The sequence below is a fragment of the Spinacia oleracea genome, chromosome 3 (assembly GCF_020520425.1).
Source record: "Spinacia oleracea cultivar Varoflay chromosome 3, BTI_SOV_V1, whole genome shotgun sequence".
NCBI lineage: Eukaryota > Viridiplantae > Streptophyta > Magnoliopsida > Caryophyllales > Amaranthaceae > Spinacia > Spinacia oleracea.
The window spans coordinates 3,962,352-4,065,573 of NC_079489.1; the positions used below are offsets into that span (position 1 = coordinate 3,962,352).

The 103,222-nt window shown below is 36.1% G+C and overlaps 9 protein-coding genes and 1 long non-coding RNA gene across 14 annotated transcripts in view; 5 read left to right on the forward strand and 5 right to left on the reverse strand.

Moving 5' to 3' along the window:
- Nucleotides 1-2,862, reverse strand: part of LOC130469288 (uncharacterized) — a 5,191-nt gene extending 2,329 nt beyond the window's left edge. The window contains exon 1 of the long non-coding RNA XR_008929735.1: nucleotides 1,805-2,862. This is a non-coding gene — a long non-coding RNA (uncharacterized lncRNA). The remainder of the gene's footprint in view (nucleotides 1-1,804) is intronic.
- Nucleotides 2,863-7,059: 4,197 nt separating this feature from the next.
- On the reverse strand, nucleotides 7,060-9,647 carry LOC110779694 (uncharacterized). Its single transcript, XM_021984179.2, has 4 exons — nucleotides 9,314-9,647; nucleotides 8,455-8,529; nucleotides 8,262-8,343; nucleotides 7,060-8,176 (listed from the first exon to the last, which is right to left on the reverse strand). The coding sequence occupies exons 1-4, from the start codon at nucleotides 9,479-9,481 to the stop codon at nucleotides 7,083-7,085; spliced, it is 1,419 nt and encodes a 472-aa protein (XP_021839871.1). The 5' UTR covers nucleotides 9,482-9,647; the 3' UTR covers nucleotides 7,060-7,082.
- A 3,144-nt stretch (nucleotides 9,648-12,791) lies between these two features.
- On the forward strand, nucleotides 12,792-21,082 carry LOC110779703 (G-type lectin S-receptor-like serine/threonine-protein kinase At5g24080). The gene is made up of 7 exons (XM_056838367.1): nucleotides 12,792-13,096; nucleotides 13,908-14,367; nucleotides 14,911-15,260; nucleotides 16,240-16,820; nucleotides 18,161-18,341; nucleotides 19,124-19,577; nucleotides 20,368-21,082. Exons 1-7 carry the CDS (start codon nucleotides 12,819-12,821, stop codon nucleotides 20,707-20,709), a joined length of 2,646 nt encoding a protein of 881 aa, XP_056694345.1. The 5' UTR covers nucleotides 12,792-12,818; the 3' UTR covers nucleotides 20,710-21,082.
- Nucleotides 21,083-21,601: 519 nt separating this feature from the next.
- LOC110779711 (uncharacterized) lies at nucleotides 21,602-35,867 on the forward strand. Of its 4 annotated transcripts, none has more exons than XR_008929737.1 (17): nucleotides 21,602-21,747; nucleotides 23,120-23,513; nucleotides 23,604-23,725; nucleotides 25,143-25,285; nucleotides 26,246-26,523; nucleotides 27,032-27,090; nucleotides 27,648-27,742; nucleotides 28,262-28,364; nucleotides 28,506-28,600; nucleotides 28,677-28,739; nucleotides 29,106-29,181; nucleotides 29,278-29,386; nucleotides 29,754-29,866; nucleotides 29,949-30,007; nucleotides 30,161-30,269; nucleotides 30,822-32,993; nucleotides 35,318-35,867. XR_008929737.1 is itself a non-coding variant. In XM_056838368.1 (17 exons), the coding sequence occupies exons 2-17, from the start codon at nucleotides 23,126-23,128 to the stop codon at nucleotides 35,340-35,342; spliced, it is 1,968 nt and encodes a 655-aa protein (XP_056694346.1). In that variant the 5' UTR covers nucleotides 21,602-21,747; nucleotides 23,120-23,125; the 3' UTR covers nucleotides 35,343-35,867. The 4 variants fall into 4 exon arrangements, 2 of the variants coding, with proteins under 2 accessions (XP_056694346.1, XP_056694347.1); XR_008929736.1 differs by having other exon boundaries at nucleotides 30,822-31,021; XM_056838368.1 differs by having other exon boundaries at nucleotides 30,822-30,952.
- Nucleotides 35,868-36,953: 1,086 nt separating this feature from the next.
- LOC110779725 (receptor-like protein EIX2) lies at nucleotides 36,954-42,664 on the forward strand. 2 transcript variants are annotated; one of them, XM_056838370.1, is made up of 2 exons: nucleotides 36,954-37,383; nucleotides 38,721-42,664. In XM_056838370.1, exon 2 carries the CDS (start codon nucleotides 38,951-38,953, stop codon nucleotides 41,660-41,662), a length of 2,712 nt encoding a protein of 903 aa, XP_056694348.1. In that variant the 5' UTR covers nucleotides 36,954-37,383; nucleotides 38,721-38,950; the 3' UTR covers nucleotides 41,663-42,664. The 2 variants fall into 2 exon arrangements, with proteins under 2 accessions (XP_056694348.1, XP_021839906.1); XM_021984214.2 differs by lacking the exon at nucleotides 36,954-37,383 and having other exon boundaries at nucleotides 38,111-42,664.
- Nucleotides 42,665-45,811: 3,147 nt separating this feature from the next.
- On the forward strand, nucleotides 45,812-50,199 carry LOC110779738 (protein trichome birefringence-like 13). The gene is made up of 6 exons (XM_021984231.2): nucleotides 45,812-46,326; nucleotides 46,998-47,175; nucleotides 48,001-48,141; nucleotides 48,908-49,028; nucleotides 49,615-49,749; nucleotides 49,873-50,199. The coding sequence occupies exons 1-6, from the start codon at nucleotides 45,945-45,947 to the stop codon at nucleotides 50,134-50,136; spliced, it is 1,221 nt and encodes a 406-aa protein (XP_021839923.1). The 5' UTR covers nucleotides 45,812-45,944; the 3' UTR covers nucleotides 50,137-50,199.
- Nucleotides 50,200-51,193: 994 nt separating this feature from the next.
- On the reverse strand, nucleotides 51,194-62,801 carry LOC110779756 (uncharacterized). Its single transcript, XM_021984238.2, has 20 exons — nucleotides 62,409-62,801; nucleotides 62,147-62,299; nucleotides 61,896-62,055; nucleotides 60,934-61,252; nucleotides 60,491-60,625; nucleotides 60,215-60,410; nucleotides 59,977-60,107; nucleotides 59,045-59,263; nucleotides 57,998-58,164; nucleotides 56,956-57,034; nucleotides 55,644-56,255; nucleotides 55,159-55,523; nucleotides 54,770-54,835; nucleotides 54,571-54,675; nucleotides 53,872-54,117; nucleotides 53,630-53,698; nucleotides 53,247-53,459; nucleotides 52,480-52,593; nucleotides 52,271-52,387; nucleotides 51,194-51,805 (listed from the first exon to the last, which is right to left on the reverse strand). Exons 1-20 carry the CDS (start codon nucleotides 62,503-62,505, stop codon nucleotides 51,406-51,408), a joined length of 3,963 nt encoding a protein of 1,320 aa, XP_021839930.1. The 5' UTR covers nucleotides 62,506-62,801; the 3' UTR covers nucleotides 51,194-51,405.
- A 1,561-nt stretch (nucleotides 62,802-64,362) lies between these two features.
- LOC110779762 (pyruvate kinase isozyme G, chloroplastic) lies at nucleotides 64,363-72,270 on the forward strand. Its single transcript, XM_021984246.2, has 12 exons — nucleotides 64,363-64,783; nucleotides 65,680-65,967; nucleotides 67,076-67,241; nucleotides 67,623-67,757; nucleotides 67,890-68,000; nucleotides 68,101-68,189; nucleotides 68,800-68,862; nucleotides 68,945-69,120; nucleotides 69,823-69,937; nucleotides 70,051-70,199; nucleotides 70,528-70,636; nucleotides 71,784-72,270. Exons 1-12 carry the CDS (start codon nucleotides 64,538-64,540, stop codon nucleotides 71,889-71,891), a joined length of 1,755 nt encoding a protein of 584 aa, XP_021839938.1. The 5' UTR covers nucleotides 64,363-64,537; the 3' UTR covers nucleotides 71,892-72,270.
- A 991-nt stretch (nucleotides 72,271-73,261) lies between these two features.
- LOC110779769 (uncharacterized) lies at nucleotides 73,262-77,183 on the reverse strand. The gene is made up of 2 exons (XM_021984255.2): nucleotides 77,016-77,183; nucleotides 73,262-75,718 (listed from the first exon to the last, which is right to left on the reverse strand). Exon 2 carries the CDS (start codon nucleotides 75,455-75,457, stop codon nucleotides 73,697-73,699), a length of 1,761 nt encoding a protein of 586 aa, XP_021839947.1. The 5' UTR covers nucleotides 75,458-75,718; nucleotides 77,016-77,183; the 3' UTR covers nucleotides 73,262-73,696.
- Nucleotides 77,184-96,459: 19,276 nt separating this feature from the next.
- Nucleotides 96,460-97,561, reverse strand: LOC110779777 (hevamine-A-like). Its single transcript, XM_021984262.2, has one exon. It carries the CDS (start codon nucleotides 97,534-97,536, stop codon nucleotides 96,625-96,627), a length of 912 nt encoding a protein of 303 aa, XP_021839954.1. The 5' UTR covers nucleotides 97,537-97,561; the 3' UTR covers nucleotides 96,460-96,624.
- Nucleotides 97,562-103,222: the final 5,661 nt, after the last annotated feature.

Sequence of the window (103,222 nt, forward strand, 5' to 3'; positions counted from 1 at the left end):
CTATCTTCATATTCTTCAACTCATTGTGTTCTTCTAGTAGCTTCTATAATCTAAGTCATTAATGTCATAAAACATAAAGGAGCCTAATATGCAGAAAAAAGTTATGTAGTTTGACTACAAAACTACAACACTAAAATATTATGCAGGTCAAGCTGAAAATACATTGATCAAGCATGTGATTTGGGACACATAAATGACAATTAGGGCTTTTATACGTGTAGAACATACAATAAAAATTAATGCTTCAAAATTGGTGAATATTTATGAAATATTTCTTTCTAATTGATTATCAATGCATAAGTATCTTTAACGAAATACATTTGAGACCAAAATATGAAAGATCTTACCTATATGTGAACCAACATACTTCTACCAGATACAGTTGAAAGGATACATCAACAACTTATACTCTGTCAGATTGATTAGATTCTTTGATTTGTCTCCGTTGTGTATTGAGTTCTAGATGGTTCCGAGAACAGTTTAGATCTAAATGGGCTACACAGAATTGAGTTACAGGAGATTTAATGATTACCCCACATAGCAGTATCATGATTCCATTGGTCTTCGGAAAGACAATACAAGGCACATGCTACAACCAATTGGAGAAACTTAATAAAAGTCCTAAATAACTAAACTAGCATCAATAAAAGATAACCACGTAATGATAGCGTTAAAAGTGGCAAACTGAAATGTAAGCATAACATTTCTTAAGTCCCACCTTCCAAGCACAGAAACAACATAACCCATATGATAATAATTCAACATAGTGGCATGTTTAAGTAGAAGAACACTATAAAATGCTCCATCTAATGCCATTATCTCTCGGAATCCTATGTTTGTACCCAAAGTTCTACCCTACTAACACTCCAAGAAACTCTTTCTCTTTCTAGGTCCCAACCCTACCTTATCTATGTAGATCACCTCAAAATCCAGCAGAGCTCACTGCTCACCCACTAAGGTAATTAGAAAGGCCAGACACTGAAATCATGCATCAACACCAACCTGGAAATGGGTCATTTACAGCTATATATTCATACCACATTTTCCCTAACAAAACGTATGCCCCAAAACGCATACATGTCCAATTATCCCCACTCCTTTAACAGACAAAAAGAGGATCCTTACTCCTTAAGGATATAGATAGAAGTATAAGGTTCTCTTAACAGTAGGATTCGGTACTTCCAGCCCTTCCAGTGTCGAAACTTGTGAGTTTAAAAGTCGTGAGTTCTAACTTCTATCACGTATTCACACTCAAACAAACTACCACCTTACCTCACCCTCCCAACTCCTGTGATATATAAGATCTTGCTAATAAACATGGTAATATTGTACCAACCATACCATATCCTAAAATATATACAACACTAATTCATAGTTCAGATAAAATAGAGCACCAACCTAGCTAACAAATGATTTCTTCCCCAATTAGGAAAGATTATTGGATCCTAAACATGCTTCAGAAAAATGTAAACCAATAAGAACTGCTGAAATTCAGAAACCTATTACCAAATTGATTGATTAGTTAACTACACCAAAGTAAGTCATCCAGAAAACTATAGACAGAAATTTTATGTATTGCAATTGGAATTCAATTAAAAAGAGGGGAAACCCTAAATTACGAATTACTTTAACTGCAATCGTAAAACCCTAAAATAAATTCAATCATAAACGAAATTTATCGCTGTGTCAACAGTATTGGACGCTCAACTGTATGGAAAAAAAAGAACCCTAAATTACTAATTAAAATGTAATTGATTAAATTGCGCAAAAAAATGGAAGAATTTGAAGCAAAAGAGAAACTTACGATGCTTCAAAGACGATTAGAGGAGGAATCTGAGAAACGGTGGTAACTGTAATCGCCGTTGAATTGCAGCTGAGATTGTTTCAGAGCAGAATTTTTGAAGTATGAAATTACTCATGTTGGAGAAGGCGTGAAATTGGCGCCAAAAAAGGATTATTGATCCCGCCGTTTGTCGGGCTGATGTATGGCCCGATTGGGCCGATTGATTCACCAGCAAACCTAGCTTCCCTATCTAATAACCGCGGGTGGATAGTTGCCTGGTTGGCATTTTGTCACATAACTCAATTTTTATGTTTTTTTTAAAGTTAAGATGAATTTTATTGAACCGTCACCTATTACGGAGTATACGTTAATGTTTGAGAATATGGGATTTCCTAAGCACAAATTGATAAATAGATGTGGCTATTTATGTGGGGCTCGTTCTTGTAACAGCCGACAGATAAGTTCTCCACAATCTCCGCCAATACTGTTTGGTGCATGAGCAATAGTGAGGTTGCCCACAACCATTCATAGCATCATCTCTTTTTCACGTCATCATCCACATTACTTTCCACTATCTTGAGTCACTATAATGAGTTACCTCTTTTTTTTTACAAAGGGGAACTTACTCACAACACTCTCTGATCTCTCTCATACACTAATCAATTATAAAAGTAGAAGTACATGGGAGGAGTCGGACAGAAAAATCAAGCAAGTAAATGACAAGTGTCAAAATTTCATAGGATGTTAGCTTGTGGGTCGAGGCTGTCAGTGACCCAGTAGTCACTATAACCTAATACAATGGGGATGCAATGGGGAACTATCTACGATGGTGAGTTTACCCACAAAGAGAAGAGATGGTGTTGTGACTTGTGAGTCATTAGAAACTCAACACTGCTCATGCTTTTATGTTTATTTTTTGGAGAGTACTCGAGTTAATTAACAAATACGTAACTTAAGCGTTTTCATTGTCTATGTTACTTTTTAAACAGGTAGTGACATGTTTCAACCCTTACTCTTTGTATGAATACTAGGGGTGAGCACAACAGGGTACCCTGTTGAAATTCCAGGAACCGGAACCGGAACCTGTTGCAACAGGTTCCTAAAAATGAGAACCGGAACCGGAACCTGTTGCAACAGGTTCCGATTCAGGGTACCCTGTAATTTTGAAAATTTAAGTAAAATATTTATATTTTATTGAAAAACTATCTAGTCTATGGTTTGGGCTTTGATTGTTTTATAGTTTGTGCTTAAGTTGTAATTCTATATTTATATTTTCCAAAAATTAACTTGGATTGTTTTATATTTTGGGCATATGAAGCATTTTCATATGGCCCTGTTCCTTATTTTGGGTACTCCACGTTAAATTTAGTGTGTACAGGGTACCCAACAGGGTACCCGTTCTAGAAATTTGTTACCCGGAATCGGAATCTGTTGCAACAGGTTCCCAAATTTGTTACCCGAAACCGCAGGTTCCTAACAGGTTCCGGTTCCGATTCAGGACACCCTAACTTTTTGCTCACCCCTAATGAATACATGTTACTTGTTAAATAGGTAGTGACATGTTTCAACCCTTACCATGGACGAACACGTATGTAATGCATAATTCATGTATACTTGAATACGAAATACTCTCTCCGTCTTTTTTTTTATTGTTCCATTGAAGAAACTTCACTTTATTAAGAGTTGGTGCAAAATAATGCACATTGATTAATAAAGTGATCTCATAAAACAAGATTTACCTTTTACTAAGATATAGAGCAATTTCAAAGAAGAACCATAAAAAGTAAATAAGGCAAATAAAAAAGAACGGAAAGAATATGAAATAGTTAACTCACTCAAAACTTGACTAACTAATTAAGTTAGTTTGAAACTTTACTATCCACATTCACATCCTTGCAAGTTAAATAGGACACCCCAAATCTTTGTGGGTAATGATTCAACTTTCAAGTCAAACTAAAGCATCTTTCCCTAAATTTGAGTCGGTTAAGAACATTTTAAGTACTGTATTAATATTGACATGTTGGGTAATTAACACATGTTCTAGAACATGTCGACCAATTAACAAATAAAGGTCTTTCTACGATCTAACCCGGTTGATTTAACTTTTATCTTTAGTGCTCGTCTATTGTTACATCATTGCGTTCTATAACTATTCATTTGTTCCAATGACAAAAAAAAATTAAAAAATCATTTGTTTCCAACTTGTTTTTTTAATTAAAAAAAAAAACTTAGGCGCTGTTTGGTAGGACGTAAAACGTTTTCATGGAAATCGCCTTTTCAATCATTTTACGTTGTTTGGTTGGGTAAAGGATGTAAAACTATTTTCCATGACTCCCTCAAATGTGGAAAACCCTTTTACATTTGAAAGGGAGGGAAATCACTTTTCCTTCTTTCCTCCTTACCTCCCTCTCCTTTCTTCCCCTCAATCTTCACCATCTTCTCTCATTTCCCTTTAAGTTACCAAACAAAGGAAAACTAGTTTGGAATTGTGTTTTCCCTTGAAAAATGTTTTCCATGGAAAATCATTTTACAATGAAAACGTTTTACGCCCTACCAAACGGAGCCTTAATGTATAACTTACTCCAACTTATCAAAACTTATTTTAGTTATAAATTACATTTGTTCAACCTTTTTTTTTTTTTTTTCTGAACTTATCTTATTTGAATTTAATTTAATTTATCTGGATTTAATTGAATTTGTCTGAATTTAATTGAAATTATCGGAACTTCTTTGAACTTATTTTCTCTGATTAAATGGAAATAAGGTGAAAAAAACAAATATTTACAAGATACATTACCTTGTAATATTGTCATTATTGTACCCAGAGTGGAGTTATCAAAACTTGAGGTGCCCAAAACACAATTATGTCAAACTTCATATATATACCGGCAGTGAAAAATGTCCTCTTTGTACTATCCTATTGAACATTACTAGAACGCTACTGTTATCATCAAAATTTTAAAATGCCTATTCCATCAAATTAATTCGTATACAAAGTATACCAATGATCTACTAACATGTGTACGATGTGATAATCAAATCCTCACGCTTTCATTTGTAATTTGTATTTGTGGCTCATTTGCACGAAGAATTATACTCCCTCTGAACCTAAATGTTATTCCCGTTTGTCATTTTACGCGATTATTAAGGAAAAAGAAACATTATAAGATTAACTATTATTAATGTAGTTTTATGGGGAATTGTTGCTTTTTTATTCCATTTTCACACAAAAAACAAAATAGTTGAACCAATAGAATTTAAAGAATAAAAATGTCAACTCATTAATCCATCCAAACTTAAACCAACCAATGAGACTACAAGGTTTTTTATTGATAAATCAATAGAATTACAAAGTTAAAATTACAAAGAAGAGATTAAAAAGGAAATAAAAAAAATGAAAAAATTATTTTAGGACACTAAAAACGAAAACGGGAATAACATTTAGATTCGAAGGGAGTACAAAATAAAACTCCTCTAAGTTATAATTTCAGGAATTTCATGGTCATGGGCTTCCTTTAATTTCCCAATTAGAATACGGATAAGATTAATTAAAGTATATGATTGTGAGTGCATTTTGTCAACCAATGACCCACACAAACAACCTAACTGTTTGAAGTTTTCATTTCAATCATGCATGACAATGCATTATGCACCTATAATGTGTTTTTGAAAAGCTTAGCTAATTTCCTACAAATACTTTCGTTCCCATTGTCAATATGTGAAAGCTAGTAACAAGATTACATTTCATGACTCGTAATTTTGGATAAGAAATATTTCACCAGTCTCCAAATAAATAAAAGTTTTTATTTGAATCATTTCTTATACTACTTGATAATAATTAAGGGTGGCCATGAAAAACAGGCCTTCTGATCAATAAAAGTCATATTATTTCGGATTAGGGGGTTGATAACTTGATAATAATTAAGTTGCGAACTTGTTTTCTTCATATATCTATATCTTTATAGGAGTATTAGCCAAAGGATGGTACTTGATGATGTAGCAAACTTCATTTAATTTGATAATTAGCTTCACTTTGACATTACCAAATTCCAAAAAATACAAAAGAGTTGGTTATTTTTCTTCAAGAATTGACATCTAAACTACAAACTTGAATGTTGAATCCAAATGCCACAATCATTAACATAGACATTTTAAGTTTTTCTATTTCTCAAGTGTGAATACAAGACCAATATTTTAGTTATACAAAACAAAAGAGTCGTGCCTCAATCTGTTAAACACTTAAACACCAATAAATCCACATATTGACCAATGACACCTTCAACACGTGTCATAATTTCAAAGCTCAAAAAGCAAATTATATACTTCCTACGTTTCGGAAATATCGCACCATTTGTTTTTCATGCTATTCACACTACGACTTTGGCCATTTTTTGTGATTCGTACGTAAGAAAATTTTAGTCATGTGGGATCATGTTAGATTCGTATCGATATATATTTTCTAAATATTAATTTTTTATAATTTTAACTTGCACACGATTTGAGATATTAAGAGTCAAAGTAATGATTAAAGGAGTAAAAGTCAACCATGGTGCAATATTTCCGGAACGGAGAAAGTACTTGTATTTTGGACCGACCATATCAAATTTTTGGTCTATTTTCTCAACTTTATAGGGTTTTAGGCTTTTAGCTTAACTACTTCTTGTCCACGTGTCAAAAACCCATTTCCCCTCTTTATATAAACCAAAGTTTGACAATAAGCATAAGTTTGTCATTTCATCGTCCATGAAATGGCAACTAATTCTAATATTAGTTTCCACATTTATTCATACACTATAACTTTATGTTATGTTGCATCAATTTTGTTGTATGGTTTTTTTGGATTTGTGACTTGCCAAATTAAGCCCGGTTCTCGCTTGCTAGCTACGGAAAACAAAGCTTGGGTCTCTGAAAATGGAACTTTTGCATTCGGGTTTACGCCCATGTACTCGAATAATGATCAATTACAGCTTGCCATTTGGTATAATCAAATTCCCGGAGAACGAGTTGTGGTATGGTCTGTTAATAGGTACATATGCTCAAATTCAGTATACTTCGTAATTTAAAAACAATGATACATTGCTGCAGCAACAATAACAATTCACAAATCATTTGTCAATAGCAATTGTCTGTTGGTTCAGTTGGTTCAGTGGTGATTGAGGCTGAACTTGATAGGGAGAACTCGTGTTCGATCCCCACAACAACAATTGGGATGGGACTGTAACCTATCCAACCAGAACTCGTCCCGAATTCGGATTAACCTAAGATGAACCGGGTACTAACACCGAAAAAAACAAACAAATCATTTGTCAATTTGCACACCCCACAAAGGGGAACCAGTCCTAGGCATAGAAGAATTACAACAAGCATCCAATCGCTTTTCAAACTCCTGCTCCTTCATCTTCAACATTAAAGGAAGAGGGAAACAAACCCCAGTTTCTACACAAACTTGATGCCTAGGCTTAATCCTCTTCTCTAAACTAAACGAAAAGTATTGAGGAAACTGCTTCAATTCCTTCAAATCCCTTCCCATTTCCACCACAAAGTAACTATATTTCGGCTCAAAATTCTCCTTCACACTATAACAAAATAATGCTGGAAACCTCCTAAACATGGAAACTGAATCACGGTATGCAAAACCAACTTTCTCAAAGTAGTCTATTTTCGGCAGGTACTTATCCTCAACCGAAGATGAAAGGAGGTTAGTGTGCTTGTTTACCTCATGAATTCCGATGCTCTGGAGGAAATACAAGGTGGGTCTCAGCCGGGTTTCGACATCGGACACCAGGAGGCGGGGGCGGCGGCAGATTACTCGTGTCAGGTCGGAAGCAGGGACCTTCACTTCCCGGAGGAGGAAGGCGAAAACCGGGGCAGCGTCTTGGAGGCGAAGTGAAAGGATTTCCGGGGACATGGTCACGATACGGCGGAGCTGCGGCGGGGAGAAGCCGAGCGAGGTGAGGTAATCAAAGAAGGATTTGAGGTCGGAGAGAGGTGGGGAGGCGGCGATCGCGGATGGAGGGAGAAGAGAGAGTGAGTCGTCTAGGCCAATAGAGTCTAAGAATAGGGCTTTTTCTTGGAATTCTGGGTCAGGGGAAGTGGGAACGGTGGTGGTTGAGGGTGGTGGTGGTGGTGGTGGGGTGGAGGGTAAAGGTTGGTATTTGGAGGGTTTGAGAGGGTGGATGGTGGTGGTTTTGGTGGAGAGGGTGGGGAAATTTGTGGTTTTGCGGCGGGGGAATGAAGGGGAGTTAGGGGTTTTCGGAAGGAAGTTAGGATTTGAGGGAGGAGTAAGGAGTTTTTTGGTGGCGGAGGCGGAGGCGGTGGGGAAATTGAGTGTGTCTTGCATTTCAGTGTTCAACTTCTCAAACTCCCCGTGATGGTCACTGAAAGCAGTGATCTCTACAAGAAAAGAAGCACAAAAGTAAGAACTTCTTTTTTGGTGATTGCAAACCTGGATTTGGCCTCTAAGATTCAGTATACTAACCAGTAGGGCAAACAAATGTGAAATCCAACGGGTAAAAAAACAAAATTACATATTTCTTTCCCCTGTAATCGGAAAGTTTTACCTGCAAAGGAGGGAACAAAAATATAGAATTAAGCCCTGTTTGAAACTGAGATATCAAAGCAAAGGAATTGTCTAAGCTAAGAATAGATATGGAAGAGAATTATAACAGTACATTAATGAACTCTTGGTCGAAAACAGCCTCTGCCTCAAAGTCTGGTGCAACATTTCCAACTAAGGGAAGCTCAGCCTGCAAAAGTAGGATCAAAAAATGATGACAGGAATCAGGATTAGTCCCACTATAACCAAGTTATGGATAACATTGTAATTAAATCATGTAAAAACTGCCACAGCATCCAATACCCCAATAAAAATAAAGTGAAAAGAAATTTAATTGTCAAAATTACCTATCGTAGGCCATAATTTATAGAAGTTATGATGGAAATTGCCTAAATGTATAGAGTTATAATGGAAATGTAACACTTCTAGACTAATTTTAATAAACAATTTTGCAAATTTATCATTCTGTACAGGAAACATAGTAAACAATTTTGCAAATTTATCATTCTGTACAGGAAACAGTTAGAGTCTCAAAATATCGGTAAAAACAAATCGACATGATTTGAACACAAACATCAAAATGTAGCACACAAGTTAATAAAAAGTTCAAAATCTTCAGACTCAATAAGCCACTACATAAGCAAGACAACTGATTGTATTTCCTTAAAGATACAAAATAGTAAAGACACTAGCTTGAATCAATTAAAACTGCTAGCATACAGATAATTCAACATTATACCAATACCAATGCAATTTCACCTGTTATCCCAAATACATTCGAATTAGTCAAAGAGAGTTAACAAAAGCTACAACAATTGCCTTTAAAATTAAGAATTCGAGAAATTAGGAGCAACGTTCAAAATCAACTGCATTTCAAAATAAATAATCGACAGAAAAATACAAGCAAATTCAATCGCATTGCTAAAAATTCAACCAATTGAAAATAATAAAATTAAGAGAAGAAAACGACATACAGAAGCGCGAACGACGAAGCTGCTCCTAGAGGATTGAGCGCGGCGAGGAGATTGAAAGGATTTGCGGACGCCATTGAAGTTGGAAGAAAGAGTTAGGGTTTGAGAGAAGGGTTTAGGGAGAGAAGGGTTTGGGGAGAGAAGAAACGGAAGCTGCTGCCATGGGAGCATGAGATTAAGATGCGAAAACCCTAGAGTTTGGAGAGAGAATTGCGGAGGATGAAGCTGCACACGCCATTTTCTCTCTCTTGTTGTTACTGGTTCTGGAAATGGAGCGAGTTTTTGAGGAGAAGGTTGGTGAGAGTGGATAAGTAGACTGTGCGAGTGTGTGGATGAATTGATGACAGATTTTCATTTTTTTTATTTTTTATTTTTATTTTAAGGAAATGGAAATTCGTGAGTGATGATGTGTCCTTTGCTAAGTTATGAACTTTCCAGAAAATCTGGTGGGTTCTAGTTTTACGACAATTTTTGTGTAAAACCGCCTTATTCGAAATATCATTTTGATTGTTTAACTAACTTTTTTAATTGTTTAACTAATTGGTTACATTGTTTAACTAATTAGTTACCGTGTTTAACTAATTAGTTAGAGTGCTTAACTAATTGATTTTATTGCTTAACGTATATGACACTAATGCGATCTTTTGTGTAAGACCGCCTTATAAAAGTTTGTACTAGTTCTAGTAGTCATTGATGGAAATCACTTTGTTTTGTTTAAGATTTTGACCTAATGGTTAAAAGTTTAAGACCGAGGATATTTGTACCATAAGTTTTAATGTCGAATTTTTCCGGCCTCAATATAATTTTTAATGTTTTATGAGTAATTCACAACAACAACAACAAAAAAAAAAAGATGTTTGGGAGACAATTAGGTTAATCCAAAACAGAAAACTACATAAACTAATCTATATTAATAAAACGGAATGGTGGTAAATGTGAGGGCTTCAAAGCTCCAATCTCCATCTTTCATTCACGGTTATTTCAAGAAATTTAGGAGATTAAAAAAATAAAAGCAAGAAAAACTCAAATCATCAACATCTTCACGCACAATCAATTGGGAGACTTACATGGAAATAAGAATAATCAATAATGCTCAACATGAAAGAATAAGGAAACATTGCATATTTTACACATTGAAATCGAAATACTCAGATTTATCACTACCGTTAAGAAATTTTTTATACTATTTATAGGTATCTGTGCAATAGCATGAGCACAGACTAGTTAAGATTAAGAAAGAGTATCCTATACAATCCCTTTGCGTGGAAATGGCTACATAATTATTTTTTGGTATATTGGAAGTCACAAGGGCAATGATTGACGAGATTTGATCCTTACGGTGGTAATATGCGGGACCATGCTTTCCCAGTGCACCCTCAATTTCCCCAGTACCGCCGCCTCAATTTCTGGTGACAATATTCATTGGATTGAAATTTGGGGTGACGGGAAATGCAACAGAGTTTCCCAAATGATTTGCACTAGTAGTGGTATTATTCATATGCATCTATGTAGCAGGATTTGCATGGTCATGGGGACCTCTAGGATGGCTCGTACCTAAAGTGTTTTGTTCCAATACCTTGCCTCTATTCCAAAGCAGGAGCCTCCTCTGTAGGGTTGGACTCAAACACGTCTGTGTTAGATCCCTCGTGTCCTTCTAAGAGATCCTTTGATTGGATAGATTCCTTGAATGCAGGAGTTTCTCTAAAATCAGTGGTCTTTCTACTGTTACAAAAATTACTTTTTCTTGTTGGTGTTAGCATCCGGTTCACCCTTAGGGCTAATCCGGATTCGGGACGAGTTCTGGGTGGTTAGGTTCCATTCCCCTCCCAATTGTTGTTGCGGGGGATCGAACACGGGTTCTCCCTACCAAGTTCAGCCCCAATCACCACTGAACCAACAAACAATTGGTAAAAAAAAATTACTTTGATTAGGTTAATCACACTAGAACTGTACGATCGTTTTGATTAAGATTGTTAGGTAGTGAAGCAACTGATGATGTAGTGAGTAGTATTAGTTATATTTAGCTTGGAGAATTTAGCAACACAGTATTTCTTTGTCCATTTTATTTATGGTTTCATTCTAGTTCACAAGTCAGAACCGTTGTTATCAATCAATTCAGAAACAAGAGTTTCCATGCATTTTCAAAAAAATTATCTGATCCACCACATCAGTTTACTCTCAACACTCTCACGCATACGAGTATACCAATGATCTATTAACATGTGTACGACATGATAGATTACAGAATCAAATCATCACGCTCTCATTTGTAATTTGCATTTGTGGCTCATTTGCACGAAGGATTATACAAAACAAAACTTGGCTTCCTTTAATTTCCAAATTAGAATACGGATAAGATTAAAGTGTATGATTGTAAGTGCATTTTGTCAACCAATGACCCACACAAACAACCTAACTGTTTGAAGTTTTCATTTCAATCATGCATGACAATGCATTTGTACCTATAATGTGTTTTTGAAAAGCTTAGCCACTTTCCTACAAATACTTTCGTTCCCATTGTCAATGTGTGAAAGCTAGCTAGTAACAAGATAGCTTTCATGGTGATCAAAAGTAAAACCTACATACCAACATTTTATGTATTTGATCATAGAAACAATTTCATTTCTTCTTTAGTATGCGAAAGAACGTTACCAGTCTCCAAATACTTCATCAGTCTCCAAATAAATAATTAAAGTTTTCATTTGAGTCATTTCTTACAAACATGTTTCCAAATAAATAAAGTAAACCTACATGCCAACATTTTATGACTCGTAATTTTGGATAAGAAATACTTCATCAGTCTCCAAATAAATAAATTAAAGTTTTCATTTGACTCATTTCTTACAAAATGTTTGTCTCCTAATTAAAGATGAGCCATGACAAATAGGTCTTTTGATCGATAAAGGTCATATTATTTCGGGGTGGGGGCCGGGATTGATAACTTGATAATAAGTTGCAATTTTTTTTTCTTCATATATCTATATTTTTATAGTAGTATTAGCCAAAGGATGATACTTGATGATGTATCAAGTATCAAACTTCATTTAATTTGATTAGCTTCACTTTGACATTACCAAATTCCAAAAAATTACAAAAGAGTTGGTTATTTTTCTTCAAGAATTGACATCTAAACTACAAACTTGGAAGTTGAATCCAAATGCCACAATCATTAACATAGACTTTCTAAGTTTTTCTATTTCTCAAGTGTGAATACAAAACCAATATTTTAGTTACACAAAACAAAAGAGTCAAGCCTCAATCTGTTAAACACCTATAAACCACATATTGACCAATAGCACCTTCAACACGTGTCATAATTTCAAGCTCAAAAAGCTCATTATATACTTGTATTTTGGACCGACCATATCCAATATTTTGGTATGTTTTCTCAACTTTATAGGGTTTTAGCTCAACTACTTCTTGTCCACGTGTCAAAAACCCATTTCCTCTCTTTATATAAACCAAAGTTTGACAATATGCATAAGTTTGTCATTTCATCGTCCATGAAATGGCAACTAATACTAATATTAGTTTCCACATTTATTCATACACTATAACTTTTTGTTATGTTGCATCAATTTTGTTATATGGATTTTTTGGGTTTGTGACTTGCCAAATTAAACCCGGTTCTCGCTTGCTAGCTAGGGAAAATAAGGCTTGGGTCTCTGAAAATGGAACTTTTGCGTTCGGGTTTACGCCCATGTACTCGAGTAATGATCAATTGCAGGTTGCCATTTGGTATAATCAAATTCCGGGAGAACGAGTTGTGGTCTGGTCTGCTAATAGGTACATATGCTCAAATCCAGTATACTTCGTAGTTTCTTTGCATTACTAAAATATGTTCTTAAGTATGTACGTACAATCATCCTAATGACAAGCGTAAAATCAAATAGATTTGATACATGGTACATATATAGACTCATGCATAATAGGATAGGTTCAATTACACTAAAATGCTTAATTAAAGAAGCCTTTAGAACAAACGTACTTTTGCTCACATTATATTTTGTATGGTTTACTTTTATGCATTTGCTACATCTTTGTTTGAAACATAATATAGGAAAAGTCATCGAACTAATTAAGATAACATTGCATCAGATTAGTTATATATAGAAACGGAAAAATTTGTTAATTTTCCCAATATTAGTGTAAAATATGTTACATAGTAGTGTAAAATTGCGTAGTAACATAAATATAGACTTATATCGAACCCATCTCTTACTTAATTTCATATTATGTTATGTCGATCCGAATTGTTTTCCACATTAAAATTGTTATTCATATCATTTATCTCTTTGTATAAAACCACAATTTGTTACTCCGTTTTTTGTACTTACCAAAAAACAAGAATGTGACATACTAGTACTTAGTTGAACAAATTTGTTTAATGAAACATGAATATATAAGAAGTATAAAAAAAAAGCATTAGTTACTCTTTATGATCACTTTAGTCATTTTATATCCACCCCTTGCAGGGAAGATCATCACATTCACTTATCCTCCTACGTACTCCATCTGTCTCATTTTACTTGCTCCATTTAACTTTAAAAACTCTCACATAACATGTGAATGACTTGCTTCTCTCTCAATTATATAGAGAAACACCGGCCACCAAAAACGCCGTCCTCAGCTTCGACACCACCGGAAACCTCCTCCTCAACGACGGCCGAACCATCCTATGGTCATCCAACTCCTCAACAACAGCGGCCGTAGAAGCAGCAACAATGTCCGAAAGCGGCAACTTCATCATCTACAACCACTTCCAAAAACCAGTATTCCAAACCTTCTCTTACCCATCCGACACCCTCTTACCAGGGCAACCTCTAAACGTATCAATGAAACTCACATCAACAAAGAAAACGAAAAACCAAAACCCTTCTAATAATGGAGGTTACTACACCTTAAAAATGCTCCAACAACCAACTTCCTTAAGCCTGGCATTAAGCTACAACGTACCCGACCCGCCCGAAGACGACACCCTCTCAAACTATTCTTACTGGCAAGGGCCGGAGATATCGAACGCCACCGGTGACGTGGTGGCGATGTTAGACGAGAAGGTATATATTATTTAATTTTCTCATATTATTCGTGGGCATACGTCTTTGTTTATATTATAAAACTATACGTTCTGCATGCACTTTGTAAGATTCATAAAATTTTATAAACTCTTATCTCGTATCATATGATATAGTCAAATCTGTCAAAAACTACCTTATAAAATTGATTTTTTTTTTTAGAAAACGACCTTACAAAAAAATTTGTTGTAATTAGCTAACTTAAAAAAAAAATTACTTCGTATACTACATTTTGTTGGATTATAACATTGATTCAAGATTCGGGATTGACTTTCCTATGGTATCTCACGTACGTGGTATCTAACAGGAAAAATAATAATTAAATGGCACGTAAGATGCATTTGATAAAGTCAATCCAGTAATTTTGATTCAACGTTCATAAATAGGAAAAAAAATAGTATCTTACAACATTTTTTTTTGTAAGGTAATTTTTCGGAAATAACTATTTTATAAGCTAGTTTTTGACGAAATTTTCTATAATATAACTCTATCTGATATCTGATATGATATTCTATCCTCGAGCAGGGTAGTTTTGGGGTGGTGTACGGCCCGAGATCGTCAAACGGGGCGGTGTATGTTTATAAAAACGACCGTGATACCGATGGATTGTTGTATAACAAGTCATTGACGCCGTCGACCCGCGCGGCGTCGCTACGGCGGTTGGTGATTGAGGGTAACGGGAATTTGAGGTTGTACAGGTGGGATAACGATGTGAACGGGTCGCGTCAATGGGTACCCGAATGGGCTGCGGTGTCTAGCCCGTGTGATATTGCTGGTATATGTGGGAATGGTGTTTGTGTTCTAGACAGGTCTAAGACTAACTCGTCTTGTTCTTGCTTGCCTGGGACTGTGAAGATTGGGGACGATGATGATAGGTAAGGGGTGAGTAAAACTGGATAAATCGGATCGGATACCTGATTTTTCGGATCATAAAAAATCATGATCCGTATCCAACCCGGTTTAACCGGATTGGAAATTTTGGATAATTCGATTCTGATTTATGCAAAACTAATTTTTAATATATTGTGAATAAGTTCTTTTATTTTCTTTTTCTTAATAATTGTCATAGATTTGTAGTAAATTAACTATACTTTTAGTAACCAAAAATCATACGTAATACACAATAATTGTAAATCTAACAATAAATCTAATTGCAAGCTAATTGACAAATACAAATTAGCTTGTCATGCCACCTAAATTTTTTAGCCAACTTACTTTCTACCTAATTTATAACCCAAAGACAAACTAATTTACGAAAGTAGCTTACGAAGTACTCTGTGTTATTTAATAGGTTCCATTTTTACATTAATTTATTTTAATGATAACTCACCTCCTAATTAGATAGTTTTTTCCCAGCAAATTAGCTTGCCGTGTCTAATTTATCAAAATCACTCCAATGGTTAAGCTATTGGCTTGAGATTTTGCAAATTGCAAGCATGTCTCTAGCTACAACCATTGAAGTTGCTCTAATAACCTTAATCTGCATGAGCTTATCTTGCATAGAATTTATTTTTTCTTAGGTATTTCAACAATTATTAATCACAAATAATATAATACGTAGTATAATCAAATAACTAATTCGATAATTTTCTTTAGTATTGTATCCTATAGACTTCTATTTTTGTTAATTTGTTAGACCTTACGGAGTATTTATATATCCAATTGGAATATCCGAATCTTAAATATCGTGATCTATATCCGATCTGAATTTTTGCTCAAAAAATTCGGATCGGGTATCCAATTCGACTTTGACGAATCAGATACCTAAAAATTCGGATATTTCAACTGGTTATCGAATCGAAAAAATAAATATTTATTCAGATTTTTTTTTTGCTCACCCATGTCTATTGATAGGTGTTTCGAGAACTCTACACTGACGGGAAAATGCAGTAACAAAAGCAAAAACCTTACCAATGAAGAATTTAAAACAATCACAGTCCAACAAACAAACTATTACTTCTCAGACGAATCAGTCGTCGCTAACTATAGCGACATCCCTACAGTCTCCAAATGCGGAGATGCTTGCTTAGACAACTGCGAATGTATTGCTTCGGTGTACGGATTAAACGAAGAAAAACCTTATTGTTGGGTGTTAAGAAGATTGGATTATGGTGGGTTTCAGGACCCGACCTCGACCCTGTTCGTTAAGGTCTTAGCTAACGACTCGAGTTGGGATGGGTCGTCGAGGCAACGAAGTGATTCGAGAGGACGTAGCGATAGAAGTGCACATGAGAAGGCTTTGATTATCCCAATTGTTTTGAGTATGGGGGTGTTGATTGGTTTGTTGTGCCTTTTGTTGTACTATAATGTTCATAGGAAGAGGTTGATGAAGCGAGCAATGGAGAGTTCGTTGATCTTTTCAGGTGCTCCGATTAGTTTTGGGTATCGGGATTTACAGCATTGTACTTCTAGTTTCACCCAATTGTTAGGAAGAGGTACGCTTGTTCTCTTTACCTTATTATTTAATTTATTACTCCTTCTGTCCTTTATTGTTTGCCTTATACACTAAAAATGCTTTATTAAGGGGTCGTTTGGTTAACACGGGGTAAACAGAATTGAATCAAGAATGGGATAGAAGGGGAATGGAAATCAATCCCTTTGATGTAAATAGTTGTTTGGGATACTTTTATTCATTTTCCATTCATCTTCTCTCTCACTCCTCTTTCTGTCGTCGCCTGCCGCCCGCCTCCACCTCCCCTTTGTCGCCGCCCCTCCTCCCTCTCCCCTCTGTCGCCGCCCCCTCCTTCTCCCTCTCCCCTCTATCACCGCCCCTCCTTCTCCCTTTCCCCTCCGTCATTGCCCCTCCTTCTCCTTCTCCACTCTGTCGCCGCCCCTTCCCTTCCCTCTGTCGGCGTGGGTGATGTCAGCATCAGCTGTCGGTGACCCAAAAGGTGGTCGGAGCTTGGTGGTCGCGTGGTTAGAGGAGAGAGAGGAGGTGGGGGAAGTGAAGAGGGGAAAGGGAATGAAAATGTCTTAGGGGGGAGGGTGGGAATGAGTGTAGAGGGTTTTGGGGTAAACTTGAAAATGAAAAAGGTAAAGGGAATGATGAAGGAGGTCTAACAAACAACAACAAAGGGAATGATTGTAACCTATTCTCTTTCTATTTGATTATTACCCCCAACCAAACACCCCCTAATTAGTAGTGTTGGTTGAGTGGAATTGAAAAAAACAAAACTGGTAGGGTCAAATATATTTAACTTGTGGTCCCCATGAGCATTTTTTTTTAAAAGAGGCAATACTTTGGGGACGGGCTAAAATGACAAATGGGGCAAGCAAAAGGGATGGAGGGAGAATTCTTAACATTAGACTAGATAAGAAAAATTCATATCAGGCAAGACCAGAAAATGAAACAATACACTCACAAAAATATTCAGACCAGACCTTACAAGATTAGAAAATTTTAAATCATACCACATCAGGATGAATCAGACCATACCAGAAAAATTCAGACAAGACTAGGAAAAATCAAATCAGGCCAGACTAAGAAAAATCATACTGAACCAGGTTAATGATGAGAGCCATAATGCTTCAAAACTAAGAGAAAAAACAGAGGACTTTGTTTTGCATGTAATTAAGCATATTTTTGTTTGTTTTTGCTAATAAGTTTTTTTTCCTTTTCGCGAATGAGCCACAAGGGCAATTAAATTATAAATGGAGACGGGGGGATTCGAATATGAGAGCTATTATACACAGGACCTCAGTCTTAACCACTAGGCCAAGACCTCATTGGTTTATTTTGCTAATAAGTACTAATAGGATTATTGGTTTATGACAGGTGGGTTTGGGACGGTGTACAAAGGAAGTCTAGGAGATGGGACTTGCATTGCAGTGAAGAAACTTGACAAGATTTTGCCTCATGGAGAACGAGAATTTATCACTGAAGTCAATACAATTGGTTCTATGCATCACATGAATTTGGTTCGTCTTTGTGGCTATTGCTCTGAGGGATCACGCAGGTATAATCTCCTTCGATAACTTGATAGTTGATACGAGCTCGAACAACCAAAATTTGACACAAATTGCCAATTACAATTACCAAAAGTTTGCCATTATAAGAGTTACAAACTTACAACTTTAAATTTCTATTTTCGCAAATTACAACCAAAAAGTAATCCCACGTTTAAAACTACAATCCGTATTCAGATTTCGACAAACGAGTTAAAACGAGCTTTTTTGAAAATGAGTGTTTTTCTTAAAAGTATTCAATTGCATTAAAATGAGTTGAAAATTTAGTAATGACATCATTTTCAGTCACCTTTTGCCAAAACCCGACTCAGGGTTGTAGTTTTAAATATTAGTTGACTTTTTAAGTTGTAATTTGCAAAAAGAAACAGTTTGTGGTTGTAACCGGCTGAATAACAACTTTTCTCTGTTGTATTTGGCGAAATTTTCTATTTTATACTAATATTTAGCATAACTGAAATCAACCCTACAGGTCCAAACCAAACTTGAACTGAATAAAATGCCCAAATTGCTAGCTCTATTCTAGACCTGATCAACTATATATAGTCCGGTCCGCTGGCCCGACCCGAAAAGTACGAGTTTGGGTAGCCTAAAATATGCATTTTTAGACCAAAATCCGAGTCCGTTCAAAAAACCCATCTCGGCCCGCACCAAATTTTTGAGTTTGGACATAACTTTTTGTGTATTAAACCCGCCTCGGCCCGAATTTTGATTACCTCTACTCTATTCATGTACTACTTGAGTACTTAAATAACTATACGTGTTTTTTATATAGGTTGTTGGTTTACGAATTCATGAAAAACGGATCATTAGACAAATGGATTTTCGCCCCAAATTACAATCGACACAACATACTCGATTGGGCAACACGCTACAATGTAGCATTAGGCACGGCTCAAGGGATAGCTTACTTTCACGAACAATGTAGGAACCGTATAATCCATTGCGACATAAAACCGGAAAACATTTTACTAGACGACAATTTCTGCCCTAAAGTTTCAGATTTCGGGTTAGCTAAGTTGATGGGAAGAGAACACTCGCATGTTGTTACAATGATTCGAGGTACTCGAGGGTACTTAGCTCCTGAATGGATTAGTAATCGACCCATAACGGTTAAGGCCGATGTTTATAGTTACGGTATGCTATTGTTGGAGATTATTGGTGGAAGAAGGAACCTTGATATGACTTATGATGCTGAAGATTTCTTTTATCCTGGATGGGCTTTTAAGGTATGGTTTTTGTACTAGTTGAACTCTAATTTAGTCTAGCTATGTAAGTTGTATAATTAAAGATGGTTGTGGGTTGGTTCTGGTCGTGTTGAGCCAGTGTACTTTGGCCTGAACGTACAGGCCCATCCTACACCAAACCCACTCGTTTAATGTCTGGCCGGACCGAGCCGGGCCAATAATTTCAAAAATGCGGCCCAAACCCTCGTGTCGGGTTGTGGTTTCGTTTGTAAGCCTATTTTCATTCAATTTAAGTGCTTTGTCGGGTTAGGTCTGGTCTTGCTCAGTCCATGTACCTTGGGCATGAACGGATCCGACCTACACCAAGCCCACCTATTACATGGCAGGCCGAACCGGGCCAAAATTTTTAAAAATGTGGCCCAAACCCTAGTGTTGAGCAGTGCTTTTGCATCTAAGCTTGATTTCACTTAATTTGATGTGCTTTGTCAGCTCGGGTTATGTTGTGTCGTGCTTTCCCATTAAAAATATGGATCAAACCCATCCACGACCCACGAATACATGATCATGTCAGGTCGTTCTTTTTTCATGTTTGGTCGTGTCAGGAGTTCTTTTTTCGTGTTTGATCGTGTCGGACTATGCTTTATTTGTGTTGGATTGTGTCATGCCGTGCTTTACTCGTGCTGAGTCGTGCCGGCCCAACCTAGTGTCATCTATATAGAACAGACAAACTGGATATTTTACATGGATTGGAGTAGAATAATGATAGAGTCAAAGTAATCCCATATACTATTTTCTAGTGACTATAACACATTGTGCAACTTTCACGTTTCAGGAAATGGTAAATGAAAAGGCGATCAAAGTGGTAGATAAGCGATTAGGAGTAGCGGTTGATGAGGAAGAAGCCACAAGGGCTCTAAAGATAGCGTTTTGGTGTATCCAAGATGAAGTTTCTGTGAGACCTTCAATGGGAGAAGTCGTAAAAATGTTTGAAGGCACAATGGAAGTCAATATGCCTCCAATGCCACAAAACGTTTTGGAGTTGATAGAAGAAGGTTTAGATAATGTTTACAAAGCTATGAAAAGAGAAAATAATGATCACACAAGTACCTTTACCATTAATACAAATCCCTCGTCCCGCGCCACCTGTAGTTATTCTACGGTGTCACCCCGATGATAAAAGTCAATAGATATTTCTTGCACGGATGTACGTGTTATTTGTAGGGTTCTTTGGTGTAACACTGTAACATAGATAGTTCATTGTTTTGGTTTCTTCTAGGATTATAGACATCAAAATTCGAAAGGCAGATAAACACTGTCTTGACCTAATTTTTGCAAAATCATCAATTAATTTGGCACTCCCAGTACGTTTTAGGCCTTCAGCTCAAAATACGAGCGTCAAAACAAATTTTTAGAGCATCAAAATTGTATCCCTTGAACCTAGTGGCAGATCCAGAATAACATAGTAGTGGTTGAAAAAAAAACTCTTTTAGTGGTACAAATGGACCAAATTGTATCAGAAAAACTATAAATTTTCTAATATTATAGCAAAATTTTACAAAAGTCTACATTCAAGTGGAGTCAAATGACCTCATATCTTAAACATTAGTTCCGCCACTACTAGAACTTCCCAATCAAGCATGTTTCTCCTTATGACTGACAAGATTAAGTGAATTTGTTATTTCTATATGCAATAACACATGTGAACGACTGAACATAGGTGTGTGTATACATATTCTATAAAAACAATGGCCTTCAATAAGCAAACTAAATATAGTTGGTTCTAGTGAACATAAACTACAGTTCCGAGTTTTGTAACATGTAACATCGACAATTGTCCTATGGCGCATATACTTCCTAATAATGTGATTCCAAGACACCGTGATCTTCCCTTATAAGAGATCGAGAACTTGGAACGCTCGTTTCCTATTCCACTAAAGCACTATTAGACATGGTAGTGTCAGACAGTTAATTGATAGAAATTCTGGTAAAAGACGGTTTGACAATTAAGTAAGTGTAAAACGTTCTTATAACAAATTAGTTGATACATGGTATAAATTATCGTAAAAACCCGTTTGACATTTAAGGCTTCAAGGGCACCTGGCTTTACAGTTTTCAGACAACACCTTCCCTTTTTGTCTCCTCAATTTCATTTACAACGTCATTTGGTTTCAAAGTAGAATCGACTTCTTCTGTGATCAAATTTCTGCTCAAGGTACTGTTCTTCCCCAATTTTCGATTTATTACATCCTATAAACCCTAGAATTTTCTCATACCACAATCCTGAATCTTATTTGTTTTTGTATGAAACATATCTTGATTTCCATTTCTAATTGTTTGTTTAGACGTTCACTTCATCAATTAGCTTCAGCTATTTCGATTTTAGTCGGAAATTTTTAGCATTGAATTATGATTCAACTTTGTCATTGCTATTTGATTCTATCATATCTAAGTTGATTATTAGGCTCCAATTGAATTTTTGTTTTTCATCCAATTAAATGTTCCGTAGTGAGCTATTAGTTTGAATAGAGTAGAATTTCTGTTTATTCTCGTTTGTATTGGGTAAATGATGTTCGGTTTCATGAAATTCTGAAGTGCAAATTTTGGAACAAGATGATTCTGTTCAATAAGACAATCAAACTCACCCTGTTCCTCATTAGAATTATAGCTTTTGTCTCATCGTACACCCTTCATAAATGAGAGGCCGAGATTATTGTTCGGGTACGAAGTTAGGGGAGCCTAATTAAGAGCTCTTAAATTCGTTTGCAATTATGTTGATCGAACTCAGTTAGAAGCGAATGTATGACATTTATACTGCTGTAGTGCTGTTTGGAGTCTTATGCTCTTTTTAGGGTTTTCCCTTTTCCTGTTGTTGGAATCTGCACATTGACGGCGTGTTTGGATACAAGATAGAAGGGAGAGGAAGGGGAGAGAGAGAAGAGGAAGGGGAGGGGAGGAAAGAGAAGGGGAAGGTAAGCTCCATTTCCCCTCCAAATCTTTCCAATTTTGGAGGGACGGTGTTTATTAAATAGGAAGGGAAAACGGATCCCTCTCCCTTCCTCTCCATTTTTTCTTATCCAAAGAAAGTGTGAGTCTCCAACCCCCATCCATGGAATTGAACATGGAAAAATGTTGAAAGTTTGATTGAGCTAAATTAAGTGATAGATATATCGGCTGTTGTGAGGAATGTGTACCTTGATAGTATTGAATAAGGAGTTGGAGTAGTAGATATTTGTTGTCGTTACCTGGGCCAAGTGATCGATATTGCTTTCTTTTATGGAGAAAAGCCTAAATGATTGTCGTAAGAGAATGAGTTCTCTCTTTTTTTATGGAGATACCAATGTAACGTAACTTGTAGCTATCCGTGCTTGTGCTTCTTGGACATCTTTGGGACCTGAGTTACCCCCTTTTCGACTCCCAAGATCCCATCTAAGTCTTGGTGACTTTTGGCAGTAAAGTATTGATACCTTTTGTCTTCTTGTATGAATATTTTTATGCGTGAGTAGTTTAACTTGGAATCATATGCCATTTGCTAATGTTCAGTGAGATGATAGTAATTGATTTTTATTTTTGTATATGAATTATAGGAGAAGATGGAAAATATGCAGTATGCTGAGGAGCTAGTGAGAGAATTTCTTGTATTCAGAGGTTTCACTAGTACTCTACAAGCTTTTGAGACGGAACTAAATACGGAAGTCGGGAAAGGTTTCCAAGTGGAAAAGATACTTGACTTGATTTTCTTGAAGTATATACCCAGGTTTGAGGCTGAGAAATTGGTTGGCCTCCTTACTTTCTTTAAGCACTGTATTTCTTCCTCCGAGACAGTGTTTTATGCTACATTGTCCAAACTGGAAGCTTCTGTTCTCCGCTATTATATAGTATATGCTGTGCGTTCAGGCAGGAATGACAAAGTCAAAGAGTTTTTCGATATGTTGGGTGATAACCTGCAGCAGAAAGGCCATGATTGGACTCCATGGTTTGGTCTGTTTTCAATTTTCATCAAGTTTTAGGTGGTATTTTTCTGGTATTGCCTTATTCTCATATTGTCCAACCTTTTCGCCTCATATGCAGCTATGCCCTATCTTAAGAATCCTGGTTTGGATCCTCAGTTTTGCATTTATTTCTCAAAGGAATGGTTGGACGCCTTGCAGCTTTCACTAAGGAACTTTCTGAGCCAGATGTTTAGTGGTACTCATATCCTTTGTTAGATTTGTCCTATTATTTTTTTGACTATTACTTTTTTTTTCGTTTTCTCTTTTCTCTTTTCTCTTTTCTCTTTCCTTTTTTATTTTATTTTATTTTTACTTTTTTTAAAATTTTATTTTTAATATGGAAGTGTCTAGTACTGATGTTACTTTGTGAAATGTGATTACTGCCTCTTTACTTGTTCTTCTAGACAATTTGTCACAGGTTTGCCTCTTTACTTGTTCTTCTAGACAATTTGTCACAGGTTTGAAATTGTTACCATTTGGTTGGAATTTAATGTAAACTTTCAAGAAATGAACACACTAAATATAACCCCTGTGCTGAGTAACTTCTATCTTCGGAATGATCCCTATTCTTCACAAAATTGTCGTTCTGGTTGCAACAGTTCCATTTTTTGTCCTTTCTTATTTCTCATCATTGCTTTGTGCAGATAGTACCATGTTTAAGATGAAAGATATCACATCATTGATAAGCTTCATAAAGCAAATAACTGGGATATTCCCATTTCAATAGTAATTTTCATATGAATAACTGGGATATAATGTTTTCAAGATGCAAGGCTGACAGTAACAGTGTGTTTGGATAGGGGTTTTTGCAATCCTGGGAATCTTTTGTATGAAGACTTTTTAAAGAGCCTTCGTTTGAAATATCCATATTTTCATTTATAATTTCATATTTTGAACACCTATTTGAAAGAAGGAAGTTAGAATTTGAAGAAGGTTCTTCAAACAAGAGATGGAAAGACTTTATAATGACACACCTAAATTGGTGGCATTTTGAAAGGACTTGAGGGATTGTAATAAAATCCTAGTTTTTAAAACTCCCTTTCTTATAATAACCAAAAAGACATTTATACTGAGAGTGATCTTTAAAGTCTCAGTTTCAGTGTAAATATCTTTTGAACTTTCCATTTTAAAGTTTAAACACTTAGTAAGACAAATCTGAAAATTTCTAGAAAATTGCGACACCCACTTTTGTACATGGGAAGACAGAAAATTTTAGTGAATGTATGGGGGTGCAGAGAATTTTTTCAAACAAATTTGTATTTCCTGCTGTTACATGTTTGCCTATTTATCCAGTGCTAGAAAGATAACTTACTGCGACTGATATATCATTAGAAGACTATTGTCTATGATGTATACACCTATCTTTTCTAGGTTGATCTCTTTTTTGTTGACTTCTGGTGTACTTTAGACCTTCAACTTTTTTAACAGTGGTCACAGCAAGTGTATATCATGGAACTGAATATTCTGGATATAGAAGCTCTGGTCTCTGCTTGGATTGTTTGTTAATGAAGAATTCTTGTCAATATGTGTGTTCTGATTTGAAGTATCAAATAATGACGTAATAAACTATACTTTAGTGAAATAAAGGAATATTCTCAGTGTTTCCTTGACCTCTTCACGCATTCCTGCTCTATTAAAGATAAGTATGGAGAAGAACACTACCAACCAGTTCAGGAAAGATATTAAGCAGCTTAACGTGAAGTTATCACAGCTTCAAGCTGTCTTGGAAGAAAGGGAGGCTCAGTTACATCAGCTTAGAAGGTAGAATATTGTATTATTGCAGTTTTACTTATTTATTTCTCTATTTGCCCAGATACTTCTAAAGAGAAGGCTGCTCCACAGCTTTAAGTTGCTGCTTCTTTATTTATTCATACACAATGACAAAAGGAAGCTTAGTTCCCTTGTTTTTTTTAATAAAAAAAGCTGTATCTAAAATATGCACTTATATGAACATAAATGACAAAAATGAGCAGGTCAGTTCAACCACAGTAAAATTGGCATTCTGCTTTTTTTGATGTCTACTCTGGGTATTGAACAGGAATACTTTGAAATGAATGGTCAAGTGATGTAGACAACATCTTTTGCTTCACAAGGCTCCTAGTACAATGGAATTGTTAGGAGACGATGATCTTAATTCCCTTGGTGAAATAATGAGTAGCTTAGGATCTCTTTCCATGAGCCTCTGTCCATAGAAAAAAAACGCGGATGCGGTCGCGTTTGCGGTATCGGCCGCATTGTCGCGGAAACCGCTTGTAACGGAAGAATAGAACGGATCGCGGCTGACGCGGTGTGAATTTTTTGAAAAAAACCACATTAACATGTCTAAGCCTTATTGTTACATTTTTAGTCTAAAAAGTATTTATCAACAGAATATAACCAAATCTATCCTAATATGAGTGAATTATATTCTGTGAACATATAAGCACTTAAAATATCATGCTTCTTAAACTATATAACTAATTACAAAAATAGTTTTGGTCAATTTATGTAAAAAAACGTCTAACGCGCGAATCACCGTTACGTAACGGACGACGCGGGGAGAAAGACGTGATTTTTGTCAAACCGTAACGTAACGGGTTTTCGCGTAACGGCAAATCCAGAATAGGTTACAGAACGGCCGTTACGTAACGGAACGGCCGAGTTTTAATTCCATGCCTCTGCCCCCCTCTCTCAACCAAAAAAAGAGTAAAAATCCTTGACGTAGCTGTTTTTCTCACACAGCGGTGCTATTTTAATGAGACAAGAAGATGACTCAACAAAGAGTGCTTCTGTGGTTTCTAGAGAGACAAGTCTATCAATGGATTCTGGAAAAAATATTGCCACTAAATTTAGAAGTGAGCCTGAAACTGGATTCAAGAGCAATGAAATGGATGGATGTTCAGATTTGTCCACTACAACTGCCTACAATGCCAATCATGCCCAGAGTTCTTCTGGAAATCCACCATTTAGCAACGATCAGAAAGGAATCTATGTTTCCAAATATAGTTTTCTTAGTGATGGTAATTACTCACCTTTGTTTCCAGTTTAAATAACATTGGATTCTACATATTATGCGAAACAGTGGTGGCTGTTTATGAAGTCCAGGTGAATATTAAATGGATAAAAGAGAAGCAGTAAGATTTGAACTTTTACTCCTGTCAATATTCAAGGTTCTTGGTCTTACAAGTGATTGTAGCATTGGTGTTTAAATCTGCCCCTTCCCTGAGTGGGGTGTGTCCATGTGCACAAAGCATATATATTATGGAAGTTATGTGCGTATGTCAATGATCCTGATACCAGTTGTTCTTTGGATTTCTGAAAGGGGAAAAAAGAAATGAGTTAGGAGTAAGTAGGTTGTAGATGTTGCCAATTTAGCATCAGTTGCTCAATTTCTGATTTTGGGCCATTTAAGGATAATGTATGCCTTTATGATTAAACGTGTATATATGATATGATACATTGCAGGACTTGCATGAGCTTTCGGGCATGTTTTTGCTTAATTAAGTTCTGTTGAATGTGGTGTGACAGAAAAGGTGGCTGCAGTCCTAGGCGAGGAAGAATTTTCAGAAGTGAAAGTGCAGTTCCAGGTAGAGCTTCATGTTTAATTCAATTTATTTTTGGGGTAGTTCCTGTAAAAAATACTAACTTTCACATGTTTGCATCAGTGATAGATCTGGAAAGTTCTGACCCAACCCGATAAAATTGGATTTTGAACATGAAATTAGAACCCAAAACCAATTTGTCTTGTTGGATTCAGTGATAAAATTTAATTTAATAACATTGTTTAATTAATACGTTCATATTAGATTATCATTCTTTAAAATTACTCAAAAAATGAACTCTATAATTTTGCCAAAAATTGAAATAGAGAAAAGTATTTGACCCGACTGATCCGTAACCGAAAATAGTCCATCTTTGAAATGACCTGAACCCAAAATCACTCAACCCAAAACAGCATTGACAAGCCATTTGCCAGGTCTAGTTGGCATGTACCACACTCGCTCCAATCAATTATACAAACTTTTTGTCATGACAATAAACTGATGACTCTTTAGAGGATAAAGATACCATCTAACTTTGTTTTTATTATTTTAAAGTTCATCATTGTTCTCTTAACTCATTTCAATTCTGTTATTTGTCGTAGGAAACTTTTCTGGGACACACAAGTCCCATCAGTAGGTCCCGCTTTTCAGCATCCGGGGATAATATTGCAAGTGCTTCCGTAGATGGTACAGTAAGGTATCTACTGTTGCTGATAACATTTACGTTTGAACTCTTCCTTTCTTGACGATCTTGAATCCCTAGTGTCATTTACACTAAATTGGCTGAGCGGATGGAATTGGTATATCTAAATTGTCTTTAATCATTGAATGTCAGCATGCAATATAATTTGTATATCCTGCCTGTTTGATTGTTGACTGGTGCATGCTTACGTCATGGTTTTATTTGAATGGAGCAGCTTTCTTTATTTGAAAAAGAATTTTTTTGTTGGGTTCATGAGAAACAAGAAAGTAATGGAGACTGGAGATGTTAGCATTTTCTGAATTTTCTCTTGTTTTAATATGATAGGACTGTGGTAGTCACCTTCTTTAAATGGACAGAGATTGGATGGGCCTAATTGCTATCAACCTTTATCTTGTACTTCGTATCAAATATTTTATGGGGATTAATGAATATTAATCTATTGTATTATTACTCATCTCCATGTGATTCCTGAAATGGAATATTAACTTTAATTTTTGTTTATTGGTGATAAAGGATTTGGACGTATGACTCATCCACACCTGGATCTAGAAACGCTACCATATATTGTGGAGCGGAAATTTTGTCTCTTGACTGGGATTGTAAATCTGATCGATTGGTATGCCTTATCTCTTCCATCTCCTTTTTGGGGTTTGCTGGTGTACATTGCATTTTCTTTTTTCATCGGCATTCAGGGAGAAAATTACGTTCTTTAATTGATAATACCCTCTAATTATACCACTTTTTGGCTTGACAAAAGCTTCTCATAGGCACTGCTGAGGGAGGCATCAAGGCATGGAATGTGGATGCCAAAAGAGTCGTATGTGATCTCACCACAGGTCAAACATTTCGAAGGTTGTTCCTTGACCAAGAACTTTGTTATCTCGCTTGTTGGCTAATTGTGCTGATATTGCTGTACCTTTCACAACAGGGTATTAGATATAAAATGCAGCCCTGTGGAACCCATTTTTGTCTCTGCAGCAGCATCTGAAGGGTATATTTCTACTTTTTTATTTTTCCTACACATGTTTAAGTATGGTGATCCTTATTTGCTTCTTTGTACACCCTTAATTCTAGTTCGTTTGTGTTTCTTGAAAAGGAGGATAACTTCTCGTCTTAAAAGTTTCAATCAGCCAAACCAACAGCTTCTTTTTGTTTTTGCAAATTTATATTGAATTTGAGCATCATTGTTTTCTTACTCATTCGTAGCTCATCATGGCTGAAGAAAAAATCTAGATTTGGGTTTAATAGGATTGGGTGTGCGGTGTGCCTCTCTATGTTTCTGTTCCTTTTTTTATGAACTTGAGGGAGACTTGCAAGGGTAATTTGTTTGGTTCACTTTTCTATTTTTCATAAATAGGGATGAAACAGCTTATGCTAATGCGATGGGGCATGCTTCACTAACTGTTTGGAACATGAAGACGTGGAAACCTATGGTATGTTGTGGTTTTCCAAAGCTTAATGTGTGCTGCTGACTTCTGTAGTGACTTGTTTGTAAAGATAATTTTTTCTTGTGACATTTGACTCTGAAGACAGTCCTTCCTCTTGGCGAAGAACCCCCGGCAATAACCTCTGTGTGCTTCAATCACAACGGAAAGATTTTAGCAGCTGCTGCTGTTGATGGGATGATTCACATGTTTGGTATCCTTACACATTTGCATGTTTCCATTCGAGTGATGATTTATGTAATATTTTTTTTGGTTGCTCGGCTTGCTCCATAGCAAATCCGTGAACAGTTTTTTTTTTCCTCCACCGCATAAAGTGAGAATAGCTGGCTACTTGGTGTGTAGGATCATATCCTACAAAGCATGCATTATCCACCCCATGGAGATTTAAGTTTTGAAATGCTAGAACTCTTGCTGTTTCCAGAAGTAGAGAGAGTTTTAGTAGCTTTGTTTTTCTTATCCCATTAATTTCCAGATGCATGACTCACTTATCCAGGATCTTGGATGCTTGGATAATGGAATGATATCTACCTTGTTTACTTCGAGTCCTTGACTAACTTAAGATATGTCTGCGGGTTTGCAAATTACTGGATGGCCCGCTCATGATTGTCCAATTAGCTCTATTCTTTTTGGACATGATGAGACAAGTATTTTTACTTTGGGATCAGATGGAAAAGTAAGTATTTTAAGCTCTTGTGCAACTTCAGCAGTAAGTAGGACTGTTTTGCTGAAAATAATAGAATATCTTATGGGTTCAGGTATTTGAATGGAGCTTGCAGAAGCAAGGTCAAGTAGTCTGGTCAGCAGATTGCAGCAGGTATTAGCATTCCTGTATAAAAATGACATTGGTGTCATGTGGATTTTTACATCATTTTGACTAGTTGCATATGTCTCGTGCACAGATGCCTTTCTCAGCACGAGGAAATTCTGAAAATGATTTTTTAGAATCACACATTTTCTCATCCTGTAGGTTCTGCAGTCCTGATAACTCGAAAAACTGCAGTCGTGAGATGGCTCTGGATTGTACTGGAAAGAGACTGCTGGTGACCTCTGATTTAGTACGATCACCCATGTATCAGGTTCAATTTTGCCTCTTTTGCTGGGTTGATACATCAATCACTGTGTATTTCCATTATGGTTTCAGCCGTTTCATAGGCCTAATGTTGACATTCAGGCTTTGTTTGTTGTTGTATACGAAGTTTTTTCCCCCCATAACTAAGCAAGCAGAATCTGTTTCTGATTCTGGAAGCAATTCACTAAAGATGACACTGGGCTGGGCCAGCCAAAAGTCAGTGGAAAAAGCACGGCACAGGCACGGCCGTTGTGGCCTTTCTTGGGCTGCACTTTCGGCTGGGGAAGCACTGCATGGCACAAACCCCGGCAGAATAATAACCGAAATTAACCCTGGGCAGGAGGGCATGTCAAGTGGGCCAAGCTATCCCATGGACCAGCCCTTCAAACTTGTTAACACAGCACAAAGCCACTGTGTTGTGCCGGGGGATGTGCCTGGCCAATCCATTGGCATGAAGGCACACTCCAGTCCCATCTTTACATTTACTGATTTACCTTATTTTTTAGTTTAGATTGACGCATTTCTGCTAAAAAATATAAATCCTGTCCTCTTTTATCAGGTTGGAAGTCTTGCAAACGGATCAAAAACACTACCACATAGTGCAGCTGTGACAACTGTTGATTGGCATCCAACCCTGCCTATCTACCTTACTGGATCTGCTGATAATTCAGTTCGTGTTACATCTGTTTTGTAAGACATCATTCACATGCGGTTGTACATTGCTGGTTAATATCTGTCTTCTAGCCACAGTTTTAAAAGGTTCGAAATTTTGCTTGGCTTTTTCTTCTTGCATTTAGATGCATGTTTCATTATCATTACCCCATTGCCTCAAAGAGGCTCCCGCAAGAAGCGGGGTAAGGGGGGTCGGACGTACGCAACCTTACCCCTGCAATTGCAGAGAGGTTGTTTCCAATTGACCCAAAAGCAATAACTGGACGACCACGGGACGACCATCTTCTACTTCATGGAAAGGAAGCGAAGAGGTTTTAAGAGCTATTTTGATTTAGTCCATTATATTCAATGCTGAAAAGAACAAATGTATCTTTGGCTCCATCGGAAATGGACAGATTTAGATGCATGTTTCTTGATACATTTTTTGTACTTAGCACAAATAGATTTCTAGAAACTTTTAGTGTAATATTCTTGGATCTTGAGATCATCTGTTTTAATCTTTTCTATATTAGATGGTGGCATTGACTTTATTGGCCAAGTCCTAAGTTTGACATTGCTTGACTTTGAACCTATCCCGTTGGAAACGAGTACTACAATAATACACATCTGTTGTCAAATGATTATGCCTTTCAGCTTGATCACTGTCTTGCAAATTTCGTAATCTTAGACACTCAAAATGTTTTGAATGTCAAAACTCAACTATTAATTTCTCGCAAAATACATTGCATTATTTACAGTGTGAGAAAATTGTGTGCTTATATTTAAAAAGTGGTAGTTAAGAAGGATGATACTATAAAGATGGGTGATTTGTTATAAAAAAATTGATAATAATATATAAAGAGTGGAGTAGCAGAGATGCATATGTTGAGAGAGATATGTGGGAACACTTTAAGGATACAATTATGAACGGCGATAGAAGAAGTCGAGGAGGGCCAAATATGACTTGGATGGAGGGAGTTAAATAAATAAGATTTACAGAAGCAATAACACTTGATAGAAGTAAATAGAGGGAGAGGATCATGGTAGCGACACCAGAGATAGAATCTAGGTTCTGTTGCCAACCCAATCCTATTGGATTAACACTTTGACATTGTATTTAAAAAGTACCCGACTTTCTATATTCGCATTATTTTTACACGATTGTTATTAATATATTTTGGGAGAAATTATGTCCATGAGAATTTAATGCCATGTTGATAATCCTTTTTTTTTTCTTTCATTTTTTACAACCAAATATTGAATGTCCACACTTTGATGCTTTTAGGAGTATAGCCATTTCTAATTCGTGTCAATAAAATATTAACATGAAGCTTTGAATAAAATATCAATATTGGGGTTGGGGAAAAACTATGAAACTGCATTAGTGCAGTGGGCACTTCCAGTGTGTAAAATAATGGGTATACAATCACTCCACAGTTGACCAAGACTTGATCTAGTCTAAAGGCTTGAAGAATCTGACTTCAAATCATGGTGGGAATGAATTTATTGGCTTCTTTTTCTTTCTTTTTTAAAGGTGTGTAGCGAAGTCTTACAAGTCATTAATGTGCATTATCATGTGAAATCGTAGGATGATCCCACAGTTTATGACTTTTAGACAACCTTAGGAACATGAATTGAACTTGCACAAGTACTCGTATTATCTTTATTATGTAGAAACTTCTCATCTATTGTTGGACTTGTTTGTTGACTCTAGAGTCTAGAATCCATGAGTATCATTATTGTGATTTTAGTCCATGTTTCCTCAGTATATATTCAGCAAATATATTATTCTAGGAATCAACAAGTTTCAAACCTGATATTATTTTCCTTCAAAAAATGTCAGGGTCACGTTTTATATGGAATATTCTCTTGCTTTTTGTACTTTGGATATGTGTCACAAAAACCCCCTCCTTTAGCTTAGAAATTAAGACCAATAGGTGCATAGAGAAGGAAGGAGAGGCCCTTCGCAGCATTTACCCTACATGTGCAAATTACTTGAGTCAAAATTACCATGACTGCTGCAATTGGCCTGGTGTCTATTGCAGCAACCTCACTGGCCGCGTTAACCGACTTTTGTTGAGTAAGTTCTTAGAGTACTGTGAAGATGGCCTTTGGCCTCTTCGAAGGAAAATAATCCATTTGGATCCTTCGTTGATTGCCCTTGAAGAGTTACTCTACCTTGAGATCACTGACCTAGGTTTTTATACTGTTAACAGCAATCTAAGCTTCATTGGCTCCTTCCCTCATTTAAGATACCTTATTATAGATTTAGATTCATACAGAGCTATTCCTATTCAGGTTGGAAACCTTTCAAGGTTGCAATATCTGGAGACAAGTTATAGCAACATGTTCGCTAAAAGCCTTAACATGCTTTCTCATCTTACTTCATTAAGGCGCCTCATTTTACGGAATGTTGATCTTAGTGAAGCCACAGATTGGCTTCATGTTGTCAATAACCTCCCTTCCCTAGAGCACTTGGATTTGAGTGAATGCAATCTCCCTGATGCTATTCCTCACCCTTATTCCATTACTAATTCCTCCAAGTCACTTGCTTTCCTTGATCTCTCTAATAATTATCTCCAGCCTTCCTCGATATGGAGCTGGATTTTCAACCATAGCTCCCTAGTTAGTGTTTCCCTGTCCGAGACCCTATCAAGTGGTAGTAGAATTCCGATTAGATTTAGGGAAATGACTTCTCTTTCAGATCTTGATCTCTCTAATAATTATCTCGAAGGTGATCTTCCTAGCTCCATTAAGGGTCTTTGCAGACTCCAGAAATTAGACCTATCTGGGAATATTCTCGAGGGAGATCTTTCAAACATCTTTCAATCCGTATCTTGTTCAAAGAATTCATTGATGTTTCTCTTCTTGCAAGAGAACAATATTAGCGGTTCAGTGCCAGATATTACAAAGTTTTCCTCCCTAACAGAATTGAATCTTTACTCAAACAGGCTAAATGGTTCGCTTCCGTCTAGTTTTGAAAGACCTTCAAATCTTGTCATGTTAAATCTACAAGAAAATCAACTTACTGGATCAGTGCCTGATCTTTCTGTATTTAGGTCATTGAGGGTGTTGCAACTTCAAGATAACCAATTAAATGGCACTATACATACAGGTCTAGGGAAACTTTCAAGGCTTGAGCAGTTGGATATTTCTTCAAACTCATTGAAAGGTGAAATTGGTATGAGCCACCTCTCGAATCTTTCTAGGTTACGTAACTTGGAAATGTCCTTTAACTCATTGTCTTTAAATGTTAGCTCTAGTTGGGTGCCTCCATTTAGATTGGACACTATAGGATTGGCTTCTTGTAACCTAGGTTCTCATTTCCCAGAATGGCTACGAACTCAAACAAATTATCTTAGGTTGGATATGTCTTATGCTGGGATATCGGATACCATTCCTATTTGGTTTTGGAATCTTTCTTCAACAGCTACTTTCATTGGTCTGTCTCATAACAGACTTCGCGGTGAGCTTATCAATTCATCCACTAAACTTTTCACTACCTCCTCGCTCCCTGCTGTTGATTTGAGCTCTAACCTTCTCGAGGGTACTATCCCATTATTCTTTGGAGATTTTTTCTATTTGAATCTCTCTAGAAACTTCTTCTCTGGATCAATATCCTTTATTTGCAAAAGTTCATTGGTGATAGGTCTCGACCTTTCCCACAACTTTTTTTCAGGGAAGCTACCTGATTGTTGGTCAGAGTTCGGTTACGGTCTATCTGTCTTAGATTTGTCAAACAATACCTTCTCCGGGAATCTTCCTACCTCATTTGGCTCCTTGATAAGGTTAAAGAGTTAGCATTTGAGACATAACAAGTTTTCTGGGAAGATACCTTCATCCTTTCGCAACTTAACCAATTTATTTTATTTAGATCTTGGAGACAACCTATTTTCTGGAGAAATTCCGAAGTGTATATGGCATATGCTCCGAAACTTAACCGTTCTTAGTCTTCGGAACAATTCCTTGTCTGGAAAATTACCAATAGAGCTTTGCCTTTTATCTTCTGTTCAAATTCTTGATCTGTCTAACAACAATTTCTCAGGAATGATTCCAAACTGTCTGTGCAGTTTTACAGCAATGACACAGAAAATCAGTACACCTGTAGTTATTCAGGACAGTAATGATACTTTCTCAACCGTTGGCTCCCCATACAAAGACTACATATCCCTTGTATTAAAAGGATTCACTTATGAGTATAAAAACCACTTGGAACTTGTTAAGAGCATTGATCTTTCAAGTAACATGTTAGAAGGGAATATACCTGCTGAAATTTCGTGTTTTACGGGATTAATTTCATTGAATCTTTCAGGAAACAATCTGATTGGACCTATCACTGTAAAGATAGGTCAACTGAAGTCTTTAGAGTCCTTGGATTTGTCTAACAACCATCTTTCTGGGCAGATTCCTTCAACCCTTTCAAGTTTGAACTTCTTGGGCACTTTGAGCTTGGCGAATAACAACTTAACCGGGAGAATTCCGACAGGAACTCAAATTCAAAGCTTCGATGCTTCAGTTTTTGTGGGAAACCCTAGACTTTGTGGGGACCCACTTCCAAAGAAGTGCAATGGAGATGAAGGTAAAGCAGATCGCAACAATGATCATGATAATCACACCCCTGAAAACAACAATGAAGATGCATCTATATCTTTGGGTTTGTACATCAGCATTGCACTTGGATTTATCTCTGGTTTTTGGGTAGTTTGTGGTGTGTTAATATTCAAGAAATCTTGGAGATATGCCTATTTTCGCTTCTGGATTGATTTGTATGACAGACTGTGTGTGTTCATTACTTTGAAGCTTGCTTATATTCGAACATGAAATCCAAGCGATTTCATGGTTCAACAATTGTTCATTGTGCTGAACACAAAAGTATTGAGTAGTTTGTTTGAATGAGGTTGTGACATGCCCAACTCAGAAGTTAATATACCATTAATCCTTTTCTGTGTCCTAATTTTTGTTGTACTTCCTAGTATTTTCTTGCATGTTAGAATGTTCTCTGATGTCAAAGTTCAGCCATGTTGATCTTTCTGATTCTACTCTTCCACTTTGGCAGCTTGACAAACTTCTTGATTTTGTAGAACTTTTACCATCATTGGGATGTAAAAGTGAACTAGTTATTGGCTCCGGTGATGCTCGGTAACGTAGGTAATCATTAAGATTAAAGTTATTACAGTGCAATAGTTTGACATGTTTAGAGAATACAATATAAACTATCTAGGTCATAACTTAGTTGTATTCTGCAATATGTACTCCTCAAATCCAATAAAACTCTTTCATCTCCTTTGGTTGTTGACGTAGCTAACAGATTATTAGTGAATCACATTAAATATATGCGTTCTTTATTTAGGTTAGCTATAATGTTTATTGATTCCGTTATAATAGGTATATCAAGCGAGAAAGTCCTGTATGATCGAAGTATTTTGTAGCTAACATTTTTTTTTATTTTTTTTTTATCATACGGAGTATTTGTCGATGTAATATTTCAACGGCAACTTTTGTGTAATACCGCCTTACCGAAAATAACACTTTGATTGCTTAACTAATTATTTCCATTGCTTAACTAATTAGTTTTATTGTTTAACTAATTGTTTTCAGTGCTTAACTAATTAGTTTCAGTGCTTAACTAGTTGATATCATTGCTTAATTTATATGACACCAAGGAAAGACCGCCTTATACAAAAATTTGTAATATTTCAATAATAAAAGGTTAATATTATATATCTATATAATAAAATGATTAATATTATAACAAGCTCTGTGAATATTGTTAAATCGCATGCATGAATCATGATATGCTTACTTTAAAAAAAAAAAAAAAGGGATCGTGGGAGTACCAAAATTCCTAGAGTTTTCTAGGTTCTTGATTCTCATCCATGGATGAGAAATTTTTTAGGGTTTCAATTATTGGGAAGGGGATTTGAATTTATACAGGTTTAGGGTTTATCATCAACTCGTCGATCAGAATAATTCGTGTGCAAATTGCGAAGGGCTTTACTTAGAAAGATGCGAAATCATCGAAAATCACTGCTCGCGTTAAGCTAGAAGCGGTGGAGTATGAGATGTGCTTTAGGATGCAAAATAGTAATTGCTTTGATTGTAACAGTTATGTATTTTCTTTGAATCTGTGGTATACAATCTATTTTATCATTGTAGATATCATATGGCTGATTATTAATGAATTTTTTCTTCCCGTCAAAAAAAAAAAAACAATTCGTGAACTACCACATCACATTCAAACACACTCCAAACAAGAAAACAGAGCATAACTCTGGGCAGTGGGCACTACACAGCGCCACAGCGCCATGCCTGATGCCTCCATTGACCATTGGCGGAATGGCGGTGCTATGACAACGGCAACCACCGTGGGAAGGCTGCATGCCCAGTTGGCCACCGTCGCAAGAGGTTTCATCGCGACTAGATTCAATTTCGCACCATCCTCCCGCTCCCGCGCCTTGAATAATTACAAGGTTTGCCCTAATTTCATAATTAGCCTTTTGATTCCAATTTTCTTATTTTTATCAATGATTATCATGTATATATATATGGTGTAATTGTTAAACTAATTCGCAATTTTGGTGAATATATGGAATTATACTGGTTCACAACTTCACATAATTCCACCAGTTACACTCTAAATGCAGCTGAATTCGGTTTGGAATTTCCTTATTTTTTTTTTGTAGTCATAGTGTTTTGGGGGTTTTCAATATTATACAATATACCAATGTGTTTCATTGATTTCTACGTTTTACCCAACCCTTTTAAATTTTCCACTGTACCCAGTTGTAAAAGTCAATCAATTGTACCCAAACCAATATTAACAAGTTGAATTAATATTTATATAAAAATCAAGATTTTTCTACATCAATATTGGATTAACAACAAAGATAAGCTTGATTATAATATTAGAAAACCTTGATTTGTTTAAATATATAATGGAAATTTAAGGTTAACAACAAGGATAATATTGGTTATATTATACTTGTACAGGGGTATAACGTGGACGATTTCAAATGCACGGGTACAACGTAGAATTCAAAGAAACGCATGGGTATAACGTAGAAAAACCCTAGTATTTTCTTGCACATTCCTTTTTTAGAATGTGCTATGATGCCTAAGTTCAACCATGTTGATCTTTCTGATTCTACTTTTCCACTTTGTCTGCTTGACAAACCAACTTTTACCATCATTGGGATGTAAAAGTGAATTCTCTTAGTACTATAGAAGCTTGGTTCTGATGGAAGTGGAACTAACTTGTGTAACTTAGAAGATTGAAAAAAACATTAATGTAAAAAGATTAATTACGAGCAAGTTGTTTGAAGGGGACTTAACCGATATAAGACATATTCTGGTGGAAGATTAAGACTTTTCAAAGTTTAATGATAAATTGACTTATTCTACATATTTTGGATTAGACAATGACATCTCTTCTTAGTTTCTACCTCACCATAGAGTCAAAATTTCATGACTTTGACTTGCCTACAGCATCGCAGTTTCGCAACAGCGGTCAATGCTAGTAGATTTTCTTTGATTCATCCATTATTAGTATTTAATATTAATGGTAACCAATAAAGTCTGTTGTTTGTGGTCTGATTTTTCTCTTCATCATTATTGTGACCTTCATTTGTTGATGTTAATAATAGGGGGATGAAGGGAGTAATATTTTTCTGTATTATCTCAAACTTTTGTCATCCTCCGAAAATGTCTCAGCTGCATTTTATACAAGAAAAGAACCTTCTGTCTTTTCTCTTTCTAGTTGGAATGTTCTTATTACCTCTTACGTCATCTTCTGCTGTTTTCAACTCAGGCCCCACAAATGGAACCATCAGGTGCATAGAGAAGGAGAGAGAAGCTCTTCTCAAAATACAGCCCAACTGCAAAACTAGATTCACTAGATACTATTCACAGGATGACTCTGACTACTTCCTTGATTGCTGCAAATGGTACGGTGTCTACTGCAACAACTTCACAGGTCGAGTTTACAGGCTTGATTTTGTTGAATTTCTGTCTGGCTGTGACGGCTATAACGAGTTTTTGATGGAGCGTTTCCATTTAGGTCCTTCACTGCTCGCCCTGGAGGACTTGCTCTACCTAGACCTCAGTGAGTTATACTCCGATCCCTCCACAGCTTCGCATATCCCAGTCTTCATCGGGTCCTTCCCCAAATTAAGGTACCTTAATATCTCCTATAGTGGTTTTACAGGAGAAATCCCTCCTCAGCTTGGCAACCTTACAAGTTTGCATTCTCTTGAGATACGCCAAGATGGTTATGATCTATACGAGGGTACGCTGCATGCTAAAAGCCTGGCGTGGCTTTCTCGTCTCACTTCGTTGAAGCACCTCGTTCTTGCTGATATTGACCTTACTGGGGCCAGAGATTGGATTCATGCTGTTGGTAATCTCCCTTCTTTGACACATTTGAATTTGCATGGATGTCGTATCCCAAATATTATTCCTTCGCGTGTTTCAAATTTTAATTCCTCGAATTCTCTTACTTTCGTTAATCTGTCAAACACCGGACTCAAGTCCTCTTCGATATGGACTTGGTTGTTCAATCACACCTCTCTTGTTGAGCTGCACCTCTCTGGCAATGAGCTAAGAGGGACAATTCCATATAGTTTTAGGAACATGACTTCTCTTTCACATCTTGATCTCTCTTCTAATCAACTTGAAGGTGAATTCCAGTATTCTGTTCAAGGTCTTTGTAGACTACAGAACTTGGACCTGTCTCAAAATAATCTCACAGAAGACCTTTCAAGTATCTTTCGTTCTCTGTCCTGTGCAGAGAACTCACTGACATTTCTTTCTTTACATCATAATCACCTTAGAGGATCACTACCTGATATCACAAAATTTTCCTCTCTAAGAAAGTTGTTTCTTCAAAGGAACAAGCTAGATGGTTCATTACCCCCTAGTTTTGCAAAACCTTCGAGTCTAATCATCTTAAACTTACAGCAGAATCAACTTACAGGATCAGTTCCTGATCTCTCTTCATTCAGATCATTGAAGGTGTTGCAGCTTCGAAACAATCATTTAAATGGCTCTATACATTTAAGTCTAGGACAACTTTCTAGTCTAGAGAAGTTTGATGTTTCTTTAAACTCTCTGAAAGGCCATATCTTTGCAACCCATTTCTCAAACCACTCGAGTTTGCGTTACTTGGACATGTCCTTTAACTCTTTGACCTTTAATGTCAGCTATGATTGGGTTCCTAAGTTTAGGTTGGAGACGATTGGACTTGCTTCTTGTAAGTTAGGCTCTCGTTTCCCAAAATGGCTTCGAACACAAACAGACTATTCAAGGTTGGACATGTCTAATACTGGGATCTCAGACACATTTCCTTTGTGGTTTTGGAACCTTTCTTTGGGAGCTACTTTCATTGGCTTGTCTCATAATAGATTTCATGGTATCTTACCTAATTCATCCGTTGTGTTTTCCTCTAACCCCGCCATTGATTTGAGCTCTAATCTTCTTGAGGGCACGATACCATCTTTCTTGGCAAATGTTGGATACTTGAATTTGTCCAGAAATAGTTTCTCAGGGTCTATTTCCTTTTTGTGTCATGGTAGGGGAGCAATTTTCGGTCTGGATCTTTCACATAACTTTTTATCAGGGAAACTCCCGGATTGTTGGACAGGCCATAACATAAATGTTCTAGATTTGTCAAGCAATAGTTTTTCTGGGAATCTTCCCAGCTCCTTCGGTTCTTTAAACATAGGAAATTTGCATTTGAGGGATAACAAGTTCTCTGGGAAGCTACCTCTATCCATGGCCAACTTCACTGATTTGATGTCTTTAGATATTGGAGACAATTTATTTGGTGGAGAAATACCATCATGGATAGGGCATAAGCTACACAGTTTGTCTGTTTTGAGTCTCCGAAACAATTCCTTCTCTGGGAAAATACCATCAGAGCTCTGTAACTTAACTTCAGTTCAAATCATTGATCTGTCTATGAACAATATCTCAGGCTTCATACCACATTGCTTGTGTAATCTGACATCAATGACACAGAAAAAGACAACTCCAACGATGAGTTACGAAAGCAATGGCACATTCTCAAGCATTGGTGAGCGTTACCAAGATTATATCTCCCTTGCATTGAAAGGTTTTACATATGAGTATAAACAGCATTTGGAGCTAGTAAAAAGCATTGATTTTTCAAGCAACAGCTTAAGTGGGGATATTCCTGCAGAAATTTCATGTCTTACCGGGTTAGTTTCCTTGAACCTTTCAGGAAACAATCTCATGGGATCAATCACTCCAAATGTAGGTCAACTGAAGTCTTTAGAATCCCTAGACTTGTCTAATAACCATCTTTCTGGGGAAATTCCTTCAACTCTTTCGGAATTGAGCTTTCTTGGAACTTTAAGCTTAGCAAAAAACAACTTTTCCGGGAGAATTCCGACTGGCACTCAAATACAAGGCTTTAGTGTCTCAGTGTTTGCAGGAAATCCAAGGCTTTGTGGAGATCCACTTCTTAAGAAGTGCATTATTGGAGGGAAAGCAAATGGTAACAGTGATCAGGAGAGTCTGAAACCCGAAAATAACGACAAAGTTGTATCTTTGGGATTGTATATCAGCATTGTGCTTGGATTTATTACAGGATTCTGGGTAGTTTGTGGTGGTCTTGTGTTAAACAAGTCTTGGAGATATGCCTTTTTTGGCTTCTGGATTCATGTGTATGACAGGATATATGTGATCGTTGCTCTGAAGATGGCTGTAATTGGAAGGCAGTTCCAAAGTTAAGTTAGAGTTCACGCAGATTTACTGTATAATCTTGTGTTTGTGATTATAAAAAACAACTAGGAACGTGTATTTCCCATAAACCCGTGATGATATATTTAAGTGTACATTATATCCTAAAGAAATGCACCTCAAATTAGTTCGAGAAATTTCAAAGTAGTACCTCTTTTCCTAAATTTTATATTTAAGTGTCTTCAATTTAATGGAGATCATTATTGTACATCAGTACATGTATCAACCTTGGCAGTGACTAGTGAGTGATCAATTAGTTGGTGTGTTGTTGGTTGTAGCCAACTGCTATTTTACTTGGACTCTTCATTTTACCTCAAGTACCCATGTCGTATCATCGACACTCGGACATGGGTATGGACACTGGACACTTCATTTTGGACGAAATCATGAATGTTTTTCACAAAATAGCCGAGTCAGACACTTGAACACGTACCCGTATCCGAGTAACATAGGCCGACTGTTTCAGAGTTATGTTCTGGATTTGCCTTGGTTTGCTATACTGCTGCTTTTCAACAGATGGTATGCTAGGTTTGTTTTGCAGGGATCCAGTTTAGGTGGGTGCAGCTTTCAGTTCTGTTGTGCTTGGTTCTACTTGCTGCTGTTTTCTGGTGCTTCTGCAGTGGTGTTGTACTGCAATATGAAGGGTGAAGGTCACTTATGAGTTGCTGGTGTGATTTTGCAGTCAGCATTCAAACTGGAGAAGAGCTTCTGCATTGTTTTTGTGTTTACTACAGGTTGGCCTGTTTTTTTAATTTTGCTGGTTGGGTTTTATTTTAGTAAGGCTCATCAATCATCATTCAAATGGAAGAAGGCAGGAACAATGGCTTGATGTTTGTGCTGCAAATGCAATGCTGTTTCTTTTTGTCACTTGGTCTTAGGTTACAAGAGTTGACTTTGACTTTTTTTGTTTGTTTTTGAGTTCTTGTTTCTTGCTCCGTTTGTTTTGGTGGTTTGTAGAGCTTATTTTTGTTGGGTGTTTGTTTTGTGGGTGTTTAGTGTACATATATTTTGGTTTTGACTTGTTAATATATCGCTTACTTATCAAAAAAATAATAAAAAAAAATTTTTGGGGTCAAAATCGTCTCTTCCAAGTCTTATGCAATTTCAAACGTTCAAGTATCGTCGGCATAAGCGTTTAATAGGTAGAACTGGCAATCTTTGACATGACACGACAACATGCATGATCGAAACTGGTACGACATGAACATGAAGTTATTAAGAAAGAGCACAAAGTCGACACAACAAACCACGAAACCTACCCGAATACGATCTGCTTAGACTAATTTTTCATACTCCATATTATGCAATTATACCATTTTACTTAGTTTTCATAAACTTTTTGAACATTATGATATCGACACGAGACCAAACACGAACACGACAAGTTTGTCAGCTCTTTACACACAACCATGTGTCCATGCTTTATAGCAATTCCTCCATTTCTAAAGGGGCTTACTAAACCCCGCCCCACTATTACTCACCCGCCCTATTAAATGTCATAACTACCCCTTCTAATATTTACCCTTTTATATTTTTATCTTTCATCTTACTTTTACTCACCATCTTACCTCCAACCTTACAACCCACCTTCAACCTTCCAACATTCCGGCAGCCACCACTATGGCCGGACCTCAGGGCAAAATTTCGACAACCGAAATTCGGCGGCTTCCACCACTCCGGCAAGCACGTTTTACGGCGACGCAAACCTCCGGCAAAAAAATGCGTCAAAATTCTTACATGTACGAGTCATCCTGGGGAACATCCACGTCATCCCAAGAGATACTTTTTTTTTGTCCGTTAAATTTTACAGAAGCTTCTTCATTTTAAGCTTCCACCGTGGTAGAGACTTCTGCAGTTTAAGCTCGTACCATGGTAGGAGCTCAAACTGCAGAAGCCTCTACCTTGGTGGAAGCTTGAAATGAAGAAGTTTACATATTAATTCGATTTTAATTATTGTTGAATTTGAAATAATTATTTCGAAAATTATTAGTTAGGCTTTTTCGTTTTGAGCTCGCACCATGGTGGAAGCTTAAAACGAAGAAGTCTACACCATGGTGGAAGCTTAAAATGTAGAAGTCTCCACGCTAAAAAAAATGTAATTCTATTTTTTTATTTAATTAGTGATACTAATAAGAAATAATTTTGGTAATTAAGTGTTGAATTGAAATAGTTATTTCGGAAATAAATTAGTTAGACTTTTTCGTTATAAGTTCGTACCATAGTGGATACTTCTATTGTTTAAGCTTCTACAATGGTGGAAGCTCAAAATGAAGAAGTCTCCAGAGACTTCTTCATTTTGAGCTTCCACCATGGTGGAGACTTCAGCAGTTTGAGCTCCTACCATGGTACGAGCTTAAAGTGTAGAAGTCTCTACAATGGTGGAAACTCAAACTGAAGAAGTCTCTGTAAGTTTTATCGGACAAAACAAAAAGTTATTGTTTGGGATGACGTGGATGTTTCTCCGGATGACTCGTACATGTAAGAAATTTGACGCATTTTTTCGCCGGAAATTTCCCTCGTCGGAGTGGTGGCTGCCCTGAATTTGGGTCGCCGGAGGTATGGACGGGGTCTGCCGGAGTTCTGGCCGGAGTGGTGGTCGGCGAAATGTTGGAAGGTTGTAGGTGGGTGGTAAGGTTGAAGGTAAGATGGTGAGTAAAAGTAAGGTGAAAGGTAAAAAATAAAGGGGTAAATATAAGGAAGTGTAAGGATGTGAAACAGAATCAGGTAGCTGGAAATTTTACATTCAAATGGCGCCCACCAAAACCTGATTTCTTGAAGCTAAATGTAGATGGAGCGTGGAAATCCATGACTGAAGCAGGAGGAGGGGGAGTTTTCAGAAGGCCTAATGGTTCATGGTTTGTAGGCTTCTCATGTAAATTTAATGTTAGCTCTCCTCTAGCTGCGGAGCTGTATGCACTCAGAGAGGGCTTAATCATTGCAAGGGATCTTAGCATGGACAAATTGGAGGTGGAAACAGATGCCGTCCAGCTTAAGTTAATGTTGGAGAAGATGGATGAGAACAACTTCCATGAACTCAGTCCTGTGCTGAAGGAAGTGGCTAATTTGTTAAAGCAGAACTGGATCATTACTTTCAACCACATTCCTCGTTTCTGCAACAAAGTAGCTCATGATCTTGCAGCACACTCTCTGATGATGGCTGTTGGCCACAAACTGCACTACATTATTCCAGCTTGTGCAAAGGAGCACTACATCAAAGAATTTGAATTGACCAATCTTGAGTATGCAGAGTTTATGAGAAGAGAAGCTTCTCTGGGAATCATCAGTGTACCCCAAGCTACTCCTGCAGTTCCAGTAGCTTCTTCAGCAGCACAGATTGTTTTTGGTTCAATAGTGTCAGATATCAAGCAGGCAGCAGACATTGCGAGTGGAAAACAAAATCTCAAGCAAGATAAAGGGAAAGGCAAAATGTTCGAACCTTTTGTTGTTGGTGGATCAACAGTCTCTAATCCCATAGAGATTGTTGAGCTAGAAGATGGTGAGGTGTCCAACAATTAAGAACAAGTGAAGAGCAGTTTTTTGGGAAGACGCAGATATGGTTTTATTGGACAATGGCGTCAGAATATTTGGGTAAATCTGTCTACAATTATGGATATAATAGTATATGGAGGATGGTTCAAAGATCAGCTGGAAACCAGTCCCTTTTTGAACAAGTTTTTGCGGGCTAAAGGGATTATCAGGAAACCATCTTCTTAGTTGTATAAATCAGCAAGTTTTGTAAAGGGGTAAGCTTTTGCAGGCGTTTTAGCTATCTTATCTCGATAATTCGGAGGGTTTGTAGTAATTGTGTAGCTTGTTTAAGGGGTTTGTTAGGTTTTTTTAACGTATATTTTACCTCTAGTAGAGGTGGCTTTTGTAACAAACCCTTAATTTCGAAGTAATATAATCGTCTTGTTGCGTTAAAAAAAATATATAAGGAAGGGTAATTGTGACCTTTAATAGGGCGGGTGAGTATTAATAGGGCGGAGTTTAGCGCTCCACTTTCTAAAATACTTTCCAAATTTATGATTAGCACAAGGACTAATCGATTATGTCACTCTCGTACTTTTGACTTTTACCGTGGAGTAATATTTTTACCCTCTCTAATTTTTCTTTTGTAATTAATTTTTTACTTTTACAACACCATTTTCCAGATAAAGAAAGTTAAGAGTTTGCACTTTGCAGTCTCTCTTCTTCAGCGGTGGTGCCGCTGGTGGAGGAGGGACTGAAATCTTCTGCAACTTTCTCTCTCTCTCCTCACTTCCACCGTTAATCAATGGCGCAACACCACCATCACCACCCAACCTCCAAGAAATCCATATCACTCACTCCCACTTCCTTCCTCTTCGTATCCCTCCTCTGCTTTGCCTCCCTCCTCCTCGCTTTCTCTCTCTTCAAATCCTCCCAAAACCTCCATTATCAACCATTATCGCACCCTTCCTGCGATTTATCAGATGGGAATTGGGTTTACGATCCAACAGTTAGATCTACACGCTATGATCACACTTGCAAGGAGATTTTCAAGGGTTGGAATTGCATTTTGAACAATAAATCCAATGCTCTTGAGATTTCTAAGTGGAAATGGAAGCCCAGAGATTGTGATCTTCCCACTTTTGATGCGCAGAAGTTTCTTGAACGATTCAGGGACACTAGTATAGGTACTCTATTTCACTTTTACTGTATTTAATTTTTCTGGGTTTTTTTTTTCTGAGTTCTTGTTGATGGGTTGTAATGTTGTATTGGAAATTGGAACTTCTAGTTTTGATTTTTGTGAATTTCATTGCTTTCAAGGTAGATAGCATATTGGGGTTTTACTAAATTTGAGAGTGACTGTCATTGTTTGAATTTTAGGATCAAAAGTTACTAAATGTGGAAAATTGCAAACTTTCTAAGTTTGCAATTCATGCTAACAAAAGTTGAATGTTATCATATTATATAATCATTGTTGCAACTTCAAAAATCAGGTTGGGAGGTTCATCTAGTTCATTGTTGTAGAGAAGGATATAAAGTAGGAGTAATAGTAGACTGGTTAGCAAACAAAGGAGTTGATCAAGTGGAGCGATTCCGATATTAGATTATGAGTCCTCGGAACTAAGTATATGGTGACCAACTGAGCATGGACTAAAGTTACTTCTTGGTATTTATGTAGGGTTGATTTTGTATTGGGAGTGATTAAACTGATCTTATGAAGTTCTGAAGTGCAGGATTTATAGGTGATTCATTGAATAGAAATATGTTTGTTTCTCTGTTTTGTACGCTGAGGCTAGTATGTACGGTTGGTTTTGTATTGTGAGTGATTAAACTGATCTTATGAAGTTCTGAAGTGCAGGATTTATAGGTGATTCATTGAATAGAAATATGTTTGTTTCTCTCTTTTGTATGCTGAGGCGAGTATCAAGTGATGTGAAAAAGTGGCATCCAGCTAAAGCAGATCGGGGGTTTACTTTTCTTCAGTACAATCTTACTATTGCTTATCATCGGACTAATCTGCTAGCACATTATGGTAGGTAAGCCATATCTTTCATGCTATTATACAAGTGCTATTGAGTTCTTAGCTACGCCTGCTTCTTGTTTTTAGCGGGTTGAATGATTTTTAAAGCTCTGTCGTAATCAAAAGCTTATGAAGATGATGCAATTAGTGGACCTTGTACGGTTGTACTAGGTTTATTAGCAGTTTGAGTCAATATCCAATATTATATATTTATATCCTGATTCCCCCTTCAAACCTGATGCTGAGGCCTATGCCGGTGTGCACTGCACCAGCAATGTTTAGGTTATGTAGGATTTTCTGTTAGACTCCAGGGCCTTGCTATTTCAAATGGTATAACTTGCACGGTTGGTGAAAGCTTTTTACTAGAATATGTGGTAATCTTCCTAGGGAATTCCCAATGGCATTACATTTAATGTTTTTACCACTTCTTTAGACCATTAAGTTAGGACTCTTAGGAGTAAATAAAATCACCAATGCGGAATGCTATTAATTTTCTCTTTGGCCTCTCTTTGGTGTTTGTTTATAGTGAGTGTGGATAGAAGCTCTTTTTAGAAGTAAACAAAGTCACATAATCACATGTTAATAATGTTATAGAGAGAACTTTGACTTCCAGATTTTGCTTTGCTCTCTTATGGTGTAAAATGGATCCATCAGTTCCTTGTGTCAGTGAATGACATTGTAAAAAGTTGTGTACTTGAGTATAATGTTGGAGATACCCGTAGTTTCACAGGTTGAGAAGAACTAGTCTAATATTTCTATCCTAATAAGTTATGCTTTAAATGGAGCTGTTAGTTATCATTTTAAAACTTCACAGGACCTTGTATCTTTTTACCTTGAATAGGTGGTCACCTAACACGAATGATGGAGCACTAGAATCTCTAGGATACAATGATGGGTACAGAGTTGACATTGATGTCCCTGACAGCAAATGGGCTGAAGCTCCTAGCTTTCATGATGTCGTCATCTTCAATACTGGACACTGGTAATGTCTACAAACTGTACTAGATCCAGCTTCACTTAAGTTTCTTTGCTGACTACAACTGCTTATTTGTGCATGCATTATTTTACTCAGCCAGTTTTGTATGCTCTCTACCACCTTTTATAAACTGCAATACAACCGAGGTGCATATCCTTTGCATCTCCTAGCAATAAAATTTTATTTTACAAACCAAGACTTATATTTCTGCATTTTCACATGCCAACATAGAGCCAAAGAAGTTCGTACATGAAACTCATCCTAATATCCTATCAATCTAATTGCACACTGCAATATGAAATTATATGAGAATATCAAAGTCACAATACACGTCTAACGCTCCTAACCTCGTATTTAGGCTATTATTTCTATTGGAATTATCTCACCCCATCGGCCCATCTTAAATAACCTGGACTTGACCACCTTCGTGAGCTGGTATACAACAAATGCATATTTTTTGCATCCTCTTTCAATAAACTCTTTAATTTTGAACTGTTGTTCCATATTTCTGCATTTTAAGTTTTGACATGCCAAATATCTCCACAAGGCAACAATTTGATGCACCATGATGATAGTATTTGAGTCTTTTCATTGTTGTGATATAGGTCAATATACTAGCAATAGCATCTAAGTAGTATTTGTAGACTTTCTGGTTAAAAGGGAAGTTTTGGATTTCTTACTTTTTGTTGCTTGGGCATATGAAAGTTGTCCTGGAATGGTTTCTAAGTCATAAAAGAGTGGAATAACCTTATTTGCCTCACTGGTATTGCAGGTGGTGGGCTCCGTCAAAATTTGATCCAGTGAAATCACCTATGCTCTTCTTTGAGAAAGGGATACCTATAATTCCTCCAATAGCTCCAGATGTTGGTCTGGATATGGTTTTGAAACACATGGTACTGACTTAACGACTTAACGTGTTAACCTATGCTCTTCCCTGTTAAATTTGGTGGAAACTTGAACTATCGTATGCCTACAGAAGCATAAAAAATCTTGTGTACTGATGTTAGGCTACTCTCTCTCGGCTTTTCTCCCAAAAAACGGAGGGAAATGTAAAGACGTTGCTGAAGTATGCTTTCATTTGTGTGTTACATATTCTTGACTTTAATTCTAAGAGGTCGGTTTAGCAGCTTTTAATTACGTTTAGCAAGTTAAAGCATTAGGCTCACATCCTCCCTCCAATCCTCCATCTTTGTTAGAAGCTTCATTGTCTCTTTAATTGCACTGTTTATAACAATCACCGTTGAGTAAGCCACCACCACCTTTCCTTAAGAAATAAAGTGAGTTGAAACATTGACTCCCACCTTTGAAACAAGCTCTTAATAGAGTCTTGCTGCTGCTCTGCTTTGATTCCCTTTTACGTGGTATACCAATATGCAACAGAGATCCATGTTTTTTGGTAGTTTATGTTCTTGTTATGCTTATATTCTTTCTGAAGTTCATGGGTTATTTAAATGTTCTAATCTTTCTTCTTGATTTCAGATATCATATGTAGAAAGCAAAATGCGACCTGGTGCAATAAGAATATTCCGCACACAATCCCCCCGACATTTTGAGGGAGGCGACTGGGACCATGGTGGTTCTTGCCCCCGCTTAAAGCCTTTGTTGTCACAAGAAGTAGGTTTTTTATCTGCTCATTTTTCTTCTTGGGATTGCTGTTGATTACTACTACATTTTAAAGGATTTATTCCTTCAACAGAAGGTTGTCGGCAAAATTTGACATAAGTTTGATCTGTACAGGTTGAAGAACTTTTTGATGTGGAAAATAATGGAACGAATGTAGAAACACGCCTTGTTAACCATCACTTGTACAAGGCTCTAAAGGGATCGAGTTTCCATGTTTTGAACATAACCCATATGAGTGAATACAGAGCTGATGCACATCCCTCGAATGCTGGTGGAAAGAAGCATGATGATTGCATGCATTGGTGTTTACCTGGGATTACAGATACATGGAATGATTTATTTGCTGCATACTTGAATATTGTAAAAGATCAAAGCTAATTCAATACATTACTATTTGTAGTTATTTTTGTTGATTTATGTTCATTTTCAATCTATAGGCCAGTTGATTTCTCGGTTCTCTACTTTTATTCTGTCACGGGCCATTTGGGTTCAAGCAGGTGACATGGAAAGGAATCCCGAGATGGAAGCGGGGAGAAAGGAAAGAAGTTACCTAGAATTAGACCTGGTCATCATGAGCCGGACTGAAAAATAGCAGGTTTTGGGCAGAATTTTAGGCCCATTTTCCAAGCTTTGTCTGGTCTAGTCCGATTTTAAAAAAAATTGGGTGGATTTTTTGCAGGGCAAATTGTTTTTTACCACCTAAAAAAATCGAAAATTTGTTTTTTACCACCTAAAAAATTAAAACTTGTATTTTACCACCTACAAAAAATTAAAACTTGTTTTATACCACCCGGAAAACGGAAGAAAAAAAAGAAGATGAAATTGTTATGCGGGGCTAACTAATTCAATTTTCCTCCAATTTTATACACTCCGTCTACGATTTTCTTTAACTCCTAGAGAAGGGAGTTAAATACATGAAATCGTGGAAAAAGAGAAAATATTATATATATTACCTTTATTGTGGCCCTCCACATAACGATTTCATCTACTTTTTTTTCCATTTCTAGGTGGTAAAAAATAAGTTTTAAATTTTTTTAGGTGGTAAAATACGAGTTTTAGTTTTTTAGGTAGTAAAAAACAAATTTTCGATTTTTTTAGGTGGTAAAAAATGATTTGTCCTTTTGTGCAACACAAAATTGCAATTTTCGTTATAAATTTGACCCAATCCGAAATTAATTTAAAAAGCCCGCTATTTTTTGTCCAAAATAGCGGGCTTTGGACAGAAAAACTTGGCCCAAATTTTGGCCCAGCCCAACCTTATGAGCCCAGCCCGCAAATTGATCAGGTCTACCTAGAATTATCAGTCTGTTTGAGCCACTAAGCTACCTTGGATCATCAAATTATCTTAGTTATGAACGCTCAACTTCAAATCCCGTAATACAAAACTTGTATAAGACAGTCTTAATTAACGGAGTTATACTTTTTAATCAAATAGTTACTCAATGGCGGGTTCATAACACAATTCCGAAAACTGCTACTTTGTATACATTTTTCTAGACGAGGTGAAAATCCCTCGAATATTCTTCTGATAGAGGGTTCATTCAATAAAGAATAAACATCTTACTACACTTACATTTACAAGTTACAACTATCAGTTTTCGTCAATTAATGCCAAATTTACAAACATAGTAAGTTTTGGATAGAACCCTACTCATCATCATCATCATCATCATCAAAATCCATCACTATTCTGTGCTTCCTTCTCTTTAAAGAACTCTCTGGTGATACACTAAACGCTTGTTCATCATCACCTGAATCTTCCAATTCACTATATTTAAGCACATTTTGGACACTATCAACATCATCATCCTGCCTAAAACCCCTCTTATACAATCTGGTGTCAGGAGTAGCATCAATTTCCTGACTGTTGCTCGGACTACCACGATTTGAAGCACCATTTACTGATTCAAACAACTCGTCATTCTTCTGCTGATTACCTCCCTCGCCCAAATCGCCTGACTTGGCAGCTTCATGTGCTGAACTTCTATGAGGGGTGTTAAGCTTTTGAACATCAACATTTACATCCATAGCTTCCCTAATTTCATTCCTAATAAGATAAATTTGTATCATTAAATAACTACAAACAATTATCTGGATAAGTAAAATATGGCTCGTTCTGTATCACTGAAAGTTTTCAATTTTTGGTTTTGAAAGTCATGATTTGATTGAATCATGAACTCAAAATTAGTCATACTTGTAGTAATCATGTTGATTTTGAAAACTGACAACAAAACTACTTTTAGTGGTTTTCATATTTTGGTTTTGTAAAAAGCAGAAAACTGGAAACAAAAAACAATACCGAATGGGGCCAAAAATAACTACCAACCAGAAGAACCCTACAGCATTTTGACCAAATACAAGGTCACGTCAACATTTTCCAAAATGTGTGTGTGTGGGGGGGGGGGGGGGGGTGAATGGCTGCTATTAGTGCTGCTTGATTTATTGATTTATGACCCTTCAAATTTCAAACTCTCTAAATTTATGATTCAAACATCTTTTTGTAAATCCTTACCTTTCAGCCAAAGTTTGAGCAATTTGATTGCTAGAATCTTCTCCAGCATTATCCTCCTGATTAGTTGAAGCATCTACACACTTGTCTTCTGGCTCTGTCCGAACTCTTTTCACTTTCCTACATTCAAAGATTTATTACAGAGGTTAAGGAAACAAAGTAACACATAGCTCTTCAAGGAAAGGGGGGAGAGAGTGAACTAAAACTCCTACTTTAAAATGGAGCCAAGTGGTAGTTCATCATCTGAATTAGACCCTGGTGATTGATCATCATGCTTTGAACTGCCCAACTCCTTGTCAGATGAAGCATCCAACTTGTTTTTGCTCCTGAAAAAAAATGATTCATGGTTCATGAGTCAACTTAAAATAAAAGGTCTGCATGCTGAAAAAGATTTTAGAGAATAGAGAATCTTGTTAAATTCGTCTTTATAAATATTTTCAACACATCAACTTTTTATAATTTTTTCTTTTACATAATTAAAGATATTAATGATAAAAAAATGTGCATTGGCAAACATGACTACGGAAGTGTGTCAACTAAATAAGAACGGAGGAAGTAGGTGATAAGATGAAGAATCCATTAGACCTGTTGCACTTGAAAATCTTGTCCGGAACTGTGGATCAAAGGATGAAATGCACAAGTACGGCCCTATTAAGTCTAGAAAAAATAGAGTACCCTAAAACTAATTAACAGATGAGTCAAAACCAGTTTATACAAGTTTAAAGGGGTAAGAAAACAGGATATGTGGAGGTCATCACGAAGCAAGCATACCACTAACAATCTGCTATTTCTGCTTACACTAACAACCTCTGTTTTTTTGTTATTCTCACTTTCCATTTAAGGTTGTTTATTTTGTTCTACTCACTTTCACTTTATAACATTTTTTGCAAACTCCTCCTATCTTATGGTTTAAGCTATAAGCATGAGACAGAACTGGAAAGAATAAGGACAGCCGACAGCACGATGCAGCAATGATTACCTTTTCCTAACCGCTGACAGAGTTAGGTTGTCTGAATCATCATCCCCGTCCGTAGAAGCCTCGTCCATCTTTTCCTTGTTTACTTCACTTTTCATTCGGGAAGTGCGCAGACCAAGTTTCTTGAGTTTACGGGAGACTTGAGCAGCCGTCACTACTCCATCTGGGTCGAGTTCTTTTGCAATCATATGGCTGCACCTCTTATGATCTTTGAATCTGTACAAAACACACCAAAACTAAGAACTACACAGATTTCAAAGTTTTATTCTTCTTTTCTTTTGGATAAAACAAAGATTTCAGAGTTGAATTTCCAAGAACAGAATGTAATACAAATACACTTGTTCAGTTCAGAATACAATATGTTTATTTATTTTAGAAGCACTCACTGTTCAAATAAACTTCTAATTTTCAGTTCCTGCTTTTCATCCATGGCACGAACCCTCTTCCTGGCTTGCCTGAGAAGATCCCCAACAAGTAACTTGAGTCAGAAACATTCTAATTGCATTTTAAGCATATGGTCTTCGGTCATCACATTTTTCAGGTCAACTTAATAGAGTCTCAAGTTTCAATAAATATTTCCTTTGAAGAAAGTTATAGAAGTACCAGAAATGAGATAGAGTATACTTACGTTGGCCGCCCTAGATAAGAGGGTCCGTCTGCATGATTCAAGTCTTGAAGACTGATGTCGATTTCAGATCTACCCTCCTTATCTTGATCGTTATCATTAGATAAATGAGCCATGTTGCTGCTCCTTTTTGAAGGAAGTTGTAAACCAAGTTTTTTACATTTGCGGGATACTTGAGCTGGAGAGATATTTCCATCAGGATCAAGAGCTTCTGCAATGAGCTGATTACAGTTTAAGTTGTCCTTGTACCTGTAGAATACCATCAAAGTATAGTTGTCAGTACAAAATCCCCATCCCATTACAAGCCGGTTGGTAACGACACAGCTGAAATCTTATATATGAAGTATCACTACAAGGATCTCGTTAAACTTACAAGCCAAATCTTATATATTGTTGTCCTCACACCACAATGCACATTATCATCACTACAAGGATCTCGTTAAACTTACAAGCCAACAATAAAGCTTGTTTTTATGTGATGCATCATTTTGAATTAACAAGCTGTGCATCAATATTAAGCTACCCACTGATATATCAATTTTAATAGCATTGAAGTACAAAAACCAAATCTATTTTCTCGCGTAGTAGTTAGTGGAAGAGAATACAAATGAAACTCATCTATGTAATTATTAGGAGAAATGATCAATTTTAGCTATTTAGCTTGGCTAGCTGAGACAAAATCCAGTATCAAAGTATACGTACTTCTCATGAAGACCCCTTATCTCTTCCTCCAGCTTATCACTGAGCACCAGCCTTCTCTTCTTTTTTTTGACCCCTTGGGGATCATTGTCCAAAGTATCCTCTATTCTGCAATAAGATAAATACATTAAGGAAATTGCAAAGGACAAAATGAAGTAGGAGTGTAGGACAACTATCATTGAGGCAGTTCTAAAGAGTGTACATGATATTATCTTCACGACCATAGCTGTGAAAGTCCTCTCCTGCAGCTTCATCAGAATCTTCATCCCTATGTATGGAAAAAGTAAGTAAAAAAAGCAGGATTTCAAATGAACAATACGATGCATTGTGACTCGTCAGAAATCAAAACATCTTCTATCAATGTAATCTTCCAGGGGTTAGGAGGCAACAAGAAGTGCCTACTTGATTACTACTCCGTATGACAGATTTTTAAGCCTTGACAACATAGATTCCCGTAGAATTATAGAAACCTAACAACACTTGTTTTCATTTTTATTATCCTTCCATGTTTGAAAGGGACAGTAGATGCAATACCGAAACAACCTGGTGAAGATAGAACATTCAAGTTGGTATGTAAAATAGATATCTTACTTCTCGAGATGAGATTGGTTGGGGATGCTAACATCGTATTCATCATCTCCAAGTGCATCTGCTAAGCTCTTCTTATTAGTGTATTCCTTGCCTTGTGATGGACCAGTTTCATCAACATGACCCCAGTTCTTAACTTCTTTCTTCATTTCACCAACTTCACGTTGGATAGATTCAACATTGATGTAATGGCAATCTTTCCGTGTCTTCCAAAATAACAAATCCACGAAGAGAAGGGGTTGATCCCTCATTTTCCTCAGCATTCTCCTTACAAGACTAGTCAGAAACTCGACAATATTCTCACACTCTTTACGTGGGCTTGTCTTCTGCTCGTCTAGGATATCATAGAATATGGCAAGGCAGGACAGCTGTCAATTTAAAAATAAAAAAGAAAACTGGGATAAGATACCTTCCTACTGATACTGTCTATAATTGTTTCACAAAACAAATACTACCTATTTTTCGATTTTTTTTTTTTCATTTTGTACCTGATACAGCATGGGAGCAAGATCCAAATCATCTGAAATTCTCCTGAGCAAGCATAAAACGTAGTGGTTTGTAGCAGTAGAATTGCTCTTGTAAAACTTGAGTAACCAACAGAGGTTACTAATGATGGTACTAGTTGCCAATGAAAGTAGCAATGGTGTCATATTAAAATCAACTTCATTTGTTGCAGGAAGTTGTTCATCTGCAGAGGAATCACAATCATCTGCTCCCATGACGACAAAGTCGTCATTAATTTGATTAGATTCGTCATTATCACCCAGGGGTTCATGCATTTGATTTGATTCTCCATCACCTATTGGATCAAGAATTTGATCAGATTCTCCGTGGTCAGCCACTGGGAGACTGCCACCTGAGTTTTGCCTCTCATCGCTTGACAATTTAGTCTCATAAACTTGACTGTGGCCATTGATAGTTTCTTCTTTCTCGTCGCAGTCTCTCTGAGTTGACCTTTCTTTATCACAATTTCCAGTGTTAGGAGGAAGGTCATCATTACTAGAGGGCTGGATTCCATTCAGCCCAGTGGCATCATCTCCAACAGTTTTGTTTTCTGTATTTTTCTTATCCTTTTTTCTTCTCCTGGACTTTTTGGCAACCTATATCAATAGAAAAATCGTCAGAAGATATGTACAAAGAGAAACAACAAAGAAAAAGCTACAACAGAATGAAGATCAAGAGTAAATTATCCCCAAGAGGCATGAGATCTAAATTTTCTTGTAAAAGTGGCGGGAAGACAAAGGCATAAAGCTTTTTTATCTTTAAATGGTTTGAAACTAATCAAAGAAAAAGAAAAGATCAAGCAGAAAGGGGCTGGAAAGAGACTGGTAGTAGGATCAAGTGACGACATGCAAATCAACACCGTGAGAATAGCATGCCAGCAGTGCATTACATAGAGTAGCTTTATGTGACACTTTCATGCTCAAGTAAACCATCTTCCAGGTCCTTTCTATTACAAGAGCAATTTATGACTAATGGTGCTTATTGTGTTACACTAACATAGTATGCGAAAGAAAACGCATGATCTTTAGTGATCCTTGAACTCCAGGGTTCAGCAATGGAGACAATCAGACAAGTGACTATTAACTCCATCAAGCACATCATTATACTCTAATAACTATACATTTAAGGTTCCAAATCACAAGTCCTTTCTCATAAACAGGGAATCTGAACTCTATCGAGCACAAAGTAGTACATAGGGTCCTTGTGCAGATTAATTGTCGAACTTACGCATAAAAGGGAAGCAACTTGCAAAAGTTAAACATAAAGATGGAAGTAGGGCTTGTTGTAATTTATTACCCTTAATGCGCCATGTGCTTGCAGCTTCTCCATTAGCCTTATAACTACATGCATTATCTCCACTAAATCTGCAAGATCACTAACAAAAGATAGAACAACAGCAATTACAAACTATGTAAACCAAATATATAAAAAACACTAGTGTTTATAATGCACAACCACTACTTGCTAATTTGAACAAATTAAATATTGAGGGAAAAGGCTAGAAATGTTTTACTTTACAACCCCAAATTATGAATATAGATCCGTAAAGTGTGGATGGCTAAGTCAGCTTTCAGCTTAAGTAATATGGAAAGATAAGTTGTATGGATTGAAATTACGACTTGTAAGTTATGATCTCTAAAATGCCCCAGCCAGTTGAAGCCTATAAAAAATTAAAGTATTAAACCCAGTTGACGGTATGAAGGCAAAATGTAAACTCAGCTGTTTTCTAGGGAATTTGCTCAGCTCATATGCTTAACTTCTAGAAAGTCTAGACGGCATATAATGAACTCATAATTTCCACTCCGCTTGAATAAACACCATAAATGTTTCATAATTACATATTTATACCACATGTAGAGGGTTATCATTAGCAATGCAATTGAAAGATTAGCAACATGGCAAAATGGAACCCCAGTATGATGATCACTTTGTCTCAAAGAAATAACAAGAGTGGAAAGAAGAGATAAACCCAATTTTCTGCGTTTCAACAATTTGATCTTTGGCCAATCAGCCAACTCAGTAGAAGACTAGTTAAGTGTACAAATACTCTGATCTGCGTCCATAAAGCTACTTTTTCATCCTAGTGATAAACCACAGAAAGGTCCTATGAGGTCAAGATATATTCAGTGCTACCCTTAAACAGGGACAATATATTTCCTAAAGATTCCAACAGAAACATTTTATGAAGAGGATTGTATTGATGAACCAACAGTAGCAATGGATAAGTACTTGTGGTATAAATTAAAAAACACTTCCCGTGATCAACCTATGACTTCACCACTGGTTATAAAGGCTTCAAAGGTAAAATGACACAGAAGTTAATAGAAGTGAAAATTACCTTTTAGGTTGTTTATGAGCGTCAAATGATCGGACCATATTCAAAAGAAACTGGGTCAACCCTTGATCAGTTTGATCATAAAATAACTTGTAAAGTATAATACGAGCAGTTTGTGGTTCCCTGGATTTTTCAGGCATTGTCTTCAGCACCAAATCCAACATCTGGATCTGTTTAAACATTAACACAGGTGAGATTACATAGGAAACTATTCTTAATCTTTCGATAGATAGCTATGATAACAGATGACTTTATAGCATTTAGTTGTAAAAGACAACTTCTCTATACATCCCATAATAACATTAAAAAAAGTAGAAGCTTCGACAGACTAGTACTGAAAAAAGTCATGATATAGCAGTGTCGCACCTCCAAAGAATAAAACTAGGTCTTACACATCAAAAATCAAGACAAACAGTGCAGAAAATGAAAGCAATGAAGTACGATATTATGAAAATGATAAATAAATTACTGAAAGGCCGTGAAAAGGATTGGTGATGGAGGATGATGAATGAAAATGAGAATATAACGCTAACTGCATGCATTATTTCATGAGAAATTCCTCCAGCTATGTAAAGCGCATTATGGAGGAATCTTTTGAAGACCAAGGACCTGATTTAATTGATTAGAACAATAGATCACCCCAATACAATCTTTAATCTTCTTCTTCTGTTCACTCTGTATACATAAAACATACATCTCCCTAATCAAATACAATTAGCTTTTCAACAATCAACAGAGGCCACAAATTTAGTTCCAAAGCAAAATAAACTGCCACTTAACACATTGTAAATTCCACTCAAGTTATGTTGCAAACAGGAGGGGGAGAAAACTTATTTAACTTGGCTTACTCAAATTATGTTACTTGTAGAACAGAAATTTTCAAGGTAATTTGTTTCATCCACACATTTAAGTTCCTCCACAAACAAGCATTTCAGTATGTCTTCCACACAATTACGAAAGAAGTTTGTATATCATGTAAGAAAACCTCCTTTCTTCTCTTTCTGGATTTAAGCAATATGAGAAGATGATTGCAAAAACTTAGAAAATTACCATAGTTTTTATGAGGGATCCGCATATTGACAGAAATGCATTGTTCTTTGTTTCCTTCAGGCCTTCAAAAGCCAATTGCCACTTTGCTATTACCACTACAAACATTGAATCATTCATGGTTGCTGCAACGGGGCCACATATGTCACCTTTAAACCATGTGCTATCATCACCATCATCATCATCACTGACGGAAGAATTGTTGTTGACATCTGCATTTGACTATTAGAAGAAAAACAATTAATAGGTTAGGTAACGAAACTAAAAGATGATAATGAAAAATCAATTACACTGTATAACAATTTAGATTTCTAATTACAGTCTCAGGAGGTTTATTAATGAAACGTTGTATTTGCAAGCATGTAATGCACGGGAGTTTGAAGTATATGCTTTATGAGAATTGGACTACTCAAAATCGGTGTTTAACATGTTTTACAGAATTTGACTGAGTATGGGTTTGGACATCGTCAGATGAAGCATTAGATCATCCCTTGTACTCTCACACTTCATAGTGCTTCCTTTTTATTTTATGTGGAATATTTGAAAATAGGATAGCTACTAATGATGCTTAGCAGATATTAAGCAAAATATTTCAACCCTTGTAATATATGTACAAGGGAACTGACTTGAAGCAATGCCCACGAGAATGACCCTCCAAACATATCAAACAACATCAAGCACAACCAATAATTATCCAGAGCAACACACACTAATGACAGGTAACATTATAATCACTCAACCAAAACAGAGTGATTATACTTTGAGTAGTGACCTTTTTGAACAAGAACTTCAACATTTTACGGAACTGCCAAAGTAATGCAGCAAGTGATTGAGTAATACAAAAGGCATCGAATTTCTAATTAGCACTTACGATCAGAGAAATAAATACACCTGGGTGTTTGAAGTCTTTATACATACTCTGTAACTTAACTCACCTTTGTCAACTGGGAAATGTGATGCTGAAAACATGTAACAAACTGGGCAAGGTGAAAAAACATCAGCACATCATTGGTCTGTATCGCATGATGCTCCTTCTCAATATCATGGGCAATGGATTGCATCAGAACTGATGAGTATGACCAATCAATTCATTGGTCAGATACACAAAAAAAAAAGTTTAAAAAAAAAGGGGGCTTAATCATGAGAATATAAATGATTTTCATTAGTCAGTACCATTGTAACCCCCAGTTAGAAACTGTTTTAGAAATTCATGTAAGCTCTCCAAAATGCTTCGTTTTGTGGTGGGTAGTCGAGCATAATCTTTCACGATCCTTTTTGATGGACCGCGGTGGAGTTTCTCTGGTTTTAGCAGTTTATTGTCACAAGACGCAGAACTAGGCCTCCCCTTGCACATTGTTTTAGAACCATCCTGTTTGCAGAAAGAGGTCTCCATTAGCAGTTACTTAAAATCAATACACTAAGAACATCAATTTAATGGATGGGTCTTACCAAGGTAAGTCTTGTAAAGGTTCCACTGAACTTTGAGTGCCGACTAGCATGCAGTCTGGTAAGTTTTCTCTTTGATGTTTCCTCTTCCATGATACATTTGAGACTTTCAAGACAAGGTTTGGCTTCTCCATCCACCTAAGAAACTCAAATAAAGAACAATGAGTTATGGTGCAACACTAGAAAAAGAATACCGTGAATAACTTATGTGAAAATCTTGAGTTGCAGATAAAACTCCCTAGAACCAACGGTATAATACGTAAGAAGCAGTATGAGTCTGTAACTAGGCATTTCACACACAAAAATAAGCTGCATGACCAATGTTAAAAAAAAATCTACTTCAGATCACACAGAAAAAATGAGTCACACAATTTAATTTCTAACTAACAATCAAACTTGTAGCTAAAACACTTTCCATAAGCCCTAAGAAGAGACAAGAAGCAAACCTTTGATTTCTCCTGGCATATTTTAGCAATCAATTCAGCATCCTGGCCTGTAATTACGTGGTGATATATTTCTAACAAGAGCAAGTTATCATGCCGAAGATATCGACAAGAACCACCAACATGCTGAGTTATAATTATAATCAAGTCCATAACATTTTCTCTGAACAACCGGTCAAGAAAGTCATCTCGTAAGGATAAATATAAACTTGCAGAACCCGACGCCTTTTGATGTGCTGATATGTCTTGCACAGCTAGAATATTCCGGAATAAAGTCAGAACCAGTTGGACCAGCTTCCAGTCATCTTCTGAAAATGTCTTACTGTTCAGCACAGAAACAAAAATAAGACAACGGCAAATAACACAGAAACTAAATGAAAGATGCATAACAGAGATAAACTAATCATTACATATCATTGAGTTTATATGTTAATGATTCAAACAACAATAATCCGCAATGAATCCCAACAAAATCGAGTTTAGGAAGGCTTAAATATACCTAACAAGCCCTATCTAATCTAACTTTACATATGTCTCCAGCAGGCACACGGAAGACATACATTTCAACAGATTGATAGAAGCAAGTCAGCAAAATAAAGGTTAGCAAATAAGCCTGCAAATTTTAGTCAATATGATCACTCTAGACCTCAATGCTACAAATAAAAATCAATGTTCATGAAAATCAGCCAACTGGTAGAAGCCTATATGATCAAACTAACCACTACATAATGATATCAAGTACAGTAATAAGCATAAAGAAAACACACTTCTCTACCCTTCAAAGTTTGGAATAAATCTCCTATGTTTTGATGTAACAATGAAATTAAACCTAGGCCACGCAACGAAGGAGGAAGATAGTCAATACACTTACGAGCTCGTTAAAATTAATCACATAATGCGCATAACATAATTTCGTATAAGGGGTTCAAGAAATTTCATGTCTAGAGCACTCAATTTCTGCATACCATTCTAAATTTTCAAGTGGCTTCTCCAATAACGAGACGATAACAGCAACCACATCACTGATAGTGATAGCAAATTTAATACCCCAAAGGTATTCAAGCTGTTCATTGAAATCCTTTGAAGCAGCCTCCAAAGGCATAGTAAGAAACACCAGTACCTTCACTGCAAACGCAAAATTGACCATCATTGACCTTAATTTATCACTTGATCACTGCAATTACAAAACTTTACCCAACTGAGATAAACCATATACCTGCATTTAACGTCAAATTGCGATCATCTTGGCAATGCTCAATAATGGGTATCAAATTCTTCGATACAATGTCCCATTTACACACTTGTTTGAACACATCCCGAGTTGATGGGTCGTCACGCCGCAAAAACCTCAACAAATCCTTCAAATTATCTGCGAACAAAACAAAATCACATCAATGCAATGAATCATAAAATCACAAAATCAGCTCCAACAAAATAAAAATTAAAAATTAGGGTTTGTTCACTGAACATTTCTTTACCTAAACAGTACTCATCTTTGGAGTAATAATTAGCTCCCTCTGTCTCCTCGATTGAACCGAGACCGCTACAGATTATAGACAAACCTTCTGTGTTCATTGTTAAATAATTTTCCGACCTCTGCAAATTAGGGTTTTCCGAATGAGGCAAAATCACTACTGTATTAAAGTTTACTTCGGGGAGAATTGGGTCGATATTGTTGAATTGGGAGTAAGCAGGTCATCAAAAAGGATCAGAAATTGCGAAGAAGAAGATAGATTGAAGGGAAAAGGGTGGGGAAGATGAAAATGGGGATTGCAAATTGCAAAGGGTTTCAACTTTCAAGTTGTTTAGGGGTTGTGTTGGCGGGAAGTGTTCTTCAATACTCCCGCGCTTTGGCTCACTTTTCATTTTCCAAAGTTTTGGGGCACTAAAATGGCTGAATTTTCATTTTCCAAATTGAGGTTAAGGTCTTTTCCTCCTTAATTAAGGTCTCGGGTTTGAGTTTGGGTATGGAAAAAAAATCTAAACTGGGAGCGATGTTGTCCATCGAGATACCCATGTAAACTCCCGCTGGAAATTAGTCCATTCGCCGAAGGTGACGACCGACGGGAACTCCTCGTAGTAGAAACAAAAAAACTAAAATGATTTGTCCATATGCGTCCGCAAAACTTTTGCTAGTAATTCGGAATAAATGTACAGAGTAATAGTTTGTCCATTCTTTATGAACGTTCGGAATTGGAATTGTCTTTATTTATAATAATGATCTTAATAGATCAGTTACTCTCGTGCATTAACAAGCTACGTAACCAATGAAGTCTTGACATAGTAATCAAAACACTAGCTACACGCGTGAATTTTCTATACTCCGCCCCACCCATTCCAATACCATCTAATTTGTCTGTTTACCTGATATCTTGGTTGAAAAGTAAGTATTCCACGAGAGAACTATTTTACTACCTAACTTTTTAAAGCATGTATGTGAGTCAAAATACTACATATCGCATAAAGCACCCTTCATTTTGAAAAACCTTTTGACATTTTCAAGAGGTTATTGGGCATGAGGAGCTCATGACATAGATAACAATATTTCATTCGTTTCTTTTTAGTCGTAACACTTAATTTTTACTCGTGTTAAGATCTTGAATAATTAATACTCTCTCCGTCCCTTAATATTGTATCGGTTTGACCGGTGCGGAGTTTAAGACATTTGAATTGACTTATTAATTTAATGGGTGTTAGTTAATAGTGGGGTGATTTTTTAATATAGTTAGTAGAAAATGCATAAGGGTAGGGAGTGGCGAGTTGAGGGTGTGAATTTTTTAAATGATTTTTTGTAGGAAGGTTGGGTGAAAAATAATATAATATTGGTACAACTTTTTATTTATTAGAAGCGGTGCAAGTATTAAGGGACTACCTGAAAAAGAAAGCGGTGCGAGTATTAAGGGACAGAAGGAGTATATTTAATTACCGATAAGTACAAATAGAAAAACAAATTTTCGTAAAATATACATTTTAAGACGACACAAAATCTCACGAAAATATGTTTTTTCTAAAGTATAGATCATAAAAAAAATAAACAAAGTAAATTATGTGAATAGTGTAAAACACAAAGTGTTACAACTATTTTAAATCGGAGGAAGTATAATCAACTACTTGATCTAGCTAGTAGTCTAATACAATCAATTAACAACCAAGGCTACTAATGATATCTTGGTATCCTGATTAAGATTGAAGATTTGTATACGATATTCAAGTTAAACATTAATACCTGGCCAAACTAGAAAATTCAGATCATAACATACCAAACCATACCATACCAAAAATATCAAACTTGATCAGTGTACAAAATAGAGACTATCAAGATTGTTGGTCGCCTAATTTTTTTACTTTTTAGAATCACGTGACAATGACAACATACACACGTGTCCAAAATTTTGATTTAAAAAAAAAATGAAAAAGAAAGGGAGTGCCCATTTTAGTCTTACCCACTTAATTAAAAAATCCTTGTCATCATCATCAAGATCACACTCTTTTGTTCGATACAATCGATGCACAAAATCTCCATATCTAACATTTCTGCACTCAAACTGCATTCATAATCACCAACAATCAACCAACCAGACAATCACTTTCTCTCTCATACTCTTCAATGGCGGCGTCTTCTCAAGCAATCCTCCATGGCTCATCCTCCGTCCACCACACCATCCTTTCTCATTCCTCTTCTCCCAAATCTGAATCTCTCAGCTCCTTCAAACTCCTACCTAACAAGCTCCGCCACCACCACCGGAATACTCTTAGTCACGGTGTTTCCCGCCGTAGCGTCGCTCATATCTCCGCCGCCAGGAGGTCTGCTCACCTTGAGCTTCTGCCTGTGTCCCCTGACGATGATACCCAGGTCACCCCTTTTCCCCCCTTTTTTTGGTTTTGAAATGTAGGATAAATTTGGAATTTTTTGTTTAGTTTGAACAGTTAGTTATAGTTGTTGTTGCCTTTACAATGGTTCATTTTGCTTAATTCAGCATTTCTCACTTAGATTGTATAATTGACTTTACTGCGTAATCTATAGTTTTCTCAGATATAGGAGAAGTTGTTTTAGTTTATGATTTGGGTGTAATTTAGAGATATTTCTCTGCATTTTTCTTTTATTCTGGAGATTTTTGTTTTTGTTTTTGTTTTTGTTTTTGTGTGGGGGTTTTAAAATGTAGGAAAGCTTTGGACTTTTTTGTTTGATTCCAAATGTTTGAACAGTTAGTTAAAGTTGTTGCCTTTACTATTGTTCAATTTGCTTAATTCAGCATTTCTCACTTGGATTTGTATTATTGACTTTACCGCTTAATCTATAGTTTTCTCATATATAAGAATTTGTTCTAGTTTATGACTTGGGTGTAATTTAGAGATACTATTCTGGAATTTGCCTAAAAATCTTGTAGTGGTAGTCTTGGAGTAATGGTTAACATAGATTAACATGTTGGTAATGGTTAAATGTTAGATTTAGACAATTTTTAGTGCTAATCTATGTTCCTCCGAACTCTTTATTACACCTAAAGACTCAAGTATCCATGTCATATGCTCGACAATCCGATTGTTCGATATGGGCATGGCACTTAGACACTTCATTTTGGACCAAAATCTTGCACAAACATGTATTCTATTAGGCAATTCTAGTCGAGTCCAAGTAACATTGGTGCTATATTGTCTTGAATTCTTGATCTAGATGTCTTGTTTCTAAACATTATGGTTTTCTAAGTTGTGGAATTAGTCTAATTGGTTAATATCCACTTGAGCCTTCAGGTAGAGGAGCAATTTGAATACCTAAGTGGAACCCATCTTCTTGGGGAAGCAGCCAACGGGGGTTGGTCTAAGCCAATTGTTGGTCGCAAAACAAAGATTGTTTGTACCATTGGTCCGTCAACTGATACTCGTGAAATGATATTGAAGCTTGCTGAAGCTGGGATGAATGTAGCTCGATTAAATATGTCCCATGGAGACCATACATCTCATAAGAAAGTCATTGACTTGGTCAAAGAATATAATGCTCAATCCAAGGACAATGTTATTGCCATCATGCTGGATACGAAGGTGAGTGTAGCTTCACGCATATCAGCAAGTTACTAAATTTTTTGTTTTTTTAATTTATTTTTGTTCTTACTGCTGGCTAAATTCACCCTTTCTTTTGGACTCAGTTTTAGCTGAACAGGTTACAAATCTTTTATTATACTTTTATTTTGTGAATTGCAATACAATTGATACACTACATGCTTATCTCCTGTATAATCTACGTGTCAAGGAAATTTGATATTGTACTGCACGCTGCCTGAGTGCCTGGTGTTTGTATTTGTATGAAAGGTGAGAATCCTTTGACAGTTGTCACTATCTTAATCTGAAAGGTTGGGAAGACTGCACAACCTGTTTAGTTCATAAATGAGTATTTGTATTCACCCGTTTGTTTTAGGAAAAAGTAATACTGAAATGTTTCAGCATAAAAGCACTTTGTGTGTGTATGTGCAATTTGTTGTGTTGCGTTATTTCAGCTAATGCCAACCCTTGACGTTTTAGTAAATTGAAAATTTCAACTCTTGCCGTTAATTTGATATTCACTAATATCTTTTAGTCAAACAGGTTTGAGTTTGTGTCATATCCATGCTTGAAAACTTAACATAAATCTAAGTAGATGAGTTAGCTGTTTTGACCTGTTTAAAAAAAATGGCTTTATCAAACTAAACACAAGCCTAGTTATTCCAAGTCCAGTTTGTGTTATGTTGACATGCTAGGTAACTTTGGCGAGCTTTATCTGGCGGCCTTCTGTTTGGCCAATATCTCAGAACTGATATTCACATCTAAGGGCTGCTGCAATGTAAACCCAACCCCTCTTCTTTGGCCTAGTTTAGCCGATGGGTTTTCCTAGAGATAGGCATTGAAGGAATCTTTGTCTGCCTGCTTTTGAAAATTAAGTATGAGTTTTGTAGGAATGCACTCCAGATTTGAAAAAAGTTTGGATTACTAGAGTATCTGTTGATAAACGCTTCATATCCGTCTATATTAAGGTCAAAACATGTTTCATTATAGCTACATGGTGATTTTCTATAATACCTGTACAATTCGTATATAGTTTAATAAACCTACATGGGAGACTGGATTTATACGTTTTCCATCATCATTATGCTGATGCTTGCTTTATTACTTCCAGGGACCTGAGGTCAGGAGTGGTGATTTACCACAGCCAATCAACTTGGAAAGTGGTCAAGAATTCACTTTCACAATCAAAAGAGGAGTTGGTACAGCAGACTGTGTCAGTGTCAATTATGATGATTTTGTGAATGATGTTGAAGATGGTGATATGCTCCTTGTTGATGGTATGCTCTCACTTAAAGTCCTGTCTTAGTTGTTAGCTATGCTCCCAGAAACTTCAAAAATGTCTGAGGGACCATGTGCAAGTATGATTCAAGTCTTATTTACTTCTAGTTGTTATGTATGCTCCCAGAAAATAGTATGAATAGATCATCTGGTCTTCTACTCTTATTTTGAAGACTATATCTATACCTTTTGTCTCTCGTGGCTGATAAACAGCCTTATCCGGTATTTTGCTAGTTAAACTTCATCGGTGTATGTCTGACATATACATGTGTAATTATTATTGTATTCAATGACATTTACATGTTATGTTTTTTATTCTTATGTTTCTGGATATATTTAAACGAATTAACCATTCTTAATTACTCTATAATGTTGGTTAGGTGGTATGATGTCTTTTTTGGTGAAGTCGAAGACTGAAGATTCTGTGAAGTGTGAAGTTGTTGATGGTGGAGAGCTTAAATCTAGGCGACACCTCAATGTCAGGGGAAAAAGTGCTACATTGCCATCTATTACTGGTTGGTGACATGAATTCCAATTCTATGCTTCTATATGGACTGTTTCTTCCCTACTTTTTACGAATACTATGCGCTTATATCGTAGCACTGTATTTTTTTTAGTGAAGTAACTTTCACGTGTGCGTGCTGCAGAAAAGGACTGGGATGACATCAAGTTCGGGGTAGACAACGGAGTTGACTTTTATGCTGTCTCTTTTGTCAAAGATGCAGCTGTTGTTCATGAATTGAAGAACTATCTAAAAAGTAAATGCACAGGCTCAGCATAACTGCTAAAATAATGTTTCAAGTAAGTGGATATATTACTTTAGTTTCAAAGCTAAATATTTTACTGTTTGGTACCCAGGTTGTGGTGCTGATATCCACGTCATTGTCAAAATTGAGAGTGCAGACTCCATTCCGAATTTGCATTCAATTATTACTGCAGCTGATGGGGTAAGCAATCATTACTTAGTAATTTTCTGGAAAAATAACAAAAGTTCTTCAAGATGTATAAGACTGTACTTTCTAACAAACATATAGTGTAGCCGTGAAGGTTATGATATCTCAGTGTAAAATCACTTTCTTCAAACTGTGTCTTAAAAACGGCTAACTAAGTATTCTTCATTAGTATCCAATGCGAGGCAGCAAGCTACAGTAATGTACATCTGACTCCCCTATCTGTCCAATGTAGGAGCCTCTTTAGTGACATTGGAGCAATGTCAATGTTGACGAGAATAATGACCAATCAAATGCCAAAGCATTAGTTTCGGATACCTGAATTCATTAGCCTAACCTGTTAACTCTTCAATAGATCATCAAGATAAATTAATGCACAATTTCGGTTTGGGTGTTCTCAGTAATGCATTAAATTATAGTTGGATAGTAATGGGAAACATTATTGTGAAGATTATTGGTGCGATTATGGGAAAAAAGTAAGAATTGTGCATAGAAATAGTGGTTGGTGGAGGATGGACACTAGTTACTAGACATTATGTATTGAATAGTTGTTTGTGCTGCTATATAATGCTAGATAACCTTACAAATATCTGCATTTTTGTTATAGGCTATGGTTGCAAGAGGAGATCTAGGTGCAGAGCTGCCTATTGAGGAAGTTCCTCTTCTACAGGTAGTTTTTTGTGCATTTAGTTTCCGTAATTCTCCTTTCCAGCTGGAATAAATTCTAACTATTCTGTGTTTGATAAATGCAGGAAGAGATAATAAGGTTGTGCCGCAGCATGGGAAAAACTGTGATTGTAGCAACAAACATGCTAGAAAGTATGATTGTCCACCCAACACCAACACGAGCTGAGGTGTCTGATATTGCTATTGCCGTCAGAGAGGGTGCTGATTCTGTTATGCTTTCTGGGGAAACTGCTCACGGGAAGTAAGTCTTTTTTGTCTTTGACACCTTTCTTCTGAATGATTGCAATAAACCTTTTAACTTTCAGAAGCTGTAACTGAAACGCCACTAATGGAAATGACTTACATGTAGACCTGTCAAACGGGTCGGTCGGGTTATAAAAAAAATACTTTCGAGTTCGGGTTAATTCGGGTCAGTTACTTTCGGGTTCGGGTTTACAAATGCTTGTTCAAGACCCATAACTTTCGGGTTTGGGTCGACCCCACGGGTTGAGAGATTTTAAAATACGTATTGTATTTTAATTAATTTGTGTAATAAATATACAAAATATGCGCACAAATTAACAAAAAAATTTACACAAGTTTACGTTTAGTCAAATTCAACCATAAAATGGTGTATAATTCAAATTAAAATCATATTACACCAAACAAAAGTAACAACGTTTTTATTATGATTAAAATTGCTCATTATCTCATTTATTACTATAAATATAACGATTTTCAATCAGTTGGGTCAAAAAGGGGTTCGGTCCGGTTTTGATCCATTACTTTTCGGGTTGTTCGGCTTCGGATAAAATCGGGTTATGGGTCACAAAATCTTGTTAAGACCCAGTATTTTCGGGTCGGGGCAATTTTTGACAGGTCTACTTACAGTCTTACATGCCCTAGAGCTACTTGTAAATGATTGGTGTTAATGAGAACTTCACTGCATCTTACTGTTCTGCAGATTCCCCCTCAAAGCTGTTAAGGTTATGCACACCGTTTCATTGAGAACTGAAGCAACTTTGGTTGGTACTATTCCTGGTGCTCAAACGTCGCACAGTCTTGGTCGAGTCTTCAAGGTTATTTTCTTTTCTGCATTAAGTCGATGCACTTTCATTCACTTGTGTTTTTATGAACTGTCTTGATTATATTTTTAAGTGCAGAATTTGATTATCTGACATGGTATGTGCAGAACCACATGAGTGAAATGTTTGCGTTCCATGCTACCATGATGTCTAATACTCTCGGCACCTCGATTGTAGTCTTCACCAGAACTGGTTTTATGGCCATCTTGCTGAGCCATTATCGGCCTTCTGGAACTATATTTGCATTCACAAATGAGTAAGTGTCCTGTTCTTCAATAAGAATATCTGAATATATTCACAGGTTACGTATATTGCAGAAGGTGAGTTTTAGGTGAAATATGACTTTTCATAGTTCACCAGCAGATGCATGGAATACATCGATCAAAATTTACCTGAAATATAATATCTTTGGTCGAGAAACACTTTGTTATACTACCGAATCTTCGAATACCGATTGCTTTCAATAATCCATATGTGATGAATTTACGGATGTCCTGTGGTTGTAAAGCAGAGTATCTCATATTGCATGAGTTTAATGTATAAATTAAGTATATAATTGTGTTTTATCTTTGAACTTTTTACAGTAAGAGAGTACAACAAAGGCTTGCACTGTACCAAGGTGTATGTCCCCTACATATGAAGTTCTCCGATGATGCTGAGGAGACATTTTCAAAGGCTTTAACTCTTCTGCAAGTAAGTCTACTCTTGCCACTCTCCGGATATTGATGGTAAATGGTCAACATCATATGTTATGAATATCGTGTTGTGTAAATTAGGGAGATGCAAAGTGTCTGTCAAACTTCCAACACCGTTTCCACCCTATAACCTCTCAACATCCCGTTTTTGGTGGTCCAAAATAATACTCCGTCCCTACGTATTAGCGCACTTTTTGTAATAGTCTGTCCCAAAATGTAAGGCTACTTGCATAATTTAGTACCCCGTGCCGTTGATTCAGAAATACCTTGTTGCATGGTGGAAATATAAAAGACTTGCATAGAGATTAGAGAAGGATAGCTACTGACTTTCAACTGAATTATGTCCCACAATAAAGTGCGGCCTATTGGTTAGAGAGGGATTAATACGTATTGAGTTTGACGATCACGTCGAGTTGTATGGAAAAGAACCCCATGAAATGGCCGGTCTATTTGTCCTAGAGTATATTTTGATTGGAAACTAGAAGAGAATGGGTGAAACACAAGCAACCTCATTACTTGAAAAGAACCATCACCCATCTTCTGAGTACATATCGTATACTCCCTCAGTCCCTATTTGTTTGCCGCATATCCTATTTTAGTCTGTCCCTTAAATATTGTCCCATTTCCTTATATAGTAATAGGTCTACCATTTACCCCACTTGCATACACTCGCAAAAGTGAAAAAGACAAAGATACCCTCATCTCCTTGCAAAACTTTAGCACAAGCCTTGATTAAAAAAACACATTTTGCCTATGCGACTAACAAATAGGGACGGAGGGAGTAATCAATAGAAGTATTTTTCTCCTTCCTTCAAAGGATAAAGATCAGCAACTCACCTGCATATTATGGTTGGGTAGGTCTCCTAGGAGACCGCCTCACACATAAAACTGCTGACGTCACCATTAATTTTTTAATTATACTATAATAAAATGTAACTATTTAATTAGAAAGTATAACTATTTGACTGATTACAATTAATAGAATGTGTTTAATTTGATTAGAAAGTACAACTGTTTGTAAGAAGTCGGTCTTATACATAAAACCACCTCATATAAGTTTTTGTATTATGGTTTTGACGTATTCCCTACAAGTAAAAACTGCCAAAATATACACATTTACTAATACAAAAACCATCTTTTTGCAGAAGCAGGGAATGGTGAAGGAAGGGGATGAAATTGCTATTGTTCAAAGTGGAAAGCAGCCTATATGGCGATCACCATCAACTCACAATATTCAAGTGAGGAAAGTTTAGATATTTAGAAAAGGAGAACGCGTAATGCTATCATGCTTCCTATCTTCCTATCTATGAGTTTGAAGGGCGGAAAATGAAGGAATCTATGGAGTTCTAGAGCGCGTTCATTTCTATGGCACAACTTTGTGATGCATAAATGGTGATAAATGTTCGTGTTGTACTTGTTGTGATCAGATTCCTCCACTAAATCCGTGATGAGCGTTGTAGTGTTTGTGATATTTGCACGGTAGGCTTTATCGTAGGTAGGGCTTAGTGTTAGTTTTGACTCAGTGTTATGGGGTAGTCAACTTAGTGTTTTCTTGGCCGAGTTTTTTGGCCATACTTCGAACGGAATTCTTTTACTATCTATGAAATCAGGAAACAAGTATTTGCATAATAACACTTTGTTTACTGTTGCTGGTAATAGATGAAACTAGTTTTTACCCCGTGCGATGCACGAGTTTCTTAATTTAAAAATTCGGGTACATCATATATGTCATATAAAGTAGGATACGCAAATTTTGAAAAAATAAAATATGATACATTTGGAGTATAATGAAATTAAATTTAGAATGTGAAATAAATAAAAGTGTTTTTGAAATAAAATGAATATCTAAGTAATTAAGGAGGAGAATTGGAAAGTATGAATATAAATGACGATTTAACAAAAAATAAAAAATAATATAAAAGATATGACACGCGGCATCATTACATGCAAACATTGTGTTTTAAAATATTAGAATAGATTTGCTCTGAAATTATCGCATAATCAGATTTCCGAGCAAATATTAGAAAATGTGCTAAATGGGCCTAAAAGGACTACAGATTATAGAACTATGTTTACACAAATACTTTAAATTGTGACCGAATTGTCAAGAGCTTGTTCAGTGTTACTGTCAGTTTTCAGTTTTTGGTTTTTCAATTGTAAAAGTCATACTTCCTCCATTTTTTTTTTTATTATTGCACCGTTTTCCTTTTTCGGAAGTTGCATATTAATTGCACCATTTCCTTTTTTAGTAAGTTTACCCACATGAAATGACATTTTTATGGTGGTGGGGACCAAACCCCACTTGTTCTTTACATCAAAACTTGTACTTAATCACATGGGTATTTTTGTAAATCTCTCACCTTTTACCTCCTTTCTTAATTATTTTGACCAATGTAGATGGTGCAATAATAAAAAAAAATGGAGGAAATATGATTTAGAATGACACGGAAAAATTAGTCATACCTATAGTAATCATATTGATTTTGAAAATTGGCAACAAAAAATTAGAAACTACTGTACTTACAAATTGGTAACAAAAAATTAGAAACTACTTACAGAAAACGGGAAACAAAAAAACGATACCAAACGAAAACGGGCCCTTGTGAAGCAAAGAAGAAAGAACTACACAGAATATTAATTATATTTACACAGATTTACAATCACGACGAACTTAAGTAAATATACGAATTTAGTACCAGCACTATCAAAGTCTAACACCATATAATGGTATAAATTTAGACATACTAACCCCACTGAAGTAATTTCACTAATATTCTACTATGTAACCCTAATCATTGGGGATTAACTGATTAACCTATCGACACAAAAAGAACAATGAAAGAAAGATGTCCAATGTCTCAGAAATGAACTTCCCCTGTCCACTATCCGATCCAACGGTTACCTCAGACTAGACCTGTTCAATGGGCTGGGATCCTAGTAAAAGCCCGTATCCCACCCGTTTACAAAGGCCAAGCCCGACCCAAACTAATCCGTTTAATTCCAGCCCAGCCCTAACCCGGCCCGTTGAACAGGTCTACCTCAGACTGATTGCTCGATATCAGAACTGGCTCAGCATAGCCATAAGACCACCACCATGCACCCGTCCTTCAAGGGACGCTGAATTCGATGATTCACCCAACAAGGACGCGCTATCAGGCAGCATCTGCAAATTGAAACCATTCCAAACAGTGGCGCTTTCTTCTGCACCAACATTATTCGAGCACTGAAACACGTTCCCAGCATCAACCCCTTTCAGCTTCAGACCCACGGTACCATCACCATGAACTCGCTTATCTTCAACCTGCGCACCATGAGCAGCGCAAAGACCAATCTTACCCCTTGCAAACTTATCACAAACTCTATCAGTATCACCACCATTCTCACCGAATCCAGAACCTTGTTGGCCCCACAAACACCGTTTCCCCCCACCATGCGCTTTACAGAAGTCGGTACTTCCCTGCGCACTCTTTTCACATCCTTCGAACTTACACCTCTTTCCTCCGCCATGGCGGACACAGAAGTTTGTCCGTCCTCTCGCACTTTTAGTACATTCAACGACCGCACATCTCTTTCCACCGCCGTGGGAAACACAGTACAACGTACCGCCATGTACACTCTTGGAGCATGCAACACCGTTTTCTTGAAACGAACACCGTTTCCCGCCACCATGTCCTTTACAAAAAGATGTACTTCCTTCGGCTCCCTTGGTGCATCCCATAAAGGTGCACCGTTTTCCTCCACCGTGAGCCTTGCAAAGTTTCGTTCCCCCCTGAGCGCCTTTAGTACACTCGGGAAATTCACACCGGCGACCACCACCGTGAGCTATGCATAGACCGGCAACCCCCTCCGCGCTCTTGGTGCAGTTTTCCACCTTACACCTCTTTCCACCACCATGACGGATGCAGAGGCCGGATTTACCCCTAGCAGCGCGGTTGCAACCACCGTGAAAGCCACACCTCTTTCCTCCACCATGAGCAATGCAAAAGCTGGTCCGCCCTTCGGCACTTTTGGTGCACCCCAAGTGTTCACACCTACGGCCACCACCGTGAGCTTTGCAGAACGGTGTTTTTCCTTCTGCTCCTTTTTGACAACCCGTTCTCTGACACCTCCGTCCACCTCCGTGTGAAATACAATGACCCGAAGCACCTCTTGCTCCTTTCTGACAACCCGGAAACCTGCAAGTCTTAACTGAGCTCTTCTGATGCTGTTTTGACACACCTGAAATTGTGCTGCAATTAAACCTGTCTATAGGAGGCACAAAGGGTCCTTGTTTCCATTTGGACGACGTTGATCCTTCTTCATCCACAAGTTGTTCAAATTCAGATGTGACATTCTGAAAAGGCGATGATGAAGTTAGGGTAATACTTGTGAGATCAGATTCAGCAGCAGCAACTCCACCAGTAGACAAACTTAACTCAAGATCAACTTTAGGGTTCTCTTTGCCACGGGCTTCAAACCCGGTGCCAGAGTTTTTCATGTTCTTACACGCCATTTTATTTCCGAGATCAATGCTGAGATCGAGGCAGATATCGATTGGAGACTCCTTTGCGACATCTACCCGAGAAGTTAAGGCAGTCTTTCCACATACAGAACTACATGAACTACCCAATTCAAGGGCCAGAGAAATCCCATTCTTCAAACTCGCATCATCATTAGTAGCATTTATATCATACAGATAAGGAGGCACGGCCACGGTACTCTGGGAATTGAGGTGTAAGGTAGTGTCTGCAAATTGAGTCGGGCCAACATCAACCCCGTTTGAATCTTTGCACGCGTTCAGAAAAGAATTCCACATGAAAGGCATGCTAATGCCGTCCATCTCGTTTTATTTGAAAGAATACTTATCATCTAACTAAGATCTAAAGGTAAAATTAGTAAAGCCACTCCAACTAGTAAAAACAATGGAGTGGTAACCTTATGTACAATGCTGTCTCGTAACGAAATAGACCTCCACCACTGACAAATCCTGATGTATCCCTACGGTCCATGATAAAACCTCGAACAACTATCTCAAGAGTACTTAGAATGATATCAACATAGACTTGCAATATTCCCAATTGCATCCAGGAAAAGTTCCATTCTGTATACAAAGAAATCAATAGAACTTCAGAAAACCATATACACCAATGCGAAACAGAAGAAACCGAAGCTCACATCAGAAAACCATGTACAATAATGCGAAACAGACTAAACAGAAGAAAACAAACCTCACATCAGAAAACCATGTACACAATGCGAAACAGACTAAACAGAAGAAACTGAACCTCACAACAAAACACGCTTTTACGATGTAATGTACATACAGGAGCTAAAACAGTTTCCAATCATGTTTTTCAGACCATGGCCATCCTACAGACATGCAACTAAAACGAAAACAAATCCTTTTCATTCGCTTACTAACACGAAAAAGTTCAACAACACAACGGAGTACTTCAGTTCTTGATCTTGATTCTCAGACCATTGCAATCCTACCGACATGCAACTAAAACGAAAACGAATCCTTTTCGCTTAATAACACGAAAAGTTCAACAATATAATGGAGTTCCTCAAGTTCTTAAGCAAAACAAAAGATTTTGGGATCATCAAAAGCTACAAGACAAGAACAATTGTGAAAAAACTGTCTATCCACCCGGTAAACTATCCGCCACTAATAGAGAGTAGTGATAGTTGAATCCTACTCATCACTCATCAGAATTAATAATTTTTTTAATATTCTATTAGTAGTTGCACTAGTGGGTAGATGTAGCAATGTCCGAACAATTGGGGAAACACAAAAATAATCCATAATTAACCACCTAATTAGGCTAATTTACTACTCCAATTAGCTTAATCCACAGTTCCACACAGCATGTGTGGTACAATATTCAATTTAGAGGCATACACTCCCTAATCCCTATGTTCTTTTTACTATTGCAACAATTCTTTTAATTTGCAAACTTGACAATTTTTTACTACATTTTTCATTAATAATGTATCACAAAATGTATGATCATATTTTCGAGTGGATGTCAACTAGCTTAGTTGATCAAACTTCGGAGTGATACTAGCCTGATATCAAATCTCGTCTACATTGTTTTTCGAGCATAAAATAACATGAATTTATATATTTAGGATTAATTAAAATCACAATTATACATGTCCCTGCATTAATCATTTGCATCAGCAATCGGCACACATGAACATGATCAATTAGTTTCACTATACTTGACAGCAAAAAAAAAAAAAAAAAATAGGCCACTCAAAATTTAAGACTAACAAATAATTTCACTAATCACATACTGTATAATTCATAACCCAATTAAATCAGAAAAAAAAATCACAAAAATTGAAATTGACAAAACACTTGATGAGTGATTAATCAAAGGTAATTAAAGTACCTGAAAATGAAATCTAAATTGGAGGAATTAAAAAAACAGAGGAAGATCACACAGATGAATGCACGATTTTAAGCGGCGGAAACGATGACACGGGAGGAAGAGAGAGAAAGAAAAAGGGGTGAGTGTTTTTGTTGTTTAAGAGAGAGAAAGTGGAGGCGACAACGTTAAGAATGAATATGAAAGTATAAATAAATAAATAAATAAATAAATAAATAAAAGGTGGGGTTAATTATACGCACACTACTTAAATACTAGGGAATCTTGACGAATCTTCTTGGTTTATTATCATTTTCATTTCATACCATTTCTATTACTTGTGGCTCAATCTAGTCGATCTCCTTGATTTATTTCCAAAATTGTTTAATTTATTTTTATAATTATTCTGTATTAGTCAGTAGTAACTTACTCTTTCTGTTTTAAAATACTTTGACTGTAAACATATGTAATTATATATTAGCAAAAAATTTAAAATGTTTATATTTGGAAAAAAAAATACATCGAGATTCTGTTTTGTTCGACCTTTACAGACATTATCATACACAAATAAGTTTATTTCGGACAAAATAATTTTTTGCCAGATACAATAAGTTCTGATAATATAAGTCTTATAGAACGGAACCTAATACTAATCTTATACTCCGTAACATATTACTAATAACATTTGATTTTTACATATTAATGACAAAATGTGACCAAAGTTAATGTATGAATAGTGCAAAAATCAAACTGTTGCAAGTATTATGATACGTTGGAGTATTGTATAAATACATTACAAATGCTTATATATGACCGTCTTATGTAAAGACTAACATCTTACCGGATATGGAGTAGCTATACTTTTTAATCGAATAGTTACACTTTGTCATTATATAGTTACGGAGTATATTTTTTAACGATGACATCGACGATCTTATTCGTACAACGATCTCACAGGAAACCGCCTTATGCATAAAATCAGTGAAGTCAACATTAAAAAAAAGAAGATAAGTATTTGATTATAAACTATAACTATTTGATTATAAATTAAGTATAACTATTTAATTATGATAAAATATATTAATGAGGAGGGGATATAATATTGTGTTGTGATTTGTATTGTTCTTATTTGTGGGCATACGCCTCTATTTATAATACAAACTAGATCTCCTACCCTTCATAGGTTTCCTAATTCATATAGACTTCTATCTTATATCATATAGCCCTAGTTATAACATAACTCTACTATATTCGATATTCTATCATACAGGATAACTGCGTTATCCTTCTCAATACCCTCCCGCAATCGGAACGGCAGTTTCACGAACGTTGCGATTGGAGAAATAAAAAAATATGCCATATGCTTGTCCTGTCGTGTCAAGGAGTCCTGTCGTTACTGTCGTTTCAAGGAGTCCGGTCGTTTCGTACAAGAGAAAAAAAAATCATATGCCTGTCCTGTCCTGTCAAGGAGTCCTGTCGTTACTGTCGTTTCAAGGAGTCCGGTCGTTTCTTACAAGAGAAAAAATGTTATATGCCTGTCTTGTCGTGTCAAGGAGTCCCGTCGTTTCAAGGAGTCCGGTTGTTTCGTACAAGAGAGAAAATGTTGAATATATTATTGATGGGAAAATATAATGTTGTGTTGTGATTTTGTGTTTCGATTTTGTGTTGTCATTATTTGTGGGCATACGCCTCTATTTATAATACCAGCAGCTTTTCGGTAGGACCGCCTTACGGGCGCGTGTAGGAAAGACTAGGTGAGTCAACCACGCGCGCGTGGCCTCACGCGCAGTATAAGTAGCTTTTTTTTTCTCTCTCCTTCATTTTCTCCTGCAATACGCTATTCTTCATCCTTCTAGCTCTTCGGTTTCTTTTTTCTCTCTCCTCCTCCTCCCACCTCATTTTCTCTCTCTTCTCTTCCTCCTTCCATGGTCGCCACACCACCGCTGAAATAGTGGCGAAGAACCAGTGATAGAGTAGGTTTCCGGATGCCGACGGTAACGCAAGAGCCAGATCCACATGGAGTAGCGGCGCTCGATGTAGATCGGAAAACTGCGAAAGTTAGGTCGTCGTTGAGGTAATTCTTCCATCTCTATCAAAGTCTCTGCTTCACTATTCTTTTAGTCAGGTTTTTGATAAATTTTGTTGATTTTTTTCAACGTCTTTGGTAGCGAGGTTGAAGGAGGAATATGAAGAGTGAAGCGAAATCGCTTCGCGACGGAATCCACGGCGGTGGTGGTTAGGTTTTGAATTTTCAACTTTTTGGATTAATTTTGTTGATTTTTCTGGATTGTTGCTCATCTTTTGTGGTTTTTTATTGTAAATTTGATGTTGCTTTCATTTAGAAAACCCATGGGATTAGTAGCAATTTTCTGATTTTGCACGTCCTTGATTTGAATTTGATTTGATTAATTATTTACATGTCTTTTATTTTGTGTTTCTAGTTGCGATTGAGGTTTTTAATTTTGCTGATTTTCTTTGATTATTTTTGTTGTTGATTTTTGTGGATGGTTTTTGGTTTAGTTGTGAATTTGTTTATTTTACTTTTCCATGTGGATTGTTTTTATGGAGTATTTAGTTATGCTCTTCTTTACTTTAGTTATAAACTAGGATACTTTAGTTATGAACTAGGAATTATTTAATGCCTTGTCGTATTTAGTTATGATTTTGCTTTGTTTAGTTATGCTTTGTGGTGTTGCAGTTAGGCTTTAGTCATTTTATGATGTACTAATGTATTTCTGATCTACTGATATCAGGCAACATACGAATCCATCATGAGTACTGCTGCTGTTGGTGCTGCTCTCTGCAGTTTTGTTACTCCCTTTGCAAACTGAAGAACATACTACAACCGTATTTCCCTTTTGATTTACTGCAACTGTAATATGGCAACTGTTGGACAACCCTTCACCATTAAATAAAGTAGGGAGTATATGGAACTGCACTAGCTGCACCTTCTGTTGTCTAACAGAGAGTTCAGCAGCCCTGATTTAAGGTTGGATAAGGAGTTATCAGGTGGGCAAAAATTGGGAGGCCATGAAGGAAATAATGCCCTTGGTCCAAGTATGCATTCTATGTTAAGTCTAATAAATGCGGTTCAGTATTAATTAACAAGTTAATAATTCAGTGAGATCAAGTGAGCTGAATGCCTAGCTAGAGGCCGCTTCAGTTCAAGTGGAATTAATGATATTAATCCACAGCTTACTCTTGACTGAACCCGTAGGGTCACACAAATAGTACGTAAACGGATCAAGTATTTAATGGCATTAAATACTCCATCTATGAATATTCGGAACCGACGGATCTTGGTTTCAGTGGGAGCTAAGATCGTCACAGGCAAGAAATGAATACTCCGGAAACGATGATATTGCCGGAAACGGAAATATGGATCGTATCGGAAATATGAATATTATCCAAGTCGTAGATGTTGCCGGAAACGGAAACATGGTACGTATCGGAAAATATTGTTGGAAATGGAAATATTACCAGAATCGGAAATATTGCCGGAAACGGAAATATTGTCAGAATCGGAAATATTACCGGAATCGGAAAATAATTCCGGAAACGGAAATATTAAATATTTGTTCGAAACGGAAATTAATTCCGGAATCGGAAATATTAAATATTGTTCGTATCGGAAATAGATTCCGGAAATGGAAATTTAATCGGAAGCGTATCGTACGAATTAGCATCGGACGAGGCCTGCCGGACGAAGGCCCAGCACGAAGCCAGGCCATCGCCCAGCAAGCACGCACGCCACAGCCCAGCGCGCACAAGGCCGCGCATGCGTGGGCCGCGCTGCGTGGGCTGCTGCTCGCATGCGTGGGCAGCCCTTGTGGCTGCCGTGTGTGTGTGAGTTTGAGCTCATGCGAGATTACTGAATCTGCAAGAGTCAGTGTATGATTAAATGTCTATTCCTATTGGATAAATTGATTAAGTAGAATTCATGTAGAATTCTAATTCCAATTAATTCGCATCCTACTAGGATTACGATTCCTTTTCCATAACTCTATAAATAAAGGCCTAGGGGTCATAATTTATATACAAGTTTCAAAGTATTCAAAAGTGAGTTTTTTTGAGAAAAAATTCAAACACCCATCTTGCCCCAAAAGTGCCGAATTTTCTGAGTACCTTAAGGGCGATTCTAGTTGGTCAATCTTAAGGCGGATCCGGACGTGCTGTGGACTTTCTACGGAGGGACGACACTTGGAGTCCTAAAAGACTTGTTCTTGTTCGGTTCGGGCGCAGCTAGGGAAGGCACGCAACAAAGAGTATGCATCTAAACTATGCTAAATGATTATGTGTAAATAATATGTTTCCTGGGTTAATGGTTGTTTCCGCATGATTTATGTAAATGTCATATGTATCATAACCTCACAGTGGTATCACGAGCCCCTTATTATTTTCATAATCTAAATTGCATGAACATGGTTAAATATTACAAATTTGCAAGAATTAAAAGGGGTGATTAATTTTCGTAATTGTTAATTAATTGCAAATTGCGTTTATTTAATTATATGTACGCAGTTTTTCGGCAGTTTCTTCATTACTCATCCGAATTGAGTGATTTTTGTGTCAATTCCGCATGTAAAAGGCATTCTAAAATTTTGACAAAAATAGTATTTTTCTGCCGAACCCAGAATTCTCAAATTCGAAGCCTAACTATGACTTTTCGAAGGTTTTAGTTTTTCGAATGCAAAATTTCGTAAATTTAAGATGTTAAATTAAATATTTTCGATTCTTGTTGATAAATCTTGAATTTTTGATTGACCTACTGCATATGTTTAACAAGTTTGAATGCCTAGTCTTGTTAATTATGCAATCTAATTTGTAATTATGATTAATTTGTTGAAAATTAGAATAATTTAGAATTAATTTGATTTTCATAATTAATTGTAATTTAATTAGAAACCTATGATTAAAAACCACCATAAAAATTGTAAATTTACGATAAATTTTAAATTTTTATGACCTAGACTTGAATCCATATCAATCGGAAATCAATTGGATAATAAATTTTCGATTTTTTCGCCCTAAAATTATGAAATTAATATTATTTATTAATTTGTCATTAATTTTAAATATAAATTTTAAATTTTTATGCGATTCGTTCAAATAACTTGCACGCACGAAGCAATGGACGCTTCGTGTTACCCTTAAGGGGTGTTGTATAATGCGGGCATGCGACGACGAGCAAGGGAGCTCGTCGCCCGTGCGGCACGAATGCAATGAGCAAGGGCGTAGTGCACGAGCGCAAGGCAGCAGCCCTGCCTTGTGTCGTGTGCCACGAGCAATGAACGGATGGGCATGGGCGAGGGGCGAGCCAAGGCAGTCGCGTGTGGGCAGCAAGCGAGCTGCGCCACAGCGCGCGCTGCCTCGCACAACAGCGCGCAACCTCGTGCGCAGCGAGCGCAAGCTCGCGTGCCACGAGCGCTGCGCACAGCATCACTCGCGCGCACAGCGCGCGACGTCGCCCGCCCAGCGAGCGATGTCGCGCACCAGCGAGCGATGGCTCGCGCGCGCGCAGCGAGCGATCTCGCGCGCCAGCGAGCGATGGCTCGCGCGCACCAGCGAGCGATGCAGCGCCCCAGCGAGCGATGGCTCGCGCGCACCAGCGAGCGATCTCGCGCACCAGCGAGCGCGGTAACGCGCGCGCGCTGCGAGCGATAGCTCGCGTGCGGTGGGCGCTGTGCGGAGGCTTGCGTATGGGACAGCAGCAGCTATGCAACGAGCGCATGGGCTGCGCGCACATGGCCAGCAATGGCTGTGTGCGTACAGCCCATGGGCGTGCAACGCGTAGGATGTTTGCGTTTCGATTAGATCGTTTTTGAATGTTTAATTTGAAAATTTCAGTTCACGTAATTTTAATTGATTTTAAAATTAATAATTTGAATTAATTTCTTGGATTTTAATTTTGAATATTATAATTATAATAAATGGCATTTATTCTAATTATTTTACTAAAATTAAAATCATAAATTAATTTAAATGTGACTGAAATTAAAATTAAATTTTTGGATTCAATTATAAATTTATATGAGCTTTAAATTTTAATTAAATTTGTATGTTTCCGGTTAGACTAGAAATACAATTTTATGTTTAAAATTAGTAAAGCATATGAATTTATTGGTTTGAGTGGGAGTGCTTTTAGTCATAAACTCTTGATTAGGTCTACAAATCCTTAAGGTTAAAACAACTCGATTAGAATTAATAAGGACTGAATAATTGGTAGATTATTGGTGCCCTTGATTAATTGCTGCAAATGTTTACGTGATGCATAATGTGTTTTACTAACCAGCTATGTGGGCCATTCATGATAATGAATGGGTGAATGGTATATATTGTATATGTACTGTTTTGCAGGTTATGAAGTGACTAGTATGGCCCAAATAGGATAGAAAATATGGTCTGCGTACCATTAATTTGAATGTAATTGGTCTAAAGCACCAAAGTTATTTTTCAATTCAAATATGGTCTGCGTACCATCAAATAGTTGTAATTAGTTATAACTTATCCTATTTGAAGAAAATGGTGCCTCCCACGGAGATTTTCAAGACGGACTTTGAAGTCAAAGCTTCAAGATGAAGTCGGGCCATACTAGATCACAAATATCTTATGCATGTTTTAAGTTATTTATTGCTTTAAATATGTCTTAAAATGCATGAGATCAAAAGCTTGATTATGTTGCATGATTAAGGATTTTAGTTCACTTAAAATCTAACCAACATAGTAAGAGCCTTAAGTTCCAAACTTAAAAATTGAGTTAAAAGGTGCCATGCCAAAATATACACTTGCTTGGATATCCTTTACATCAATCTAGTAATAGTTTTCGCTCAGCGAGGTGTTACTTATTGGTCCTAAAGGGGCAAGGTACACAAATAATTGTGAGTACATGTTAGTTTTGGTGAAACTCAACGATATAAGTAAGGAGTCCTTTTATGTCGTGGCAAATTCGATAGGTTTACCTAATAAGTTCTTAGACGTACCTATCAACCAAGAATAGTTTCTAGACTATTAGCAAAAGGCTTTTGCTTACCTAAGATGTTCTAGGATTAAGTCGACAAACTGTGCTTAGTTCTTCAATGATTTTAGGATCTTGGAATCATTTTATTCACACCTGCCGGAACACATAACTTGAATAAAATGCTTAATAAACATTGAATTATGCATGTATGCTAGAATTTAAGTTTATTAAGAGAAACTGTGAATGGTTATTTATTTGTTTATTCCTTTCAATTGTAGTTTTAATATGGCAAACAACAATCAAAACATCATCATGGGTTCTGAGCTTATGGTCAAGCTGAACCTGACAAATTTTCTTGAATGGGAAGCTAAGCTAGTTGAAATAGTCAAACTCAATGGACTTGAGTATGTACTATCACATCCCATGCCAAGCTACTATGCCAGAGACATGACCCCTGAGAGATTTTACGCCTGGGATGCGGATCTCAAAAAGGTTATGAGTCTCATGCTGAACAATATCCCTGATGATTGGGCTAGAAGGTTTGTAGCCTATGAACCTTTTACGCTCATCAAGAATCTGAGGGATATCTGTCGTGGAAGTACGGAGGACAGGGACCTGAACGTCCATGAGTTGATTGAATCAATGTCTGGACTAAAGGTTAGTTCTCCCAACAGGTGTTATAGGATGGAGGTCCAAGAAACACATGTTCAGCTCCTTCGCACTAAACAGAGGGTAGGCGTCCCACTGAGGTTCCATGTGGATCTTATGTGTTCATATTTTGATCGCCTAAGTCTACTAGGAACACCAATAAGCGAAAGGATGGCAGTCTCTGTCTTGCTCAATTCACTACACAGTGGGTTTGGTCGCTTCAAGCAACAATACCTAAGTGAACCAAGAGAAGAAACAGTTGCAGAATTTATTCACCTTGTCAGAAAGGCTGAAATAGTACTGGACTGTGAAGCCAAGGATTTACTCAAGGCTAGAAAGAGACCATTCAAGAAAGGTGGAAAGTCCAAGGGCAATGCTAAATCAAAGCAGGACAAGTCCACATCAAGCTGTCTTTATTGTGATGGAATAGGCCATTACAAAAGAGAATGTCCAAAGCTAAAGGAAGATCAGAAGAACGGAACAGTCGTTCCATCTTCAGGTATTTTCGTTATAGACTGTATACTTGCTAATTCAACTTCTTGGGTATTAGATACAGGTTGTGGCTCACACTTATGTTCCAATCCACAGGGACTAAGAAGAAGTAGAAAGTTAAGCAAGGGAGAAGTCGACCTACGAGTGGGAAATGGAGCACGGATTGCTGCATTAGCCGTAGGAACTTACTATTTGTCGTTGCCCTCCGGGCTAGTTTTGGAACTGGAAGAATGTTTCCATGTTCCAAGTCTTACTAAAAACATCATTTCAGTTTCTTGCTTAGATGCTAAGGGATTTTCCTTTATAATAAAAGACAATAGTTGTTCGTTTTATTTTAAAGAGATGTTTTATGGATCTGCTAGATTAGTCAATGGACTTTATTTATTAGATCACGACAAACAAGTATATAACATAAATACCAAAAAGGCCAAAAAGGATGATTCAGATCTCACCTATCTGTGGCATTGTCGATTAGGCCATATAAACTTGAAACGCTTAGAAAGACTTCAAAGGGAAGGAATTCTAGAACCATTTGACTTAGAGGATTATGGTAAATGCGAATCATGTTTACTTGGCAAAATGACAAAGCAACCTTTCTCTAAAGTTGGAGAAAGAGCAAATGAACTATTGGGTTTAATCCATACAGATGTATGTGGACCAATGAGTACAAATGCTAGAGGCGGTTTCAGCTACTTTATCACTTTCACTGATGACTTCAGTAGGTATGGTTATGTCTACCTAATGAAGCATAAGTCTGAATCCTTTGACAAATTCAAGGAATTTCAGAGTGAAGTAGAGAATCAATTAGGCAAGAAGATCAAGGCACTGCGGTCTGATAGAGGCGGTGAATATCTGAGCTATGAATTTGATGACCATCTGAAAGAATGTGGAATTCTATCAGAATTGACTCCTCCTGGAACACCACAATGGAACGGTGTGTCAGAACGGAGGAACAGAACCTTGCTAGACATGGTCAGGTCAATGATGGGTCAGGCCGAACTTCCATTAGAATTTTGGGGACATGCACTAAATACAGCTGCACTCACTATAAATAGAGCTCCGTCTAAAGCTGTCGAAAAGACTCCATACGAATTATGGTTTGGAAAGCCTCCAAATGTGTCTTTTCTTAAGATTTGGGGATGTGAAGTATACGTCAAACGATTAATTTCAGACAAACTTCATCCAAAATCTGACAAATGTATCCTTGTGGGCTATCCAAAGGAAACAAAGGGGTATTACTTCTACAATACATCTGAGAACAAAGTGTTTGTTGCTCGAGATGGTGTCTTTTTGGAGAAAGATCACATTTCCAAAATGACAAGTGGGAGAAAAGTAGACCTCGAAGAAATTCGAGTCGAACAACAAACTCTAGAGAATGCTCAAGATGACATTCAGGATGAAACTCAGAGATCTTTAGAAGAATCTGGTGAGAATCATGGTCAATCTAGAAATGTTACCCCGCGTAGATCGCAAAGATATAGATCTCAACCGGAAAGGTACTTAGGTATTTTGACGAACGAGAGCTATGACGTTCTATTACTTGAAAGTGATGAACCTGCGACTTACAAGCAAGCTATGACGAGCCCTAGCTCCAAGCAGTGGCAAGAAGCCATGCAATCTGAATTAGACTCCATGTCTGAAAACCAAGTATGGGATTTGGTCGATTTGCCAGATGGCTACCAAGCCATTGGAAGCAAATGGGTTTTCAAACTGAAAAAGGACAAGGATGGGAAACTTGAAGTTTTCAAAGCTAGATTGGTTGCGAAAGGTTACAGGCAAGTCCACGGTGTGGATTACGATGAAACCTTTTCACCAGTTGCAATGCTAAAGTCTATTCGAATAATATTAGCAATCGCTGCATATTACGATTACGAAATATGGCAGATGGATGTCAAAACTGCTTTCTTAAACGGCGTTTTAACAGAAACTGTGTTTATGACACAGCCTGAAGGTTTTGAGGATCCAAAGAATGCTAAAAAGGTATGCAAGCTAAAGAAGTCAATCTACGGATTGAAGCAGGCATCCAGGAGCTGGAATATACGTTTTGATGAAGCAGTCAGTGACTTTGGTTTCATCAAGAACGCGGACGAATCTTGTGTATACAAGAAGGTCAGTGGGAGCAAAATTGCTTTCCTAGTATTATATGTCGACGACATATTGCTTATCGGAAATGACATTCCTATGTTGAACTCTGTCAAGATTTGGCTTGGGAAATGTTTTTCGATGAAGGATCTAGGAGAAGCACAGTACATATTGGGCATCAAGATTTACAGAGATAGATCTAAAAGATGATTGGACTTAGTCAAAGCACTTATATCAATAAGGTGCTTGATAGGTTCAAGATGGCGGACTCCAAGCGAGGCTACCTACCCATGTCTCATGGAATGACTCTAAGCAAGACTCAGTGCCCAAAAACACTTGATGAGCGTAGACGAATGAATGGGATTCCATATGCATCATTGATTGGTTCAATAATGTATGCTATGATATGTACACGCCCGGATGTTGCGTACGCACTCAGTGCTACGAGCAGATACCAGTCAGACCCAGGAGAGGCGCATTGGACTGCTGCCAAGAATATTCTGAAGTACCTGAAAAGGCACAAAGATGACTTCCTGGTCTATGGTGGAGATGATGAATTAATTGTTAAAGGCTATACGGACGCAAGTTTCCAAACCGACAAAGATGATTTCAGATCACAGTCTGGGTTTGTCTTCTGCCTCAACGGAGGAGCAGTAAGCTGGAAAAGTGCTAAGCAAAGCACCATTGCGGATTCTACAACTGAAGCGGAGTACATTGCTGCACATGAAGCAGCAAAGGAAGCTATATGGCTAAGGAAGTTCATAGGAGAACTTGGTGTAGTCCCCTCCATTAAAGGACCAATAGCCCTGTATTGTGATAATAACGGAGCTATTGCACAGGCAAAAGAGCCTAGACACCACCAGAGAGTCAAGCATGTACTTCGTAGATTTCACCTTCTACGAGAGTTCGTTGAAAGAAAAGAAGTCGAGATAAGCAAAATTGGAACTGATGACAACATATCAGATCCATTAACTAAACCTCTGCCGCAAGCGAAGCACAACTCGCACACTGCAGCTATGGGAATCAAGCATATTGGAGAATGGCTTTGATGTCTCTGTTTAATGTTTTAAAGTTTTAGAGTTTAAATCTTTGTAAAACATTATTGGTTAATCATTCACAATAAATGAAAGGAATTCATTTTTCCATTTAATTTGTGGTTTATTAAATGATGAGTCCCTTCAACTTGACGATATATTCAAGATAGACTGTCAGGACCAGTCCTGTGACTAAGAAATGTCTATCAAGTGAACTTGAATGTCAAAGGTTGAAAATGGTCCCTAGTCGGAGTTTTCTATAAAATTGGACGCATAGAAAACGTTAGACGATTAGAATGCAAGATGACTAGTAGTTCTGTTTCTTGAACTATGTGGACATGGCAATGTCATAATCATTTGCATAGATACTTACTTTGGGAAGACTAGTATCGGACAAGACCTATGAAACTTTACTGTAAGAGATGAAAGTCTGTCATAAGTAAATTTCATTAAATTATTAGACACTAAATCCTCAATACCTGAGTGATTTGAGATTACTTGTTTGAGAACTGGTTGCTTTGACGTTGACCAACCGTCGCACCGTAAAAGGAGGCTATAAAGGCAACGCTCAGGTAATCACCTATCAAACGAAGTCTAATCTCAAGATCGCAAGATTGGGATTGTCCTCCCATAAATCGGGATGAGATGCTTAAAAGTTGTACAAGGCCACTCGGAGAGCTAGAAACTGTGAAATGCATGGCCGTGCTCGGATGAATCATAGGCTATGATTATCTGTTTATTTGATCAGTTGAACTCTGAAACCGAGGAACACCTCTGGACATAATAAGGATGACAACTCTTACCTTATGTTCAAGAGCAAGCATCGAGCGACAAAGGAATTAGGAAATGCACACTTGTCCCTAAGGACAAGTGGGAGACTGAAGGAAATAATGCCCTTGGTCCAAGTATGCATTCTATGTTAAGTCTAATAAATGCGGTTCAGTATTAATTAACAAGTTAATAATTCAGTGAGATCAAGTGAGCTGAATGCCTAGCTAGAGGCCGCTTCAGTTCAAGTGGAATTAATGATATTAATCCACAGCTTACTCTTGACTGAACCCGTAGGGTCACACAAATAGTACGTAAACGGATCAAGTATTTAATGGCATTAAATACTCCATCTATGAATATTCGGAACCGACGGATCTTGGTTTCAGTGGGAGCTAAGATCGTCACAGGCAAGAAATGAATACTCCGGAAACGATGATATTGCCGGAAACGGAAATATGGATCGTATCGGAAATATGAATATTATCCAAGTCGTAGATGTTGCCGGAAACGGAAACATGGTACGTATCGGAAAATATTGTTGGAAATGGAAATATTACCAGAATCGGAAATATTGCCGGAAACGGAAATATTGTCAGAATCGGAAATATTACCGGAATCGGAAAATAATTCCGGAAACGGAAATATTAAATATTTGTTCGAAACGGAAATTAATTCCGGAATCGGAAATATTAAATATTGTTCGTATCGGAAATAGATTCCGGAAATGGAAATTTAATCGGAAGCGTATCGTACGAATTAGCATCGGACGAGGCCTGCCGGACGAAGGCCCAGCACGAAGCCAGGCCATCGCCCAGCAAGCACGCACGCCACAGCCCAGCGCGCACAAGGCCGCGCATGCGTGGGCCGCGCTGCGTGGGCTGCTGCTCGCATGCGTGGGCAGCCCTTGTGGCTGCCGTGTGTGTGTGAGTTTGAGCTCATGCGAGATTACTGAATCTGCAAGAGTCAGTGTATGATTAAATGTCTATTCCTATTGGATAAATTGATTAAGTAGAATTCATGTAGAATTCTAATTCCAATTAATTCGCATCCTACTAGGATTACGATTCCTTTTCCATAACTCTATAAATAAAGGCCTAGGGGTCATAATTTATATACAAGTTTCAAAGTATTCAAAAGTGAGTTTTTTTGAGAAAAAATTCAAACACCCATCTTGCCCCAAAAGTGCCGAATTTTCTGAGTACCTTAAGGGCGATTCTAGTTGGTCAATCTTAAGGCGGATCCGGACGTGCTGTGGACTTTCTACGGAGGGACGACACTTGGAGTCCTAAAAGACTTGTTCTTGTTCGGTTCGGGCGCAGCTAGGGAAGGCACGCAACAAAGAGTATGCATCTAAACTATGTTAAATGATTATGTGTAAATAATATGTTTCCTGGGTTAATGGTTGTTTCCGCATGATTTATGTAAATGTCATATGTATCATAACCTCACAGGCCAGACTTGGAGTTGTTGAGTTGGTTGTTGATTTGGTCAGCCGCAATAGCTTCATAAAGCTTTAATGTGCTTGTTTTTCTTTTAATTTCATTTAGTTATTCATGGAATTAGTTAAAAGAGAAAGATGTATTGTTTTTAGTTATAATTTTGTTATGTTTAGTTATAAAATGTAATGGTTTATTTACTTCTTTTATTGGAATTTAATTAAGTCACTTTTGTTTTAGTTATACTTGAGTTATATTTAGTTAATAATAACTCTCGTTTAGTTATGATTAAATTTGTTCTAGTTAAGATTAGATTTGTTTTTAAGTTAGAATTATTTTGTTTATGGAGTTGAGGACCATCATGTTGTTTAGTTTATTTCAGGGTCTTATTCCTTTTTTACACACTAAAACAAAAGAACTCAATTGCTTAACTAAATGATTTCATTGTTTAACTAATTAGTTTTTTTGCTTACTTAATTGGTTTAATTACTTAACTAATTGAATTTCAGGCGTAACAAACTTTATATTGGTAAATTATTTGTTCTATGACTTAACTAATTAGTTTCAGTGCTTAACTAGTTGGTTCTATTGTTTTAAGCTTAATTAATTCGTTCAATTGCTTAACTAATTCGTTCTCGTGCTTAACTAATTAGCTGCAGTGCTTAATTAATTGAATTGCAGGCTTAACTGATTGGTTTCATGGTTTTAACTAATTCGTTCTATTGCTTAACTAATTCGTTCCATTGTTTAACTAATTGGATTTTAGCCTTAACTAATTAAATTTCAAGCTTCTATAATACTTTCATTATATTTGTAAACTTATTGGTTCCATTTCTTAACTAATTGATTCCGTTGTTTAACTAATTAATTTTATTGCTTAACTAATTGGTTCCATTGCGTAACTAATTCGTTCCATTGCTTAACTAATTCGTTCCATGGCTTAACTAATTCGTTCAATTGCTTAATTAATTGAATTTCAGGCTTAACTGATTGGTTTCATGGTTTTAACTAATTCGTTCTATTGCTTAACTAATTCGTTCCATTGTTTAACTAATTGGATTTTAGCCTTAACTAATTAAATTTCAAGCTTCACCAATACTTTCATTATATCTGTAAACTTATTGGTTCCATTTCTTAACTAATTGATTCCGTTGTTTAACTAATTAATTCCATTGCTTAACTAATTGGTTCCATTGCTAAACTAATTCATTCCATTGCTTAACTAAATTGGATTTCAGTCTTAACTAATACTTTCTTTATACTGTAAACTTATTGGTTTCATTGCTTAACTAATTAGTTACGAAGCTTAGCTAATTGGTTTCAGTGCTTTACTAATTGGCGTCAATGCTTAATTAATTGGCTCCATTGCTTAACTAATTGGTTGTATTTCTTAACTAATTAGTTTCAGTGCTTAACTAATTAATTTCGATGCTTAACTAATTGATTTTATTGCTTAACTAATTGGTTTCATCAGTGCTAAACTAATTGCTTCATTGCTTAACTAATTGGTTTCGTTGCATAACTAATTAGTTTCGTTGTTTAACTAACTGAATCTCAAACTTAACTAATTAGTTCCAGTGGTTAACTTAATTAAATTCAGTGCATAACTAATTGCTTCCAGTGCTTCACTAATTGGTTGCATGGTTTAACTAATATGTTACATTACTTAACTAATTTATTACATTGTTTAACTAATTAATTCCGAAGCTTAACTTATTAGTTTCATTTTTTAACTAATTGATTCAATTGCTTAACTAATTGGTTTAACTCTGAAATTCGTTATCTGAAACTCAAAAATACATAAATCAAACTCAAGAAAACTTAACTCAAACCAAGTAAATCGTAACTAAAATTAAATAAATCTTAACTAAAACTTAAAAACCCAGAGAATAATTCTTAAGTAAAACAAATTAACCTTAACTAAAACCAATATGTTCTTAACTAAAACAAAATCATTCTCAACTAAAACATCACTATCTTCAACTAAAACAAATTAACCTTAACTAAAAGGTAATTATTGTTAACTAAAACATAATTATTCTCAACTAAAAAAACTTAACCAGAACGAAATTTAAAAAAATAAAATTAATCAACATCAACAAAGCAACAACGTAGAGTCAGGAGGCGGCGACAACAGGAGCAACACCAATGACGACCACCAGCAATACCAATGACGACCACCAGCAACACCGAAGGAACAACCGCATAAGCAGAGCGAATCGGAGGAGCAGAGTACTTTAGAAGAAACCATCACCACATTTAATTTCTTGCGTGGAACAACTTGATCTGTCAACATCAATCGGAAGTTGATGGAAACGACGGCGGCGGCGAGGAGTCGACGACTTCTTCCTCTCTTTCTTTCGCCGCTTCGCTCCCTGATTCTGTATGTTCCGGCCTTGACATCGACTTACCTCTCCATCACCACCGCCGTCACCTCTTCTACTGTTACAAATAATCGCAAATTAGGGTTTTAAAAATCAAAATTGGGGAAATTGAAGATTTCAGAGGAGAGAGAAAAGAGATAGCTAGATGAAGGAGAGAGATGGAAAATTTACCTCAACAAGCCACCATCTATGTCTTTTCCGTCGTCTTCTCCGTCATCTCCGGCCGCGATTCAAGCGCGATCCACCACTTTTTCTGTTACAAAATGAATTTCAACTTAGGTTTTAGGAAATAAAAATGGAGAACACGAAGAGGAGAGAGAGTACCAGAGGAGATCAACAACGGCGGTGAGAGGTTGCTGGCGGCGAATGATCAACGACGGCGGCGAGAAGTTGTTCGCTTCTTCATCCAAATCTGCTGCAAAACCCTAATCTAATGAAAGGAGGAAGAGAGAGAAAATGTCTGAGAGAAATGAAAATAAAAATGAAAAATAAATCGCAAATGTAATACTCCGTATATATTTTCGATTTTTGACGCTGACATCAGCAGTGTATAAGGCAGCTTATGTGGCACCTTAGATGACAACAAGGCGGTCTTTCCTGTAAGACCGTCTTTTACAAAAGTTTGTAAAACATATAATATCGGATGGTAATTTTTGTTATCAGCATGTTTGCACTCGCACTCACACTCACAGTATTTAATTCTAAGATTTGTAGAAATATTTGGTGAAAGTTTTTCGCAAAACTATTACGGAGTACTTGCGCTTAAAAGACACTACCTATCAAATTGCACAAATTAGTATGTAATTCTAACTGCAACCGGGTTAAAAGCACATGGTTTATGGTTTAAAATCACAAATTTCCAATTTAAAAGCACAAATTTCCAATTTAACAACCAGAATTAATTGTGAATTAACAAACAACAGAATTAAACAAGTTTGTAATATTTGTTATGTAAACATATTAGCTTGATAACACCAGCAAGAAATTAACTGAATCTGAAAGGTCATTCTGTTTTTCCCGTGAATACAGGTAGTCAAACATCAGCAAGTGATCGAGGAGCTTATGGAAGAGAATGAAAGGCTTCGTCAACTATTGGTTTTTTTTTTTTTGAGGGAAAGTTAGGCCGGAATATTATTTTAAACGTCAACTATTGGTTGAAGACTTAAAAGTTCAAAAAAAAATAAATAAATAAATATTGACCAACGTCAGTAATTGCCTCCATCTCATCATATTTAGAGTAGCCACTAGCCGCCTTCCTTAAATACGGAGTACATTTTTTCACCCTCTTTCCTTTTTTAGTAAGGGCCAAAGTTGTTGTTATATGTTTATGGAATAAGAGGTGAAAAAAGAGGATTGGAGAATCTTTCCTTCAATTCATATGACTTACAAAAAGATGGGTGGCTTTTCTATCATGCCATTTTCCAAGCTCGCATTTTTCAGGATTGGATAGGGTTGAATGGTTGATCCATGACATAGCACACTAATTACGTGTAGTTTATATGCGTACTCATATAACAGGATACGTACGTGTTGTCGTATTATAACACCTGAACTTATTTTTGAACTAGATTTTAGCCCGTGCGATGTACGGATTCTATTAAATTGTTTAGTTTAAATAAAACTCTTATGTATATACCAATTTTATATACTTCGTATTAGATTAGATTAGTTTTTGATTTTGCATTGAATTCTATTTTAGATTTTTTTTTTTAATTATGAGATTGTTGGTTTTTGGATGAAATTGTATATGCGTAATATTAATAATTAATTAATAAAAATATCTACGTGGCACTTAATTATTTATCTACGTGGAACTCGACTTTTTTTAATTCAAAATTAATTTTGAAAACTTATTTTTCATTGGCCGAAACCATTAGATTTCCTACGTGGCGCTCTAATATTGGATTAATGTTTGATTTTAAATTGATTTTTATTTATTTTATTTCAGATTAGTGTTTGATTTTGGATGAATTTTATTTTAGATTTATTTTTTAATTATTAGAGAGTTTGATTTTAGATGGAGTTGTATATATTAGTAATTAATTAATTAAAATATTTATGTGGCACCTAATTAATTATATACGTGGCAATCGATTTTTTTAATTCAAAAATAAATTAGGAATCTTATTTTTTATTGGCCGGAACCATTAGTAATCCTACGTGGCGCTATAAGAATTCAGCAAATATGCATATTGGATTAATGTTTGATTTTAAATTGAATTTTATTTATTTTGTTTTAGATTAGTGTTTGATTTTGTATAAATTTTATTTTAGATTTATTTTATTTAATTATTATAGTGTTTGATTTTTGATGGAGTTGTATATAGTAGTAATTAATTAATTAAAATATCTACGTGGCACCTAATTAATTATTTACGTGGCAATCGATTTTTTTAATTCAAAAATAAATTAAAAATCTTATTTTTCATTGGCCGAAACCATTAGTAATCCTATGTGGCGCTCTAATAATTCAGCAAATATGCCTTCTTTATATATATATATATACATATATATATTAGATTATTGTTTGATTTTTGATGAATTTTATTTTAGATTTATTTTTTAATTATTGGAGTGTTTGATTTTAGATGGAGTTGTATATATTAGTAATTAATTAATTAATTAAAATATCTACGTGACACCTAATTAATTATCTACGTGGAAATCGGTTATTTTTTTAATTATTAGAGTGTTTGATTTTCGATGGAGTTGTATATATTAATAATTAATTAATTAAAATATCTACGTGACACTTGATTTTTTTAATTCAAAAAGAAATTAGAAATCTTGTTTTTCATTGGCCGAAACCATTAGTAATCCTAGGTGGCGCTCTAATCTTTCAGAAAATATGCCTCCTTTATATATGTATATTAGATTTGATTGACCTGTTTAAGTCGGTTGACTTAATAGAAACTTTAATAGACGTGGTCAAACCTGATTTCAAGAGAGTAAACTAGTAGGATCCTATTAGAATTTACACATGTTGATTGGTATCGTAGGAGCTGATTAAAATTTATAGACTTTGATCATAAGACCTGATTGTAACTTATAGAAATTTATCAGACCTTTTTTTTTTTTTTTTTTAAAGATGAATAGAACATACCCTCAAAAAGAATAGTCCAGACAAACCTCTAGTACAACCCTATAGGTTGTGAAAGATAAGTGATTGTTTTATTCGAGTGAACTACAAATTGTTGGAGTAGTAGAATAACTGGCATACATAGAATAACTCATGATTGACAGGGTATCACCAAAAAAAAAAATTGATTGATAGGAGCATAAAAACAAAAGACAAATAATAATAATAATAATAATAAAAGTCGGAACAAAGCCTACAACTTTGTGCTTGTATCATTTCATATTTTATTCATGCCGGATTGCCAATAATTATGTCTTGTTGTGTTCTTTTGGTGCCCATACCTTTTTATTCTTGTATATGCACTTTCTCGTACAGGACCGGGACGTGCCGTGCCAGTAAGTCAGTAACATATTCATATTTCATTGCTGGATACTCAACCTATAATTTCTTTGAGTTGACCACACTTGACTTTCGTACTCTCTTCATCCCAACATCAACATGGCAACATATACTTCCCATTTTGTGTTAACTCATTCACAAAGGCCCATCATGTATGTTAACAAAGGTAAGAAGCCCATTAAGAGTTAAGTCCAGAATAGGTAGCCCAGTAAGCCCAATACGCATTGGGTTACATTGGTTTCAATCATTCAATCACAAACTTTGATTCAACTTATGTTGGAAAAATACAATAAAAAAAAACAAACACATTATTGAATGTGGTAAGACGACTTAATTATTAGGTTCATAATTCAAACAAAGTTGACAATTTGTTGAGTGTAGCCACTTTGATCGTCCCAATATTTGGACCAAAACATAACCCCTCCATATTTGGGTGATCTTTTGATTTCGGGTAGAACTTGAGAGGTAAGCACATTTGGTGGTAAAAACCCGCTCCCGGCGGCTTGAGTGGCGGCCGGCAACCCCATGAACAACTTCTTTATGTACTTTTGTGAGCTCCAAAAGTTCCATGAGTCGATAAGGTTTGTAATATTGCCATTATACTGGCATGGTGGATTGTTGTAAAATTGGACCCACACGTAATCAAATAGGCCAGTTTCTAGGGGTGTGCCTAGAAACCTGTCAGGGAACGGACATTGAGGGGCGGCACCTAGATACACCTTCTTCTTTCCGTTCCCACGACTGTACCCGTGTAAAAATCTTGCTAAGTCGTCCCAATATAAAGTGGACCCCGACTCAATATCAAAATCAATACCATTCAGTGCAGCCTTTCCTAGGGGCCTAGACTTTGAGTGACCTCCTAGAAAATGGTTCCACAAATACTTAGCAAAGTTTTTGGCGTCGTCCCTAGAGGAAAATGAGTAATTTCCAATACCGCCCCCTAGGGAGAGGAGAACCTTAATACCTCGTGACTGACAAAACTCGATTTCACTAGACAGGATAACACACCCACCAGATGCCGGGTCACAATGACCAGCTAGATTCAGAGACGGGACTTGTCCCCCTCCGAAAATGTTAAGAAAAGCTAAGTTGACGTATTCATATCTTCCGGTGGCACACGTTTCATTAAGGGTTCCCTCGAAGCCATTTTGGCCCCAGTAAATGGCTATGCCACCACGACGACCGCCATAACTGCGGGCTTGGGCGAGGAACGGGAGAAAGGTGAGGAAGAGAGGAAGGAGATAGAGCTTTGTTGTGTACATATTATGGGATTAGATGTGGTTGTATATGCTTTGGCTTGTTGAAATTGTCATTATATATAGACTAGTGACAAAGTAAGTTGCAAGTTGGCCCAAAGATGGTCAACGGTTGACTTAGTGCGGCAGCAACATGTGTGGCGGGGCCGGAGCTGCCGGATGGTGCGGGTCGACATGCAAATGTATTAAGATGGACTTATCACTTATCGGCTTTCTTGTTTGTTGGTTCAATATTTTTTTATTGTCTAATTATAATTAAATAAGAAGTAAAACTTTTTAAATTAGATTATTCAAGAAGAAGAATATATAGTTTAAATATTGCACAGTTTGTAATTAATCGGTGTATTAAAAAACGTTTATAAAGAAGCGTTATGTTGAAGAGTAGTGGGAAAAAAAAAATTAAGCTTATCAATAAGTCTCACTTTTTATTTTATGTAAAACCGTGCTCATTTGAAAACTCAACAATTACCGTGTTTACAAGATTAGGACTCTCAGCCTCATGTTTTGACATTAAAGTCTTGACCAATTGTCATATTACATGTTATTCTTTCCAAAAGGAATATAAAAATAAATGAAAATGATTTGACCATGGTATTTATATTTAAGATTTTAAATATAATAGTGCAATTACTTGGGATTTCGCCCTAACCAAAACAACTAGTTTTATACAAACTTTTCTATAATGCGATCTTACACAAAAGACCACCTTAGTGTCATATAAGTTAAGCAATTGAACCAATTAGTTAAGCAAGAGAATTAATTAGTTAAGCAATTGAATCAATTAATTAAGCAATGTAACCAATTAGTTAAGAAATGAAGCAAATTAGTTAAGCTACCAAAGTGGTCTTTCCGGTAAGGCGGTCTTACACAAAAGTTGCTGCTAATTTTAACTTATACAGTACCTCGTCTTTGTGCTGAAGATTATAGTGTTATGTTCAGGAGCAGTTGAAATTAAAATATGAATTCATTATTTTGTTTATATTTTAAAAATAATACATGCACATAAAACCTATTGGTTTATAATCGATGAAAAAAGTGTGAGATTTAATATTTCTCTTATACTACATGTTAAAAAAAAATTAGAACTTGATGCAGGTGATGCAAACAATACTCCAACTTTTTGGTGATATTTGTTAACTATTTAAATGGTCCCAAATAAAGGTGTTATAATTATTTTATGTTGATACCAAATATCATGTTCGTTAGCTTATATGAAGTATAATAGAGTTTCGGATCAGATTAAACAAAAATATTATCGATCTAACAGAGTTTGTACAAAGTAATATTATTTACATAAATATTTTCCTCATTTGATTATTTCTCTAATTTATTTTGGCTTTATTATGTCCTTTTTTAGGGGAAAATGAGCTATGTGCATATGTACATAGTGAGAACTGGAGAAGTTTTTGAATGACAATAATTTTTCAAATACGTAAAATAAAATTTCAAAAAGTAAGTGATGTGTTATGTAACATTGTCACCCCTTTAACATGCTACCAACAAATAGAATGGAAAACAATGCTTAAAACACTAATATGAGCATCATAAGTTTAAACTAAAACCACAAAAATCTAACTAGAAAATCATAGATAAATTTAATTAATCCCACAAAAATCTAATTAGAAAATCATAGATTTTTAAATTAACCTAATCTAAGCTTAAAATAAGTACACAATCAATAGTAACAAAATCTTTAGATCTAAAGTCCACTTAAAATTAATTCAAACATTTCTTAAAGCCTGTATATATTGAGCAAAAAGTGAGCAAAGAAATTAAACAGCTAAAATCAATAAAATAAAAAAAACCAGACATATTCAATCATAGTTAATATCAAAACAATTCACTCAAAAACTTATGCTCACAATCTATTAAAATTAGCACAAATCATAAATTCAAGATTCATTAAAAAAAAACCAGCAAAATAATTCAAAAAATCATACAAAAATGGAAAATATTAAAAGATAGAGAACATTGACAAAAAAATATAAAATGTGATTTTAATTTACCCTAACAAATAACTTCAATAATAAAACAATATCCGCAAATATGGTAGTTTTAAAAAACAATCACACTTACGAAGCTAGTACATATTTGATGTGTTCCTCTGATCATTTGTAAATAAATGACAACATGAATTTCTCGTAAAAATAACATGAATTTACTTAATTAATTACAAGAGATTAGCCTCGTAAATATATTTTCCAAAAATATGTCTGTAAATGAAATTTGTAAGTTACTTCGTATAACGTGAAATTATACATTATCATGTGAATCTTTATTTTTTAATCGTTTGATATTATACTTGCTTTTCTTTCTTTAAATTATTTTGTGCTCTCATTTTCTAGCTAAGAATTGAGCAGACAAATTCTTGAAATCGAAAAGAATCACCAGATTTTTGAAATCGAAAATAATACCAAAGGTTACACATTCAACTAAGTAAGTCCTAGAAATAGCTTTCGGCATCGTAAACAACAATACTTGTGATGATTATTAAGAGAATTATATACTTAAGGAATCAATAATCTAGTACTTTAATTTTTTAAATAGTAACTTATAACTTGATGAAGATATTGGTCTTTCGTAAATACTTTTAACATTTTATGTTCCAAACCAGTATCATAAAAAAAAATAAAAAAAAAATAATGTTGGAGTTAGGATAGAAACACGATATTACAGGCAACTCACCACAACATTATTTGTTTGAAGAAAAAGAGAAATAAAAAAAGACGTATGGGGAATCATCTTTTACGTTATTATTTACGAAATATATATTATAATACTAGATTAGAACCCATGCATGCACAAATATTTAAGAAAAAAATTTTATCATTTAAAAAAAAAAAATTGAGTAACAAAAGAATAGTTCAAAAATTAAATAATACGTAGTACAAACGACAAACTTTTAGTCAAAATAAATAGGGAATGATAAACTTTTAGTCAAAATATAGAATATTTTCCATAAAAGTTAACTAAAATAAATAAAAAAAATAAAAAGAAGAAAAATGTTGCCGGGAAAACTTTTCACCAGGAGGTGACACGTGTCACTCCTGATGTCTGTTTTAGTATAATGTAATAGATAGATTAAACATTCATGTTCTTTTACTATTTCTATTAACATATGATACACCATAATTATGTGATTGTGTAACTTTTTTTTGACGGATTATTATTATTATTATTATTATTATTATTATTATTATTATTATTACTATTATATCATGAATAAAATTCTAACAAAGTCAAACATTTTACAAATAATTAGTGGGAAGCCGAGATACAATCTGGGTTCCACAAACGGTTTTATTTTGGCGCCGAGATACAATTATTATTATTATTATTTATTATTATTATTATTATATTATTATTATTATTATTATTATTATTATTATTATTATATTGTTATTATTATTATTATTATATTGTTTTTATTATTATCATCTCATGTTTGATTTTTATATCTTTTTATGTTTGATAAAATTGACAAATGTATTAAAGAACCTTCTAAATAATTAAGAAGATCAAAGTGAAGATTTAGAAAGTGATTGAGCTAAAATCATGTTTATGAGTACATATCATTGCAAGAGAAGGTATGATGTCACTTGCGGAAGATCAAGAGACTTATTTGTCAATTATCGAGTGTTGAGTCTTGATGATAAATGCAAATGAATTGCAACATTCCTCAGCTGCGTCTAAATTTGTTTTGGTGTCCGACAAAGTGCGAGTTTCTTATTTTTTTTGTTAATTTTGTTGTTTATTTTGTTATAGTAGTTTCAGTTCAGAATCTACCGAGAGGTTTGAAGAATGTAGCTTGTCATGAAAATATTAATGCAATAACTTAGATTTCAGTTCTCGATCCGAATGCTAGTCCAAGTGTTCAGATTCAAGATGTTCTTGATAACATTAATGTCGGCGCCCAAGTGACGGGGATGATGTACAACCTCATCAGATTCAGTTCTTGCTACTAATGTCGGCCGACAGGGGCGGAATTAGGGAGGCTGGTGGGGGCCATGGCCCCCCTATGATATGTTTAAGTATTAAATATGCACTATAAAATCATATGTCTAGTATAGCTCAAGTGGTTGTTTTCCTTAAAAATTGGAGGTGCAAGGAGGTACAAGTTTCGATTATTAGCTCCGTAAATTTTATATTTAGTTTTCTTATTTTATCTTTGTTTTTCAATGTTATAAAAATTATATGTTAAAATTTGGGCCCCCTATGTATAATTTCTGGTTACGCCACTGTCGGCCGAAGGATGAGGTTGATGCATGTACAACCTGTCAGAATCCCGTTCTTGGCTTCTTCATACTAATGCAGGTCCAAGTCATGCGACTGATGAAAATGAAATAACTATAGTGAAACGTTGAGTATCATTTTATTATTTTTTTCTGTTTTCTGTAATGGCAAGGCTAAAATTTCAATTCCATGTGGCCCGTTTAATGTTGAACCACTCCTTGTTGGATATTTCATGCGATCTTACAAGAAGTGCATGATGAAACGTACGCCTCAGTGTACCAAGACATTGATGATTACTTTCTTCTTGATGATTATGCCACAATTAAGGAAAATTTGCCAAATACAACCTAATAAAGTTCTTTATTTGCCAATTACAACCTCAAATTTTTATTTTTGTCAATTACAACCTTAAACTTATACATCTATTTTAAATTACAACCCGAAATTATTTTCTGGCAAAAATCACCGGAAGATAATGTCATAATATTATTAAAAAAAATAGTTACATATTTTCTATAAAAAAAATTAAATCGATAAATAAGAATTAAATAAAAAAAATAAAATAATTGAATTTTTTTTTTTTTTTTACAGATATTATGTACTTCATATTTTTTTTAATAACGTTATGACATCTTTCCGGTGATTTTTGCCGGAAAATGATTTCGGGTTGTAACTTAAAATAGATGTAAAAGTTTAAGGTTGTAATTGGCAAATTAGAAATTTGAGGTTGTAATTGGCAAATAGAGAACTTTATTAGGTTGTATTTGACAAATTTGTCCACAATTAATGAAAAATAAGTGTCTTAATCGTGTTAACCTATTTAACCTAACTTTTACTCTATCAATGATAACTTCTACTCCATAAATGTTATGTTACTTTTTAATTTTGTTTAGTGATAATCTGATCTGGTTCGATCCAGTATATCATTGAAAGAGAAGATAAGTTGTCACTTGTTGAAGATCAAAAGATTATATGTCCATTGTCAAGTGTTGGGCCTTGATGGTAAATGTAAATAGAATGCAACATTCCTCAGCTCCTTCTAAATTTTATTTTGGTGTCCTGGGTGAGTTTCTTATTTTGTATTTTATTATGTTTGATCATATAAGTTTTATTTTTTTTTTATTTTTTTTATGTTTGATAAAATTGACAAACTGATCAAAAAATCTTCTAAATTATTAAGAACTAGACTTTAGCCCGTGCGTTGCACGGTTTCTATTAAATTGTTACGTTAAAATAAAACTCCTACATATATCAACGGCTATATTTTATATATTAGATTAAATTGATTTTTTATTTTGGATTGAATTTCATTTTAGATTTATTTTTTAATTATTATAGTGTTTGATTTTGGATGATTGTATATAAGAAATATTAATAATTATTTAATAAAAATATTTACGTGGCACCTAATTATTTATCTACGTGGCATTCGACTTTTTAATTCAAAAATAATTTTGAA

Coding starts and splice junctions, on each gene's coding strand:
- LOC110779756 (XM_021984238.2), bottom strand. CDS start 62,505: ATGAACACAGAAGGTTTGTCTATAATCTGTAGCGGTCTCGGTTCAATC. Junction 57,035..57,997: donor GCTCATAAACAACCTAAAAG/GTAATTTTCACT, acceptor ATCTTTTGTTAG/TGATCTTGCAGATTTAGTGG. Junction 56,256..56,955: donor AAGCACATGGCGCATTAAGG/GTAATAAATTAC, acceptor CTATTGATATAG/GTTGCCAAAAAGTCCAGGAG.
- LOC110779703 (XM_056838367.1), top strand. CDS start 12,819: ATGGCAACTAATACTAATATTAGTTTCCACATTTATTCATACACTATA. Junction 15,261..16,239: donor ATTGGGGACGATGATGATAG/GTAAGGGGTGAG, acceptor GTCTATTGATAG/GTGTTTCGAGAACTCTACAC. Junction 19,578..20,367: donor ATCCTGGATGGGCTTTTAAG/GTATGGTTTTTG, acceptor TTCACGTTTCAG/GAAATGGTAAATGAAAAGGC.
- LOC110779738 (XM_021984231.2), top strand. CDS start 45,945: ATGGCGCAACACCACCATCACCACCCAACCTCCAAGAAATCCATATCA. Junction 48,142..48,907: donor ATCTTCAATACTGGACACTG/GTAATGTCTACA, acceptor CTGGTATTGCAG/GTGGTGGGCTCCGTCAAAAT. Junction 49,029..49,614: donor ATATGGTTTTGAAACACATG/GTACTGACTTAA, acceptor TCTTGATTTCAG/ATATCATATGTAGAAAGCAA.
- LOC110779711 (XM_056838368.1), top strand. CDS start 23,126: ATGGAAAATATGCAGTATGCTGAGGAGCTAGTGAGAGAATTTCTTGTA. Junction 27,091..27,647: donor AAGTGAAAGTGCAGTTCCAG/GTAGAGCTTCAT, acceptor TATTTGTCGTAG/GAAACTTTTCTGGGACACAC. Junction 29,182..29,277: donor TGAAGACGTGGAAACCTATG/GTATGTTGTGGT, acceptor TTGACTCTGAAG/ACAGTCCTTCCTCTTGGCGA.
- LOC110779777 (XM_021984262.2), bottom strand. CDS start 97,536: ATGTACACAACAAAGCTCTATCTCCTTCCTCTCTTCCTCACCTTTCTC.
- LOC110779694 (XM_021984179.2), bottom strand. CDS start 9,481: ATGCTCCCATGGCAGCAGCTTCCGTTTCTTCTCTCCCCAAACCCTTCT. Junction 8,530..9,313: donor GCTTCGTCGTTCGCGCTTCT/GTATGTCGTTTT, acceptor CTACTTTTGCAG/GCTGAGCTTCCCTTAGTTGG. Junction 8,177..8,261: donor CACATTTGTTTGCCCTACTG/GTTAGTATACTG, acceptor CTTTTCTTGTAG/AGATCACTGCTTTCAGTGAC.
- LOC110779762 (XM_021984246.2), top strand. CDS start 64,538: ATGGCGGCGTCTTCTCAAGCAATCCTCCATGGCTCATCCTCCGTCCAC. Junction 65,968..67,075: donor CCATCATGCTGGATACGAAG/GTGAGTGTAGCT, acceptor TATTACTTCCAG/GGACCTGAGGTCAGGAGTGG. Junction 69,938..70,050: donor GTCTTGGTCGAGTCTTCAAG/GTTATTTTCTTT, acceptor TGGTATGTGCAG/AACCACATGAGTGAAATGTT.
- LOC110779725 (XM_021984214.2), top strand. CDS start 38,561: ATGAAGGGAGTAATATTTTTCTGTATTATCTCAAACTTTTGTCATCCT.
- LOC110779769 (XM_021984255.2), bottom strand. CDS start 75,457: ATGGACGGCATTAGCATGCCTTTCATGTGGAATTCTTTTCTGAACGCG.